General features: G+C 59.4%; 10 protein-coding genes across 18 annotated transcripts in view; 4 read left to right on the forward strand and 6 right to left on the reverse strand.

Moving 5' to 3' along the window:
- Window positions 1-8475, forward strand: part of OS9 (OS9 endoplasmic reticulum lectin) — a gene marked incomplete at its 5' end in the record, with an annotated part of 8519 nt that extends 44 nt beyond the window's left edge. Inside the window, 15 exons of one of the 5 annotated variants that reach the window (XM_084255062.1) lie at window positions 1-118; window positions 385-561; window positions 1413-1476; window positions 1611-1687; window positions 2164-2262; window positions 3728-3938; window positions 4020-4124; window positions 4323-4423; window positions 4602-4653; window positions 5238-5326; window positions 5506-5772; window positions 5978-6167; window positions 7084-7248; window positions 7403-7515; window positions 7806-8475. The exon at window positions 1-118 is cut by the window's left edge and continues 44 nt beyond it. In XM_084255062.1, coding sequence (XP_084111188.1) covers window positions 1-118; window positions 385-561; window positions 1413-1476; window positions 1611-1687; window positions 2164-2262; window positions 3728-3938; window positions 4020-4124; window positions 4323-4423; window positions 4602-4653; window positions 5238-5326; window positions 5506-5772; window positions 5978-6167; window positions 7084-7248; window positions 7403-7515; window positions 7806-7931 — 1954 coding nt within the window. In that variant the 3' untranslated portion in view covers window positions 7932-8475. The remainder of the gene's footprint in view (window positions 119-384; window positions 562-1412; window positions 1477-1610; window positions 1688-2163; window positions 2263-3727; window positions 3939-4019; window positions 4125-4322; window positions 4424-4601; window positions 4654-5237; window positions 5327-5505; window positions 5773-5977; window positions 6168-7083; window positions 7249-7402; window positions 7516-7805) is intronic. The other 4 variants (XM_084255063.1, XM_084255064.1, XM_084255065.1 and 1 more) reach the window with 4 other exon arrangements.
- Window positions 8476-12932: 4457 nt separating this feature from the next.
- AGAP2 (ArfGAP with GTPase domain, ankyrin repeat and PH domain 2) lies at window positions 12933-27817 on the reverse strand (the record flags this gene model as incomplete). Of its 3 annotated transcripts, XM_084255421.1 has the most annotated exons (19): window positions 12933-13175; window positions 13318-13573; window positions 13672-13894; window positions 13998-14088; window positions 14182-14330; window positions 14560-14619; window positions 15487-15615; window positions 16449-16571; window positions 16741-16903; window positions 17304-17408; window positions 17510-17596; window positions 17732-17887; window positions 18298-18407; window positions 18739-18873; window positions 20379-20526; window positions 20666-20751; window positions 20916-21003; window positions 21606-21664; window positions 23102-24233. In XM_084255421.1, 19 exons carry the CDS (start codon window positions 24216-24218, stop codon window positions 12933-12935), a joined length of 3528 nt encoding a protein of 1175 aa, XP_084111547.1. The 3 variants fall into 3 exon arrangements, with proteins under 3 accessions (XP_084111547.1, XP_084111549.1, XP_084111548.1); XM_084255423.1 differs by lacking the exons at window positions 14560-14619; window positions 23102-24233 and adding an exon at window positions 27658-27817; XM_084255422.1 differs by lacking the exon at window positions 14560-14619 and having other exon boundaries at window positions 23102-24218.
- Window positions 27818-31045: 3228 nt separating this feature from the next.
- On the forward strand, window positions 31046-33416 carry TSPAN31 (tetraspanin 31; the record flags this gene model as incomplete). Of its 2 annotated transcripts, XM_084255754.1 has the most annotated exons (6): window positions 31046-31108; window positions 31587-31754; window positions 31953-32033; window positions 32365-32496; window positions 32774-32884; window positions 32964-33416. In XM_084255754.1, 6 exons carry the CDS (start codon window positions 31046-31048, stop codon window positions 33036-33038), a joined length of 630 nt encoding a protein of 209 aa, XP_084111880.1. In that variant the 3' UTR covers window positions 33039-33416. The 2 variants fall into 2 exon arrangements, with proteins under 2 accessions (XP_084111880.1, XP_084111881.1); XM_084255755.1 differs by lacking the exons at window positions 31587-31754; window positions 31953-32033.
- Window positions 33417-33948: 532 nt separating this feature from the next.
- CDK4 (cyclin dependent kinase 4) lies at window positions 33949-35829 on the reverse strand (the record flags this gene model as incomplete). The annotated part of the gene is made up of 7 exons (XM_084255860.1): window positions 35609-35829; window positions 35347-35482; window positions 35072-35239; window positions 34830-34939; window positions 34528-34578; window positions 34255-34390; window positions 33949-34038 (listed from the first exon to the last, which is right to left on the reverse strand). The coding sequence occupies exons 1-7, from the start codon at window positions 35824-35826 to the stop codon at window positions 33949-33951; spliced, it is 909 nt and encodes a 302-aa protein (XP_084111986.1). The 5' UTR covers window positions 35827-35829.
- A 4214-nt stretch (window positions 35830-40043) lies between these two features.
- Window positions 40044-43161, forward strand: MARCHF9 (membrane associated ring-CH-type finger 9; the record flags this gene model as incomplete). Its single annotated transcript, XM_084255067.1, has 4 exons — window positions 40044-40409; window positions 41324-41479; window positions 42082-42274; window positions 42827-43161. The coding sequence occupies exons 1-4, from the start codon at window positions 40068-40070 to the stop codon at window positions 43159-43161; spliced, it is 1026 nt and encodes a 341-aa protein (XP_084111193.1). The 5' UTR covers window positions 40044-40067.
- Window positions 43162-47289: 4128 nt separating this feature from the next.
- Window positions 47290-50865, reverse strand: CYP27B1 (cytochrome P450 family 27 subfamily B member 1; the record flags this gene model as incomplete). Its single annotated transcript, XM_084256314.1, has 9 exons — window positions 47290-47403; window positions 47724-47921; window positions 48188-48266; window positions 48456-48628; window positions 48830-49002; window positions 49077-49277; window positions 49350-49552; window positions 49940-50130; window positions 50671-50865. The coding sequence occupies 9 exons, from the start codon at window positions 50863-50865 to the stop codon at window positions 47290-47292; spliced, it is 1527 nt and encodes a 508-aa protein (XP_084112440.1).
- Window positions 50866-51978: 1113 nt separating this feature from the next.
- METTL1 (methyltransferase 1, tRNA methylguanosine) lies at window positions 51979-56366 on the reverse strand (the record flags this gene model as incomplete). The annotated part of the gene is made up of 6 exons (XM_084254728.1): window positions 51979-52413; window positions 52560-52661; window positions 52766-52879; window positions 52972-53156; window positions 54049-54212; window positions 56257-56366. 6 exons carry the CDS (start codon window positions 56364-56366, stop codon window positions 52258-52260), a joined length of 831 nt encoding a protein of 276 aa, XP_084110854.1. The 3' UTR covers window positions 51979-52257.
- A 549-nt stretch (window positions 56367-56915) lies between these two features.
- LOC311184893 (EEF1A lysine methyltransferase 3) lies at window positions 56916-72007 on the forward strand (the record flags this gene model as incomplete). 2 transcript variants are annotated; one of them, XM_084255169.1, is made up of 6 exons in its annotated part: window positions 56916-57092; window positions 62920-63090; window positions 63992-64120; window positions 65059-65181; window positions 68927-69014; window positions 71427-72007. In XM_084255169.1, 6 exons carry the CDS (start codon window positions 56916-56918, stop codon window positions 71831-71833), a joined length of 1095 nt encoding a protein of 364 aa, XP_084111295.1. The 2 variants fall into 2 exon arrangements, with proteins under 2 accessions (XP_084111295.1, XP_084111296.1); XM_084255170.1 differs by lacking the exons at window positions 62920-63090; window positions 63992-64120; window positions 65059-65181; window positions 68927-69014; window positions 71427-72007 and adding exons at window positions 57194-57305; window positions 60623-61014.
- Window positions 72008-73058: 1051 nt separating this feature from the next.
- On the reverse strand, window positions 73059-89156 carry AVIL (advillin; the record flags this gene model as incomplete). Its single annotated transcript, XM_084255554.1, has 19 exons — window positions 73059-73172; window positions 75231-75356; window positions 76233-76301; window positions 77498-77686; window positions 78583-78727; window positions 78869-79014; window positions 80989-81168; window positions 81875-82033; window positions 82137-82274; window positions 82711-82811; window positions 82911-83064; window positions 83653-83751; window positions 83872-83950; window positions 84681-84883; window positions 85144-85254; window positions 85335-85443; window positions 86850-87046; window positions 87679-87753; window positions 89091-89156. 19 exons carry the CDS (start codon window positions 89154-89156, stop codon window positions 73059-73061), a joined length of 2460 nt encoding a protein of 819 aa, XP_084111680.1.
- A 6507-nt stretch (window positions 89157-95663) lies between these two features.
- Window positions 95664-98126, reverse strand: CTDSP2 (CTD small phosphatase 2; the record flags this gene model as incomplete). The annotated part of the gene is made up of 4 exons (XM_084254821.1): window positions 98079-98126; window positions 96282-96374; window positions 95983-96168; window positions 95664-95789 (listed from the first exon to the last, which is right to left on the reverse strand). The coding sequence occupies exons 2-4, from the start codon at window positions 96327-96329 to the stop codon at window positions 95664-95666; spliced, it is 360 nt and encodes a 119-aa protein (XP_084110947.1). The 5' UTR covers window positions 96330-96374; window positions 98079-98126.
- Between the last annotated feature and the right edge of the window lie 36927 nt (window positions 98127-135053).

The raw sequence follows: 135053 nt of genomic DNA on the forward strand, positions 1-135053 counted from the left end.
GCTGGGACTCCTGCTTCGCGCGAGCCTGACCGCTGGCGTCGGGAGCCTGAACCTGGAGGAGCTGAGCGAGATGCGTTACGGGATCGAGATCCTGCCGCTGCCTGTCATGGGCGGGCAGGTGAGGCGGCGCCGCGGGCGAGGGGCGGGGGGCGGGAGGGGCCGGGCGGGGCGGCGTCCGCCGGGGCGCCTCGGCCGGGGGGTCGCTCCCGAGGGCCGCCCGCCGAGCCCGGCCCCTGCCGCAGCGGGGTGGGGGGGGGGCTCCCCGCTGTCAGCTCCGGGCCCGCCGCCGCCGGGGACCCGCGGCTTTCTCTGACCCGCTGGCGCCTCCCCGGGAGCTGAAAGAGGGGTCTCGTTGCCCCCCTGCCCCGACCCCTGCGCCGCCAGAGCCCGGCCTCGGACGTGGTGATCGTCTCCTCCAAGTACAAGCAGCGCTACGAGTGCCGCCTGCCCGCCGGGGCCATCCACTTCCAGCGCGAGCGCGAGGAGGAGGCACCTGCCTACCAAGGGCCTGGGATCCCCGAGTTGCTGAGCCCCATGAGGGACGCGCCCTGCCTGCTGAAGGTAGAGGGGCCGAGAGGGATGGGAGGAGGGCTTGGGAGCTGGTGATTTGCCTGCGAACCAGGGCGCCTGTGGCGGCGAGGGCCGGGGAGCACCTGTAGGAGTTGCGGAGGGTCAGTAGACACTGCCCGGCCAGGACAGAGGCGAGGAGTCGGGCCAGCACTGATGACATTTTGCTGAATGTAGGGGCGGCTGAGGATAGAAGATCTCAGAATAAGGGTCAGCCAAGACCGAGATAGATAAGGCCAGTCAGTGTTGGGAGGGGGGCGGCTCCTCTAGAGAGAACTCCCCTTACTCACCCTTGCCCTGGTGCGCTGCCCCCGTATACTGCTTTATTTTCCCTGGCACTTTTGATGTGAAATCATCTTATCAATTGAATCATCGGTTTGCTTAGTTTTGGTCTGGGTCCCGGCACAAGAATATAAGTCCATGAGGTCAGAGAATTTATCCTGGTCACAGCTGTGCCCTCAAGGGCTGGAGCAGCGCTGGACTGGAGGACAAGTCCAATGACTATGTGATTTGGTCCGTCTTTTGTGTTTCTCTGACCTAAGTGCTTTGAGGAAACCCTGATATCTTATCTTTATGCAGGGGTAAAGGATTTTTAAAAATCTTTAAAAAGGAAGGGGTGGAAAGACCACAGGTGGGAAACAGCCGGGCTTTAAAGGTAACTTTCTACGTCTCAGGAGAGCAGCCTTCCCTGCACACCAGGAATGTGGACCATTGAGCAGAGGGAGATGAGAAGTAAATGAGGGGACATGTGTCTCGGAGCCTGGAGAGATTCCGATTCCAGGAAGAGACACCTGCACTCCAACCCCTGATTGGTTTTTGTTTTGCTTTGCTTTTTTTATTGCCAGACCAAGGACTGGTGGACGTACGAATTCTGTTATGGACGTCACATCCAGCAGTACCACATGGAAGGTGACTCGTGGCTACCTTTTCCCTAAGTCCTCAGCGACATGTCCTGGAAGGTGACCCGTTGCAGTCCCCTTCCCTCCTCGTCCTGTGAGACAGGATAACCCTGTAACCCTGCTCTCCTGTGGTTTCTCTTGCAGATTCAGAAATCAAAGGTGAAATCCTCTATCTTGGCTACTACCAATCGGCCTTCGACTGGGAGGATGAAACAGCCAAGGTGGCAGGAGTGTGGGAGTGGGAGCAAGAGGGCTGCAGACCAAGGGCCCTGATGAGAGTGGGAGGGTCAGGATTAGCTGTTGTGTTTTTGTTTTTTTTTTAAAGATTTATTTATTTATGCATACAAGAGCTGGGGAACAGGCCAGAGATGCAGGGTGTGGGCGGGGGGTGGTGGTGAGAGGACTCACCAGAGACAGGGCGGGGAGCAGAACAGGCAGACCGATGACATACACTGCTGAGGGAGCAGCGGGGAGACAGGAGAGGTCTGCCATGTGGATAACTCCCTGGCCGGCCGGGGATCGAACTCGTGCTACAGTGGCTGTGGATTGCTTCTTAGTGCAGTGCTCAACCCCCTGCGCCACCAGGGAGACCCCAGCTGTTGTGGTTTTTAGGGCTCGGCGGCCATTAGGACGAAGCGGCGTTCTTTCTCCCCGCTGTCTTTCTCATGCCTCTTCCCTCCTGCCGGATCCTCCCCAGGCCTCCAAGCAGCATCGCCTGAAACGCTACCACAGCCAGTCCTACGGCAACGGATCCAAGTGCGACCTCAACGGGAAGCCCCGGGAGGCCGAGGTTCGGGTGAGTTTTGAGAGGGGGCGACGCTCGCCGCGGGACAAAGCAGGTCGTGGGGGAAGAGGGCAGGTTGCGTCTTGCGGTCAGGAGAGCACCTGCCGGCCCCCAGCCCCTAAGTTTAAGACCCTGATTTCCAGCTGCCTGGCTATTCGGAGGCACTTGGAGGCGACATATCCCAAATGCCCCCTGAGAACCTCACGCGCACTTTCACCTTTTTCCATGTTTCTTCCTTTGATCACCTACGCCAGAAACCTGGATGTCCTCACTGGCTCTTCCTTCTCCTTAACTCTGTCCTCTTTCTTCACTGACAACTGCCAGCAGGCGGTGTGGTACTGGGCTCTGCTGTGGGGACGCCGGTGGGCCAGCACGTGGCTCTGCCCTCGGGGAGCGTGCACAGTGTAGAGAGGAAGACAGGGGCGGCGCCCCACAGAGAGCAGTCTGATGACACACTGAGGAGACAGGTGAAGACAAGGAATCTAGTTCTCGTGGAGACCAACACACGCCCATTCACTCCATTTCTCGTTTTCTCTAACAAGCTCCTCTCCTGCATTCAGCTCCTCCGCCTCTCACCTGCATCACTGGCAGCAGCCTCTTCCCAGTTACAATGTCTAATAAAATGCCAATGCTTTGTAAATGGTTATACTGTATTGTTTAGGGAGGAGCCATAAGAAAAATATCAGTCGGCGTTCAGTACAGACACAGTCATCCCAGGCCTGGCATTTTCAATCCCAGCGGCAGGTTGAACGTGTGGCGGCAGAGGCCCCAGGCGTGGGGGAGGGGCTGCACTGCTCTTGGCACAGACTTGCTTCTGCGGGCGAGGAACAAGCCAGATGTGCTCAGGTGCTGGTGTCACAGTACCGGGAGGAGTCTGCAGAGTTCCTCATGCTGCCTTCCAGAAATGAGACCTTTCTTTTACTTTCCGTTTCTGTTACTTTAGAAATTGCAGCGGCACAAACTTCATTTATCAAAGGCTAAAGTTAATTGATATCTTTGTCCTCTTTCTGAATAACACAAGGACCTTACAACTGTTTAACTTTTTCTATCATCTAACCACAAAGAAATACATATTTATATATGCATGGTCACATACATACACAGTGAGGTGGAACTGTGTAGCTACATGGACGCGCGCATGCGCTGTATTTCTGTAAAGCAAGCGTGGGAAACCAAAATTGCCTGGTTACTTACAGATCAGCTCCCTGAGTTCAATTCCTGTTTTTGCCTCTTATCTGCTGGTCAACCTGACTAGACGCCTCACATCAGAAAAAGTTTCTTGACCCACAGAGTTGAGCTACTAAGGCTTCCCTCATGGGGTTTCGGGATAATTAGATAAGCTAATTATACCAAGTGCCCATGCCTGGGGGTGCCACCAGTGCCTGAAGCCCGGTGAGTACCCGACAAAAGGCAGCGGCTCTAAGAGCTAGAGCCACTTACCGGCGTAATGAGCATGTGCTGGCTCCTCTGTCCTCAGTTCCTGTGTGATGAGGGGGCTGGTGTTTCTGGCGACTACATTGACCGCGTGGATGAGCCCTTGTCCTGCTCTTATGTGCTGACTATCCGGACTCCTCGGCTCTGCCCCCACCCTCTCCTGCGGCCTCCCCCCAGTGCTGCCCCCCAGGCCATTCTCTGTCACCCCGCCTTGCAGCCTGAGGAGTACATGGCCTACGTGGAGAGGCAGGCTGGTGAGTAGCCAAAAGAGAGGAGAGACTTGGGGAGGGACAAGCAGGAGGGGCCCAGAGAAATGTGTCCCGTCTTCTCTGGAGTAGACTCCAAAGAGCATGGAGATAAAATCATAGAGGATCTGCAAGGCCTGGATCCCCCGGCGTGGAGTGAGACCAAGCCCGAGCCGGTGTCCCCAGAGAAAGCAGGTAGGCCCTGTTTCACCTTCCCCGTGTCTCCACGTCTTTCCTCCCCCGATCTCACCGTCCCGTGCTGGCCGTTGGGGGTGGGGTGACAAAGAACTACAGGCCCAAACCCTTAGTAATAGAGGCGGGGAATTACCCCATGCGCCTGCTCCCTTCCATGTCACCCGTCCTGTCAGACTCCCCCTATTCTCTGAATCCTAGGTGCAGACCCAAACAGGGATGAAAGGCAGGAGCCAGATTTCTGGAAGATGCTCCAGGAGCCAGAGGGCCAGGCCCAGGGAGGGGAGGAGGTGCAGTCTGAGGTGATCGCCCGCCCCCAGCCATTTCTCTGATGAGGCCGGGCCTGGGCCCGGGTCTGGGCCTGGGTCATGACGAGATGAGCAGCACCTCCCTGGGGCGTGGGGCTCGCCCTGGCCCGCTGCTGCACAGCGTGGGAGGCACCAGCGAGCTGTGTGCCTCACCCTGGCCCTCTCCCACCAGGAGCAGGAACCCAACCTCGAGGCAGCAGATGCAGCTCCAGGCTCTCCCGATGGTGAGCCAGCCCTCCACGCCCACTTCACTGCGCGGATGTATTTCAGGGCCGGCAGGGGCTGGGGGTAGGAGGGGCCAGCACTGGGAGGGCAGAGACTTCATTTTTGTCGGTGTTGCTACTCCTTGTAGACAGCAGCTCTGTTCTCGGGCGGTAGCCACCCCAGTGGCGCCACTTCCTGCTGACTTTGTAATCCTGGATGATTTCACTTGACCTCAGTTTCCTCACCCATGAAATGGGGCTAAATAGCCCCACTCTGGAACTGAACAGACAGTAAAGAGTCTGTGTGTGGAACAGGGCGAGTGGGACCCCACGAGGAGGCACCTGTGGCCCAGGCTCTCTCGTTGCCCTAAAGGCTGAGTGACTGCCAGAGAGGCCCCAGCAGTGTGTGGAAGGGCAGGGCATGGGCGGCCTGTTAACATCCTGGGGTGCCCCTTAGGACAGCGGTCTGGGGGGGTCTTTTGGTCCCCATCTCGCTGACCAGAAAGGGCCTGGGGGCCACATCCTTCCTGGGTCTCCATCCCCTCTCCCGAGGACTTGAAATAGAATTTGAGACATGACGGGTCATTCCTACTCTTTCACCCCAGATTTTCAGAACAACGTGCAGGTCAAAGTCATCCGGAGCCCCGCGGACTTGATTCGGTTGATAGAGGAGCTGAAAGGCGGAACGAGAAAGGTGTGGGCCCTGTGGGCGGGGCGGGGCCTGCCTCCCTGCTGGAGCAGGTGGGAACCCCCTGCGCTGGGCCAAACAGCGTGCCTCCCTCCCTTTGCACCTCCCGAGTCCCCACGGCACCCCCCAGTGTGTCTCTACCAAACACTCAACTGCCTTCCTCTCCCCTGACCCCACCCGCCCAGGGGAAGCCAGTCGCAGGCCAGGAGCAGCCCGAGGACAGGACAGGCGCCCCGCAGAGGGAACCCGAAGGGAAACAAAAGGGGGACGCAGAACCTCAGAACAGGGTGGAGGAGGAGGAGGAGGAGGAAGAGGAGGAGGAGGAGGAGAGGCAGCTGCTGGGGGAGTTCGAGAAGGAGCTGGAAGGAATCCTGCTGCCGGCGGACCGCGCCCAGCTGCGCTCGGAGGTGAAGGCCGGCATGGAGCGGGAGCTGGACAGCATCATCCAGGAGGTGGGCGCAGCCAGGCCCGCTGCTGTGGGGCGGGGCTGGCCAGGGGCTGCGCGGGAGCCAGCGCCACAGGACAGCTGTTTACTTAATTAAAAGGGGGCTGGGGGGGCGCAGAGGGGAATGAGGCGTGCACACGAGGCTCGCCTGCGGAGCATGGCCCCCGGGCCCCCGCCCCCACCCTGACTCTCCTCCCCCTTGGGCATTCCAGACAGAGAAGGAGCTGGACCCCGACGGGCTGAGGAAGGAGTCGGAGCGTGACCGGGCCATGCTGGCCCTGACGTCCACTCTCAACAAACTCATCAAAAGGCTGGAGGAAAAGCAAAGTCCAGAGGTGGCGAAGAAGCACAGGAAAAGGAGGGTTGTCCCCAAAAAGCCTCCCCCACCGCCCCAGCCAGCAGGTGAGACTGTCAGAGAGGACAGAGCCGCCAGGTCCGCTGTCTTCATCCCCAGCTGGTGTCCCCGGAGGAACCCCCCGGGAGTGCTCCTTCTCCCCCTCCCGGGTGCTCCTTCTCTGCCCACCGCTGTTCCCTCTTGCCGTCCTCCTGCCTCCTCCGTCCCTTGGCCCGGTGACCTCCTCTCCCTCTCCGTCCTTTCGGAAGCAGCTGTCAGAGCTGGTCAGTCTGGTTTTCTGGCTGAGCCTGCGCGCCGGAGCCAGCTGTGGGCCGGAGCCAGCTGTGGGCCGGGCGCAGAGTGGGATCAGTAGGTGCTGAGCGGACGACTGTGAGCCTCCGTGCTGAAGACCGCACGTCCGAGCAGGATGCAGCTGACGGCCAGTTAGGGCTTCCCACCCTAGGGAGGAGGCGTTCAGAGGACCCAGCTGCTCTCAGCCTGGACAGACTTGACGTTGTTCCTTCTTCTCGCGCCCCCTTGTGGCCACTCTGCGGGCCCTGCCGTGTCCGACATTCCCGGTGGAATGTTCCTGTTTGAGACGGTCCATTTCAGTATCTGTCAACCCTGAAGTGTCTTTTGAGAGCCACCGGGGAGGCCCAAACCACAGATTTCCAACCGCTTTTTAAAACAAAGCTCGGTTGGCCCAGGTGGCCTGGTTTTTGCTTCAGAAAACAAAGCCTTTCCTGCGGGTGATGGGCAGGGCTCCTGGGGGAGGCGAGAGGGGAGGCTCCAGTTGGCGGTGGGCGCTTTGTAGGCCGGAGCGGGGCGGCGGGGGCGCACACGTGTGCGCTGAGGCCTGGCACACCTACACTTGGTTGGGAAATAAGCAACCTCCGAAGGCGGTGGCTGGCTTAGGGGAGGCGCCCGCCTTGGCCCCGGGGTCACGCCCCTGCTTTGTGTCTCCCTGTGTGTCTCCCCTCCAAGAGGAGGATCCTGAGCACAGAGTCCGGGTCCGGGTCACCAAGCTCCGTCAAGGAGGCCCCAATCAGGATCTGACTGTCCTCGAGATGAAACGGGAAAACCCACAGCTGAGACAAATCGAGGGGCTGGTGAAAGAGCTGCTGGAGAGGGAGGGGCTCACAGCTGCAGGTGGGCCCAGGGGGCGGCTGGGCTAGGAGCTGAGGCCTCCACGGAGGGGCTGGGCCCAGGTGGACTGGAGCCCTCGGCTGGGGGCCGGGGGGCAGAGGACCCGCGCTGGAGCCCCCCATCCGCTCCACTCACCTCCCATCCTGCTCCCATCCAGGGAAAATTGAGATCAAAATCGTCCGACCCGGGGCTGAAGGGGCAGAGGAGGAGGCGCGCTGGCTGACGGATGAAGACACGAAAAACCTCAAGGAGATTTTCTTCAATATCTTGGTGAGAGGACCCCGCCCCAGCCCCGGGCCCCCCGGGCCCCTCCTGCACCTGCGGCGCGAGGCAATTTAGCGCCCCATGGGTGCACCCCCCCCCACCCCGCCTTTCTCTCAGCTTCAGTCTCCTCGTCAAGCCAAGAGGGGGTTTCTGGCAGCGGTGCATCCTGGCTCCCTGCTGAGCCCCATAAGCAGGCACCCCCTCCCCCCCTCCCGCCTCCAGTCCCTCCCGCTGCAGCGCCCAGTGTGTGCCTCAGCGCTGGCGGCAGCCCCAGCTCACCCCACGCCTTCCCGCAGGTGCAGGGCGCCGAGGAGGCCCAGAAAGAGCGGCAGCGGCAGAAGGAGCTGGAGAGCAATTACCGCCGCGTGTGGGGCTCCCCGGGCGGGGAGGGCACGGGCGACCTGGACGAGTTTGACTTCTGAGGCCACCGCTCCCGCGGACTCTCAGGGGGTCCAGAGTCTTCCCGGACGGGTCTCGTCGCCTCCCACCCACCACCCGGGGCCTGAAGGCGAAACAGCAGAGGAGAGCCGAGCTGTGGACTTGGGGGGCCCGCCTGGGAGTGTGGAGGGGCACAAGGAGTGCTGCTGCTGCTGCTGCTGCTGCTGGAGCCACCTCAGAACCCCAGGCCTGCGAGTCCCTTTCTTCCAGGCCGCTCCCTTGCCCCGTCTCTCCAGGGGGTGTCGCCACCCCCTAAGCCACTGGTTCTTGTCCCCTCCCTCCCTCCCTCGGGTGTCCGTGGAGCTGTCGAGAGGCTACAGCAGGGGCTCCCGGGCCCTGCACCCCGGCCTCCTGCCGCTTGGCGCCTCCCTTCCCCTTGCTCCCGACAGCCCGTGCTTCCGAGAGGAGGCAGCTTCCCTTCGTTGCTGAGGAGATGGGCGAGGGTTGCCACCGCCTCTGACACAATCCCAGTGGAAAGGTGGGTGCCGACCTGCCCGCCGGGTTCTGGAACAATTGGGTTTCTAAATAAACAACTGGACCATCCGTCCGCCGGGCTCTTTTTTCTTCTTTCTAGGTGGCAGGCGGGGTGGGGGCGCAGGTCCAGATGAAGCTTAGTGTTCTCTGCGGGGTGAGGGGCACCTCCAGGCAGCATCGGTGGGGGCTGGGGCACAGGAAGGCAGACGGAGCCCACTGCCCTGGCGAGGGCCGAGACGCCTGCAGGGCTGTGAGCCTCCGTCCCCTCATCTGGCCTCTCCCACCCCTTTCTGCTCGATACCAGGACACTCACCGGGGGTCACTGCACCCCGGGGACCCTCCGCTGAACTCCCCCTGCAGGAGGTCACAGATTCCATTGAACACCACACCTGTTCCCACCTGGCCGTTTCACCTCCCACGCCCGAGAGGGGGCTGCTGCCCACGCATGCCAGCCTCCTAGTGTGCCAAGGGTGGGTAGGTGGGCCCGGGTGTGTCTCCATCTTTTCCTCATTGCCAAGGGCAAACGTGGGCCCCTACACCCCTCTCCCCTTGCTCCCCATCTCTGAGGTGCGCAGCCTTTCTGCTTGAGACGCTACAAGCTCCCAAGAAAAGGGGCTGAAAGGATGGAAGGTCAGGTCCCAGAAGTGGGAAGGGAGGCCTGGGCCTGGAAGGGAGCGCCGCAGCGCGCGCCTTGCCTGACCAGGAGGCGTGAGCGGGTGGGCGTAAAGCCTGTCGCCCTGGATCCATTTGTGTGTCTTAAAGGGGAGGGAAGCTTCACTGGTACACGATGAGACGTCACCTCAAGGGCAGCAGGAGTCAGGATACTGGGGCCAGGTCCTCACCCCCGCATCTGCTGCCGTTGGGCCTTGAAGTTACACGACTTTCCAAGCGCTGTTTCCTCGGGGCTAAATCATGGATCGGTTAGCCGCCCCGGGCGGTGGCTGTGGAGACCGAATGAGCTACACGCACATCCGTTCTTGGCACGGCACTGTAAGCGCCTGAATTCCCGGATTCTGAAGAGACTCGGGGCGGGGCACTTGGAAGCAAGAGTCTTGGGAGACATCCCAAAAGCTGGTTAAGAGCTACAGTCAAGGGCCTCGCTGGTGGCACAGGGGGTTGAGCACAGCACCGTGAGGCTGTCCGTAGCCTCCGCTGCACGAGTTCGATCCCCCAGCTGGACAGGGAGCAACACACATGGCGCAGCAGACCTCTCCTGTCTCATCCACTGCTCCCCTCAGCAGTGTATTTCAGTCAGTCTGCCTGTTCTGCTCCCCGCTCTGTCTCTGGGGAATCCTCTCACCCCCCACACCTCTGGCCTGTACCCCAGCTCTTGTATGCATAAATAAATAAATCTTAAAAAAAAAAAGCTACAGTTGACTCTTTTACAGTGGGAAGGTGGGGCAGAGGCTGGGGTGGGTGAATTATTGATGGGGATGGAGACTTAGCAGAAAGCTAAGTTCTGGAAACTTCACTAGATTAATAAATGCATACTTTTAATTATAAATTCCTTTCTACTTCCCTTTGGCTTTTGGTAAAACTCCCATGGGGAAGCTCCAGCTGTGCTAAGGCAAACAGAAGGAAGAAAGGGGGCTGGATGTGATTCCAGGCGGGGAGGGGCACGGCAGATGGCAGCGGGCCCAGCTGAGGACGCTGGGATGTGCAAGGGCAGCAGCTCTCCCTGGGCCTCCAAGGAGCCCCATTCAGAGTCCCAGTCTGCTCAGCTGGCAGGGTTCGTGTTTCGTCGCCCCACCCACTACCTCTACGCCTCCCAGGTGAGCGATGCAGCCCGTGGGAAAAAAGAATCCAGTATCTTGCCCGGTGCTGAGGTTTTCTGTAGGGAATGCCAAGGTCTGGGCCACCTTCTCACTGCTGGAAATGTATCCCACGGCCTGCGGTTGCCTGTGGTAGTCTTCCTCCCAGCGTGCTGTTTCCTCCCCAGGCTCTTCTGAGGACGGGAACGAGCTGTTGTCACCAAGGAGGAAGCGGCGATGCGTGGGAGCATTCAGAGTGAGCTGGGGGGTCAGGTCTCCAGTTGTCTTCTGTGCTTCTCCCCCTCTTCCGCTCGCTCTGCCTTTCCAGTCCACACACCTGCATCTGCACCTGTCAGCGCACCTGTACCCCCAAATTCGCACTTTGCCAGGTCAGGCAACCCAGCCCAGCATCTGCAGAGTCAGGGCCTCCATGTGCATGGGACCTGGGCCCAGTGCTGGGCCCATATTTGTCATCCGGGTGGTGGGCATCAGTGTGCAGCTGAGGTCTGGGTCCCAGGGCCATTCGCTGGCTCCTCGGGACAGCGTGGAACGGCTGTCCCCAGCCTGCGCTGCCCCCTGGCTGCCCCTTTACCTGGGCAAAATCTTTGGCGATAGGGGCCTTCCTGGTGGCACAAGGGGTTAAGTCATAGCACTTTGAAGCTGTCCTCAGCCTCTGCAGCGCCAGTTTGATCCCGGCCTGGCCTGCCGGCGAGGTTCCCACATGGCGCGGCAGACCTCTCCTGTCTCGCCCGCTGCTCCCCTCAGCACTGGATTTCGTCAGTCTGCCTGTTCTGCTCCTCACTTTGTCTCTGGGGAATCCTCTCACCCCCTACACCCCAGCTCTTGGATGCATAAATAAATCAATCTTTTTAAAAAATCTTTGGCTACACACAGGAATGGCAGGGCTGGCCGTGTGCTGGGCCACGGCTGCTGCGGCTCAAGGCAACACTGCTGCCCCCACGTGGCCACAGTGACCGTGCAGGTGACACGGAGGGGACAAATGGCTGCTTCAGCTGCCCATGGTTTGTGGACACCAGCGATCTCTATGGCCAGGAGACCCTCCACGTCTCCCCACCCCTCTCGGGAGAGGGACCCTATCGTGAGCGCCACTCCTGTACCAGGTGACGAGAGCAAGCGGGCAGGCCGGGGCCGGCTTCCCCAGTCAGCACGGAACCCCTACCAGGTGCTCAGGCCGCGGCCCAGGTAAGCAGTTCAAGGCCTCCTCGCAGTCACCTGGAAGGGCCGATTTCAAACTCAGATCTGACTCCGGGGACTCTGTTCTTAACCCAAGCTGCCCCGTCTGATCAGCTCTCACAACGGCGTCCTGCCCGTCTTCTGCGCACGCATCCCAACTCCTGCTCAGAAGAGGGTCCTCCGGGAGTCAGTTGCTTCTCCGCGCCGAGTCCGCTGCCGCTCTGACCTGCCTGTCTCTCTCCACTGGGTGAGCCTGAGCAGCCGCACAAGAGGGTGAGTCTGACCGCCGCGCCCTTGACGGCCACCTGCCGCCAGCCCCGCGGCCCCCTCCCGCCTGGGCCTCCCCCCTCGGCCGCGGCCATTCCCTGGGGCCTCTGCGAGAACAGACCAGCAGCTCCACCCCTAGACAAAATCACTTCCTCTTTAATTGCCGTTGAAGAGTCACACCACCTGCCTCAGAGGAGATGGCGGCCCCCCGCCCCATCCCGCTCCTTCCCCGATTACCTGGTCCTTTGCAAAATATTTTAGCCAGAAAAAAAAAAAAGAGAGAGAGACCGGAAACCACTGACACAGACGGCCCAAGGGCTGGGTGGGCTGAGGGAGGCAGGACGGGGTCAGGGAAGCCACCCCACCTTTCTGGAGCTGGGGCAGGGGACCCGGAGACCATCCCGGCCGCCCACACCCTCTTAGCCGCAGCCGGGAGGGTCACGGGGAGGGACAGAGGGTGTGGAACCGCTGGGGGGGCTGGACAGGAAGAACAGGGGGGCGGGGGGCCACTGCAGAGGTACCCCTCACCCGGTCACCACGGGCGCTGCACAGTCACAGGTACGCAGTCACGGTCACAGACACTCACAACCCGAGGGCACCCACCCCACCCCACCCGACGCCCCCCCACGGCTCCCCTACCCCAGCCCTCCCCAGGCCGCCGCCCCTGCCCCCTTGTGGGGAGCAAAGCAATAAATTACAGGCCCCTCGCTGTCCCCGGCCAGCCCCGGCTTCTCTCCTCCCTCGAGATTGCAGTGAGGGGGCCCCGCTGTCGGCGCCCGGCCGCTGCTTCCATCCAGGGGTGGGGGACACACTGACTTCCACTCTCATGGTCCCTTTCACGGAAAGGGTTGGGACCCCTACCCCCGCGGGCAGCGAGGGGTCCTGCCCCTCGCTGCCCTTCCCCCTCACTGGGCAGTGAGATTAGCATGGAAGGGGGGGTCCCCGCGTTGGCCGAGTCCGGGGGCAGCCCCCCACGAACGACCCCTCCCTGCGGCGCGCGGCGCCCCAGGAGCCAGCCTGGGTGTGTGCCCGCCTCGGGCTGTCAGCAGGGCCGGACCGGGCTCTCCCGCCCTGGGGCGCAGCGGGATGTCCGGGCGCGGGAGCAGGTGCGGCGGGGTGGGGCGCCCCTTCGGCAAAAACCGACGGGCAGACGCCGCCGAGCAATCCAGGGGGCGCGGGGCGGGGCGCGCTGCGCGGGGGTGTCCAGGCCGCGCGGGGCGGGGCGGGTCCGTCTCGGGGCTGCGCCCTGTGCTGTGCGGGGCTCCCGGCGGGGGGCGGCGAGGGGCGTCTCCTTCGCGGCTACACGAGCGCGACCGGGACGTCCGCGCGGCCCACGCTGGCGACGCTGCTCCGGCGGCGGGGGCTGGGCGTGGCGGCGAGGCCGGGGGCGGGGGCCGCGCCGGGGGTGAGGGCCGCGCCGCCGCCCTCGCCGGGGCAGCCGTGCTGCAGCAGGATGTCGGCGCACAGCTGGCTGCCCGCCTGGCGCGCGTAGAAGAGCGCGGTGCGGCCCTGCGCGTCGCGGGCGGACACGTCGGCGCCGTTCTGGAAGGGGACCCCGCGTCAGCGCTGCGCCCCCGGCTCCAAGCCCCTTCCGGAGCCCCCGCGGGGCCGGCCGGCCCCCCCCCGCCCGGCCGCGCCCCAGGGGGAGCCCTCGGGGAGCCCCGCGCCGCCCCCGCGCACGTACCCACAGCAGCAGCTGCGTGATGACCACGTGGGCGAGCTCGGCCGCCAGGTGGAGCGGGGAGCGCAGCTGCGGGTCCTCCACGCTGGTGTCGAGGGGCCCGTGCCGCGCGTGGGCCAGGAGGAGGAGCACCGCGGCCACGTCCTGGGCCTGCACCGCCGACCACAGCTGCAGGCCCAGGGGCGCCTCGGTCGCGCCCAGCGGCGCCAGGAACAGCAGCTGCTCGTACTTGGCGCGAATCCACGACTCACGCTCCTCCCTGCAAGCGGGACCCGCCCGCGTGAGTCCTCCCCGACCGCCGGCCGGGGCCTCTGCCCCCCCCCGGGGCGTCCGGGCGGCCCCTCCCCGCGCACGCACCGAGAAGAGTCCCGCGTGGGCTTGGCGCGGCCTCGCGTGTCGCTCTCCCACACGCGGTTGGCCATGTCGTTGCCGATGGCCGTCAGCACCAGGGTCAGCTCCCGCGGCCAGTCGTCCAGGTCGAGCGAGCGCACGCGGGACAGGTGCGTGCCCAGGTTCCGGTGGATGCCCGAGCACTCGATGCAGATGAGCGCGCCCAGGTTCAGGCTGGCCCACGTGGGGTCTGCGGACAGAGCGCAGGTCGGCGCGGGCGCCCCGGCGGCGGGGGGGGGGGGGGGGGGGGAGCCGCCCCCCTCCCCGGGCCTCGGCCGCCCCCTGGCGCTCACTGGGGGCCCCGCAGTCCACGCAGGTGGCGTTGCCCTGGGCGTTGCGGATCGCCTGGATGGCCACGGCTTCGCTCTGGCTGTCGGTGCGCAGCTGCAAAAGGCCTGGCGTCAGAACCGACCCCCGCGAGGCCTTCTCCGGGCCCGCAGGCTCCCCTGCGCCCCGCGCCCGCCCCTGGCCCGTTACCTTGACCTTGCTGCTCTCACAGCACTGCAGGCTGGCGAGGATCTGACTCTCGATGGCCTGGACCCAGGCGTCGCGCTCCTCAAAGCTGGCCGCCTCGAAGTGCCACGTCTGACCCGTGCTGGACACAATCAGGAACTCGAAGTTCTCCTCTGGGTGGGGGGATGGGACGGGATCATGAGGGGCAGCGTTCAAACCGGGGCGCCATCCTCAACCCCTTCCTCCCTGATGTCATCCCAGGCCCCTGGGAGGGGGGCTGACGGGTGGGGGAAGCAGAGGGCGCGGGAGAGCAGGAAGCCCCAGCGCATGCAGGGGAAGGCAGGGGCACCCCCATCGCTCTGCACCCCAGCTGAGCGCCCCTCCCAGCTCCCCGCTTGTTACCTGCTTTATAAATATTTCTTAAACTACCAAAGGATTTTAGTTTCCACATTTTGCGCTTGGCTGGTTTCCCGAAGCGAAGGAGATAGAGACAGAGTGGAGAGGGAGCGGGCGCAGGAAGAGACCAGGGAAGGAGAAAGAGAGGCAGCGGAGAGGTGGAGAGAGAGGGACAGTGCCGGAGACAAAGCAGGACAGACAGGTGGGGAGAGAAAGCAGAACCAAAGTCAGTGGCCCCGGAGCAGAGTAGAGCGGAAGCCGAGAGCCAGAGAGGAGGCGCCCTGGAGCCTGGGTGCGGGCCCAGCCGTGGGCAGGCGGGGCCGGTGACCGTGACCCCCAAGGAGCCAGGTTCCTGGGGCGGGGAAGGGTCTGGTGCACAAGGAAAGGGGGGCAGAGCAGGGTCACAGGCCTGGGGGGGGCCTGGGGTTCAGGAGTCACAGAAGTTCGGGCAGAGTCCCTGGGAACAGGAACGGGGATCCCTGTGGTCAAGGACTTCGGGGGGGGGTTGGCCATGAAGGGACAGTCTGGAGACTAGGGGCTGCGTGCTCCCAGAGTCCGGGAGCTGAGGCGTCAGTGGGGGGACACTGAGGTCAGGGATTGAGGAACTGGGGGTCCTGTGGGAGCAGGGGCAGCCATGGTGAGGGGAGTCGAGGGCATGAACTGGAACTTGAGGGTCATCAGGCAAGGAAGTCAGAGGATGGGGTTCACGGAGGCCAGAGACTGGGGGCCCCTGGGATAAAAGGCGGTGGTGCTGAGGAGTGGGAGGTGGGGCAGGGGTCGAGGGTCTCCGTCCTCTGTCACTGAGTTGCGCGCGGAGTGGCGCTGGCGGGCAAGCGCGCAGCTCAGGCGCCTTCTCGCCCCGCAGGGGCCAGGCCGGGGACCTGGAGTCGGGGTGGAGGCTGGAGGGGGTGGCGCTGCCCGCGAGGGCCTCACCTTCAGCCTGCCCAGCGGAGCCTTCAGTCTTGGATGGTGTCGTCAGCTTTTTCCTCCTCTGCTTCTTCACCATGGGAGAAGGAGGGGGTTCCCGACTCAGGGGGCTCAGGTCTCCGGATGGGGTACAGTCTTAGGGAGGAGGACACAGCTGCCTCAGCTGCCCCCTCCACAGGTTTCCTGACTTCTCCTTAGCTTATCTCCTCCCCAGGACTGATGTTGGCCTCTAGGCCTCCTGTCCTCAGCTCTCCCTCTCCCGGCCCCCCGATCATTCCTCGGGAGTCTGGCGAATTAGCAGTTTAGAGTAAGACCTGCACGCAGGCCCTGGCTCTGCCACCGACTGGCCTGGAGGCCTCGAGAAAGCCACTTAATCTTCTGAGCCTCCGTTTCTTCATCCCTAAAACGGGGACAATAATCTTGACCTGGGCCTCCCTGGTGGCTCAAGGGTTAAGACGCAACCTATGAAGCTGTCCGCAGCCACCGCAGCTCCAGTTCGATCCCCTGCCAGCCAGGGAGCTCCCCACAGGGCGCAGCAGACCCCTCCTGCCTCCCCGCTGCTCCCCTCAGCAGTGTACTTCAGTCGATCCGCCTGTTCTGTTCCCCGCTCTGTCTCTGGTGGATCCTCTCACCCCCCACACCTTTGGCCTGTACCCCAGCTCTTGTGTGCACAAATAAATAAATAAATAAATAAAAACAACCCTCAGAGACAGAAGAGGAAACTGAGCAATGCAAAGGCCCAGTAATGTGCCCAAGTGGCAGGTCAGGGTTCAAGGTCAGGCAGTTTAGCCCTAGAACCCACTTGTCTTCGCCGCTGTGATAAACCTGGTAGGAATGAGCCTGGCGCCTGGTGCCCAGGAGGCGCTCAGTGCGTCACGTGCCAGTCACGCGTGGACCCGGCCTCCGGCTTCCACCGGGTGTCAGTGCCCACCCACACCCCCTGTGGAGGAAGCGCGCTCCTTACTGACCGGTGCTGAGCGCTCGGGCCAAGCTCCGGTCTGGCTTTAGCAGGTGTCTGGATGTCTGGTCTGGCGGGGGCTGCAGGGAGCTGGGGCTGGGGCTGGGGCTGGGGGTGGGCGTGGTGGCTTCGGCTGAGGGGCAGGAGGAGGAAACCTCAGTGAGCCTCCCGGCCTCTGGGCCATTCCTTACCCTCCGCAGCGCCCGCCTTCCCCATCACCCACGCCCAGCCCCCGCGTCCCCGTTCCCTCCTTGCTCCCCACCCGAGACCCCTCCCGCCCCCTCGCCGTGAGCCCCACGCACCCGGACCTTCGCCCATCTGGACGGTGCTCATGTCCTTGACCAGCCCGTTGATGCTGGCCGAGGGGCCAAAGGCAGAGATGGCTCGTGGGGGCCGCTTGCCAGGGACTTTGACTGTCGTTCGCAGCAAGTCCATCTCCTTACCGTGGGTGCTGTGGATGTAATCCTGGGGGGCACAGGGGTGTCAGGGAGGGAAGCATGGGTCCCTCGGTGGTGCTGCCAAGCGTCCAATAGGGAGGAGCTGCAGAGGGAGCTCTGGGGGCCGGAGAGGGAGCTCTGGGGGCTCCCGGGCTGGGACGAGCTCCCGGAGAGCGAGGCCCGCCAGGAGCCGGCTCTGTGTACTCCGGAAAGCGTCCCCCAGTGACAGGCTGGGTGGGGGTCCTTCCTCCATGCGCACCCCCAGGACTGCAAGTTGGGGCGCTGGATTTACTTTTCCATCCCCGGCATGGGCCACGGAAGCGCCTACACAGGACACAGGCCTTGAGCCGCGCAGAAGCCAGCTAGTGCTCGGCGGCGGCCCAGAGGAGCAGAGCGGGGGGCACCCGCGGCCCGCCCGCCCCACTCACGTTGATGCTGGGGTGGTAGAGGAGGAAGCCGTTGCTGGACAAGGTCACGTATTTCTTCTTCCATTCTTTGTTCAAGGAGTTGCCACTCCGCTTCAGCAGGAAGCTCTGGGGTGCGCGACGCGCGGGAGAGGAGCCAGTCAGGACCCGCTGCCCCCCCCCCCCGCCACCCCCCACCCCCATGTGGCCCCGGCCCCCAGCCCGCCCACCTGCTTGATGGGGATGGCTCGCCCGCTGCCCGTCGTCTCTCCCCGGCTGTCCAGGCTCCGTTTCTCAGAGTCACTGCCCCGCCGGTTCTGGAATGACGGCGGGCGTCAGTCAGGGGACAGAGGGGGTGATGCTGGACGGACGGGTGAAGAGGGGCCCGCAGAGGGGCCAGGCACCGCGCAGGCAGCAGGGCGGGGGAGGGGAGGGCGCTGCAGACCCCGTACCGCAAAGAGACTCGTCCTGCGCTTGGCCGCCCGGTGCAGGGACCCCGGGGTGCTCAGCCCCGCCACCGCCGCCTCTGCTCGGAGCTCCCGGTGGCCGACATTGGGGGAGGACGGGAGGGAGGAAGAGTAGTCGCTGGTGTGGCCGCCGTTACTGGCCTGGGGGGGACAGAGGGGTCAGCGGCACACGCGAGGCGCCCCCGCCCCACAAGGCCGCCGTGACCCCTGGACGTGAGAGCTCGAGAGTTTCCCTGATCTCGTCGCTATCGGCTCGCCTCGCCGGCGACAGTGAGAGTCCTCGTGCGAGTTGCACAGCGCTTCGGTTTTGCAAAGTCGGCTTCACACGCAGCGTGCGGCTGACCTCCCGGCCTTGGGGGGCTTGGGGACTGGCTCCGGGTGGCGGGAACCGCGGTTCAGAGCTGGTGGATCTCCGGTCCACGCACTTTCTACAAATCCTGTCACTGCCTTGTCCGGCTGCCTGCCCCGGCCTCCCGGGTGGGGTCCTGGGCCCAGCGCCCTTCCTCTGCATGTTATCGGCCCCCGCGAGGGACTCGGAAGCCACAACTTACCTGCCCAGCCACAGGCGTGGAGGCAGCTGAGTGGCTTGGAGAGCTGGGCAGGGACTTGCAGGCCGCCAGAAGCTGTTGCTGTTTGCGCAAAGTCACCACCTTCTGGGCCACTGAAGGGGAAGGGAGGGTGGAGCAGGACAGAGACCCAAGACCCTCTTCGATCACTCGCCGGGGCTCAGATTGACCAATTCCCAGGAGAGGACCCAGGCCCCACGTCCCCGGTCACTGTGGCCTCCGTGCCGCTGCCTGTAAGCTCCCAGCTCCTCCAGCCCCAAGGGCAAACGTCTGACCTCGCTGCTCCCTGCTCCCGCCCACCGAGGCTAATCTCCCATCTCTCACTGGGAGAGGCCCAGACGCCTGTCCTCGAAGAACCTGCCCTCTAAGAACACACCGGGCTCCCAGCTCCCTGGCCCCTGCATGTGCTCGGGATCCCGCGCTCACCCTCCTGGAAGACCCGGTCCACGTTGAGCCCGTAGGTGGCGCAGGTCTCGTAGTAGCTGCAGCGCTTCATGTCTGCGCACAGGGCCCGGGCGCGGGCGTCGCCCACCACCCGCGGGGAAGAGGCGCTGATCCTGTCTGCAAACAGGACAGGCGCAGGGTTGGGGGGTCTCCCTCTCTGTCCCTGCTCTCCTTTCTGTGCGCCAGCCCCCGCGAAGAGAGAAGGTCCCTCTCAAGGCCACCTGGGTGGCGTGTCCAAGCCCTGAGCGCCGAGCACAGGTCCAGGCCCCGCGCGGCGTGCGCAGGGCTGAGCTGCGTGTGTCCAGAACATGCCAGAGGGGAGTGGAGATTTCTGACAAGGGTGAAATAGGTGAGACTCGCGAGAGACCGTCATCCTGCCTGGACATCCAGTGAGCTCTGAGCTGCAGGGCTGGACACCTGTGGAAACCAGGAGGTGCCCACGCGCCCGGCAGGCCGCTGGCTGTGCGAGGAGCAAGGCGGCGAGCAGCAGGAGCCGGCAGGCCCTGCAGGCCAGGCTTCCAGGCGGAGAGCCCTGTCCACTCCACACAGGGGTCCTCCCTGGGCCAGATGGACAGTCCGACAGCCTCCGCATCACTCCTTTGAGAACTGCAGGTCTGTTGCCCTCTGCTTTCTCCCACGCTGGCTTTGGGTTTTCTCTTTGTTTTCAAATACCTTCCTTTAAAAGGAATCAGCCTGACCCAGCTGTAGCAAGAGGCCGAAGCGTCAAAGATTTTCTACCCACACCAGGACCTCTGAGATTTTCTCTGTGTTCTGCCGTGGTGGCATGGGGTGTCCCGCTGTGGTGGCATGGGGTGTCCCACAGCAGTGGCATGGGGTATCCCATGGCATGGTTTGGGGTATCCTGCAGCGTGGCATGGGGTGTCCCACAGTGGTGGCAGGGGGTATCCCAAGGCATGGCATGGGGTGTCCCACAGAGTGGCATGGGGTATCCCACAGTGGTGGCATGGGGTGTCCCATGGCATGGCATGGGGTGTCCTGCAGCATGGCATGGGGTGTCCCACAGCGTGGGATGGGGTGTCCCATGGAGTGGCACGGGGTATCCTGCGGCGTGGCATGGGGTGTCCCACAGTGATAGCATGGGGTATCCCACAGCGTGGGATGGGGTGTCCCATGGAGTGGCATGGGGTATCCTGCGGCGTGACATGGGGTGTTCCGCAGTAGTGGCATGGGAAGTCCTGCACTGTGGCATGGGGTGTCCCACAGTGGTGGTATGGGGTGTCCCACAGTGGTGGAATGGGGTGTCCCACAGTGGGGGCATGGTGTGTCCCGCAGTGGTGGAATGGGGTGTCCCACCGTGGGGGCATGGGGTGTCCCGCAGTGGTGGTGTGGGGAAACGGCAGTGTGTGAGCTCAGGGAGGTGACATCTCAGGAGAGGGGAGGAGACTGCTACTGTCTGTCCCTTTCTCCTGGGAGAGTCCCCTCCTCTGCCCAGGCCTTGAGGCGTTGGCGCTGGGCTAACGGCTGCCTTATTTGGAGAGCAGGCGCCTCCGGGCAGCTACGAACATCTGAAATGTGACCATGTCCGGCCCTCACCAAGCTGTCACCTCTGTGGGCATCTCAGGGCCTCCCCAGGAAGCAGTGCTTCCCCAGCCCCACCTTACCTTGTGTCCCCACCAGCGCCAGGGCCAGACCCCCTCGGCCCTCCCCACGGAGGGAGCTCAGCTGCGCGTGGAGATGGCTCACGGCCTGGAAACTGCTCTCGTCCTCCAGGCTGAAGACCAAGATGACAGCGTCTGCCCAGCCTGAGAACTGGCGAGGAGAAGGGAGCAAATGGAGGGTCAGAAGGAGCCACTCCCCTGGACGCTATCCGCGGGGTGCCTAGCAGCCAGGCCTATCCCTCGGCCAGAACCGGTCCCGGCCCACCTGCGACCCCTCCCCTCCCCCTCACCTTGGCGTCAGGGGCCCCGGCTTCCTCTCGGATCAGCACCAGATGGGTCTGTCCGTCCACCAGCATCTCTTTCTTGTGCTGTTCACCTGCCCGGAAGGAGCGGAGGAGGCAGCCGATCAGCCCTCACGGTTGCCTGACACCCCCCCCCCCCGTGCTTGAGCTACCTGTTCCCCTTGGGGTCCGCACCTGCCTAGTCACTGATCCCGACCCTGACCCCACCCTTAGCTTCCGGTGACTCCTGAGAACTCACTCTCTGTCTTCTCCAGCACCTGGTATGACCCCGTCAGGAACCGGTGAACCAGGGATGACTTCCCACTCCTGGCGTCTCCCAGCACGCCCTGGGGACAGAGACGGAGTGGAGATGGTGGGGAGGAAGAGGAAGCGGCACTTGGCTTGGAGTCTCCAGAGAGCTCAGGGGACTGGCAGTGCCAAGTGTCGAAGGAGGGTCCCGCAGGGCCGGGATGAGAGTGGAGGGCAGCATTCCCGGGGCTGGGCCACGAGTAGGGGAAGAAGTCACCCCAAGTGGCTTCCCTCACAGTGGACCCAAGTTGAAGAATGTCACAGCTCGGGACCAACTTTTGTGTGTCATTTTGGAAACACACCAGTTGCGTGTGTGCGTGTGTGCACGTGTGTGCATGTGGCATGGCACAGCCTGAAGTATTCGTGGGGAAGTTTCACCCAATTCCAGGCAGCAGAACCCGAGGTGCTAGAGGGAGAAACCAGAAATGCGGGCGGGGTCTGACCGTGGACCCGCGGAGGAGCCAACGGTGGGAAGTTGGGCCCAGCCCCAGGGCAGCGCCAGGAGGCGCGGCTGCAGGATTCAGGAGAGCTGGCGACGCCCGACGCCCGGTGGTGCTCGCAGAGAGGGCAGAGGGCAGAGAGGCGGGGAGCGTGCGGCCGGCGGGGCCTCAGCCTCCGCACAGAGGCCCGGGCTACCTACCAGGCGCAGTTCGGGAATGGAGCGGCTCAGGGTCCATTCCTGGCTGTTGACCACGGCCTCTGCGAGCGAGAAGGCGGTAAGGGGGGCGCTCCAGGCCCGGGAGCCGCCCCCCTCGGCGGCCTCACCCCCGCGGGACCCTGCCGGGGCTGGAGGCCGCGCGGGCGGGCTGGGGCGGCGCGCGGGCGGGTCCCCAGGCCAGCGTCTCCCGCGCGGGGCCGCGGCGCGCCGGTTGCCTAGCAACAGAGCCAGCAGCCGCGAACCCCGGAGTCGGCGCCTCCCCGGGCGCGTCCCCGCCGCAGGTCCCCGGCCCGGCCCGGGCCCGGCCCAGACGAGGCCGCCTCCTCCCTCTGGAAACGCGCGGGGGGAGCCCCTCTCCCGAGAGCCGGGCGCCCGGGCGGGTCCCGGGGGAGCTCCGGCCGAGGCGGGGGCCCCCCATCTGCGTGTCGCGGGAGAGAAGCTGAGGTGAGGACCACCCCGTCCCCGTCTCAAGGTCAGCAGCGAGGCGGCCCCGACCCCCCCGCAGTCCCAGGAACGGGGCGCGGATTCCCCCGTGCTCCCTCTCCGAGGCCCCCCGCGCGCCCCGAGAGCGGCGGGGAAGGGCCGCGTGCCCGGCCGGCGCAGACGCGGGCGGGGGGGGGGGGTGGAGCCGGGCGGCGAGGCCGAGCTGCTCCCACCACCTGCCCGCGCCCGGCCCGCCCGCCGGGGCCGCCCCCGCGCCCGACTCGGGCCGGACGCTCTCGGGGCGCGCAGCTGCGGCGGGGACGCCGGGATCCGCCGCCATCTGCTCCCCGCCCGCTCCGGAGCCAGAGCCCGGGGCCGCCCCCGCTCCCGGACCGCCCCCCTGCCGGGAGCGCGAGCCGGGCGAGGCCCGCGCCGGCGGCTCCCCTCGGCAGGAAGAGCCGCCCCCGGGCGTGGAGGAGCCGCGCCGCCGTCTCGCGCCCTCCAAGCCCGGGGCGCGCGGCCCGTGCGGCGGCTCCGCCCCCTCGGTCGCTCGCGGGGAGCCCCGGGCCTCGGGCAGCTCCAGGCCGGTGCGCGGCGGGGACCCGGCTGCCCGCGGCGCGTGGAGGGCCCGGCCTGCGCCCGGGGGGGGGGGCCTGCAAGGTCACTCTCACGCCGGCCGCCCAGCGCCCGGGGAAACTGAGGCCTCCTCGGCCCCTTCGCCTGAAGGTCCCCCGGGCAGGGCACACGCGGTGTCCACGCTCCCGGCGCCCAGCGAGGCGGGAAGTGGCTCGGGGGCTTCCCTCGGCGCCCCTGCACCGTCCCTCCGCCCAAGGGCACGGGCTTCCCAGCCGCTCCCGGCCGTCCAGTCCCTCCGAGACGCGTCACTCTCCAGGCTCACAGGCAGCTGCTGACCCCCGAGACCGCACTCTCGGCCCCAGCGCCCGCAGAGCCCGGCCTGGCTCACGGCCCACCCGCGAGGCTTCCCGAGTTCGAGTCCGCCCGCCGGCCCTCCCGGGCTGAGCACCCCGCGCCCCCCCAGGCCCGGCCCTACTCACTAGGGGACGTGCGGAGCTCTGCGCCCAGCAGCTCCCTGGACCCGCTGCTGGAGGACAGGCCCGGGGGTCCGGCGGGGGGCCCGGAGCCGGGCGGCCCCCCTGTGCTCTTGGTGAAGATGCCGCTGATGAACTTGAGCATCTTGCGGTCGCGAGTGGAGGCGCGGCCCCCCTCGCGGCCCCGTTTCAGCCCCGGAGCCGGGGGCTCCAGCGTGAGCGGCGGTGCAGGCCCGGCGGGCTGCGCGGCGGCGGCGGCCGGGGCCGGGCTGGGCGCCGGGACGGCCAGCGGGGGCGGCGAGCCGGCGGGCGGCCCCGGGTGCAAGTCACTGTTGTCCAAGGTCTTGCTCTTGCCTTTGCGCGGGGACAGCTTGCCTCGCGCGCCGGGCCCGGCGCCGGCCCCGCCGGGGGCCGCGGCCGCCCCAGCCCCGGCGCCGGCCGCTGCGGAGCCCGCGCCGCCCTTCGGCCCCTTGGCCCGGGGCTTGGCCTCGCCCTCGGGCCATGACAGGCGGCTGCCCGCGCCCTTGGCCGCGCCGGCCTTGGCGCCGCTCGTGGTCACGGTCTTGCCCGGCTTGGGGGCCGGCGGGGGCGGCGCCACCTTGAGCCTCCGGCTGCCGGTGCCGGGGTGCGGCGAGGACGAGCCGGGGACGCCGCCGCCCGCGCGGCCCTCGGGCTCGGGGCCCCCCCAGCTCGGGCTGCTGAGCAGGGGGCGTCGCGCGGCGGCGGGGGCGCCCCCGGGCCTGGGGTCCGGGCTCAGCCCCCCGGGGAGCGCGGGCCCGGGCGGGGCGGCCCAGAGCGAGAGGCGGCGGCCGGGCGCGGGGGACGCGGGGCGCGCCGGGCTGGCCGGGGCGGGGGGCTCGGCTCCCCCGGCGCCCGCGCTGCTCGTGCTGATCCACAGCGCATCCTGCCGGTGGAACAGGCGCTCGTGCCGCTTCTTGCCCGGCTCCTCCGCGCCCCGGGGGCTGCCCGGGTCCCCCGCCTCGGCGCCCCTGGCCCCGGGGGCGCCCGCCGCGGCCGCGGACGGGGAGGGGGGCGGCGGGGGCACCGACTCGAGCTTGACCAGGGTCAGCGAGATGAGGTAGGTCGTTGTCCGGCGCTGCAGCGCGCCCGCGCCCCGGCTCATGGGGCCCCGAGACCCCCGAGCTGGGGAGGGGAGGGGGCTCCCCCGGACTGCCTCAGGGGGGCCCGGCCATGGGGCCACCCTGCGCGCCGCCCCCCGTCCCCGGACCCCGCTGAGCCCCCGGCCCGCCTCCGCCGCCGCCTACGCCCCCCTCCCATCACACGGGGCGCCCCCTCCCCATGCTCCCGCCCTGCGCCCCCGCCCCGCTGGAGCCCCGGGACCTTGGTGCCGCTCCAGGGAGGCGCGCCGGGCCGTGCGCCCCGGCCTGGGTGGGGGCGCCGGGAAGGGCGGGGGAGGGCGCGGGAGTGGGGGGCAAGTCGGGAGGGAGAGGGGCGCGCGGGGGGCCCGAGGCCGGGGACGCGAGCCGCGCGGGGGGCGGGGGCGGGGTGGGGGCGCGGGGCGCCGAGGCTGCGGCCGGGCCGGGGTCTCGGGGAGGGGGCCGGCGGGCCGGCGCGGGGGCTGCGCGGGGCGCGGGGCAGGCGCCGAGACGGGGCGCAGCGCGGGCGGCGAGGAGCGAGGCCGGGGGCCCGGGCCGGGGCTGCGAGGGGCGCGCGCGGTCCGGGCGCGGGGTCCGGGGCTCGCCAAGGCTCGGCCGGGTCCGGATGCGCGCTGTGTCCGGGCGCTCCCTCACATTGAGGAGGAGGCGGCCCCCGCCCCCCCACTCGATCCCCCCCACACCAGCAAGACGGTCTGCGAAGGCGGCGCAAAATCCAGGACTGGATTTCTCCTCCAAACCCTGGGCTGGATTCCCGGGAACCGGGGCGCGCCCGCTGCGCCCGCCCTCCCGCGCCGGGGCCGGGGCCGCCGGGGGCTGCGCGCGGGGCGCGGGGGGAGCGGCCCGGGGCGGGCGGTCGCGGCAAGACGAGCGCGTTCGGGGCACTGACATTTCTGGAGAGGCTGAAGGGGGAAAGTGGGAAGCCCTGACAGCACCCCCTTTCCAAGCACCCCCTCTTCTCCCTCAGGTACTGGAAAGCAGTCCTTTCCCTGCGCCCCCACCCCTCCCCCGGCCCCCAATACACCGCCGGGCCGAGGCTGCAGGCCGGCTGTCCCAAAGTGAACTTGGACAGTGTCCCCTGGGGATGGGGACCAACACGGGACTCAGCGGGGTGGGGAGGGAGGGAGGGCGCCTCAGGAGGAAGACATGGGGGCCCCAGGAGCTGCGGCCTACAAGAGAGTCAAAGGCTCCAGGTCAAGGTGGAAGGAAAGGAGTCTGTCTACCGTTGACACCCCCCAAGCCAAAATGCATCCGGTCTCCATAGCAACCGCAGCTCCAGGAGTGCCTCAGAAACAGCGGGGAGAAGCAGAGAGGAGGGATCCGTGTGGATGCTGGGTGGGGGCCCCGCCGGGGGATTTTGGGTTATTGGAGGTTCTGTCCTCAACCCAGGTACCCACAAGTGGGGTACTTAGCATCCCCAACTGACAGGACCCCTCAGACGAGGCCCCGGAACCAGCCTCTTCTGGTTTTCCATCCAGTCTCCTGAGGCTTGTGGGCTGGGACTCTTTTAGAAGGTTAAAGAGGAGAGAGACAAACGGGTAATGTCTGCTCCGTGTCCCCCACACTTCTAGGGGCCCTGGGGTCCAATGCTCACTTTCCTCCAGTCCAGGGAGAAGGATGGAGGGGTTAGGCCAATGGGGGACAGAGGCTGAGACCCAGTAAAGATAGGGTGGGAGTTGGGAGAAGTCTCCCCAAGCCTTGGGGACCCCTCCCTGGGACATGGGGAGTCTCAGCATCCCCCTAATTTGGCGTCCCACCCTCCTGACGCAGCCGAGACTATAATAAGTGCTGTCGTGGGCGGCTCTTGGAGGCAGGAGCCAGCGGCAAGCTCCAAGCTTGCTAGGCCCGGTAGGGGGTGAGGGTGGGGGGTGGAACCAGGGCGCTGGGTGCCCTTTGTTCTCCCAAGACCTGTACCCACTACCTGGGAGGTGCTGCCCTGAGGTCACCCAACTTCCCCCCCACCACTCCCTGCGCCAGGATGACACAGTCCCCAGGAGAGGACATTTTCCAGTAGGCTCTCTGAAAGGGAGGGCGCTGGCTTGATTTCCTTCCTCCTTTGGTGGCCTCAGTTTTCTGTGTGTTCAATGGGAACAGAAGCGCGACTTTTCGGGAAGGAGTAGACACAGGACTTATAAGGAAAGAAGGGATTCCAGACTCTGCTCGTATCCCAGATTCCACTCTGCTCTTCCTCCTGCAGAGTGAAGCAGACCTCCCTCTTCCACCTGGCCTGGACGGAATTCCTCCCCTTTCTTTTTCCTGCAGGGCTGGGGCTTAGTTTTCCTCCCCAGCAGCTCCCATGGGGCCACTCCCCCTAACACGAGCCACCAAGGTGGGGAGATGCCAGCTGTAGCTCTTGGCAAAGGGTGGGAGACAGGAGGTGAGAGGGGCACCCATTTCAGAAGGGCAAGGGGAAGGGGAGCAGACTGTTCCCCTGACAGCCTGAACCACACTGTTCCTTCCCCAGCGGATGCGCTGGGGCCTCTCCCAGCAGAGGGGCCTGCACGGGGCGTCCTCCAGGGAGACCACGGTCTCCTGGCCCATCAGTGAGGCTGCTCCGCAGGAAGAGGTGGGACGAGAACACACGATGGAAGGCCTGCTTCTCCAGCACCTCTCAGGAGCAGAGGAGCCTGTTTCTGGCAGCTCCGAGGGGCGTGAGATGAGAGCAGGCTGGAGGGGACCCCTGGTTCTGCCCGTCTCTTGGTGGTGGGGCCTTGTGGATGGGGAGCGACTGCTCCCGCCTGGCCCCACCGCAGGACTACAGGCTGGGGTGGGCTGGAGGATGTGGCGGATGGTGTTGCCATGGCAGCACTTCCTCCCTGTGTTGTCATCACTTGCTGTAATAGCAGGAGAGGTAGAGCGGAAGGTGTGGGGTGGGGGGGGGGAGACAGGGGCAGGCACATGGGGAGGGGCGGACCAAGAAGAGTGCTGAGGACTTCTCTGCACTTTGCCTGCACACAGCACGCAGAGTGAGTGTAAGCACATGCTGGGAGCCAGCGTCTCTGTGTGTGTGTGTGTGTGTGCGCGCGCGCGCGTGTTTCTCTCTACAGCTGGAGAACAAGAGGTCACGGATCCTTCGTGGGGCCTGGGAATGGACACATTGTCCAGTCCCAGAACCTCCTGCCCCAGACTGCTTCCTGCTCAGCTCCCCAGGCAGGGTCCCCGTCCGCCGTGGGTCTGCTCCAGCCTGGTTCCCTCTCACTCCCCGACTTCTCCATTGCCAAAAAGGTCAGCTTAGCACTGACCTGGATTTTGATCCCTTGGGAGGAGGATGGGAATTGGGAAGAGGAGCAGTGATACCCCCCGCATCTTTTTCCATCCTTTTCCCAAATGCAGGCTTCCCTCGGGTCCCAGCTCCAGCCTGGGCACTAGGAAGTAGCTGATCGGGAAGTGACCCGGCCACTTCTGGTCCCTGATGCTCCCCGAGTGGGGAGCTGACCTCTCTCTTACCTTGTAGGCTGTCCAGTGAGGCTCGGAGGCTGTCCCGAAGTTCAGGGTCGCTCTCCCTCTCTGTCAGCTCCCTGAGGCGGTTCAGGGCTTGTTTGGCCACCTCATGTCTTCTGATTTCTGCTCTCACTGCAGCTGCAGTCACCTGCCTCTGGGCATGCATGTTGCCCAGACCTGTTTTGCCAGGCTAACAGCAACCTCTGGCCCTGAAGCCCATGGCCCCCCAAATGCCCAGCCCCCAAAGCCCCCTTCTGCTGTGCTTCAGAACTCCCCGCCCCTGCCTGCCCTTCCGCCTCGGCTCTCGTCTGTGGGCCTCACTTCCTGACTGATGAGTTTCAAACCCACAGCTCGAGACAGCACTGCCTCCTGCACCTTCCACTCCCTCTAGCGTTGGTCCGGCAGCGCCGGCAGCCAGCCTCTGCGGATTCCCCAGCCAGGTGCGTGGGGAACTTGCATCCTAGGCCTCCTGTGGGAAGCGGGTAATTAAGACGGGTGCTGGTACAGGGAGAATGTGGCAAGCCAGGGCCCAGGTGCAAGCTCGGGCTCTTGGGGACCCACAGATTCGTGTTCACTTGCAAACATTCACAGGAATCCATATGCACACATGGTCTGCCGCCCTCACAGCTCCGCTTTCCAGCTTACTTCTACTCACCTCTCACCGGACACATCCCAAGAGCCTGCATGCTTGTGTCTTGCAACGTAACCCTTCCTCAGTCAGCGACCCCGCTGCAAACACCTCCTGGTTAAAAGGGCCAAGTATCGGGCCTCCCTGGTGGCACAGGGGTTAGAGGCAGTGCTATCAAGCTATCGCCAGCCACTGCAGCACGAGTTCGATTCCCCGGCCAGCCAGGGAGCAACCCACAGGGCGCGGCAGACCTCTCCTGTCTTGCCTGCTGCTCCCCTCAGCAGTGGATTTCAGTGGATCTGCCTGTTCTTTTCCCTACTCTGTCTCTGGTGAATCCTCTCACCTCCCCCAACTCTGGCCTGTACCCCAGCTCTTGTATGCATAAATAAATCTTTAGAAAAATAAAAGGGCCAAGTACCTGCGGGGCGGTTATGGAGGACAGTAACCTATAGTTAGACAAAACCTCTATGCTCCATGGTCAATTACTTTAATGATAAACGCGTTTATAGCCGCAGCACACTCCCATGTATATCATCCTCGCAGCAGGCCCGAAGGGTAGGGTTACTACCTCTTTTCTGCTGTAAAGGGAACAGCAACTCAGAGAGGCCACGAAGAGGTAAAACAGATACAGATCTGGGCTTCTGGTGAAAATTCTGATACCCCTTTCACTCCGCCACACAAACAAGGGCGCACATTTGTTTCCTTTATCCCTGACACCACTGTCTTGTCCTTGATTTAGGGCCTGAAGTAGAAGAGGGTGGGGTAGGAATTTAAGGAGAGATGAAGACCTGGGTGGGATGTGAGTGGGAGGGGATGGTGGGTAGTTTCTTTGTTTCAGGACGCAAACCTTTCTGGCTCTTCCCAGTGCTGCGTGTCTTCTTGATACTAATTTACGAGAGCGAGCGCATGGGAACTGAGCGCATCTTTGTAGAGTTGGAGGTAAGGAAATCGGGCTGGGATTACTCACCAGAAGCTATAAAATAGCCTGAGCCATAACTGAGTGTTTCCCAAGTGCCAGGTACTATTCCAAGCCCGCTACATTTAGTAACTCACTCAGTCCTCACAGGCCGGGAGGTAGGTGTATGGCTGTTAACCCGTTTTACAGATAAGGAAACAGAGCTTAAGTAACTCACGGAGGCTACACAGTTGCTAAGCGCAAAGGGGACTCTTGCAGCCTGGCTCCGGCAGAGAGACTATATACTCAGCGGTCACAGAATCCAAGGACACGCACCCCGAAGTCATACCGTGGGGGCCACAGGGAAGGTTTTCAGTTTTGTTCTTACTAGGGCCGCTTCTTTTTCATGGGGTAGAGGGAGCGTGCCCTCCCCACGCTGGTGACCAGAGCAGTGTGTCAAAGCACTTAATAATAAACATATTGGGGGCCTCCCCGGTGGCGCAGCGGTTGAGCGCTGGGTTACAAAGCTGCCCGCGGCCTCTGCAGCGCCGGTTCGATCCCCGGCTGCTTCCCGGCCACTGGAAGAGGGTCCCACATGGCGCGCAGACCTCTCCTGCCGCCTGCTGCTCCCCTCAGCAGTGTACTTCGGTCCTTCTGCCTGCTCTGCTCCCCGCTCTGGCTCTGGTGAATTCTCTCACCCTCCCACGCTTCTGACTGTACCCAGTGCTCGCATAAATAAATAAAGAAATATTAAAAAAAAAAAAAACACCAAGATAAGATATTGAAAAATAAAGGAGAAAAATGTAATTTGACACTGTTTAAAAATAAACATATTGGGCCTCCCTGGTGGCGCAAGGGGTTAAGCACAGCACTATGAAGCAATCAGCAGCCACTGCAGCACGAGTTCAATTCCCCGGCCAGCCAGGGAGCTACCCACATGGCGCGGCAGACCTCTCCTGTCTCCCCGCTGCTCCCCTCAGCAGTGGATTTCAGTGGATCTGCCTGTTCTGTTGCTCCCAACTCTGTCTCTGGGGAATCCTCTCACCCCCCGCATCTCTGGCCGGCACCCCAGCTCTTGTATGCATAAATAAATAAATCTTTAAAAAAATAAAAAACACACTGATCAGCCATCATGCCACCCCCAGAGTGTGTGGGGGTCCGCTTTCCCGTCATGTGTTACACTCCAGTCGCCCCCTTTGTCCGTTTTTGCGAGACCCGATCAGGCAGGCCTTTGAAGGCGCGGGCACACCTGTGTGCACCTGTGGTCTGCGGCCACACAGGCGCGCGGCCAGGCCTCGCGCGTGCACGCCGCGCGCCCGGGCGCAGCCACCCCGGCCCCTGCGCGCGCTTGGCGCGGCCTCCGCGTGTGGCGCAACAGCCCCAGCCCTGTTGTCATCATGAGGTCACCGCAGGCTGCGGGGGAGGGCGGGGCGCGCTCCCCGGAGGCGGGGCCCCCGCGCGCGACCCCGCGCCCGCCCCTTCCCGCTCGGCGGGCGTTTCTCCGGCGCGCCCCCCGCGGGCCTGCGCCCCCCGAGCCGCGAGCCCGGACACCGGCCGTCACCCCGCGGGCTTCGAGCTCGGGGTCCGGTCCCGGGAGCCCCGACGAAGCCCCGCCCCGAGCCTCAGGGCCACCCAATAGAGAGCCCCGGGAGGCGGGGGCCGGGCCGGGGCGTCGCGCGGGCTGATTGGCGCCGGGGCCCGACGCCCGCCCCGCCCGAGGCGCCCATCGCGGGGCGGCGGGGGTGCAGCGCAGCGGCCGCGGCCGGCGGGCCTGGATTTAAAGAGACAGCGGCTGTCGGGGCCCGGGCAGACGGTCGCCGGGACCCGCGCCCCGAGTCCTTGGGACCACTTGGGTCACCGAAGTCGGGGACATGGTTTGCGGCGGCTTCGCCTGCTCCAGGAACGCGCTGTGCGCGCTCAACGTGGTCTACATGGTGAGGCTCCGCAGGCCGGGGGTGGGGGGCGCCCCAGGGCGGCAAGACAAGTGGGGGGAACCTCCAGGGGACTTCCGCTGGGGAGTGGGGTGTCCTGGGGATTCCGGGAAGATTCCCGGGAACTTCCGGCCAGGGGGGATTCCGGGGGACTTCCGTGGGAGGAGGCGCGGCTTCCGGCGATCCCGGGGCCCGCGGCGGGGCGCGGAGCCGAGGCCGAGGCCGCGCGGGCCCGTGACCCCGCAAGGGGACGTCGGTGTCTCCCCAAGCAGCAGCGACCGGTGGAGCGAGAGGCGCCGTCCCTACGGTCACGGATTCCGGCGCCCCCGCCTTCCCCCGAGCGCCCCGACCGCGCCCCGGGGATGCGCTGGCTCTCGCCGGCCCCTCCTCTCCCGCGTCCACACTGCTCGGCTCTTTTGGGGGGTCGAGCTCCCTCTGGCCCCCGGTGACGGCTCCCTGCCGCCCCCTCCTGTCCCCGCAGCTGGTGGGCCTGCTGCTCATCGGCGTGGCCGCCTGGGGCACCGGCCTGGGCCTGGTGTCCAGCATCCGCATCATCGGGGGCGTCATCGCCGTGGGCGTCTTCCTGCTGCTCATCGCGGTGGCCGGGCTGGTGGGGGCTGTCAACCACCACCAGGTGCTGCTGTTCTTTGTATCCTGAGCCCAAGGGAGGGCGCGCGGGGCTCTGGGGGGCCGCGGGGTCTGGGCGTGAGAAGGGCCGCAGACCCTCGGGGTCCCGCCCCCTACCACACTCTGAAGTCTGTTCTCAGCCGACATGGTTGTGAGTGCTGGGGAGGGTCGGCTCTCAGTGGGACATGAAGGAATCATTCCCCCTAACTCTGGCTCTCAGTACATGATCATCCTCGGTTTGGTCTTCATTTTCCAGTTTGGAATCTCTTGCTCATGTCTGGCTATTAACCGGAGCAAACAGGTAAAGGGGGTGCCCTTGGAAGTGTTCGCATTCCCCCCTCCTTTAACCTAAACTTTCCTGCTCCCTGGCCCCAAAGATCATTCTGAGGTCAGTCACTCCCAAACGCTTAGCCACTTGCTCCCTCTGGGACGTCAGGCTGATTCTCCATGACGACGACGACCACCTAGGGGAACCGAGGTGGACATCTACCCTTGGGCCCGCGCATGCCCTTGCTTCTGAGGGATGGTCGTTCCCTCTGCTGGGGGAGGGAGGGAGATGCACTTGAACTGAGACCAGCTTGGGGGCTAAGGTTCGTGGCACCAAATAACTTTCCTCTGCCCATGTCCCCCAGACAGATGTCATCAGTGCTTCCTGGTGGGTCATGAGCAACAAAACCCGGCATGAATTGGAAATAAGTCTTGATTGCTGCGGCTTGTTCAACCTCACCACCTTGCATGAACAAGAGCATACTTTCTGCGCTGCAGTGAGTTGGGGCGGGGGGCAGGCGGGATGGGGGCGGAGAAGAGACAGGGAAACCGGGTAAGAATAATGCCTAAATTGGCCACCTGAAGAATCTGCAGGTGGCTGCCTTGCAAGGGGGCTGTGTGGGGTGGGGTGCTGAGGCCACGGAATTAGCTAAGTGGGATCTTATCTGTAGGATACAATCAAGAGCTAGTAAATAATTCCAAGCGCCATTCTCCGTGGGCAGTGGGTTATGCTGCTTAGCAGTTCTGCATCCTAACACACACCTTCATCCTCAGAGCTGCACAAAATGGAACACATGCCAGTTATGTGGAGAAAAGTTTCTTAAGCATTCAGATGAAGCCCTGAAAATCCTGGGGGGTGTCGGACTCTTCTTTAGCTTTACAGAGGTAACCTTCCCTCCACAGCTCCGCGTCTGAGCCCGAGGTTCCGAATTGCTGCTGATTTTGTCTCCTCCTGTTTCTACAGATCCTCGGCGTTTGGCTAGCAATGAGATTCCGGAACCAGAAGGATCCGCGAGCCAACCCCAGTGCCTTTCTATGAGACCCTGGAACTGTCTGACTGCTCTCCCTGAGCTGTCTCTTCCCTTAGGGAAAACCTCGGGTCTATAACCCTTTTTGTTTGAGAAAAAGGAAAAGGCCCTTTGCCATATTCCCTAAAGGTGACTGAGTACCTAGGCTTTACGCCTGGACGTATTTCAGTGGGAACAAGGTTACACGGAGTACAGAAAACCTTCCCTCCCCCTAGGTGGGTATGACAAGCTCCACAGAGTGCATGAGACGGGATGGGAGCGGAGACATTGCTGGCTCTTTCTCCCCCCGCCCCCTTCCATATGCTGGGCCACCTGAGCACACCTGGCCTGCCTCCAAGGGTAAACAGACGGAGCCAGGGAGAAAACCACAAGGAACTCATTCTCGTGAGGAGCAGGGCCCAGTTTGGGGAAGTTCAGTGACTATAAAAATAAAAGCTGTTTTAACTCCATATTCAAAGAAAAGCTCAAGTGCCTTTCTTCTCTGGGGCCAGTGGAGGCCCGCGGGCTGTGTAAGCTCTGCCACCCGGGAGAGTCTGCGATTCTGCAAAGTTCCAGTTTACATCTGGGTTTTCCAAATCCCCAATGGCAAAATCAATCAGAGGAACCATTTTTTTAAAAAAAGACCTTATTTTTGTTTTGTTTGCCCTGTATAAAAAAAGGACCCCAATATCAAGGTAGGGAAGGGGAGAACAAGGAGCACACCCCTTGTGAGGAAATCGGGAGACAGAAGAGTACACCCCAAAAGGAAGGATGGAAGGGGAATGTCATTAAGGCAGCAAAATACTCTCTGTAAAAAGTTGGGGTCAGAGTCTCCACAGCCTCAGAGGTAAGAGCAGAGATGGCCCCAGTGGGGGGCTCTCCCCTCAGGTGTTCCAAGGGAAATGAAAGCTGCTCTTGGTCCCGGTGCAGCCACTCCACCGCTCACTCTGGGTTACCTTCTTTTTGTAGGTAACAGTGCTGCAGGGCTCGGAGAGCAGAGATTCGCTTGTGTGGGTTAAAAGCCAGCATCTCCTGAGAGGGGAGGCAAAGGTCAGAAAACCCGGTGGGAGAGACTTCAGCTCACCCCACTCAACCTAGGGTGGCTATTTCCGTCATCCCTCTGTCTGAATGACCACATACAGCCACAGTTAAAACCGGCCCACCCACCAATCCAGCCTCCAGCAACCGCGATGGCCTGGATCCCTCTTAAGCTGCTGTTTCCCACCCAAGCCGGGGCCCGTCCGGTACCAGCAGCAGCTGCGCTCCAGCCTCCTCCATCTCGGGCACCACAGACTGCACTGGGCGGGGCCCTCTGGGGGAAAAGGCTCCGCGGGGCAGAGACACATCTCGGGGCCAGTCGTCTTCTGGCGGCAGCCCAATCAGGCTGTGGGGGACAGAACCCGGGTCAGAAGATTCCTCCTCCCGCCCCATCTCCAGAGACAGAGCCACCTGTTACCCGGGCTCAGCAGAAAGGGAGGGACTAAGAATGGAAAATTCTTTCTCCCCTTCCCAGTCACTTACTCAAAGATCTTGCCCAACTGGTCAGCTTCAGAGTTTCCACAGAAGAGAGGCCTAAATGACGAAAGGACACAGGGAGCGGTCACTTTCAAAGATAAGGCAGTGGAATGATGGCTGCTTAGTGGCCCCAGACGGAGGATATGGGTAGTAAAGGGATATGAATTTCCTAATTCCACAATAGTTCAGAGCTGCTGACATGTACAAGGTGGTCGACAGCATTCAGGGGAAAGAGTGGACGGGGCCTGAACACGGTTTACAGATAAGACATTTGAGAAAAGATAATTCAGAATACTTGGGTCCCTTACCTTCGGCGGAACATCTCTGCAAAGATACAGCCAACGCTCCACATGTCCACGGGTGTTGCATACGTAGACTGCAGAAGCACCTCCGGGGCCCGGTACCAGAGTGTCACAACCTACCCGGAAGAGGAAGAGTGGGTGGGGGTCTTACAGCAGGTGACGCTGAGAAGCAAGTGACCTCACAACTGCCGCGGTCACTCTCCTACCCCGAGCGGGACCCATGTCGTGCCCCCCTCCCCCGCACTGACCACTGGTGTGAGCGCCATCTGGTAGCTGTAGATCCTGGCTAGGCCGAAGTCAGCCAGCTTGACTGTTCCGCTGCTTGTCACCAGAATGTTCTCTGGCTTCAGGTCTCGGTGGACGATGCTGTTGGCATGAAGGAATTCTAGGCCTCTTAGAAACTGGCACATCAGATCCTGGTTTGAAAGGGGAGGTGCAGAAGCTAGACACCACACCTGAAGCCCAGACACATTCTACTGCACAGGTCCTGAGCTTTCCCGGTGTCCGCCCACCACACACTCACCTTAATGGTCTCCACTGGCAAGCCTGGCGGGGGTGCCTTGTCCAGATACGTCCTGAGGTCCTGGTCCACATGCTCAAATACCAGGGTCACTTTGGTCTCCCGATCCGTTCGTGCAGTGGCGCAGACGTCCATCAGCCTGGCCAGAACAAAGGGTGACTCGGCGATCATCACCTTTGACCCAACGTGGCCTCCCCTATTTCGTCAGAGCCCCCCACTTATCTCCTGACCACCCCTCCCCACTCCCAAAAGTCCACTTTCTCACCGGACCACATTAGGATGCTCAAAAGCCTCCAGTCGCCTCAGTAACGCAACCTCCCGCACTGTGCTGATGGGGAGGCCCCCTCCAGCACCGTCTCCGTTGGGGACTCTCACGCTCTTGAGGGCCACAAAGTGGCCACTGTGAGGGTCGCGGGCTTTGTACACAGTCCCATAGGCACCGACGCCAATCTCGGCCACTGGCTCGTATCGCGAGGTAGCCATTCTCAGGTCGGGGGACCCTACAGACAGAGACTTGTGTCCCCGGAATTCCCTTCCAGAGGGCGGACGGCGGCGGCCTGCCGCGGTGCGGTGACCCCCACAAGACATCACAAAGACCCCCCCACCCCTCCCCCACCCCCACCCTCCACGAGGCCGCCCCTCGGGCTACACAATAACTCCACTCCCAACTCTGCAGCCACGTGAGGCCCTAGAATAAAAACTCTTTTCCCGCGGGGCCATCGCGGGGCCATCGCGCCCCGCACGGAGGCGATCCCGCACAGCGCACCCCGGCATCGCACCCCCCACCCCCAGCTAGCACCGCCCTGAGCCCAGAGGCCCCATTTCAGCCCCGCCGGCTTCCCGCCCCGCAGGACCCGCGGAGGCCGCATCCCGGGGAGGGCTGCGCGCAACTCACCCCGAGCCCGGGGCGCGGGGCCACCCGTTATCGGGGCGCGGCAGCGGGCGCCCGCCGCGCCATGCACCCCAGCTCCGTCCGCGGCAGCGGAAAGCGCGGGCCGGACCCCAGACTAGGCCGAGCTCGCGCGGCCCCTCGCCCCCACCCTCACCATGTGACCAGCTGCCAAGGAGGCGCGCGGAAGCCGGGGGGGCGGGGAGAAGGCCGGCCGCGCGGGCACGTGACCGCGCACTCATGCGCAGAGGGGCGGCCGGGAGGGGCTCGGCCTGGAAAGGGGGCGGGAGGGCAGGGGGCGGAGGGGCGACGCGGGCCACGTGACCTGTTGCTATCCCACGTGACCGCTTGACAGTGCTCGGAGGAGCAGGGGTGTGGCTGCGCGTCCGCACACGTGACCGGCTGCCGCGGCGGGGGGGCCGGGAGGGTGGCGCCCGAGGCGGTGCCATGGCAACCCGGGCCACCCAGCGCGCATCCCGCCTCCCGCTGCAGCCGGGCGGGCGCGCCTGGGGCTCGGCCCCCGCCCCGGGCTCCGTGTGGGGCCGGGGCCCGGCCCAGCGGTGGGGGCGGTGCTGTCGCCCTCCCGTCCACCGCCGGCAGAAGGCACCCCCTCGTTTGTGTCTTTGTTTCACTGACTCATTCATTCAGCACATTCTTACAGGGGTTCCGGCGTGGGGTGGCGGTGGGGTTTCTTGGTTTCAGCCACTAGCCCTTTGCAGCAGGGATAAGGCTAACCATAAAGACGCAGCCAAAGTGTGGCCTTGTAAAACAGGGGGTAGCCGTGCCCCTCTGAAGGCAGCGTGAGCACGAAAGGATAAAAGGCAGATGGATAGTCATCCAACGGGAAGGCGCTGGCCCGCCCTCTTCCCGGCTTCCAGCCCCTCCCAGCGAGGTTTCAAGCGAAGACCAGATGCCATCTGGCTGAGAGGTTATTGATGATCAGGAGACCGGAGTACTTGATTTGAAGGTTCTTTTTGTCTCTCATTTCTTTTTTAATGCTGCAACTTTGGGTTACATTGTTTGCATTTTGGAAGTACAGGATCCCCCTGCTTCCAGTGATGTTACCATAGTGCCCCCCACCACTCCACTTTGAAGGTTCTCGTTAGCACTAAGACGTGCGTGTTTATTATTATTTTTTAAAGATTTATTTATTTGTGCATACAAGAAGTGGGGTACAGGCCAGAGGTGTGGGGGGTGAGAGGATCCACCAGAGACAGGGGGAACAGAACAGACGGAGGAACTGAAATACACGGCTGAGGGGAGCAGCGGGTGAGTCAGGAGAGGTCTGCTGTGCCATGTGGGTATCTCCCTGGCCAGGGATTGAACTCGTGCTGCAGTGGCTGCGGACAGCTTCATAGGTTGTGTCTTAACCCCTTACACCACCAGGAGGCCCTGTATATTATTATTATTATTATTAATATATTATTTTAAAGATTTATTTATGCATACAAGAAGTGGGGTACAGGCCAGAGGTGTGGAGGGTGAGAGGATTCACCAGAGACAGAGTGGGGAGCAGAACAGGCAAATCAACTGAAACACACTGCTGAGGGGAGCAGCAGGCGCGTCAGGAGAGGTCTGCTGTGCCATGTGGGTATCTCCCTGGCCAGGGATCGAACTCGTGCTGCAGTGGCTGCGGACAGCTTCATAGGTTGTGCCTTAACCCCTTGCACCACCAGGAAGGCCCAGTGTGTGTATATTTTTTACATGTATTATGTGATATGTAGATAAATGAATAGTATTCCTGAGTAGAAGTCAAGAACTTTCGGGATCCCTCAGCACTCCGGGACCCCATCAGTACTATTACATGATATGCAGGCAGGTGAATAGGATTGAGCGGACGCAAGGAAGCTAGGCCACCCCACTGCATGACCGTAGATTGTGCCCTTCTGTAAAACTTGTGACTTTTTATTTGGGGGTCACTGTGCTTCTCTATTCCCCCCCACTCAAGCATGCAAACTTTTTTTAGCTCTTGCCTCTTTCCAGGACACTTTTCCCAAATGGCCTCTGCCTACAATCACCTTGGCAGACACAGAAAGTTTTCTCTGTCTTACTGATTCTAACTTACTTATTTCTCACCCTTTTGGGAAGGAGGAAAGGACTCTGCGTCTAATAGTAAGAAATCATTTAAAACCATTTTATTACTCTATTTACCACTCCTTCCACCCTAACTTCTACGGTCCTTCACCATCTGACTGTGGATGTAAGAGTTCAGGTTTGAGAGGAACAGAAACCATCCTTCAGGGGGCAAATGGGAGACGTGTCAGTATAGACCCTCCCTCTTTGGTAGCTGTAGCCCTGGACTCCTGCTGGCAAGGACAGCTAGGACACTAGCGAGAAGAATCTCAAGATTTGAACTGGCTGGAGGGGTCTTGTGAGTTTATCTTGCCAAGATCGGTTTGTAAAGGTCTGGAAGATTCTCATTGAGTGTGTCAAGCTTCCTCCCTACAACAACAGTCTCTACTCCAGCCTCACCTTCCACCTAGTCCCTCACAGTCCATTGTGCTCAGAATGGAAATCGTCCTCCATGTGGATGTAGGTTCCAGCCCCTTTTCTGATTCATTCATTCATCTGTCCAAAACATTTGCATGTTTCATAAGAGCGTCACTCTCCTCAGTCACTTTCTGTTAAAGAGTCTTAGTTTGGCGGTCTGTCCCTGATTTCGTACCTCACTACTTTTAATTACTCTTTTACTAATTAATTTTTCCCAGTGTGTCTGACCCAATGGGTTCCTCTGGAATCCCTTTTCCCTTAGCATTGGGGAGGGGGAGGAACAGAGATTTTGTAAGTGTAAGGCAGAAATAATGTGAGGAGGGCTGAGGTGGTTCCCAGGGTCAAGGCCTGCATAAAAGCAAAGAGCTAAGCCAGCGTGCATGTGTGCGTGCGTGTGCGTGTGCGTGTGAGAATTTGCAGTGGTGGTGAAGGCAGGAGAACACCAGGCATGGACTCATCCCCTTCGCACTCCTGCTTCCCTTGCACACTCACCTCCTTCACACATTACAGTCACACTTGTGCTTCTCAGACGGTCTGATTACACGCCTTACACACGCGCCTCCACAGCCCCCATCACGCACACTTTCCAGTCTTTTGTGCAAAAGCCTTCATTGCGTGTGTCCATCTCTTGCTCACTCACCTCCCTCCCAGCCGGGGCCACTTGCACGGCTCTTGCTTTGCACACGCCCATTTTGCACAAGCCTCTGCCCCCCCCCCCCCGCGGCACCTGTGTCTTTGCCCGCTCACCTCCGCCCCCCGCGCCCGGCCAGCCGCGCTCGCCCCGATCCCGCGCGGCGCGCGCCCCCCGCCACGCCCCTCCGCCCCCGGCGCGCCGCCCGCCGCCCGCGCCCCCGGGGACACCTGCTCGGCGGGGCGGGGCGGGGACGCGCAGCCGCGGCCCCGCGCTCCCCGCCCGCCCCTCCCTCCGGCCTCACCGGCGCCGGCCCCGCCCGCCCCGCCCGCCGCCGCTGGGGGGGTCTCCGCCGCCGCGGCCGCCGGAAGGAGCCGCCATTTGCCGCCGCCGAGCGCACGGGCCGAGCAGGCGGAGCCGGGAGCGGCGCGGGCTGGGCCGGGAGCTCGGAGATGGGGGGCGGCCCCGCCGCAGCGGGACCCGGGCGCGCGACCCCGGGCGCCCGGCCCGCGCCGGACCCGGACCCGCGGGGCGCGGCGCCCTGAGCCCCTCCCGCCCCCCCGGCATGGCCGCGCGCCTCGGCGCCCCCGGGCCGCCCGCCCCCCCGGAGCCGCGGCGGCGGCAGCGCTGAGCGCCCCGCAGGCCCGGCGCCCGGCCCGGCGCGCCCCCCTCCCCCGCGGCGCCCCCGCGGCGCCCCCGCCCGGCGCCCGGACGATGCTCAAGTCGCGGCTCCGCATGTTCCTCAACGAGCTGAAGCTGCTGGTGCTGACGGGCGGGGGGCGGCCCCGGGCCGAGCCGCAGCCCCGGGGGCGCGCGGGGGGCGGCTGCGGCTGGGCGCCCTTCGCGGGCTGCGCGGCGCGGGCGGCCGACGAGGAGGAGTACTACGGCGCGGGGCCGCGCGCGCGGGGCCTGGCCGGGGACAAGGAGCCGCGGGCCGGGCCCCCGCCGCCGCCCGCGCCGCCCCCGGGCGCGCTGGACGCGCTGTCGCTCAGCAGCAGCCTGGACAGCGGCCTGCGGACCCCCCAGTGCCGGATCTGCTTCCAGGGGCCCGAGCAGGTCAGGCGCCCGCGGCCGGGCGCGGCGCGGGGGGGCGCGCCCCTGGGGCGCCCCGGGAGGCCGGGCGCGGGGGGCGGGGCCTGGGGCGGCTGGGCGGAACCCCGGCCCCGCGCGGGGGGGCGTGAGCCGGGACGGGCCGGGGGCGCCGGGGCGCCGGTCTGGGGCGGAGGGCGCGTCGGGGCCCCAGGAGGGAGTGGGGCGTTCTCCTGGGAGGCGTCACCGTCCCCCCAGCGCGGGGGGCTCCCTTGCGCCCGCTTCTCGCCGGGGTCCCGAGGCCGGGGGGCCTACCCCCGTGGGGTGGCCGAGAGGAGGCGGCCTCCGCGCGCACCCGGGCGGGAGGGCCCCCCGGCGCCTCGCCTGGCTCGGGGTGTCCCCCGCGGGCACTTTCCCGCGCCCCTCCTGCAACTTTGCATCTCGGCCCCGGCGAGCTCTTTGTTCGCACGCCGGGTGGCTGTCCCGGGACAGTGCCCCGGCCAGCCCCGGCGCCGAGCGCGGGCACCCCGTGGTTAAAGGGGGCCCACCCTCCGCTGGTCCCCAGGGGTGCTCTCCCTTTTTGGGATTTGGAGCCGGGAACACTCCCCAGAGCAGGAGTGGGCAGGAGGGCACGGCCCGGAGACCCGCCCTGCTCAGAGCCGTCCGGGGCGACTTGCAGGCTGCGCTCCCCAAATTCTGGGAGGAGACGCCCCAGCCCCCGCCCCCCAGGGCCTCCCCCCATCTGCGTGGCCCGGGGAGTCCACCTCCGGCTCCAACGCGTTCCTCTCTCTGTCACGGCCTCAGCTCCTGGCCCTGCTTGGGTGAAAGGCACCGGGGTTTTTGTTTTGTTGTTCTTCGTTTTTCCTTCTAAACGACCGAGGGAGGGGATTTCTCTCGGGGTCGCGGGGATCGCTGACGGGGGCCCCCCGCTCTCCCTGCAGGGGGAGCTCCTGAGCCCCTGCCGGTGCGACGGGTCGGTGCGCTGCACACACCAGCCCTGCCTCATCCGCTGGATCAGCGAGAGGGGCTCCTGGAGCTGCGAGCTCTGCTACTTCAAGTACCAGGTGCTGGCGATCAGCACCAAGAACCCGCTGCAGGTGAGGCCCAGGGGACGCGCTCAGAACCAGCGAGGCCTTGGAGCCATCAGAATCAGAGGGTCGATTTCATCCGTTCAGCTTTCCCCAGAATCAGGGTCCCCCAACATCACGGTCTCCTGCCTGTCTGTGCGTCCTCCCACCCTCATGTATCCGCAGACGAGCTGGGGCCACCTGTCCTCCAGGCACCGTCCTAGAAACTAGGACAGCACAGGGGAAAAGATGGTAGCCGCGCGGTGTTGTCTGTGTTACGCTCCTGGTGTGTGAGCCATTGCCAGGGCCATCCCTGTTTTAAGGTGAGGACATTGATTAAAACACTCACCCGAGATTGCCAAGTAAGCGACGGAGTCAGGATTTGGAGCTTAAACCCGCGCAATCTGTCTTCGGAACGCTGGCCTGACGCCGTCTTTCTCAAACAAGACGGACGGCCTCAGACAGCGTGAGAAGGGCCGTGTTCGAGGTTTGCTCCAGGCATGGAGGACCTGCTCGTTCACCCTGCCTGAGGGTTTTCGGGGAGCTCCTGGAGCATCCTTGTCCCCCAGGCCGCCCGTCGCCTGGCCTCCGTCCCTTTCGGTGACGTCTGGGTGCCCTTTTCTTCCCCACAGTGGCAGGCCATCTCCCTGACAGTCATCGAGAAGGTCCAGATCGCCGCCATCGTTCTGGGCTCTCTCTTCCTCGTCGCCAGCATCTCCTGGCTCATCTGGTCCTCGCTCAGCCCTTCAGCCAAGTGGCAGCGGCAGGATCTGCTCTTTCAGATCTGCTACGGCATGTACGGCTTCATGGATGTTGTCTGCATAGGTGAGGGCGCTTCCCCGCCCACCCACCCCCCTTACCTGTTCAGAGTCTTTCTCCAACGCTCACTTTCCCTGCGCTTTCCTCAGCGTCGTGGCCACACATCCAGCCACTTAGGTCTATTTTTTTTAAGATTTATTTAGGTCTATTTTTTTAAGATTTATTTATTTATGCATACAAGAGCTGGGGTGCAGGCCAGAGGTGGGTGTGTGTGTGAGAGGATTCACCAGAGAGAGAGAGTGGGGAACAGAACAGGCAGACTGACTGAGATCCACTGCTGAGGGGAGCAGCGGGGAGACAGGAGAGGTCTGCTGCGCCATGTGGGTAGCTCCCTGGCCGGCCGGGGATCGAACTTGTGCTGCAGAAGCTGCAGATAGCTTGATAGCGCTGTCTTTAGCCCCTGCACCTCCAGGGAGGCACTTAGGGCTGTCTTGGTGCTCACCCTCCCTGCCTCTCTAGCCCCTTTACAGCCCCGTCTCCTCACTCTGGAAAAAATGCGTGTCTCTCACCTGTGTCCGGGCAGCATTTGACCCTGGATTTCTTGTCCCCCTCGCTCAGGCCTCATCGTCCATGAAGGTTCCTCTGTCTACCGCATTTTCAAGCGCTGGCAAGCAGTGAACCAGCAGTGGAAGGTCTTGAATTATGACAAAACAAAGGACATAGGAGGAGATGCAGGGGGAGGGACGGCGGGGAAGCCAGGCCCCAGGACCTCACGGACGGGCCCCCCGTCTGGGGCCACCAGCCGCCCCCCGGCTGCCCAGCGAATGCGGACGCTCTTGCCTCAACGCTGCGGTTACACAATCCTGCACCTCCTTGGACAGCTGCGGCCACCAGATGCCCGTTCCAGTTCTCATTCTGGCCGCGAGGTTGTCATGAGGGTCACCACGGTCTGAACTGGACACCAGGAGCGGGGATCTCGTATCAGTGCGTCAGCCAGAGATGAGCTGTCATGGCTGCTGGAGGTACCACCTGGATAAGGTGTTTGGGGCACGGCGCCCCCACCACTGAGGAGCTCTGTGGACAGCTTCAAGCTGGAGACATTATCTGGCCTGTACTGCTCGTTACGTGGGTAGAGACACCTGGATGACATTCCAGCCCCACTGACAGCCTCTCATCCTCATCCTGGGGCAGCCGGTGGGCAGGTGGGAGAGCAGCTTTTCTTCCATAGAGAACCGTCCTTACCTCAGCTCCTAGGGCCTCCAACCCCCCAGCTCCACCAGGGTGTCTTGGTGAAGGGGGACCAGTGCCAGAAGAAAGGGGCTGTTACCCCCCTCCCCCCACTCCCCAACCCATGGCCACAGGGCATCTGGCAATAAGACTAGTATACATTGACCTCCCGTTCCCTGCATGAGGGCGGGGCCTTCCCCCTGCCCCGCCCCCCATTGCATGGGGGGAGGGCATAAAGAATCATTTATATGCACTTGGAGACTCCTTTCTCATCTGGGGCTTTTCTGGAGGGTGGGGAGGTGTGGGGAGGTTTCTCTGCAGAGGTTGCAAATCCCAAATGCAGCAGTGGGTTGTGAGTTGGAGGTGTAGCTCCCATTTGCTGGTGAATAATTTCCATTGGCTGCTAGGTGGCAGTGCTCCAAGGTATCTAATGGGTGGACCTGCCACCTGCAAGTTGTGTGATTTTAAAAAAAAACTCTGCTGTGGTTTTCCTGCCTACCTCATAGGGTTGGAATGAGGATAAACAGGGACAGGTTGAATGCCACTGTAAAGAAAATCAGTGATGGCAAAAAAGATTTCTAGACTAGTTGATGGTCCATTTATTTCAAATAGTAGTTGGTGAACAAATTCCAAAATGTGTTTTTCATCTGGAGTTGCACAGAGCCTTGGAAATTTGTGTTGAGTGTCGTAATAGATATGGAAATTTAAGGGGGAAATAGACATTGCAAATGCGAGCGATGGTGGTTATTCGCAGGAACAAGAGCTCTTCCAGTCTCCTAAACGTTGGAGGCTGGGGCTAGGGGGATGCTGCAGCAATCCTTTTTGCTCTGGGGATCATGTGGGTTCTGTTAGTCCTTCCCAGGTAACGCACTCACCCAGACAAATGGTATGAAGTGAATTTGGACTCGTTTGGAGTGATCAGACACAACATCCTAACGTTACGAGTTTCTGATCCCAGGTTAAGCTACTCGTGCGATAGTTAAGGGTTCCAGGGCCGACCCTGGTGAGCCCCAGCCAGCGAGTGGTATAAACGGGAAAGTGTCGTGCTTGACGGCAGCAGCATCAAGGGCTGCTGTTCATAGAGAAAGGGTTTGGAAAGGACTGGTTAAAATATGGGTCAGCCGGAAGCCTGGTCTCTTTCTGGTTCCAAAAACTCTCTACCCACCATCTCCTTCCTGAAGCCTTGGGACTGTGTATTATATGAATGATGGTGTTTTTTTAAGTGAACTATTCATCAGCAATTAAAATAATTCACACATTGCTAAAGTCCGATCTAGAGGCCTTTGCCATTATTGGTTCTGCTCTCAGAGAAGGCTCTGCTCCACCTTCTCCCTGTGGTTGTTTAGGAAAATGCTTCTCTACCAGAGGTCGCATATCTTTGCCCAGGAAATGGTCATTTCCTACCCCTGTCCGAAAGGGGTCTGTGTGTTGGGGGCGGGGGGAACGCAACGTGGGTTGGCTGCTGTCCATGGTGCTGGCACCCAGACTTGCCTGGTTGTGTAAGACTCAAAGCTGAACTCAAGCCTGAGACACCTGGAGGTGTGGAAGTGTAGCACTGCCAACCTCTGAGGGGATTAAAGTGGGGGGTGAGTGAAGCTGAGCGCCCCCATCTTTCCAGTGGGAAACCCCAGAGAGTCCCTTCCCATACCCCACCTGAGAGAGAAGGGCTACTCTTTACTGATATCACAGTTACCTGGAGTGACTTCTAGTAACCTGTCCTAGCAGACGGGGTTCAGTTTGTCATGACACAGATGGGGTTCCCTGTGCCACACTGAGCCCTTCCCTGCGATGGTGACACGCGGAAGCTTAGACATAACCAGGAGCATAGACACACTCACATGTAATCACACTGTCTCCATTTCTACTCTGAATCCTCAGCCCAGCCAGGTGGGACAGGATGTTTCCCCCCTTTTTAGCACCATTAGACATCATGACACAGGGTGGGTACTAGCAGCCCCTGCTGTCCCCTCTCTCCAACAAGACATTCTGGTCCAGGCTTAGGGGTCACATGATCTGCCGTCCTTGAGGAGTGTGGGTGTGCAGAGTCCTCATCACCGATCCTCGGAGAAAGGATCTGAGAGGAAGCTGGACTTCATTCTCCCCCAAACTCAAATCTAACGGTGTTAAAAATCAGGTCTCTTAGGTTCAGCTGAACTCAGTGGTAAGGAAGTGAGGGCGGGGTTTGGGGGACAGGAAGGAGTCGAGAGGAGAGGGAAAGGCAGACCAGCCTTGGTCCGTGCATAGGCCTCAGGTACACCTGCCTCTGCAGAAGGCCTGGTGGCTGATGGAGTCCCTGAGGTCAGAGAATCAGGTCTAGGGAGGGGACTTGAGGTGATGGGGAGAGGGAGGAAGTGTCGTGTGAAATTCGCATCTAAATTCAGCTATTTGGAATGTGGGGGGCTTGGAGCAGAAGGAGGGGAACAGGGCAAGTCCTGACTTGGAAAGGGTAAGTTAGGATACAGAGGGAGTTTCTGAGAAGTGTGCTGAGAGATTTATTTGTGTGGAAGATGAGTTAATCTGTATACATCACAAGGGAGAACTGTGCCCAGCCTGGGGGGGGGGGGAGGGGGGCAAGAGTGCTGACTCAGGGAAACAGACTCCCTCGACCCACCCCCTTCTCCTGACGGTGCCCCAGGGCTTCTGGCCACCCCAACACTCGCCTTCATCCTGTCTGACTTCACTTCTGTATCCCTGTCTTTCTCCAAAGGAAATTTTCTTGGAACAACTTTCCAGGGAAGGCAGAGTGACCGTTCACGGATGTCCTGGCAGTCCAGCTTCCAAGAGCACTTTTACCAAAGAGCCGACCATCTCTCCCCAACCCATTTTTACATCATAGCCCTTTCAGTTACTTTTCACCACCACCCCCTTAATCTCTTGTTGGGAGAGCCAGACTTGGCTGTTCCCACTACAGACGAAACTGTCTGGGTTTGAGATGCGCACCACTCCCCCAGGTGTCTAGGCCTCCCGTCCTGTCCTTATGCAGGTCACTCCCAGGACGTGAGAAGCTGCGTGGGGATTTGGGCAAATGTCTTGCCTCTAGGTCTTGCGGGAAGTGGGAATAGGAGAGAAATAATAAGTCAAAAGTCAGGGATGGAATATTGGATTTTTTTATTTCAAAACTGAATATTAAAAAAGTTCGCTGTACAAAAAGAAGGACTGGGCAGGGACACACCCAAAGCTGCCTCTGCCAGGGCACTTAGTGGTGGGCCAGCCAACCTCCCAGAGTCAAATGAGTTTTTAAAAAGTCACAAACCAGACAAGGACAGACTCAACTTCCTAGGTACAAGATGAGGACAGCGCGGGGTAGACAGAGCCTGGTCAACTTGTCCCTTCTGCCACATGGTTCAGATTCAATCTGAGCATCTGCACGGTGTCACCTAGTTAGGGATAGGCCCTGGCTGCGGAATATAAAGATGGGATAAGGCCGCATCTGTCCTCTGGAAAGAGCTCACGCAAGGAGCAGAGGGCCAGCCAGCTGCAGGCCAAATGCACAGTTACCTAGTAAATGCCATGACAGGTGCTCAGCCAGCAGCAGCAACGGAGCCGCAGAAGCCCCGAAAGGTAGAGGTTGAAATCTTCCTGATGCCACCCGGCATCATTAGTTAAAATCCGAGTTGGCCCTGAAGGATGCATTTGCTGTGGCCGGGAGAAGGGCCGAGCAGGCAGATGGACGACAGCCTGCTTCGTCATCCATGTGCACACCTCCCTCCTTGGTGAGGGCGGCCGTAAGTACTTTGCTATGGTTACTTGCTCTAATTTGGTCAAATAGGCTTTGGGGTGCACACATCTGTCTTATGCCTAGTAAACCCCTGTGATGATATACAGGGTGGCGACGACAGCTTCCTTCCACAGGACTATCTGTCCACAAACTGTAGGTTGATGCTCCTCTCAGGAACAAGGACCGTGCGGGTCATGGGTCTGACTGGGGCAGCGCCTGGCTCGGGCTGCACCTCAAAGTGGATCAAGATCTAAAAAAGGAGGAAGAAGGTTATAGCTCTGGGAGGGGTCGATAAAGGTGGGCTTGATTGGTGAAAGACTATTAGTATCCAGATGGGATGGCACCTGTGGCTGGTCGGGGACTCCTTGGTGAATGAGGTAAGGGGTTGTGGTAGGAGAGATAGTCTAAGTACCTTCTCTCCCATTATGGGGGAGGATATGGTAATGGGAAAGCCATCCTTCAGAGGAGTGGCTCTGCCAAGGCTTATCCACTTTCCTATGATCGTCAGGAGAAGAGCTCACGCGCAAGAAGGCTAGGCCTCGCCCTTCCGGGGAAGGTCTGATCGCTCACCTGGGCCAGAGCCATCTGCAGCTCCAGCTCTGCCAGGCGCCTCCCCATACAGCTGCGCTTGCCGAAGCCAAAGGGGAGAGAAGCAAAGGGGTGTGGGGCTGGGTCCTCCCCCAGCCACCGAGCCGGACGGAACGAATCTGGCTCTGGGAACTGGGCAGGGTCCCTTGAGGTGGCATAGTGACACAGCGTGACCAGCGTCTGGTGGGGGGGGAACCAGAAATTCCTTGTCAGGTTGGGCCTGGGAGTGCCGGAAGGGACACGCAGAGGACATGGACTGGAGCAAAGGCAGGATCTGGTTAGTGACGGGGAAACTTTCTGGGGCTACTTTTGGTTGGAATAATTGCTCTACTGCCCCATTGTGTCCTAGAGCGAGGCACTCAGGCAAGGGGAGGGTTGGAGAACAAGACCTGGGCCCATGATAGCGAGGGGTGGCTCAGGAAAAGGGACTGTTGGGCTCTACTCACATTTTTGGGGATAATATAGTCACCCACACGAATGTCTTTGTCTGGGACACGAGAATTTCCAGGTACCACAGGGTACATTCTGGGTTGCAGAGCACAAGAGGGAGACAGTGAGGTTAGGGCTCTAGACTCCCTGTCGTGCCCCCACTTCCAAGCCCACGCTCGGCTGGGGTACAGAGTGCCATTTGCCCTGCCCCTGCTGTGCCCAACCCGCCGTCTGCTTCCCTAAACCTTCCCAGCGTCCTCTGGCTCCTGGCGGCTGCCCCTTCACCTCAGCACTTCTTTGACCACGGCCTTCAGCAGGGGCAGCTGGGACAGGGCAGTGGCGGGTGTGTGGGCCCAGGAGCCAGGGCCCAGGGCCGCAGTGATCTCAGAATGGAGTGCAGTCTGGACCTCGGGGTGCCGGGAGAGTTCATACAGAGCCCAGGAGAGTGTATTGGACACCTGCGGGAACAAGCGGCGCATCAGCGGCGCTGGGCGTGGAGACCCACGATGGGCGGCAGAGCGGGAGGCAGGCGGGAGCCCAGGAGGTGCTCAGCCTGCGGAGAGGGCCGCAGCGGACCTCCTGCAGCAGGGAAGTGGCCCCCGAGACTGGGGGTGCTCGGCTCTGCAAGGGGAGCCTGCAAGGTGGAGGCAGAACCTCACCGTGTCCACTCCAGCCAGGAGCAGCTCCGTGACGATCCCCAGGATGGACGCGGCCGGCAGCTTCTCGCCGAGCAGGAGGTGGGTCAAGTGCGCCCCGGGGCTCGCGTCCTCCTCGCGCCCTCCCCGGCCCCGCAGGGCTGCGTCGGCCTCGCGCCGCTCCACGTGCTGCTGGGCTGCGTGGGCAGAAGGACCCTCGACTCCCGAGCGGCGTCACGTTTCCCCGTCCCCGCCGCGCCCCGAGTCTTACCGAAGGCGAACATCTGGTCCCAGTCCCGGCAGAGGCGGCCCCAGGGCCCGGGAACCAGGCGGCGCAGCCAGCTGGGCATCGCCATGGTCAGGAGCGTGGACACGAACACGGAGCCCACGGCGCGGATGAAGGCCTCGGTGTCCGCGGGCACTTGGGCGTCCAGGCAGCCCAGGCGCGAGCCCAGCAGCACCGCGGCGACGCCTGCCGGGAGGGGGCGCGGTGAGGGCGCGGGGAGCCGGGTGGGGGCCGAGCCGGCGGGTGTCGGGGACTCACCTTCCAGCCCGAACTTGTAAAACAAGCCCGCCACGTCCCGCACGAGGGCGGGCGGCCCGGCGCCCTGTCCCCGCTGGCGCCGCAGGCCCCGCACGAGGTCGCGGACCACGCCGTCCAGGGGCTCCGCGTAGCGCGCGGCCGCCCGCGGCCGGAGGAGGAGCGGGGCCAGGAGGCTGCGGAGCTTCTGCCACTCTTCGCCCTCCCTGCGGGCCGAGAGGGGCCGTCGGGGCCGAGCGGGTGCGGGGGGAGGCGCGCGCCGTCCCTGACCCGGGAGGAGCCGCGGGGCCGGGGCGGCCAGGAGAGGGCTGCGCCCACCCGCCCCGCGCGCGCCGCTGGCCCTGCCCGCGCCCTCCCGCGCCCTCCGGCGTCCTCGCTCCCCGCCCCAGGGGTCTGGATCCCGGGCAGCCCTAGTCACGGCGTCTCCGCGGCCCCGCGCGCCGCCCGCCGCCCCGCGGGTTCTCGCCGCGGACAAGGAGTGGGCCGGGAGCCCCGAGATGCCAGAAGGTGGGGGGCACGGCCTCTGCCTCCCGCCGCTCCGACAGGCTGCGGACCCGCCCCGGGGCGGGGGCGGGCGGGCCGCGAGGACTCACGCGGTGAGCAGCCCGCAGGCCCGCTGGCGGCTGCGCCGGTGCTCCGTCCAGGGCGAGAAGCCGCAGCGCTCGGGCAGGGGCCCCTCCTGGCGCAGCAGCTGCTCGACGAGCGTCGGGGCCGCGAGATACACGGTGCGCACCGGCCCGAAGCGGGCCCGCCACACCGGCCCGAAGCGCGCGGCGCCCTGCACCTGCCGAGGGGCGCGCGGACCTGAGCCGGGGGTGTCCCGGGGCCGCGCGGGGCTCGGCAGGAGGGGCGGTTTCCGCGCCTCTCCACCGCTTCCCCCACTTCCCATGCCTGGAAGTGGGAGTGGGAAGGGCCACACCTCGGAACTTTGCGCAAAGCACAGGTTCAGGAGGGCGCTCTGTCCACCAGGCCGGGCAGAGGCGGAGGAATCCCCGGAGGCCCCCCACGCGAACCCCGCTCTGGGCCGCCCCACTGAGCGCGCCGGAGCGCAAGCAGCTGCAAGTGCAGCGTGCGGAGCGCGCGCGGGCCCTGCACGCACCCGCCTCCAGACTTCGGCTTGTCTGGGCGCTTCTGAAGCGCTTGTGGGGCGCCGGGAGGACTCCCCGCAGTTCGCCCACTGCCCCAAGTCTCAACTTCGTCTCTTCCGTAACCCGAGGACATCCGTTCTCACGGGCTATCCCCAGGGCGTCCCGCCCTCATCTGTCCTGCATCACCAAAGTCGGGCTCCCCAGGATTCAGGCCCGGGTGCAGCTTCCCCCTCTACCTGCAGCTCGTGCAACCGCGACAGCCCCCCCTTGCAGAAAAGCTCTGCGAGGAAGCCGGGCACCGAGGGACCCGGGATGTCCGCCAAGCTACGGGGTGCTGAGCCGAAGCCTCTGGAGCCCAGCAAGGGGCCGGGCTCTGGGACAGAGCGGCCTCGACGGAACAGTCTGGAGGCGAGCTTGAGGGTCTGGGTCATGGTCTGGTCCAAGCAGCCCGTGCTAGAGGCTTCTCTGCAACAGCTCGCACCCTTATTTAACCCTTGGGCGAGGCAGTGGCAACGCCCCCTCTCCTCGCTCCTCAGCCAATCCCGGCTCCTTCGTGGTCCCTGCTGGGTACTAGCACCCAGAACAGTAGGGGGAGGGGGGGCTGCTGACGCTCCCTGGATTTCCCGTTGCAACGGCCCTCTGGGGAGGAGCGGTTTGCCTCAGTTTCTCTAGTCCTGCAGCCTGTTTCTCTTCCTAGGAAAGGTTTGGTGAGGTTTGGGTGACCAAGACATGGCCAGTTCCTGGTATTTCCACCACTTCTGCAGGAAGCCAGCCCCTCTGCCCTCCCCAGGAATTCCCCGTCCTCCTGCTTCTCCGGAAGAGGCACAGCTGCAGCCGACCCCGAATTTTCACAGGTCTGCACCTTCTCTGTATATGAGCAGGGCTTCCCTGCACTCCCTTATTTCCCCCACCACGGTACCCCAACATTGGGCAGAGGGGTTGCATTAATAGGGTTCAAAATGGTTTCCGGAGAGCCTTGGTGTTTGTTCCTTGGAGATGGGGGTGTGTGGTGGTGTCTCTGGGGGTCAACAGCGCTGTCTGCCAGTCATGGGAATTTTGGACTTGAGGAACAAAAATGAAGCAACTTTTTGCAAATTAGAAAAGTTCAGGTTGTACCAACAGGAGGGGAGGGGAAGGACAAAGAAGCAGAGCGATTTCGCCAGGCTTCGGCGCCGAGTAAGGGCCGCGTGTCCAAATCCCTGCTGGCGCAGTTGTGGGGCTCTCTGGGCAGCAGCCCCTTCCACTTGACTCTCAGAATAATTCAGGGTTCAGCTCTCTGCTCCTCACTCCCCACCCCATCCCCATCGACTCTGCGCTGGTCAGCTCTGAAATTCTACAATGGAAGGTCAAGAAAAAGGACAGGGTCTCCATCCCCGCTCCCAGGACTCTCCAGAGACAGCACATAGACCTAGGGGAGACGGGAGACAGAAGGCACATGACACACAGTCTGGCCGGAGCAGCTTGGACACGCACCTACGGACGGGTCACGCCAGGACTGCAAAGCCAACACAAATGGACAGCTGACTTGAGCCCAGCAGGCAGTTTAGATGGACAGCGGGGACCTGCATTCCCTCCTCCAGCTGAGGAGAGGCCCTAGGGGAGGGTTTGCTAAGGGAGAGCAAGACCCCACACCCTTCCCAGTCAGTTTCTTTTGCTTCCTGCTGGCAGTGCAGGGGGTAGCTGCGAACATCAGGGTTACCCCCTGGCAGTTCCCCCGTGTCTTGCAGAGATTGCTTCGTTGGTCCTGGCAGTCTAGCTGGGAAGACCCAGAGGGATGCTCTTCTTTCCCTGGAAGACGGGCCCAGCTCAGGCAAGGCAAGCAGTCAGTGACCAGGAGGGACAGGACTGGGGGTCACCGCCTGGAGGATGGGGTCCTCTATTCTTCGGAAGATGGCGGGGAAATTCTTTCCTCCATTTCGCAGAACTTTCTTTCCCTCCTCTGTTGAGGTGCCCAGATGCCTCACAATGGGGTCTTCACTCTGGGAGAAGTGAGAGGCCATTAAGTCTTTGCCTGCCTTTCAGATGGCCCCACCCCTCGGTGCCCATCCCTGTCCCCTGGCTCCGAGCTGGGCTCATAGAAGGGGAGGACAGCATCTTTGCAATGTTCCGCAGGCCCCCTGCTTACCAGCTCCTCCAGAGGTACGCGCTCAAACAGGGGGTGTTCTTCAAAATGGGTACACATCCAGTCGTGTAACTCTAGCACGTCGGTTATGGTGTAGACCAGGCCCTGCAAGGCAACATCACCCTTCCTGGGGCCCGCGTGCAACACCCCCCTAAATTCTTAGTGGAAGGTCCCTGAGCAGGTCACCCTCCTGCCTACTCCCTACTTACCCCAACTCTCAGCACGTAGGCATATTCTGCCAGCAGTGTGGGGCTGATGATTCGCCACTTGTGCTTTGTCCGTTTGAAATGTGGGTCAGGGAAGAGGAAGAACATCTTTGTCAGCTGGGAGAGAGGCAGGAACCAACAGGACAGTGAGGGACAGCCCTCTGTGTCCCACCTGCCCACCAGCCTAACCCATCGAGGTCCCTTCCCACCTGGCCCTTGTGGAAGAAATTAGGCAGGTGTTTCATGGCATTGCTACGGAGACAGGCGATGTTCTGGAAGCCGCCTCCAGGAGCTGCTCGCAGGGCCCGGATCCGGTCCTGTACATAGTCTGAAACTTTCACCCGGATCTCCAGACCTAGGATCAGCGTGTCTGGGAACAGTGGTGACAATTCCACTGGACACAGAAATAGGAATGGAATCATCAACCCCAAATTTGCAGGAAGCGCAAAGGGGTCAACACAGGCAAGCACCTCATTCTGCAGCTACCAACATTAGGGATGGCCAGCGTGCACAGAAACACCCCTACGGTTGGTTCTGTGCTAGGGAAAAGGGCTGGGGGAGACCCAAAAATTCTCAACAGGACTGGAAGTAGGAGGGGCTGGGAATGCATGCATATTTGCAAGTTTTTTAGCATTTTCACACTGTCTCATTTAGTCCTCATAAAGTGTGGTGAATTGTGAATATGAGGCAACCGAGTCAGAAATGACCAAGGTCATAGATAGGACAGAAATGGAAAGTGAACCAAGGTTTTTGCCACCAAGTGCCATGCTCTTCCTCTCTGTCCCACTGTTTTATCTCACCTGTTTTAACCTAAAAACAGGTGAGTAGCTCAGTATGCATGGCGGGACAATATGGACAATGCAAAAGTAGCCTGAAAAAGTAAGAGAGAAAAGCAGAACGTTCTGGTGAGGAAAGGGGTAGGGGCAGATGGAGTGGTGGAACCCCTGAGAAAAACAGTTAGGGATCACTGGTCACAGTGGCTCCTCTCTGACGCTTGTGCTGACCAGCTCACTGACCCGGCGCCTGGGGAGTGAAACGGCTCAGGGAGGGACTGGGCCAGACAGGACGACCCGGGTTCTAAGAGGCACGTGAAGAAGCCCCCTCCCTTCTCCAGGGCAAAGGCCACAGGCCCATAGCAGAGGGAAGGTGGAGGCTCTCCGGCTGACGTCACAGCACTAATGTCTGGTCCGAAGGGGAAAGGTCAACTCTGCCCCCCACCAAGCCTGCTGAGCTGGCGGAGCCTCGGTGTTATCTCTCCTGCCCCACTGACAGGGCCAGAGTGTTACCTAACAGGCCACCGTAGCCACAGCCTATGTCTGCAAACTCCACTTGGGCCTGAGGTCTCTTTTCTCTCTCGTCCTTTGGGTCATCATGGCCCTGGGTTTGCGCTGGTGGAGAGAAGAACTCTGGATACAGCTCAGACCAGTCCATCTCCTCTGGCTTCACAGGGCTAGTGCAGAGAAGAAATGAGAGACACGAGAACGCTGGTCATCCCCTTGCACAAGCAGTGCTCTGTGTGTGGGTGGATGGGGGAGGGGGGAGGCAATTGGGAGGGGGGTTGCTCAAAAAATCTTTAACAACAGGCCCTGTGGCCTCCAGGAGAAACAATGGAAACCACCCTTAACCCCCAGTGTGAATCATAGGCCCATCATGAGGCCCAAGACTGCTGATCTGCCCATCTTCATTTCTAGGGGTTATTAAAAAAAAAAAAAACGCACACACCCAAAATGGGGTCATCTGTGCAAAGTCCACGGTCACCAAACCAAGACTTTCTAACTTAAGTCAGTTTCAGCATCTCTTAGGAGTGGAATTTTAGATTGAAATGGTTTTGAATCTCCTTTTTCTTTTCTTTTTTAAAAAATTTATTTATTTATGCATACAAGGACTGGGGTACAGACCAGGTGTGTAGGGGGAAATGAGAGGATTCACCAGAGACAGTGTGGGGAACAGAACAGGCAGACTGACTGAAACCCACTGCTGAGGGGAGCAGCGGGGAGACAGGAGGCCTGCTGTGCCATGTGGGTATCTCCCTGCCCGGGGATCGAACTCGTGCTGCAGTGGCTGCGGACAGCTTCACAGGTTGCGTCTTAACCCTTTGTGCCACCAGGAAGGCCCTGCTTTTTTTCTTTTTTTTTTTAAGATTTTATTTATTTATTTTTTTTAAAGATTTATTTATTTATACAAGAATTGGGGTACAGGCCAGAGGCGCGGGAGGGTGACAGAATTCACCAGAGACAGAATAGGGAACAGAACAGTCAGATAGACCAAAGACACTGCTGAGGGAAGCAGCAGGCAAGACAGAAGAGGTCTGCCTCACCATGTGGGTATCTCCCTGGCCGGCCGGGAATTGAACCTGTGCTGCAGAGGCTGCGGACAGCTTGACAGCACTGCACTCAACACACTGCGCTACTGGAGAGGCCCTTATTTATTTTTGTATAGAAGAACTAGGGTTCTTCTAGGTGTGGGGCGAGAGGGGGATGGTGGTGAGACGATTCCCCAGAGACAGAGTGGGGAGCAGAACAGGTGAATTGACTGAAATACATGGCTGAGGGGAGCAGCAAGTGAGACAGGTTAGCTCCCTGGCCAGGGATCAGACTCAAGCCATTGCGGTGGTAGTGCTGAGCTTTAACCCTCAACCCCCAGGCCACCAGGGAGGCCCTGGTTTTGAATTTTCTCATCAACACTAGTAAGGTAAATTGGCTGTTAAGAGCCCTGACTCTCTGTCTCTCACACACACACACACACACACACACACACACACGCACGCACTCACAGAGTAACCTTGCTAGAAGCAACCCTCTCTCTCACACCCACTCCCCTTTGTCAACAATCTCCTGATTTACTCTCTTTTTGGCTATAAAACCTTCTCTTGTACAACTTCCTAGGGTGTTCTTCTAGATGGGCTGCTGGGTGCTCTTCTGGATGGGCTGCTGGGGTGCTCTTCTGGATGGGCTGCTGGGGTGCTCTTCTGGATGGGCTGCTGGGAGCTCTTCTGGATGGGCTGCTGGGAGCTCTTCTAGATGGGACGCTGCCCAATCAGTGAACCGGTGGGTGGCGCGGTAAACGCAGTTGGTCTTCAGGTTGACTCGCATGAACTCCGCGCTTCGACAGCGCTGACGTGACTCTGCCAGCGCAGTCCTCCGTCGGGGCGCAGGGTCCCGCGTCCCGAGGCCGGTGCCCGCGGGCTGGACGCTCGCTCCCGGCGTCCGGAGGGACGTGCGCGGGGCAAACGCGTGGGCGGAGCTTGGAGACGCCGGTCTCGTCACCCCCAACAGAGGAAACGACATTCTGCCTGGACCACTCCAGTCCCCGCGCTCACGGCTCTTTCCAGACCCGCACAGCCGGCCAGACCGGGCCGGGCCGCCCCGCCCCGCCCCGCCCCCCTGACACCACCCGAGAGTCCTGGGGTGCGCCCTGAGCACGCTCACCCCTCCCCGCGCCACGGCCCCCCCCGCTGCCCGGGTTCCGGCCCCTCCCCCCGCCAGCGCACTCACTAGCGCAGCGTGTGGTCCGCCATGGGGTTGGAGTGCGCGCGCTGCCGGTAGTAGCGCTTCTGCGGCTGCGGGGCCTCGGCTCCCGCCGCCCCGGCCTCGGCCCCCGCCATGATCGCGCCCCGGCGCCGGCGGCGCGGCGAGCCCACGTGGCGACCCGGCATTGGGCGCAGGATGATGACGCGTCGGGCAGGCAGGTGGCGCGCAGGCCCCGCCCCTTAAAGGCGCCGGGTGAACGGGGCCGGGCTGCGGGGGCGCGAGGGCCCGCGGGGCCGGGGGCGCCTCCGCGCCCGGACCCCCCCGCGGGGCTGGCGCCCCCGAGCGCCCCTCCGCCCGCCTCCGCCCGGCCGGGGGCCCCTCCCGCGGGCAGACGCCCGGGCGCCCGGCGGTCCGCGGGGTGTGGGGACGCGCGTCGCCCCGGGGCGCCGGCCCCCCGCCTCGGGCCCCGCGCCGGGCGCGCGCGTGGGGTGAGCCCGCCGGGAGCGCCGGGGCGGGCGGGAGGCGCGGCCGCTCTCCCCGCCCCCGGCGGCCGGGCTGGAGGGGGGAGGGCGGCCCGGCGGGGGCGGGGCGCGGCCGCCGGGATGCGGAGCCGGCCCGCCGCCCCCCCGCGCGCCCCCGGCCGCCGGCCCGCGCGCCCCGCGCCGCCCGCGCCCCGCGCCCCGATGGCCGAGCCGCGCCGCGAGCCGGAGCCGGAGCCCGAGTCCGTGTTCCCGCGGGAGGACGGGCTCTTCGCCGACTCCTACTCCGAGGAGAGCCGCTTCTGCTTCTGCGGGCACGTGCTGAGCATCACGCAGCACTTCGGGGCGCGCCTCGGGGTGGCCGCCCGCGTGTGGGACGCGGTGAGGGCCGGGGCGGCCGGGGCCGGGGCGGCGGGTCCCCGCAGGCCCCCTCCGCCCGCCATATGGACCCGGCCCGCCACCGCCCCCCTCTCCTCCCGCAGGCGCTGAGCCTCTGCAGCTTCTTCGAGAGCCAGAACGTGGATTTCCGAGGCAAGAAAGTGATTGAACTGGGCGCCGGGACGGGCATCGTGGGGATCTTGGCTGCGCTGCAAGGTGCGTGGGCTTGCGGTGGGGGTGGGTGGGGACGGACGTGGAGAAACGGTCATCTTGGTTCCTGGAAGAGGGGAGTGGCTGGGCCCAGTCCTGTCCCTTCCTTTTAAAAAACTTTTTTCTTTCCCTTCCTTCTTTCCTCTCTCTTTTTTCTTCTCTGTTTCTGTGTTCCAGACGGCGCTGCTTGGCTTTCAAAGCACCAAAGTGGGGGTGATTTGGGGGAGGAAATAGAAACTGGGCAGACCTTAGTAGGAATTGTTTCTGTTTGCACTTTATGTGTTCAGGGGCAATGCTGTCACTTAAGATCCCCTCTACTCTGGACAGGGTCTTGTGTCAAAATTCATAAATGGGAGCACCCTGGAGGGGGAGCAGCCTGGGGCTATTAACCCTCCTAAGTGCTTTCTAACTTGAGTGTATGAATGAGGTTTTGCTTGTTGGAGAAACAGGGAGTTTCTGGGGGTGTGTTTTGTGGGAAGTGGGGTAGACATTAGGCGCTGCCAATTTGGGAAAGAAAAGGTAAGGAAATTTTCACTTTAGTTTTGTCAGAAACCAAAGACTACAAAAGAAACCATCCCTTGTGATCTAACACAGCAAAGCCTCACACTCCAAACTTATTTATGATGTCATCTTCCCCAGGAATGAGAATCAATGTGTCCTCATTTATAGGGACACAAGGAGGCCACCTTCAGGGAGGTCTTCCCAGAGGCAGGCATTCATTCTTCTATCCATTCAACCATGTATTTGGAGCTCCCTACGAATATCCAGAGTCACGCTAGGTTATTGGGATAATCAGTGACTAAAACAGATTTTCTCCAAGGAGCTGATGTTTTAGTGGGAAGATGGGAGATGTCTCAGCACAAGAACAAGGGTCAGAAGGTGAATAGTGTGAATACCAGGTTCGGAAAGACCCTAGATTGTCAAGAGCAGTTTTCCACTAAGGATGGGAGGTGATTTAATCATGCTCAGACAGGAGAAGGCATGCCATATGGAGAGGGACGCTTACGTGCGTTTGTTTCCAGACCAGCTTCTGCTTTCTTGCTCCCTGTTCAGCTGCCAAGTCAGAAATCTGGGCGTCATCCTGCGCCTTTGCCTTCTCCCCTCACATTCCTGAAACCGAGTCCAGTGAGTCATACGGCCTTACTACTTTCCCAGTTGTCTCCTGCTCATCCTGCCCCGTCATCGGCATTCAGACGACGACCAAGTATTCCCTAGATTTTCACCAACACCTTCAGGCTTCCCCTGGGGAAGTGTGGCATGCCCACACTAGATATGGGCATCGTCCTCCGCCAAACCTGTTTCTCCCGCAGGCTTCTCTCCCTGAGTAGATCCAACTGGCGTCCACCCAGTAGAAAACCTAGACATCACCCTGAACGCATCCCCTTCTCACCCCCATGTCCAGCATTCAAATTCTACTGCTTTAGCTCCTGAAAAGCTCTGATGCCTCCTCACGTGTTTCCCTCAGCACCGACGGCTCCCGAGTCCGTGCCGCCTGATGGGTACCAGTTGGTCCAGTTGGTCCAGTTGGTCCTCCTGCTTCACCTCCTGCCCCCTGCCTAGACCTCATGGTCTGTATTTCTTCCCTTCATGTTTTTCCCTCGATCCATCCTCGTCACTGCCCTCCCGTCATCTTCTTCATTTCCAGCTCCATGTTGCGCAAGAGTCAGTTATGGGCCCACTTCCTCGACTTCTCAAACTTATGTGTCCAGACACAAACTCACAATCTCCTGTCCACTCCTACCTCCTTGAGAGGCGTGGCAATTTCATCTTCTAGTTGGTCAAGCCGAACACCATGGAACCAACTTCAGTTTCACTGTCTCTCTGATATTTCATAATCAGTCTGTCAACAAATTATGCTGACTTTACCTTCAAAATATATTCAGCATCGGATTGCTTCTTAAATATTGCCGCTGCCACCGTCATCTCTACCTGGGTCATTGCAGTTGCCTCCTAACCGGTGTCCTTGCTCCTGATCTTGCTCCCCTGCAGTCCACTCTCACCAAAGTAGCCTTAGCGATCCTTTTAAAGCATAAGTCAGTACATGCCGTTCCCCACTTGCAGTTCCCCAGTAGCTTCCCAGCTCATCGCAGACAAAAAGCCAAACTTCTCAGTCTCCTTACAATCTCCTGGTTAGGATCTGGCCCCTACTGTGAGCCCGTCACACGCTCTGCTCCAACCCCTGACCTTTCTGCTGTTTCCTAGATGCGCTCGGCACACTCCGCCCAGGTCTCTGACTTGTACTCTCTCGTGCAGTGCTCCATCGCTTCCTTCAGATCTTTGCCCAAACAGTGTGCTCAGCAGGGCTTTCTCTAGCCACCTGGTTTGGAATTACACCCCCTGTTCCATCCTCAAGCAGTTCTCTCCTCTCCTCTCCTCTCCTGGCTTGACACTAAACCACGCATGGCACTTCCGCCCACCTGATGCCCAGTGCTGGGTTTGCTCTGCTTTGTCAACTGTTGCCTTTTTCTTGTAGCTAGAAGTGAATTCCAGGAGCTGAGGGCTTCTCGTCTGATTGGCTCACTGCTGTAGTCTCAGCACCTGGCATATGATACATAATAAATACCAATGACTGAATGAATTCTTAGTCCTTCCTGTTTCTATAATAGTCATCATGATTATGATGAATAGTTTTGTATTACCAAGTGTCTCTCCTCTAGAGTAAAACTCCAGGAAGGCTGAGGTTTTGTCTGGCTCACCACTATACCCCCAGAACACACACCCACACACATACACACACACACACACAATGTATGAACGAAGCTTTCTGAAATGCTAATCTGATCACCTTCACCCCCTGCTTCTATTCCTAAAACCTTTCCCCTCAATCTCCTCAGTATGTTGTAGTCACTTTTGTTTAGTCTCATATCTTGAGACTTTTCTCCTTCCTTCCAAATCTCTTAAGATCCAGCCTTCCTAGGACGTGCCATGCTCTCTAAGCACCAAGCCTCTGTTCTCTGCGTGGAGAGCTCCACCTGACTAACTCCTGCTTCAGGGCTCGCTGAGGTTTCTGGGAAGGCTGCCAAAGCCCTGGCAGCGAGCTGCTGTTAGTAGGGGCAGTGCGCAGGCCATCTCCAGCCTCCTCCTGCCCGGCTTCTGCTGACATCTGATTGTGTGTTGGGCAGGGAGGTTGAAGATTAGCTCAGACAGAATGTTGATATTGTAGAATGAAGAGTAGCGAAAACGGCACCGGGTGAGCTGAGGTGATGCCAGCTAAAAGCCAAAGTGTGGACTTTAGGCATCAAGATGTCGTCCTCTGGGCCGTGAGGCCTCCAGACCCCTGGGTGTGTCCCTCTGACTTTCCTTTCTCCTCCTTCCTCTCTCAGGGGGGAATGTTACCATCACTGACCTGCCCCTGGCCCTAGAGCAGATCCAGGGCAACGTCCAGGCCAACGTGCCGGCCGCATGCCAGGCCCGGGTCTGCGCCTTGTCCTGGGGGATTGACCAGCATGTCTTCCCTGGAGACTATGACCTGGTGCTGGGGGCCGATATCGTGTACCTGGAGCCCACCTTCCCTCTGCTGCTGGGCACCCTCCAACACCTGTGCGGGCCCCATGGCACCATCTATCTGGCCTCCAAGATGAGAGAGGAGCATGGCACAGAAAGCTTCTTCCAGCACCTCCTGCCCCAGCATTTCCAACTGGAGCTGGCCCAGCGGGATGAGGATGAGAATGTCAACATCTATAGGGCCAGGCGCAGGGAGCCGAGGCCTGCTTGACATCACCCGCAGCTCTTCTGGACCCCTCGGCTCCTGAGGGAAGTGTCATATCTCCAAAACCGTAAACACGAGGACGAAAAAGGCTGGATCGCCCTCGTTCCTCCTTTTTGGTCTCTTCCCCCAGGTACTTTTGGGCATGAGGGAGGCACCTGCTTGCTAGGAACCCTCGGGCCCTGGCAGCTCTGGATGGGAGCATAGGAAGGCGGGAGGGGACCCAGGATGTTTAGGGACGGGGTGGAAAATGGAGTGTTAGAGCAGCGGCTGTGGAGACTGTCACTGAGCACTCCCGGTGCTGCTTGCTTTGTTCCGTTTCTACCCAGTGGATTTTTTCTGGCTGTGCGCCAGATTCTAATGGATTTTTTTTTAAGGGAAAGAAATTGGCATTAGAAATCTCTCCTGTAACCAAAGAACTAAGGGTTTTGGTGGGGAGCTGAGAAGGAAGACCACCCACTTCTTGTTCCTAGAGCTGGAGTCTAGTGGGACCAGGGCGCTAGCTGGGTCAAGTCCCCAGGCCTCTTCATCCTTTTTGGAGTGGGTGCCCTGACCATTCAGTGCGGGGTTCTTTTTCTCTCTGGCTTTTCTTTAGGTTTCCAAGCCCTGTCAGTTCTTCCTTGCTCATGGCTTTGCCTTCGCTTCCTCACTTCCCATTTGGTGCCTGCCTTACTCCTTGGGCCTGTGTCACCCCTCTGCCCTCCTGGCCTCCACTGCGAGAGCCCCTTCAAGCCATTTGCAGACTCTTGTGATCTTTCAGAATCAGCGCTGATTAGCTTCTGCTGCCTGCCGAAGCCACGCTAAGCTCCTCTGCTTGGCGCTGATTCTACCCCCTGTGACCCCAATTACAGTGCTGCTTCATTTCCCGCTGGCTTCCTATATGGACTGCAACCTCTGGCCAACTTCAGGGGGTCTGCTCGTTGTTCCTTAAATCTGCACCAAGATTCCCTGACTTCCTTCATCCCTTCTGATGATTCCTTTCCTGGAAGGGCTGTTTTTACCTGTCAAAATCTTCAATACTCTGCCTCTTTCCTGAAAGAAAAGGAAAAAAAAAGGCTATTCCTGAACTTTCTGTTTGGATGTGATTTCTCTCTCCCTTGAGACTACTGGTTTCTCATCTTACGGGGCTTGTCTTGTGGGGTCGCGGGTTCGCTCCCTATTCTCTCACCGCTCCATCATCTTGGGGAACAGAGTTTGCGGGTCTCTGATTCCCCGAGACAGCGCAGTTCCTGGCACACAGCGGATACTCCACACATATTCTGCTCATCCAACAAATATTTCCTTGGTTTGTAGAAGGGACTCCATCCCTACCTCTCTCGGCGCCTTGCCTAGTTCCCGACCCACCTTTCTACCTCACAAGTGTGTCCTGAGTCAGATGGATAATGGCTGTGAGAACGCATTGAAAATAAACAAAAATGTTACGCGCTGCCTTGTATAGTCATTTTGTGATGCTGTATCTCGTGATTTCCGTTTGCCCTCGCTCTCCCTCGTGTCATAAATCCTTTGTCGCGCGGGTTTTATTACTGGGGTGGGGGGCGAGGGGACTCGCCTGCCAAGGCCCCATGACCCCGCCGGGGGGCGGATGCGCCCTCCAGCCCGCAGGGGGCGCCGCGCGCGGGCCGGCGGGGAGGTTTGGCCCCGGCGCCGCGCCGTAGCCGGCCTCGGGGCGCGCGCGGCTGTGACGCGGAGACATGGCGCTGCTGCGCGCCCTGCGCTGCGGCCTGGGGGCGCGGGCGGCCGGCTGCCCGGTGAGGGGTCCTGGCCCGCCCCCCCATCCCCCGCCCCCCGCGCCCCCCGGGAGCCCCTGCGGGCCGCCCCCCATCCCCCACCCCCACCGCCCCCCGGGAGCCCCTGCGGGCCGCCCCCTCCCCAGGCCTCACGCCGCCTCACGCGCCTCTCGCCCTCTCCCTCCAGGCGGGGCCCCTGCGGCCGCAGCCCCCCCAGGGGCGCGCCCTCCGCGTGGGGCCCCGGCTCGCGTCCGCGGCCTCCAGCAAGGAGCTCCTCATGAAGCTGCGGCGGAAGACGGGGTACTCCTTCGTGAACTGCAAGAAAGCGCTGGAAACGTGCGGCGGGGATCTGCAGCAGGTGTGGGCAGCAGGGATTTGTTAAGGAGGGCGCGCGGGGGGCCTGGAGGGCGGGCCTCACGCCTGGAGCCGCGGGGAGGATTCCGCCTCGGCCGCCCTTGGCCTCGCACTGTCCTTTCAGCAGCGGCTGACGGAGGGCCCCGGGGCGACACCCCATTCCTTGCAAGGCCCTTGCACTGTTTCCCGCTGCTTGCGGCTGAAGGGCTTGTGTGAACTTTGGAGTCATTGGCCAGGACGCGAGAGGTTGGTTGTGCTCTCACTACCTCTTGTGGGAGTGGTGAGCACTTACGTGAGGGGGAAATTCACAGCAACCCTGTGCTCTTGGACGCCTTAATTAATCTTTCAGAATAGCGTGTCCTTGTCTGTGTAAAACAAATACTACGTCTTCCTTATGGAGTCGTTGTGAAGATTAAACCTCTTCAGCAGGCACGATGCTTGGTATTGTATTTAGTGGGAGGCCACCCGTAAATGATCATTTGCTTCAGTTTTTATTTTAGCATTGGGGATTAGCAGAATCAGGGAACCTGAGCTTTTTTTTTTATTATTAAGATTTTACTTATGCATGCAAGAACTGCGGTACAGGCCAGAGGTGCGGGGGTGAGAGGATTCACCAGAGGCAGAGTGGGGAGCAGAACAGGCAGACTGACTGAAATCCACTGCTGAAGGGAGCAGCGGGGAGACAGAAGAGGTCTGCCGCGCCATGTGGGTAGCTCCCTGGCGGGGAATCAAAGTCATGCTGCAGTGGCTGCGGACAGCTTCATAGATTGCATCTTTAACCCCTTGCGCCACCAGGGAGGCCCCCTGAACATACTTTAGAACTCCATTCACTTCTGAATCTGTGGCTCTGTTCTTGAATTCTGCCCCGCCCCCGCCCCCCCCCCCCCTTCGATTTTCATTTCTAGGCAGAGAATTGGCTCCACAAGCAGGCCCAGAAGGAGGGCTGGAGTAAGGCGGCCAAGCTCCATGGGAGGAAGACTAAGGAGGGGCTGATTGGGCTGCTGCAGGAAGGAAACACAGCTGTGTTAGTAGAGGTGAGTTGTCAGAGTTCCAGATACCAGGAGCAGCTGTCTCTTGGGTGTGGTCGGCCTTTCGCCTTTTTTGGGAGGAGGTAATTGAGAACCATAAGGGGTTGTGGGGATTAAACCCACAGTACTTCAGTTATCAGCTGTGGGATCAGGTAGTGTAGGAGTGCACGGGGGTGTGGCTAAGAAAAGTCCTACTTGTATAAAATGGGATTCTTAAATGTAAATACCTGGTCAGTGATTGTTTTCTGGAACAGCTAGATTTTCAGCAAGGACTTAGTTGCTAGGTAATGAGAAGCTGTTCTAGAGGAGATTTGGGGGTCACGATTGGTGAAGAATCAGATGTGGGGTGGTTTAGAGTGAGAGGAGTAAACGACCTGATGGCACTGGTGGTTTGGACTTGGAGGAAGCTGAAGAATAAGTTGATATGGTAGCTACACACAAATGGTGAACGCGCAGCAGGTCCTCTGGGGAATGTGCAGTCATTTTTTTTTTGAGATTTATTTATTTATGCATATGAATGCTGGGGTACAGACACATGCAGAGAGTGGGAGGACTCACCAGAGACAGAGTGAGGAGCAGAACAGGTGGATTGACTGAGATCCACTGTTGAGGGGAGCAGCGGGGAGACAGGAGAGGTCTTGGAATTGAACTCGTGCTGCAGAGGCTGTGGATAGCTTCATTGTGCTGTGTCTTAACCCCTTGCGCCACCAGGGAGGTCCCTGTGCAGTCATTTCTAACTCACTGACACAGCACGAGTCACTTCATTCAGTTTTTGACCTCCTGCTAGGGGAGAAACTTTAGCTTTAAAATCCTGGGGTCATTTATTTCTGTTTTTTCAGTCTGCACCTTGTTCTAGTAATACCTTGGTTTACTCTCCACTCTTGAGGCAGTTTTGGGAACTGTCGATAAGCAGTGGATACAGCAGCTTTCGTTTATTCCCACAGGTAAACTGTGAGACAGATTTTGTTTCCAAGAATTTAAAATTCCAACAGTTAGTCCAGCAAGTAGCCCTTGGAACTATGTTGTATTGTCAGAACCTCAAGGATCAACTCTGCACATACAGGAAGGTGAGTTTGGGGCTTGTCTCTCTCTCTTTTTTTTTTTTTTTTTTTAATAGAGGCATGTTTTATTTATTTATTTATTTGTTTGTTTATACAAGCACTGGGTGCAGCCAGAAGCGCGGGAGGGTGAGAGAATTCACCAGGGCCAGAGTGGGGAGCAGAGCAGGTAGAAGGACCGAGGTACACTGCTGAGGGGAGCAGCGGGCGGCAGGAGAGGTCTGCGCGCCATGTGGGACCCTCCTCCGGTGGCCGGGGAGCAGCCGGGGATCGAACTGGTGCCGCAGAGGCCACGGGCAGCTTCGCAACCCAGCGCTCAATTGCTGCGCCACCGGGGAGGCCCTGGGGCTTGTCTCTGACACGCAGGGTTTGTTTTCCCGACTTAGGGATTTTGCTGTTCGCCTCTTCCAGGCATTTGCGTGTCTTATTCCTTTACTTTGTACGTGCTTAAATGTTCTCTCTCTGGAGAGGAGATCCCTTCCTCCTGTTCTCCTTCCTTACTTTGCTTCATTTAGATTTTTCTTTAAATATGAGAAAAGAAACCCATAAAACTTTTTGTTAGTAGTGCTTATTTATTACATTTCTACTTACTTATATATTGTCTGTCTTCCCATGTAGAATGTTAAGAGCACGACACAGGGAATTTGTCTTTTTGGTGCTGTGACTGGCACAGGACAAGTGTGCCTGGCACCTTGGTTGGGGGCCCAGTAAATCTATTAAATGAGTGAATGATAGCGGCCTAATGATTATTTTTCTAACTCTTATAATTTCTTTTGCATGTGCAGTTTTATTAGCTGGCGTTCTACTGTAAGGATGAGACTGCCTTTTTCTCCCTTTACTTAGTGATTAATTTAGTACCAATGCTGACTTTTTATGCTGTAGTCTAGAATCCATTATATAGTAATTATTCATTTTGATGCTCAGATTTCACCACTGCAAGCCAAGCCTGTGTAAGGTAGCTCTAATGTTCTTTCAATAAATCTCATTATTTTCTGAGTATTTCCTTTTTGGCATAATTAAGATATTTTGGGGTAAGGCACAGGGGTCCAGCCCTCACCTGAGTCATGGGAACTGAGTGTTTCTTTGTTCTGCCTGCGGCAGGTTGGTGGTGAGCGCTTACATGAGGCAGGATATGTGCTTGTGTCATACGTTCTCTGCCGCAGTCATGGAATTGGCTACTTTTCTAAGGAGTCCTGATCCTTTTTAGTGGGGACATAGTTTTTGGACGCCAAGATCTGTGTACCAGTTAAGCCTGTTTCTACTGAGATGTCGTTTCTTTTCTACTCATTCAGCTGACACAGCTGGGAGAGTGTTTGTGCAAGTCCCGAGTCATAGGGTGGGGCCTTTCCTCCCCCCAAGTCTATATTCCCTCTTCCTTCTCTGCTCAGCACACTGGCTCCTAGCGGTTTCAGCCTGTTTCCTTTCTTAGTGTTACAAGACACACAAACATTATTACAGAGTGTCTGTATTCGACCACTGCAAATGACAGGTTTGCAAAGGAGTTCAAGGTTTCTTTGATCTTCTTTTTGTCCTTTGCCTTGGCATTGAGGTTTTGTGGTCAAAGGACTATATTGAAAGTTATTTGAATTAAGCTTTTATTCCCATTCTGTGAGGTTATGTTATTCATTTGAAAATACACTTGCATCTTTAGCTTCTGTATAGTTATTTTATCGCCAGATTTTTGTTGATCTTATTTAATTTTTGAATATGTAAAACATTAATAACATTCCAAAAGTTGAAACTATAATGTCTACGTATGTGCGTGTGCACTTGCGCACGCACACACACACACACACACACACACACTCAGAGAAGTCTTAGTCTTCTTTTTCTTGCTACAGTCCACTTCTGTAAAAATAACCAATTTTAGTGGTTTCTGGTTGTCTTTTATGTCTTTTGCAAAAAAATAAGTGTGTTTATGCAAATACTTATTTCTTACACAAATGGTATTATAATAAGTACATACTTTTAAAATTTGTTTTCTGCACTTAATATATCCTGGAAATTGGGCCTCCCCGGTGGCACAGCGGTTGAGCGCTGGCTTGCAAAGCTGCCAGCAGCCTCTGCAGCACCAGTTCCATCCCCGGCCACCAGGCGAGGGTCCCACATGGCGCACAGACCTTTCCTGCCGCCCACTGCTCTCCTCAGCAGTGTACCTCGTCACTCTGCCTGTTTTGCTCTCCGCTCTGGTGAACTCTCTCACCCTCCTGCGCCTCTGACTGTACTCAGTGCTTGTATAAAATAAAATAAAATAAATCTTTAAAAATATATATATATATATATATCCTGGAAATTCTCCATGGCAGCTCATAGAGATCTTCTTTTTTTCTTTCATTTTTCCCAGCTGCATAGTACTTCATTGTGTGGCTGTATGATGGTTTATTTAGCCAATCTCTACCTGTATTTGAGCAGTTAGACTTATGCTTTATGGTTAGAAATAATTGGCTCAATGAATACCTTTGTGTCTGTGTACTCTTGTACAGGTGAAAGTGCCCTGTCATGGTAAATTACTTTGAATGGATTACAGCATCAAAGGATAAAAGTACATGTAATCTTTTTTTTTTTTAAGATTTATTTATTTATGCACACAAGAGCTGGGGTATAGGCCAGAGGTGTGGGGGGTGGGAGGATCCACCAGAGACAGAGTGGGGAACAGAACAGGCAGACTGACGAAATCCACTGCTGAGGAGTGCAGCAGGCGAGCCAGGAGAGGTCTGCTGTGCCATGTGGGTATTTCCCTGGCTGGAGATCAAACTCGTGCTGCAGTGGCTGCGGATTGCTTCATAGGTTGTGTCTTAACCCCTTGCGCTACCAGGGAGGCCCCAAAAGTATATGTAATCTTGTTAGCTTTGAATTTGTACCAGTTTTTATTACTACCAACAGTCTACAAACCTTCTAGATTTAATATTTTATGATTGTATGAAAATACTGTTTTTTGTGGCCTAGGGGTTAAGTGTCAGCTATCACCTGTGTGGTCTGAGTTCAATCCCCAGCAGGGAGCTAACCCACATATCGCGCAGCAGACCTCCTGTCTCGCCCACTGCCCCCCTTAGCAGTATATTTCAGTAGATCTGCATGTTCTGCTTCCCACTCTGTCTCTGGTGAACCCCCTCACCCCCTACACCCCAGTTCTTCTATGCAAAAAAAAACCTAGCCGGCCTCCCCCGTGGTGCAGCAGTTGAGCGCTGGGTTGTGAAGCTGCCCGCAGCCTCTGCTGCGCTGGTTCAATCCCCGGATGCTTCCTGGCCACTGGAGGAGGGTCCCACATGGCGCGCAGACCTCTCCTGACGCCCGCTGCTCCCCTCAGCAGTGTACTTCGGTCCTTCTGCCTGCTCTGCTCCCTGCTCTGGCTCTGGTGAATTCTCTTACCCTCCCGCGCTTCTGACTGTACCCAGTGCTTGTATAAATAAATAAACAAATAAATCTTTAAAACAAAAAAACCCAACAAAAAACCCTAGCCGTTAAAAATAATAACACACATTAAAAAAAAAAAAATACTGGTTTTGATTTCTAGGAAACTACATTATATGATGTTAGACCAGAGGGTAGGATGGGTATGAAGTTAGGGGTTCTGCAGTGAAAGAATATTTATAGAAATGGAACTTATCAATTTTTAACATCTTTGGTTTAATGAACACATCTATTTATACTTAGTATCTTGAGTCATTTTCTGAGAAATAGGCTATTTTTGCCTAGTCTCTTGATAATTTGAGTTATACAGAATTGATTCATGCTATTTTCTTTGTGCATTTAGGGCTTCTTGAATTCCTCTGAGCTCTCTGATCTTCCTACTGGGCCTGAGAGAGAAGGATCTCTCAAGGATCAGCTGGCTTTAGCAATTGGTGAGTATTTGTAAGGAATTCTGGAAACTAGAAACTAAGAACTAGATATCCTAGTACCTCTGGTGTTTCTCCAAATTCAGATCAAAAACTGCAAACTTATGTGCCTACAAGGGTCCTTTAATATGAATGTGAGAAGTGGGTTGGTATTAGAGATTAAGGAGCAATAGGTACTCTGAAAAGCTCAGTTTCTGCTGAAGGAAACTATTATCAAGCTCTAGCCACTTGTTACTGAAAAGGAAATGTCATTAGAATTTTTAAATTCTTTTCAAGAATTTAGGTTTGCCTACAAAAGTCTCATAGGTTTGTAACTAATTAAAAATTAATTTCAACACTGTGGAGGCATCACTGCTGACCAAAGAAAGCATGCCTTTAGGCAGAGCTAGCCTTTTGACTTCTCTATACACTGGTGGGGAGATAGTAGATCAAAGGTCGTTTCACTTTCTTTATAAAGTGATCCAGGAAAATTTACGATTTTTTTTTTTTTTTTAAGATTTATTTACGCATACAAGAACTGGGGTACAGGCCGGAGGTGTGGGCGATGAGAGAATTCACCAGAGACAGAGTGGGGAGCAGAACAGGCAGAGTGATTGAAATACACTGCAGAGGGGAGCAGCAGGCGAGCCAGGAGTGCTCTGCTGCACCTTGTGCTGACACCTTCTGGTCAGCTCCCTGGCCGGGAATCGAACTCATGCTGCAGTGGCTGCGGACAGCTTCATAGGTTACGTGTTTATCCCTTGTGCCACCAGGGGGGCCCTGTACTTTGTTTTTAGGAATCTCTCGCTATTTAAAAAAATCCGATCCTAAATTTGTGAAGGTGCCTCCTTTAGAGTGTGCTTGCTGTAGGCACCGTGTCTGAGTCATTGTGGTGGGATTAGTGAGGGTTTTGCTTTTTGCTATGCGTCCTTGATGGCGGGAGGGAAGTAGGACTGAGGCTAGAGCTTGCTGGGAATTGACTGCTCATGTGATGTTTCCAGTCGAGGCATCACTTCTGATCGGGTCATCTTGAAGTATGTCTGATATTTACTTCAAGTGAGTCATGGGTGAAAAACCATGCCAGCAGCTGCGTGTGGGGCTTATTAAGAAATTCTGGAAGAGGGCCTCCCCGGTGGCGCAGCGGTTGAGCGCTGGGTTGCGAAACTGCGCGCGGCCTCTGCGGCGCCGGTTCGATCCCCGGCTGCTCCCCGGCCACCAGAGGAGGGTCCCACATGGCGTGCAGACCTCTCCTGCCGCCCGCTGCTCCCCTCAGCAGTGTACTTCGGTCCTTCTGCCTGCTCTGCTCCCCGCTCTGGCTCTGGTGAATTCTCTCACCCTCCCGCGCTTCTGACTGTACCCAGTGCATGTATAAACAAAACAAACAAACAAACCAGCAAAAACAAATAAATAAAGCATGCCTCTATAAAAAAAAAAAAAAAAAAAAAGAAATTCTGGAAGAACTGGGTGCTTCAGCTTGTCAGTTTCTGGGAATTAACTATTGGGTAGATGCTTTCAGCTCTTTTAGATTCCTTTTGGTATCTGGGGACTCCCATTTTATGGTTTTCAGATTTATAACTACAGCTGCTGCAGGCGAAGTCATCAAGACTTCGTTGTTTACTCACCTGTCCCTTCTTTCCTTGTGCCTTAAGAAGGGAGTTACATCCTGAGAAAGGGGAGAGAAAACTGGAATCTGTTTTTGGTGCTCATAAACAATTCTACAAATGTTACTTTTGTTTTTGGTGAGAGGAAATTGAAACCGTTGGATGACATGGAGTTGTGGATTTTCTGGGGCTTTGAGTCATGAATTTTTTTTCTGATACTGGGGATGAGCCAGCATCGTCAGTTGCGGTGGTGTTCAGAAGGGATGGCGGATGTGGTGGGAAAAAAAGCCCTGAGTTTCTTTGAAATCACATCTGAGTTTTAATCCCAGCTCTGCCGCTTTATAGCTGTGTAAGTGCAGGCATCTTGCTCCGCTCTCAGCCTCGTGAATGTCCTAATCATGGCCCACGTTTGAGTGTTCACTGCGACCAGGTGCTGTCATGTATTGTCTTTGTATTATTTCTCCCACTTACCTGTTTCAAATGGTGGTATCTGCATTTTACAGATGAGGAAATGAGAGCTTGAGAAATTAGAATGTTGTTACTAGTTTCTGTCATTAAGTCACCCGCTCCAAGTCACGTAGCCAGTTAGAGGCAAAACTGAGACCAGAGTCCAGGGTCTGTGTGTATTTTGAGCTGTCAGAGTGCCTGACACGGAGCTGCTGCTTCATAAAGGTGTCCACTCGCCCCCCCCCTCCTCTGACTGCACACCCGCGGTGTAAGCGCAGAGTCTCCTAAACCACCCCCCCCACCCATCCCCCCACCCCCCGCTTCTGTCGTACTCCGGCGCTGCCCCAGGCGGCGTATTCTAAACGTGTGTTTTTTGTTTTGCTTTTCATAGGGAAATTGGGAGAAAACATGACTCTTAAACGCGCCGCATGGGTGAAGGCGCCCGCCGGATTCTATGTCGGGTCTTACGTCCACGGAGCGACGCAGAGCCCCTCGCTGCACAACCTGGTGCTGGGCAAGTATGGGGCTCTCGTCGTCTGTGAGACTTCCGGGCGGACAGCAGACCTCGAGGCCGTGGGCCGCCGCCTGGGGCAGCACGTGGTGGGCATGGCCCCGCTCTCCGTGGGCTCCCTGGACGACGCGCCCGGGGGAGAGGCGGAGACCAAGATGCTCGCCCAGCCCTACTTGCTGGACCCCTCCATCACGCTGGGGCAGTTCGTGCGGCCCCAGGGCCTCTCCGTCGTGGACTTCGTGCGCTTTGAGTGTGGGGAAGGCGAGGACACGGCCGAGGCTGAGTAGTTTCCGGAGACGCCCGGCCCGGGAGGAGACGTCTCTTCACTCTGGATGTCATTCCACAGAGAGTTTCCTGGGCCTCTTCAGACCCAGGATATTTCACTTGGCGCTCATAATAAAATTACGTTCTCTGTGGTTAAAGTTACTAAGTGAAGTCATTACACAGTAGACAGACTAGAATCGTCCTGGCTTGTGTACTCCTGGGTTTAGCTTTTTGGGCCTGTGGCGAGTCCTAGAAAAAACAGTGGGCCTTCTGGCGGCGGCTGTCGGTCTGAGAGGAGCTGAGCTGCCCCCTCGCCGCGGCTCTATCAGGTTTCCTGGTGGCGGCTGTCTCGCACCGCCTGTGGCGGGGAGCTCTGGTTGTGCACACATCCTGGTCCCGTCCGCCACGTGCATTTCTTTGGAACTGTTGACTCAGACTTAGTCTGGAAAGTGTGCTTCATTTGTTGATGTCTCTTGCGTGCTTTGAAGGCTCTCCACAGCCGTCTACACACTGGTGTCGGCCGCGTTGCTGCAATTGATAACACCTGGCTCTGAGTCTCTTGAATAAGGGGGTGTGGACGGGTGGGGACTGAGGTTTCCTGGACAGCTGGAAGGCAGATTTTGACATTCTTGTGCCAGAAGCGAATCACAGTGGCCAGGTTCTCCAGAGCACTCTCCACAGCGCCGCGCTCTCCCGCCCCGAGACGTTTCCCCCAGTGCCACATGAGGTGATGGCTGAACAGGCAAACCCAAAATGACAAGGACTCCATTTGCTCGTACGGGTGTCTTTATTTGAAAAGTTAAAAATCTCTGGCGCATACAATTCGGGGCATTTGGGTTTTGACTTTAGGGTATGAGTTTAGGGTAAATAACTTCAGTGACTGTGGGTTAAATAGGTTTTGGAAATACTCATCCTGGAATTTAAGACAAATTTAGGTCCTGGCCCTAGTATTAACTCTATAAAATTAGTCTTACTGTCCCTTCGTTTTTACTTCTCCAGATTCATGCAATTTTTGCATTTTCTGCTGAGGCTTTAGTTCGAAGGCCATGACATCTAACAGTGGGTACTAACAGTTAAGGTCTGTGACAGTAGGGGGGCGAGGCAGGGAGCGCATGCTGTCATCTGCAGACCCGGTGGGATCTGAATCGAGCTGAATGTTAGGCGGAGACTGGTAGATAAATTCTTTCCCGATCATTGGCACTGTTTGCCCTTTGCTGTGGTTTTACAGTAGGCGTGCGCCGTCTGGCCTTAGAAAAGCCCCCTTTCTTTCTTCATCTGGAGCTGTCTCCAGCCGGGCATGACAGCAAATTGCCCTCTTGTGATGCCAAACACAGAAACAAAGTCCTGTTCAGAGAGGTAATTCTAAGAGAGAAAACGAAGTTTCTGGTTAGAAGATAGAGCTGGCAGGCATGGGTGCCAGCAGAGCTGGGGCGAGGGGGCAGGGGGAGGCCCAGCTGGGGAAGAGGAGTAAAGTTTTCGGGTCTGCAATGAGTGTCCACTAGAGCTCCTCAGGCTGCGGGCTCCTGCTGTGAAGAAACTGACCAGATTCGCTGCTCTCATGATACTGGTTTTTTTTTGTTTGTTTGTTTTTGTTTGTTTGTTTTTTGTTGAGAGAAGATAGTGGGTTATGTTTTATCTATGAATTCTAGAGATTAGATTTTTTTTTTTTTTTTAGGCATTAAGAGTTTGCCTGAATAGAGAATAAATCAAATGATGGTTTTCCTTTATGTTCCTATCTGCCATTTTTACCTAGGTATTTTATTTTTTAAAGATTTATTTATTTATGCACACAAGAACTGGGGTACAGGCCAGAGGTGTTGGAGGGGTGAGAGGATTCATTAGAGACAGTGGGGAGCAGAACGGGCAGATCTACTGAAATACACTGCTGAGGGGAGCAGCGAGGAGACAGGAGAGGTCTGCTGTGCCGGGGATCAAACTCATGCTGCAGTGGCTGCAGACAGCTTCATAGGTTGCATCTTAACCCCTTGCGCCACCAGGGAGGCCCCTATCTCGATATTTTAAATGCAAGAGCAGGGCCTCCCCTGGTGGCACAGCCGTTGAGCGCTGGGTTGCGAGGCTGCCCGCAGCTTCTGCAGCGCCGGTTCGTTCCCCGGCGAGGGTCCCACAAAAAAAAAAAAAAAAATGCAGGAGCAGGTGGACCTTGTTGACAGTATCAAATTCTGACATTTATTTAGTGATTATTAATGAGTATTTTCTATCCAAGTAAAATTTCTAAGATAAGCAACCTGTTTTCAAGAAAGTTATAGCTCAGATACTTAAGATTTGACTAGATGAGACAATGTGGAATATTTAGAACCCTTTCCCAAATCCTTCAAGGGGGAAAGAAAGTAATTCATTCAATACGAGCATGATAATTCATTTGATTAGAAGTTAAAGAGTGTCAGGGCCCCCTGGTGGCGCAAGGAGTTAAGCACCGCACTGTGAAGCTGTCCGCAGCCTCTGCAGCACGAGTTCCATCCCTGGCTGGCCAGGGAGCAACCCACATGGTGAGACAGACCTCTCCTGTCTCCCTGCTGCTCCCCTCAGCAGTGGATTTCAGTCAGTCTGCCTGTTCTGTTCCCCACTCTGTCTCTGGCGAATCCTCTCACCCCCCACACCTCTGGCCTGTACCCCAGCTCTTGTTTGCATAAATAAATAAATCTTTGAAAAAAAAAGTTAAGGAGTGTCTGCTTCCTGCTAGGACTGGAGAATGTGATAATGAACAGGATAGCAAAGTTCTTGCGCTTAAGGATTTGTCACTAGACGGGGGAGAGAGTGGACAAGTGTAAAGGAACTGGGGGTGGGGGTACAGGGGAGGCCTTCCTGGGGAGGCGACATTGGAGTGGAGACGTAACTAATGAGACGGGGATGACCTGGAGATTTTTTTTTCCGCCAGAAGCAACAGAAGGGTAAAAACAAAGACTGGGATGAGCGTGTGTGAGGAACAGGAGCAGCTGGGCGGGGGGGGGGGGGGTGACGTGGGGGGGTGTGAGGAAGGGGTGATGGCGTGGGTAGCTGAAATCACAGGGGCAGGGGCCAGCTTGGTAGGGCCTTGGAGGCCAGAGTAAGAACTTCAGTTTCTTTTTTAAGTGCAGTGGGAAGCTATTCAGTGTGTTTTAAATAGAGCAACGTCATCAATTTTAAAAGCCCATTGGCTGTTACGTGGAGAACAGACTGTAGGGTGAGTGGCAACCAGTTTGGGGACGACAGCCGTAGTCAGTTGATGGCTGGTTCAGATGAACAGCAGAGAGATGGGCAGGAGTGGACAGAGCCTGGCTGGTGGGTTCATGTGGGAGGTGAGAAAACAGGAGTCAAGAAGGAGCCTTGGGATTCTGGCCCGAGCTGCTAGCTGCCGGACCTCTCCCCAGCCGCAGGCGGGGCGCTTAGGGAAAGCTTCACTCCCACCCTGAAGGAACTCACCTCCTTTTTGGCAGGATTCACCTCCTCAGGCAGCCCTTCATTCTGACTTTTCAGTAGAACTTCTAGAGGGTAATAATTGGGCTCAGCGTTACTGGAATTCAGGGAGAGGGTTGTGCTCCTCATGTCCTAGGTACGACACGGATGTAGACAGGAAATGAAAGGCATTTCAGGGTTTGTGAAGTTGCAGTTCTATGTGTACCAGATTTAAATTTTGGCTTATACCACTTCATCCTTTGGGGTCACCTTCTAGAACAGTGGCCCCAAGCCTGGCTGCGTGTCCAAACCAGCTGGGAATCTAAAATACTCGGATTTGGGCCCTTCTTGGGAAGGCTGGCTCAGTAAGTTTGGTGAATCTGTGTCGCCACTGCGGCTTAGATGCTGGGCTTCACTCGCAGTTACATACTCTGATGTCACTCCTCGGCACTTCCCCCGGGTTTTACCTTCCCAGCCTTTAAATGAATTCCATTTAAAGACATTTCTTAAATGCATTTTAAAGACTGCATGACCAGTAGCTTTGGAAAGTTGAGTTTGTAGAGCACGAAGGAGCGAGTTGCCAGATGGTTGGCCCTGGTGCCCCACTCCTGGCGGGAAAGCTGTAGGGTCGCAGGCCAGACACTAAGATAGAGGGACTGGCCTGAGCTCCTGACTCCGCTGTTAGAAACTGATAAACAGATCATGAGCGCTGGAAGCTTATTATTTCTGAAAAATACTGCCAGTAAATTTAGGTCCCAGATGGCGTGGGGAGTTCAATAATAAAATTAGTTTTTGTTTGTTTCAATAGCAAGTCTAGACTAGATTGCGGGGCGGGGGGAGAGGGGAGGGCAATTATGGCTCTGAAACTTGCGTTTCTATTGATTAAAACAATCTTCATATCAAAATAGATGGCTGGAGCCGTCCTCCGGGGTCGGGCGGGTTCCCCTGGGTGGCATCTGTGGGGTCACTGCTTCTCTTTGGCGCTGGTTGCCCGAGTGACTTGCTTCCCCCAGAGCCAACCCCACTCACGGCAGTGATTTTCAGGATAGCAGCAGTGTCCCCCAGCTCTTCTTTTAACTGTTCATATGATTTTCCTCCCTGAAAAGAAGAGATGGAAACCACAGAATGAGCTGTTGCTTGTAAGGGAGGCACATCTCAGACATACTTTCCCCTGCGGAATAGCACAGTAGCGGATCAGAGGGCACTTCTGGGATAAGCAAAAATGAAACCCCCCGTTCTGAATCCAGGCAGGGTTGGCAGGCACTAAAACATGACCTGTATGCTTGGCTGCGCCCCCTTAGGCCTCTGTACAAGACAAGACAGAGCAACGGATTAGGGGGCAGAAAAACCCGACTTCTTCCTACTGCTTTGTCTTGACTTTATTTTTTTTTTAAGATTTATTTATTTAGGGCTTCCCCAGTGGCGCAGCGGTTGAGCGCTGGGTTGCGAAGCTGCCCGCAGCCTGTGCGGCGCCAGTTCGATCCCCGGCTGCTCCCCGGCCACTGGGGAGGGTCCCACATGGCGCGCAGAGCTCTCCTGCCGCCCGCTGCTCCCCTCAGCAGTGTACCTCGGTCCTTCTGCCTGCTCTGCTCCCCGCTCTGGCTCTGGTGAATTCTCTCACCCTCCTGCGCTTCTGACTGTACCCAGTGCATGTATAAACAAAACAAACAAATAAATAAATTAAATAAATAAAACATGCCTCTATATAAAAAAAAATTATTTATACAAGAACTGGGGTACAGGCCAGATGCGCGAGAAGGTGAGAGGATTCACCAGAGACAGAGCAGGGAACAGAACAGGCAGACTGAAGAAATACACGGCTGAGGGGAGCAGCGGGCGAGACAGGAGAGGCCTGCCGCACCATGTGGGACCCTCGCCGGCCGGCTGGAATCAAACCGGCGCTGCAGAGGCTGCGGACAGCTTCATAGCGCAGTGCTCAACCGCCTGCGCCACCAGGGGAGGCCCTTGTCTTGACTTTAGAGAAATAACTGCCCCCAGCTTCCTCATCTACCAACACTCGGACACTGTTGGCCTCAGCTATGCAACTTGAGAAGGAAACATATGCGGCTACATTTTATAAATGCATTTCTGCGCACTGCTCATTCCCCAGACAAGCTGTGGATTCTCTCGTTGGACTTAGTGAGGAAGAGAAGAAAAGGAGAAGCAGGGTGTGGAGCAGGAGTGGGAGAAATGGGGTGCTGGATTTCCTCAGCCCTTGAGTCAGCACCCCAGGGAGCCCCTCCCACTGCAGCCCTCGGCAGTAAGGACGCCTTCCCCGGGCTCTCTGCTCTTACGCTCCAGATGTGAGGATCCCAGGCTAAGAACCAGCCTGTGAAGTTGGGAGGCTCGAACCCTTGCTTAAGGATCAGGATCGGGGTGTCGGTGTCCCGGCCGCTGGGGTGAGTGTGCAGGTACTCCTGGGCCGTCCTGAGGGCGCTCTCCTTCTCTGTGGCGTTGGCCTCAGCCCCGAGCCAGAGGAACACCTGTTGTGTGAAGAGTGGCCACTCACCACTGTGCTTGCGCCAGGCACAGGTAGCAAATCCTAGGTGTGACCCTGGCTTCCCTCTCAGCAATTCACAGCTGCCGGAGAACCTTCTCAGCCTCCCTATTCAGCAGAGAAACACTTCCTGAGGATCAGTGGATTTGTGATTTTCATGGCCGGGTGTGTCCCGATCTCTGACTCCGTCTCCAGCCCTGAGCGCCCTCCCTGGACTCCGGCTTTGGCTTCCCTAGCCTGACTTCCTGCGGAATCCCTCCTCCCCTTTGCTGTCACCCAGCACCTCAGATGTAACACCGCCAGAGCACAGCCCAGCGTGCTCACCTCTTGCCCGTGTCTCCACGCTGGGTGACTGTCATCCTTCTAGTCACCCAAGGAGACATCCTAAGGACCCCAAATCCAGTGAGTCGCCAAGACCAGCTGGCGCGGCTCCCGTGTGTTTGTCAAACGTGCCACCGCTGGTTCTGTCCCTGCCTGTTGCCCCTGTGCAGCCGGCCGCGGCCCATGCTTGAGTGTTAGAGCTGCAGGCTACTCTGGGGTGGAGGGGCCACAAAACCCAGCCTAAACCAGGGGGGCCTTTATCATTTCTTCCGAATTCTCTGGCCATGTCTTTTTATTTATTTTAAAGATCTATTTTTATCTATGTATGCATACAAGAGCTGGGGTGTAGGCCAGAGGTGCGGGGGTGGGGGAGAGAAGTCCCCAGAGACAGTGGGGAGCAGAACAGGCGGATCCACTGAAATCCACTGCGGAGGGGAGCAGCCGGGAGACAGGAGAGGTCTGCCGCGCCATGTGGGTCACTCCCTGACCTGGGAAGGAACTTAGGCCGTGGCGGTGTTAGCGCTGAGCCACCAGGGAGGCCCCCCTCTGGCCATGTCTTACCTGGTCCCAGGTATCCAGGAGCATCACATCACCTGGATTCAGGTCATCTTGGGTGAAGTCTGTGATCTCCGTGACAGTGAACCTGCCAGTCTTATTGGAACATTCGAAGAGACGGGGCTGGACGTCCTGGGTCTCCTGCTGTAGTCTGCAATAGTGTCCATTTAAAGGAAGTGAAATCCTTAAAGGGTCCTATTTTTAAAACTGAAAAGGATCTTAGAGCCTGTGCAGCTCCCAAGCCTGGGAGGCAGGGGGAGCCAGGGGAGGGGCGCCCTGGTCCCATCCGTACCTTTTGTCGTTGGCATAGGGAGTTTTCCCTCCCAGCAGGTCCCAGAACTCGGCTGACTCCTGGCCCTCGGCCACAGTGTCTTCCGTGCCGCCGCAGAGAAGCCCGGCCAGCTCTCTGGCCATGGCCCGCTCATCCCCGCTGGAGCCCTGGGTGGCGGGAGAGCGCACAGCTAGGCGCAGCGCACGCAGGCAGCGGACGTGGGGCAAAGCCGAGGCTAAGACTCCGTGTCACCCAGCCAGCTGCTCAGCCACAGCCTCGCAGGTCCAGGAGACAGAGAGACGGTTCTAGAGCTGGGAAGGGGTTGGGGAGGAACCCTTTCCCCTGCCCCCAGTGGCAAAGTGCAGGTCTAGACTCCAAAACCCACAGCGAATGTTGACGAGAGACACCTTTGCTTCAGTTACGGTTGATTTTTAGCCCCTCCTTTTGATTCTTTCTCTTTTTAAGAGAAAAATTTAAATCTACTTTTAAAATTATATGCAGGTGCGACCTCCCTGGTGGTGCAGAGGTTAAAGACACAGCACCTTGAAGGTATCCCCACCACTGTGGCATGAGTTCAATCCCCTGGCCAGGGAGCTACCCACATGGCGCAGCAGACCTCTCCTGTCTCCCCGCCGCTCCCCTCAGCAGTGGATTTCAGTAGATCCGCCTGTTCTGCTCCCCACTCTGTCTCTAGGGAATCTCCCACCCCCCACACCTCTGGCCTGTACCCCATAAATAAATAAATCTTTTTAAAAAATTCTAAGCAGGAAAGTTCATCCTTTTTGGCATACAGTCTTGTGAGTCTGGATAAACACACAAAATCTTGTTACCGCCGAAGTGGATGAACAGAACAGTTGCATCGCCTCTGCAAAAAACCCCTCAGGCTATCGCTTTGTAGGGAAACCTTCCCCTGTCTTTAACCTCTGGCGACCACTAATCTATTTGTTACTACTGTACTTTTGCCTTTTCCAGAATGTCTTAAGAACACCAAGTGGGCTTGGAGTCTGGCTTCTTTCACTTAGCTCATGTATTTGCGATTCATCCAGGTTGTGAGTATCAATAGCTTGTTTCTTTGTGCTGCTAGATAGTACCCCTTGCGCAGGTGGCCTCTGTTTTCTCCACTTTCCAGTTGAGTTGCTTCTGGATTTGATGAGTGTGTAAAGGTACTACGCGATACACTGGTGCATGGGTTTTTGTGTAAAGAGAGTCTTTTTATCACCTGGGTAAATACCCAGGAGTAAGATGGCTGGGTCATACGGTAAATTACATTTTGTAAGAAATTGTCCAATTATTTTCCAAAGGCTGTGCGACTTAACATCCCGTTCAACAATGTTTGAGTTCTTATAGCTCTGCATCCTCGTCTACACTTAATATTGGTAAATTTTTTTTTAATTTATTTTAATTTACCTATGCATACAAGAGCTGGGGTGCAGGCCAGAGGTGTGGGGGGTGAGAGGATCCACCAGAGACAGAGCGGGGAGCAGAACAGGCAGCTCTACTGAAATCCACTGCTGAGGGGAGCAGCGGGGAGACAGGAGAGGTCTGCTGCGCCATGTGGGTAGCTCCCTGGTGGGGGGATGGCACGCTGCTGCAGCGGCTGCGGATTGCTTCCTAGTGCTGAGACTTTAACCCTGTGCCAGCAGGGAGGCCCAGTCAGTATTGGTTAGTTTTTAAAGCCAGTCTAACAGGTGTATGGCGGCATCTCATGCAAGTTTTCATTTGCATCTCCCAGTGACTGATGATGATGTACATCTTTCCCTGTTCAATTCTCTTCTGTAAATTAATTTTATGCTTTTTAATGCAGTTGTAATCTGAATGGATAAAAATCACATTTTTAGTGTTTTTTTGTTCAGTGTTAGTTACAACCCGCCCAACTGCTGTGGGAGGATGAGGGGCGCTTTCTGCCTCCGTCTGCTCAGAGTCTAGGGAGTGTCTCCTGGGTGTGAGCGGAGCGGCCGGCAGGTTTCTCACCGGAGGCCTGGCTGAGAAATATGGGCAGTGCCTTTGCAGGGCCTTTAGGCAAAAGTTCCTCTTTTTGAAGACCGCTCCAGCCCGCCTTTAGTCCCTTTCTGGCCCTGACGGAAGGGCAGGTGCCGCGTTGGGCGCCAAGGGGCTGGGTGACCCCTGGGCTGCCGCCCTACCTTGCCGTACCACAGGTAGTGCTCTGCCTGGGTCTGCAGCAGGAAGACATCGTTGGAGTTCAGGGAGGAGGCCAAGGCCGGGACCTCTACCGCTTTGGTGTTCGAGCTGTCGTTTCCTTGAATCTGGAAGAGCCTTACCGGAGGGGCAGGCTCGGCACCTCCCTTCCTGGAAGTCCCACCCTAGAGAGAAGGAGAAAAGCTGTCTGGGCCTGAAGTGTAGCACATGAGCAGAGCCCTGGGCTCGCCGTGGGGAGAACACCATGTGTTTGACACCGTTTTTGCCCTGGAGACTTGCAGGCGCGGGAGAGGTCAGGGAAGGCTGGAGCTGCAGCCCTGACGACAGTAGCTTTTACTCTGAGGTCTGTACTGCGTGGTCTGTGGCTGGGACCTCAGCGACATCATTTCACTGATCTCCACAATAATTCCTCAGAGAAGGCAGTACGAGCCCGCGCGCAGATGGGGAAATAGAGGCTTGGAAACCTGGCTGACCAAGGACAAGACTCGAGCTTGGCCTTAGGCTGTGCGATAATACGCACGCAGCGTTACACGTTCCCGCTAGGACTTCAACCAGGGATTCGTGGAAAAATTAGAGGGGCCCATTTTGGGGTAGGGTTGTGGGGCATGGTGTGGCACACTGGGGTCTAGTGAGGACCCACTGGGCGTCGCGTGGGGCGCGGAGGTAGGGAGCAGAAGGTACAGCACCTGCACATCAAGTAGGCCGTGGCTTGGACTTGAGCCCCTCTCGGCAGCGGGTTTCTTGTGCGTGGCAGAGGGATGAGCCCCCTCCTGTCTTCATCTCATGCCCTGCTCCTCGCCTTCTTTCCCCTGTGGTGTCAGCTCTGAGCATGCCTATCACGGTGCCGTTTTACCTCCTGGGGGTTCTCACCTCAAAGATAACCAGCTTCCCTTTGAAGATAGCCATGAAGTGGCGTGGCTCCTTCCCCATGGCTACCCGGACCTGCATGGGGGCCCCGTCGAACTGCCGGTCCACCTCCACGGCCTGGTACGCCGAGGCTGCCAGCTCATCCTGTGAGGCGTGGCGGCCCTGCGGGGGCGAGAGCGGGAGTGAGGCCCCGGCTGCCTGCTGCCCCAGCTCGGAGGCCAGAGGACGCATCAGGACCCGAAGCTGGGAGCCGGCCCCAGGCTACCTGCCAGATGTACAGGATGTAATGTGGCTTCCCGTTCATCTCGTACGTGTAGAGGATCAAATAGCAGTCTCCCCCGTAAAAGAAGCCGTGCCACTGCTGGTCCACGGGGACCAGCTCCAGGTTCTCAATCCTCCAGACCTGGGCAAAGGAGGAGACACGCTGCTCCTACCTGAGGAGACAGCAGCATGCGGGCGGGGCCCAGCCGAGGGAGAACGCGGGGTAAGGCACGAAGGGCCCCTTAAAGTGCTGCCTCCCCCTCTGGGTCTCTGCCAGTGGTGAGGGCTCATCACGTTTGCATGATTTGAATCTGGAGAACTGGATCGTCCCTGGCCAGGTCCGTCCCCATCACGGGGCAGAGATGATTTGAATAGACCTGCAGGTGAGTGCTTGGCAGCGGCTGGGGCGTCTGCCTCTCACTTCCTTGCAGGGTTGTAGGGAAACTGCAGACTTGGATCCCTCTCAGCAAATACTCTGCCAGAGGCGAGCATGAACACGACGCAGACAGACTCACCGCCTCCTCTACAGCGGAACAGCCGGCAGGCCCAGTGCTGCCTGCCCTGAACCATCGGCTCACCTGCACCTCTCCGCTGCCGTCGTCCACCATCCCTTCCCGGGCAGACACCTCCGGCTTGCTGTGCAGCTGAGTCACGTCAAATTTATCCTGGAAAACTTTAGCTGCAGAGAAGGGGTTGGCTGAAGCCAAGTGGGGGAAGCATCTGCCTGCCTTTCTAGAGAGTTCTAGCTGTGGGAAGACCTAGTGGGGGGCAACCTCACCGATTTTACCAACGTTGAACGTCTTCCCAAGGCCCGTGGTCTGGTCCTTCACAGTCCACTTCTGGAACAGCTGCTTGAACATGGCCGACTCGGCGCCGTCGCTGACGGCCTCCACGTTGGTGCTTCTCGGGTAACCCTTTATCTGGATGAAGTTCTGCGGACATCCCCCGCCCCCCGCCGAAAGGCAGGTTCATCAGGGGCTGCCCTGAGTTCTCTGGCTGATGATCTCCCCCTTTGGAGTCAGAGCCAAATCTAACCGCCACGGGACCGAGTCGCCCGCCTCAAGGAAGGGCTGGCTGGCATCTCTTCTTTGGCCCGTTATGATAATTGCTAATTTTTTTTTGCAAGGGCCTCTGTATTCTTTCAATACTCATACACTGACTGAATCCCGGTCATTCGCTCGCTTCTTGCTTTGAAAGTACATCTTCCCGGCTTATCTGTGCAAAGTGTAAGCTCCGGGCGAACAGAGCCAGTGACCTTGCTACGTGACGCCCCCTTCACAGCCACCTTCTACGCGCAGGTGTGTGCACCACGCGGCACTGTGGGTGCTGCAGGTGTCATTAATCCTCACAGCAACCACAAGAGCTGGATCCTAAGCCTGGATTTGAAGCCCCAAGTGTCTGTCTTGGAGACTCATGCATCTGCGAGGCGAACGCTCAAGTGCTTGGGGTTATCTTTCTCTAAACACCCCCAAGGGCTGCTGGCGGCGTTTGGGGCAACATCACACATCTGTTGCTCCTACCAGGGCTTTCGACATGGCGGACTGTTTCTCGAGTTTCGTGGCTCCTCTTCCTTTCCACACGTAGATCTTGGTCCCGCTCTGGTCCAGGATGTAGCAGTCCTGAAGCAGGTGGGGAGCAAGGAGGTTATGGCTGCTCCAGACCTGAGGAAGGCTGCCCCCCGGGTCTGCCTCGAGGCCGGGTCTGGCCACCCCAAGCAAGTCCAGCCGGGTTCTACTTACATCGTGATTCAGCAAGTCCTGGACCAGTGGCCTCGTCGCCACCTCCGTGACTGTCAGCTGCCCGCCCGAGTCCGAGACGCTGGAGAAGGGGAGACATGAGGCTGTGCTTCTCTTCGGCAAAGCATCTTGTAGCCATTGGCTTTCTCCTGGCTTTGTTTTGGGATGGAGTTTCTGGCTAGTTTGACTTCTTAACACAGTCATGGCTTGACTGCGATGGGAATACTGGACTCTGTTCTTTAGAAGACACCTAAGTTCTTCTCTCTCCTGGTCATTACCCCCTCCATGTTTCTTTTTGTTTGTTTTAAAGATTTATTTATTTATGCATAGAAAAACTGGGGTGTAGGCTAGAGGTGTGGGGGGTGAGAGGATTCCCCAGAGACAGAGTGGGGAACAGAACAGGCGGAGCCACTGAAATCTACTGCTGAGGGGAGCAGCAGGCGAGACAGGAGAGGTCTGCTGTGCCATGTGGGTAGCTCCCTGGCTGGGGATCGAACTCATGCTGCAGAGGCTGCGGATAGCTTCATAGTGCTGCATCTTCACTCCCTGTGCCACCAGGGAGGCTCCCCCAGCATGTTTCTGTGCATTATAGACCCAAGTGAAGGAAGTTGCCCCAAGAGAACAGGAATAGTTGTTCACAAGAACAGTGGGTAACACCAAGTTCCTTCTGGAAGCTGCATTTGCAAAGGGCTAAAAGCAAGCCAGGTGCCAGGCGTGGCACCCAAACAAGGAACCAAACAGAGGTGCCTGGATTTTTAGGGGGTGGCCCTCCTACCCCAACTTCTAGCCAGCAGTGGGCTTTCGCTACTCACTGGTACAGCATAGTATTGGATTTCTGATGCTGGTCTATGATCTCGTCGGGTACCGCGCCCTTGAGGATGGAGCGTCGGCCCAGGGTGTCCTGCAGGACCTTCATCAGCTCCGGGCTCGCCGCCTCCCTGTCCCCCTCGACCACGCCGATCTCAGCGCGGCCCCCGCGCTCCCTGTCCCGGATGTCCTTTGCTAGAAGCATAGCCTGTCAAGAAGCCCAAGCAGCCCCTGGTGCATCTGGGCCCGCCTCTGCCTGAACGCAGGAGCAGCATCCTAGACCCAGGGCGCAGGCTGCGTCTGGGGCAAGTCAGGGATTCTGTCCTCGGCCAGTCCTTAAAGCAGATTTTACTCAAGGCGGGGTGCAGCTTGATCTTGGGGAAGCCCCATGAGGAAGCAGAAGGGAAAGCCCCTGGGACCGCCGCCCCGGGACAGGCTGAGGGAGGAAGGGCGGAGGTGGGGTCTCACCTTGAGCCGCTCCCCGCTGTTGCTCTCCGGGCCGTTCCACTGAACGATGACTTTCCCCAGGTCCAGCAGGAAGACGTCACCTCGGTTAAAGCTGTCCCAGCTCACATCCACCTGCGGTGAGAGGTGGGTGTTGTCCTGGAAGGATTCCCAGGTGCCAGGTGGCGGCCCTGGGCAGAAGGAGCAGGACCCACCTCTGTGGCGCTGACGTTTCTCTTCCCCCTCACATGCAGCAGGCGCTTCACGTCGTAGGTGTTGGTCTCCACATGCTTCATCCCTGAGGCCACACCCCCTTTCTTGTAGCTGAGGGAACACCCATTCCGTTATTTTTTTTTTTTTAAGATTTATTTATGCACACAAGAGCTGGGGTACAGGCCAGAGATGTGGGGGTGAGAGGATTCACCAGAGACAGAGCGGGGAGCAGAACAGGCAGGCTGACCAAAATGCACAGCTGAGGGGAGCAGCTGGTGAGACAGGAGAGGTCTGCTGCGCTATGTGGGTTGCTCCCTGGATGGCTGGGAATCGAACTTGTGCTGCAGAGGCTGCAGACTGCTTCATAGTGCTGTGCTTAACCCCTTGCGCCACCAGGGAGGTCCCCATTCCATTATTTTTAAGATTATTTATGCATACAAGAACTGGGGTACAGGCCAGAGATGTGGAGGGTGAGAGGATTCACCAGAGACAGAGTGGGGAACAGAACAGGCAGACTGACGAGATACACCGCTGAGGGGAGCAGCGGGGAGACAGGAGAGGTCTGCTGCGCCGTGTGGGTAGCTCCCTGGCTGGGGATCGAACTCATGCCTCAGTGGCTGGTGATAGCTTCACAGTGCTGAGACTAGCCCCTTGTGCCACCAGGAGGCCGCCCATTCTGTTATTTATGGAGCACTGTCTGTGTGCAGGGCACTGGCAGACAGTCATGAGTTCCACAGATGCCGCCTCTGCGGGGTGGGTGATGCAGGGGAGAAGCAAGGTCAATCAGGTGGTGGTAACCGCTGCCACACACATGGGCTCCGGCACTGAGTCGGGGGGGCCCCCTTCTCGGAGGAGTAACGTCGAGCTGAGATACTCCCAGGACCCAACAGCCAGGTGACTGGTGCTCCAGACGGAGGGAGCGTCAGGGAGCAAGTCCCTGCGGAATTTGTTTTCTCCCAGGAACCATCTGAATGTCAGTGTGTGACAGGAACGGGTTGTAGCGAAGCCGGCAGCTGTGGAAGCCTGGGGACCTCACAGCCTTAAGACCAGGCCACTGGCCCTCCTACCCCCGCCCCCCACCCCAGCCCGCCTCCACCCCAGGCATCTGCACAGGAAGGGCAGGCAGGAGGCCACCCTGGAGCACAGGAACTGCCTTTGGGCTACCTGGTGCCTCAGTCTGGGGGCGGCCGGCCCCCAGGAAGCTGCCTTGGGTGAGAAATCCCGAGCTCCCTGGGATTCCTGTTTTCACTCTCCAGGGCAGAGTTTCCAGCGCGACCCCATCAGCACCAGCCTTGTCAGGCCCTGTCTTTCGCCGCAGTGGCCGTCGACCTCTCTTCAGAATGCTCGTCCCACCCCGCCGCACCCCTCGCTGCCCATCCTGTGCTGCCCTGCCCGGCGGGAGTGGCGGCTGGTTCCATTAGCATTTCCCTGAGCGCTTCTCCGGCCGCTTCTCCGCCGTCTGGGCTTTCCCTTAAGCCGCCGTTTCTGTCCCTGCTCCGCGAATGCGAACTACTCACACGATGCCCTGCTTGAAGTAGCCCCGGAAGGTGTCAGACTCGTAGTACTGGACCTCGCGGTGCTGCACAGGGCCGCCCCCCAGGTAGTCGTCCAGCTGCGCGGTGTAGACGGCGGCGCAGCCCTGCTCGTCCTGGGAGGAGTCCTGCCCGATCCAGAAGTGGATGTCCTGGGAGAGGCGGCTGCCGGCTCTGCGGGTCTGGGCGGGAGCCAGAGGGACGGTTGGGTGGGGCAGCTGCCGCCTTTGCAGCCGCCGCCCCCCCCTCCCCGGGACCCCGTGCAGGGGCTCCTGTCCTCCAGGGTCCGCCTGCTGCGAGCCGTGCAGCCCCGCTCGCTGGCTCCAGCCGCCCAAATCCTCCCCACATTGGGGGGAAGCTCAGAGCTTGCTGTTCTCAAAATAAATGGAGGCCCATGGGGAACTTCTCCAAGCTGGAGCGCAGACACTTACCTTGTGCCTCCCTGCGCCGCCCTGCACTCGGGCCGGCCGGCGCTGACCCGGCCACCTGCGTGTCCTCGACTAGAACGAGCACTCGGTGGCCGAGGCGGCCTCGTAGGGATCTGGCCTCTCCTATGCCTCTTTAATCTGGGGCCGGCCCCTCGGGAGAGAAGCGCTGTGGCCAGTGACCCCACCAGGCTCTGAAGGAGGCCCTGCCTCGGATGCAAAATTTAAAACCCCAACGGTCTTTGATACTCAGACCGAGGCTTGCTCTGCACAGCACGGACCCGGACCCGGGGTCCAGACGGAGGACAGTGGCCTGATTAGCATCACCAGGAACCTCTCAATGAAACCCAGGGACCGGCTGCCCAGGGAAAGGGTGTGGTGGCGCTCACCGAGAGGATGACGTAGCAGTCCCCCTCGTAGAAGTTGCCGTGGGCACTCAGGGGCACCAGTGCCAGCTCCATTTTCTGGAAGGACAAGGGGTGTGTACGGCCGCATCCTCTCCTGCCCCATCCTCATCCCCAAACTCCTGCTCCTCCCCATCATTTGGCAGGTGGCAGAGGGGAGGCAGGGGAGGTGTCCCCACCGGTCTTACGGGGCGTGGCAGCCAGTCGTAGTTAACGGGACAACCCCTCTGGCTTCGGCTGCTGAGCTCTGCCGGCACAGCCCCAAGGTCTGCATCTGGGTGCCTATCCTCACCCCCTCCTTCTCCCCTTTGTCTGTTTGTTCTTGCTACACTGTAAGGAGCCCTGCGAAGCCCTTCAGCCATTTGCGGGGGGGGGGGGGGGGGGGACTGGAGATCAACTACCAAGCAGAGCCTGCCTCTGAGCGGCTGCGCCAGGGCCTCCCCGCTCTGCCCTGGCCAAGGTCTGAGTCAGCATCTGGGAATCCTGTGGGAGCCATGGGAGATGGGCACCAACAGCGTGAGGGCTCCGTGCCAGAGTCCTTGGAGTCTAGGTGAGGGCCTTGATTTGTCACCCGCATCTCTGACTTGTCCTCAGAGGCCGTTCACTTGCCCACAGGCGGGGATTCTCAGCCCTGAGTCCAAGTGCAGTTGACCGCGGTCATGCCAAGTGCATTCTGGGGATGATGTGTTAAGGGTAAAAACGTCCCACAGTTTTTGTAACCCTTTTAGGACCCACTAAATAAACCGGGGGCCTTAAAATGAGGAAACGATCTGAGTGATGTGATGGAGGTGCGACTCCCTGTCCCCCGGAGGAGTGAGGTGCAGCATCTCGGGGGGTGATGTAGCACCCACACTGGGCTCAGAGCTGGGGGGATGCCAGGAGAGGAGCCTCACATCACCTCTGCAGGTAGAGCTGCCCAAGTCCCTGGAGTGCGGGGCCAGCCAGCCCCCAAGCCCAGGAGAAGGCCCTGGTCTGTGCAGCAACCCCAGCCCCCCCTGCTGCTTTGCAGGAACCAGGGTGTGGGGGGGGGGGAAGACAGGCTCTGTTTTTTTGGCAGAAGCAACCCAAAGTCTCCTGGGTGGCCCAGGCCCCACCCATCCCTGCAGGGCGTTTACTGGAAGCGCAGTCTCTGAGCAGATGGCTGAATAAAGGGCAAGCTTATTTTTGCTTGGAGCTCTGCTCTCCAGGGCAGGGTATTTCCTCCACCTGCCACCACCTGCCACCACCTGCTGTGAGCACGGGGGGGGGGGGGGCAGGGAGGGTCACGGAGAGGAAGCCTGGGCACGGCCTCTCACTGTGCAGGAAGGCAGGTGACTAGGGGGCCTCCAGCAGGCCTGGGGGGCCAGAGTGCACCTCAGGTCCAGAGGTGAGGAGGGAGCTGCCTGGGCCCAGCTCACCTCTATTCTCCAGGTGATGATCCCAGGGTCGTGGCCCACAGCCCCGAAGGCGCTGCTCAGAGACATGGTCCTCCTGGACGGAAACATGCGGAGCCAGGGGAGATGACGCCTCCCGCCCGCCTCTCCCCAGTCACTCCCCAGCCTCGTCAGCCTCCCGCCGCGCCCTGTGGCGCCCCCACCCTGGTTCTCAGCAGTGGCGGAGACCGCGGTGAATCCGTCCAAGTGCAGGCTGGAAGCCGCGGGCCCCTGCCGGCCGTGCTGCTTCCCACGCGCCCTTCCCTCGCTGAGTTTGGTCACAGCCCGACTGTTTGCAGAGGGGTGATGCCCTGTGAGCCGTGCTGATCCGCTTTGTTATTTAAGCCTCATGGGCTGGTTCATCTGGCACCACAGGGAAGTCAAGCTTCGGAGGTTAAATAATTGGCCCAAGGTCACACCCTAGAACAAACTCCATCTCGGATCCTCATCCTGTGCCTTTAACCACTTGGGTGTCTGCGGCCTTCCTAGTCTTGCCTGAAGTCAGCGGCTGGTGGGGAGAGCGGCCGTGTCGGGACACGTCAGTTCGAAGTGGGTGCCTTCGCTCGCGCTCACTGCCTCCAGCTCTGCCCACGTCCACGTCCGGCCCGTCCTCTTGGACTTCTCCTTGGGTTTTTACATGCCAGAATTTTTAAGCTACCCTAAATCTCAAAGAGCCCTTCCCGCTGTGGTCATGTGACTAACAGATTCCCTGGGCCTCACCAAAAAAAGGGAAAGTGGGGTGTCTGCGCTGGGTCTGGGGTGCAGAGCTCGTGGTGCCAGCAGGGGAGGGCGGGCGTGTCCTCGCTGACCTGTGGGCGGCCCCCGAGGGCCCGCGATGCCTAGGCTGCCCACAGGTAGGGTGGGGAGAGGGAGGAAGGGGCCCTGAGAAGTGAGGGTGTGTCCTGTGTGTCCAAGGGGCCTGGGGTTCTCAAGACACCCCACACGTCCATGGACACACAGGGGCTTCATCTTGGGACGCCTGCCTGGGGCTTGCTGTCGAGAAACTTGCAATCTGACAATCCCCATCACTGGGGAATGTGCCTGAGAGGCAAAGGGTGGACTTGATGGGTTTAGGGAGCATAAAAAGCCCCCCGGAGAGGAGCGGGGCGCGTAGTAGCTACCGGAGGCGCAGTGTGCCCGCGGAGAGGCCGTTCTTTCCCTGAGCCGTGGTGGATGCGGCCAGATCTGGAGACGACGTGCCGCTGTCTAGTACGGACAGCGGCAACAACCCAGCAACCAGGCTCCCTGTCTCCTGACAGCGGGCCAGAGCAGCGCCCGAGGCCGAGCAGCCCCGGCTCTTAATTTGATAACTGGCGTGGCCCCACCCTGCGCTGCTCGCTCAGAACTGCCAGGAAATATTTGTTTAGGTTTTCTTCAGACCCTGAACTTCAGCCACGGAAGGCAAATGCTGTGGCCCAACGAGGGGAAGGGGACCTGGCGGTGAGTTCCTTAGTGGGAGGCAGAGCTGTCAAGCTGGTGAAGGGCCACACCGTGGGGCACGAATGACTGTGGGTGTCAGACGCCAGAGGCAGCGACTGGGCTATGGGGAAGGAGCTCCCCGGGCAGGGTCCCCGAGTGCAGGAGAGGATTTGCTCCGAGAAGGGGCTTCTCCTGCACTGACCCCTCAGGAAACTGGCTTACATCTGTGACCTCAAGTCCCCCAAAGCTCCGTCTCCTCTCCCTCCGAAGTCCGCACTTAATATTTGGCATGTTTTGAGGCGACCGCGGAGCCCCCTGGGGTGGAGCAGGGTTTGGAAATCCCACCTAAAGAACTGGTATCCCTTAATCCCCAGACTGGACCCCACACAGAGGAGGCTAGTTTTCATTTCCGCCTTGCCTCATGCCATCTTTCTGAGGCGGGGCAAAGGGTTTCCTCCTCCATCGATTCCACCTTTTGAAAAAGTGCCCTGGGGGTCCAGAGGTCTCTAAAAGGGAACTTGACTTCTCAGCGGCGGGAGGTTTCACGAACTCCTGCTTCAACCCTTTAGCACCCACACTGAAGAAGACAAAGCCAAGGAAATCGCACCCTCCTCTTCCTCTCCTTTCCTCTGAGCTCAGGAGGCTGGCCCTCCGGGCATGCACCGCCAGCAGAACAGAGCTTACCTCGTCTTCTCTCCCAGGGCCCCTCAGTTCCAGCGAGACAGCAGTGGTGTTGAAGAACCACCCAAAGCAGAGGCTCCAGGTCCCGTGGCAGCTCAGCAATGGCTGCATAGACACCGGGTTATATTTGCTTGTGTTTGCATCTTAACTGCATTTTCCTAGCCCTGGCCAATCACAGTGGACCTAGCCCTGGGCTTGACTTATTCAAACCAGAGGGAAAGCTTTATCTGCTCCTATTCAAAACAGCAGAAACGAGAAGAGCCGACTTTTAAAGGCTTCTTTTGCAACTCCACGTCCACACCCTGCTCTAATTGATTTTTTAAAAGTGCACAGTCCATCAATAATGCAGGGAAGAGGGTGGGAGGATATGAAATTTGCCATATTGGAGATACAGATGCATTAAGCTGATGACAGGAGGCAGGGGCCGGAGCTGTCCGCTGAGTGCCCGGGATGTCTAGGCTGGCAAGGGCCTGAGAAGCTTCTGGACATTTCTCAGGGAAGGGAAGTCTGGGAGGCTGACTAGAAGTGTTAGGAGGTCATCGTGTTTTGCTCTGTGGGGTCACGTAGCAGCACCAGCAACATCTGAGTGCCTACTATGTGCCACACTTTGTGTTCTAGTGTTCCAGGGATCCTGGTGTGGGGGTATCAGTAAGGGGCACAGAAGACCCCATGTTCCTTGGGACTTCGATTCATTTCCAGAAGTCAACAGGACCCCGAGCACATGCTCGTCAGGCTCCGGGATGGCAGTGGCGTTGGTTGTAAAGCAGGCCCACTTTGGCAGCTGAGTTCACCTGCAGGCCTCCCAGCTGCAGGCAAGGCTGGCCCGCCGTGGGGGCAGAGTGGGGGGTGTAGCTGTAGGGATGAAGGGTTTTGTGGGCAGAAAGATGGCGGCTGGTTTGCACCCAAATAAACAGCAGCAGGGTCAGGAGGCAGCGCCCACTCCTGGGTGGAGTTTTTAAACCCACTTTTATTAATTAAGTGTAAGTAATACAAATATTCCAAAAATATAAACAGACACTTAATGGCGTCCTACATTTCAAGTTTTTGAGTACAACAAATTTATCAAACCAAGAATCTGTAAGCAAGGTAGTCAGAATCACCCCCAACGCCCGTCATGCTGGGGAGCAGACCCCTGCCCTCCAAATGGCATCGTGAAGGGGAAAGTGGCACAACAGGGAGTAGGTCAGTCTTCGGGTAACTACAAGCAAAGTTCGGGGGGCCTAGAGGGTCTCCTCCAGGAGCAAGCCCCACAGCACTGACGGAACGGGCAGCTGGCCAGACCTCTGGCTCCCCTCCCCTCCCCAAATGCAAATATCTACCAGCGGTAAAAAAAATCCTAAATCCTCATGTTACCAAAAAAAAAAAACAAAAAAACAACAACAAAAAAACCCAGGTGATCGAGTCAACAGTGGCAACCAGGCAACCAACTGAAGACTCGAGGAAACCGCCCAGCTCCCCTGACTCTGGGTCTGGCTGGGCGCAGGACGCCTGTCCACGAGGCGGCCCCCCCTGGCGAGCCTGGGGAACAGGGCAGGGCAGGGCAGGACAGAATGGGATCCATTTCCCGGGAGACACTGCCATTTAGACTTCCATGCTTTTAGCACAAAGAAGCTTCTGGGTCACTTAAGAGGTGAGTTTATACATTTACAAAATAGTCAAAAATCTTTGGGAGGCAGGAGGGAGCTAAACAGAAGGTCCCAGGTTAAACTGAAGGCAAATTTACTCCACCCCTCTATAGCAAGGGACCCAGGGCCTGCAGAGCGCCCCCTCTACAATGTGCAGAGTGGACACTCCTACCTGGCCCTTTCCAAACTGGTCCTGTGTCCAAGGCTCCCCCTATGAGAGGGACACAAACGTCAGGCTTTTGATTTAGAAGCCCAATCAGAGAGACACGCTGTGTCCCTGAAGAGGCACCTTAAAGAACTGAACCTGGCAAGTGGGCAGATTCCTGGCATGGCTTGAATTGGCGCAGGGCGGCCTATCGCTTCCCAAGACCAGCCTCAGGCGGGAAGAGCAGGAAGGCCCGGAGCAGAGCCTGGGCAGACCCAGCACCTCCTCCCCGCCAGGCCCTCCAACATGTCCGATTCCTCCGCGGAGCGCCCGCTCCTCACACACTGAAACGGGAAACCCAACAGCAAACAGTGGCTGCGGGCGGCTGCGGGCCGCGCGACAGCCGCGTTTAGATTTATTTGGCCAATCTGCTCTCTGGGAAGAGGGGGGTTGGGAAGGGCGTTTCCGCTGAGAAACTGCAGGGGGCAGAGCAGGGGTCTGGCGGGAATGAGGCCTAGCGAGCAGGGGTCAGGCAGAAGCATCTGGATACTCCAGCCAGACGAGCAGCTCGGAGCCCAGGGCGCCTGGCTGGAAAGGAGGGGCCCTGCCCCTCCTGGACCCGAACAGGGAGACCCTCAGGAGGGCAGAACGGGACCAAGGAGCTGGGTCAGTTTAGAGCCTCTTATTGCTGGTTTAGTCAAAGCTTGGCTGGGCCCAGATGGCAGGTGATCTGGCCCTCGGGGGGGTCTAGCCAGAGTCCCCCTCACCTTGGGCTGGAGGCCCAGCCTGGGCTGGGTCTGAAGCCAGAGTCGGCCTCAGCATCCGCAGCTCCTATTTTCCTACAGAAGATGGTTCCAGCTTGCACCTGAGCCCTCCTCCCTCCCTGGGGGGCCCCGCGGGTACCAGGGGTGGTGTTGGGGGAATGACACGGCATCTGGTTCCATGCCTGCCACAGCAAAGGCGAAGACAAGGCCTCCTGGCCTCGGGCCGGAGTAGACGGCGCCACCAGCTGGAGACACACCAAGTTGCTCCCGCTCAGAACCACCCGCTGCTGCTCCACCACCTGGTTTCCTCAGAACCGGCTAGTTCTCCAGCTGGGCCGTGTGTGGAAACTGAGGAAGAGATGGGGATGTGTCCTGAGTGGGAGGTGTCCTCGCACCTGAAGCAACTTACAAATGCTTTGACACCAGACTCCAAGGAGAACAGAGCCGGCTGGGCACTCCCACCCTGGAGGGCGGGGAGGGAGAGAGGAGAAAACCCACCCAGTCCCGGGGAGGCCATGATTAAGGCAGTGAGGGGCTGAGGTGGGGCTCCCTCTTGGGGGGGGGGCCCCCTTGTGCTCCCAATTACAGCAGCACTTCCCCTTTTGTTTTCCATCCAGGGGAAACTTCCATTTTTTGACTTTTTAAAGCATTCACTGTTGAGAAACTTTGAAAGCAAGACACACGCAAAGGGCAGGTGTGTGAAGGGCCACGCACACCTGCCCCCAGGAGGCTGTGCGTGAGGCTGGCAGAGTGAGTGCTGGGAACACCACCCTCAGTCCAGCAGAAGCAGGAGTGTGCCCAAGGCCCTGGAGAGAACAAGCAACAGCCGGGGGGTGAAGACTAGAGCAGGGGCCAGGAGCAGGGCGGGCCGGAGGGAAGACACCCCAGAAACAGGAGAGTCGGGGCTCGGAGTGCCTTCCCTGCCAGGCTTTGGAACAAGAGTCCTCGCACCAGCAAAGCAGAATCCCTGAAGAGCTGACGTACGGACAGTCCTGAGCTCAGCCGCTCTACAAGCCAAGGCGATACACATTCATGCTTCTGGGAGTTTCCTCTCCCTGCACCCCCAACGCCTCTCATACTCATCTCAAGCCCAGGACTGCAGCTTTGTCAGAAGCAAAACAGGTCCAACACTCCATGTTTAGAAAGAATTTTAAGAGTCAAAAGAACGGAAATCAGTTATCTGTCCTCCTCCAGGGCAGGGCGGCCACCTCCTTCCCCACAGGTTCACGGCGATGGCTAGGTGTGAGGAAGGCAGGCCCGGCACCCGCGCCTTGAGGAGGCACAGAAGGGCCGACCAGGCACTCAGCTGGAGGCGAGCGCAGCCTCTGGGCTGCAGGACTTGCCGGCCACGGGGCTGCCGGTTCTGGAAACAAGTTTTCCTCTTCCAAGAGACATCTTTGCCTGCAGCAGCTGACTGGAGGAAGGTTCCGGACAAGTGTGTGTCTGGGCGCCCGAAGGCTGCCTCTGACCCTTCCTTTCTGCTTGGCACCGCCTCACGCCGAGGAAAGGCCGTGAGTTTGGCAGTGGCGCCTCAATAGTCTTCATCCCTAGGAACTCAGTGGCTCTCCGGGTGACCAGATGGGAGATGAGTAACTTGGGGAGAATCTTGATCTTTCAGCCTCTCCCAACCTGAAACACTTATATCCCAAGGCCACAGGTCAGGGCAGGACAGTCTCTCACACTCACTCTCTCACACACACTCTCTCCCCCTCTCATCCTGGGAACCAACTCAGAGTGGGGACCTCTGGGTATCGTCGGTCTGACAGCTGCCCATCTGGCACCGAGCCTGTTCTAGAGCTTTCCAGTCATTTCTAGCTCCAGGCCCCGTTTGGTGAGATGCGCCAACTTCCTCGTCAGGCTGATCTTGAAGGCACAGTGTAGGAAAGCCCCTGCTGGGGTGGCCGTTGCTCGGGAGCAAGGAAGGCTACGGGGCCCGCAGCTGCCCCAGGCTGGTGTAGACGTCCTCTGCCCCGCTTAGCTCCTCAAAGATCGGGATGAGGTTCAGCAACTCGGTGTCTGCCATGTCGTCAAACCAAGACTGCACGGGCACCTGGGCGGGGAGAGGTGGGGTCGGCCTCCGGCTCCTCCCCCCACCCCTCCCCCACCCCCCCTCCGCCCGGGCCGCAGAGGCAGAGGCTGGCTGGGCCCGGCTGCGATGTGAAGCGCCGCTGTAAGGCCCCCGTCCCCACCCGGGGCAGGGCACCCCCCGGCCCCTTTCGGCTGGGGGTGTCTGGACCACTCACGGCGTTTTCAGGGTGGAAGATGTAAGATGCAGGCGAGTTGTCCAGAATGAGGGTTTTCCGCAGGTCCCGTCCCAGGCGGCTCAGGTCCTTGACGTAGCAGCCCTGGTGGAACACACAGGACTCGCGGAACAGGCGGGCCCGGAACACCCCGCACCTGTCCAGCAGGTCTGTCACAGGGTCCGCGTACTGCGGGGGGAGAGTTTGGTTCGGATGAGTCAAGGCTGCCCCGAGGCGCCCTCGCACCGCCCCACAGCTGCACACCGGCCCCGGCGTCTCTCATTTCCTCCCGCCCCGGGTACCTTGGCCAGGCTGGCGGTGAAGAGAACACATTCAAAGAGCTCCCCCATCCGTCTCAGGAACTCGTCCACGTAAGGCCTCTTGAGCACATACACCTGAGGAAAGGCAGAGCGGCTGGTGAGGCGCCCTGGGAGGGCGGCGTCTCCCTCGCCACCTGGCGACTCAGACCGCGCCGAGGGCAGGGTCCCACGGCCTGCCCCGGGGCCCGCCAGGACAGACGCCTTCTGCCCCGCAGGTTTCCGCTGCTCGGCGGTCCCCACGCGGCCCCAGCTTCAGGGGGAGACGCCTCCGCTGTGCCCAGGGAGCCATCTCTGATTCCAGCGGCGAGCCATCAGCTGCCTCCAGAAACAAGTAATCGAGAATAGGCCTCACAGATGGAAACAGCCTATCCTGGATTACTTGAATCCAGCCACAGCCTCTGTGGAAGCGTCCTGTCCTTGGCTCTGGCAGGACATTGGCCCAGGTCACCCCCAGGCGAGGCTGCACACGGCGCCTGAGCCGCCGTGCTCACACAGCTCCTCTCACAGCGCCAGGGAGAAGTGACGACCCGCTGGGCTGCAGACCAGACCAGCTCCGGGGCCCCCACCCCCTCTGCCACCCCTAACACTCGTGTCCCCCGCTCGTGACCTCGCAGAGTCTGGCCTAGAAGGCTCACTGGCCGCACATCGCTCATCCACCTGTGTTCTGCCCCCAGGCTCCTGCCTCTCGCTACAGGTGCTACCAGAACCCTATCTTGAAGCAACTTTCATCACTCGGGGACGGAGCGGCCCTGCTGGCGGGCATCTGAACTGATCACCAGCTCCCCAGAGCCCTCTCGGGTCAGCACTCCAGATAGCCACACTTGGGTCCCTTCCACCTGCCACTGCTTCAGCTTTCCACAGGTCCTCACTCCTTCTGGTGATCTGTCAAGTCTGGCATTTCCTCAGCGCTCTTCGCTGAAAAGCCTCCTTCTGCAGGTAGGTCCCTCACGCCTTATTACTCACCCTGCCCTGTTACCCAGGAGCGCGTGGTCTACCTGCCTGTGAGAATACACCTGTTTCTTCCCCTCTGGGCTCTGCACCTTCAGCTAAACTCTGAGGGCTGCTGGGCAGAGGCTGGGCAGTCCACGGGCCAGGCATGGTCCTGGCCAGGGGCTGGTGCTGGGCCTGGTGGGGCACCTCCGTGGGGTGGTGAAAGGCTCCAGCGGACGTGGGGTGAGGGGGCGGCGAGCACAACCCAGGGGAGCCCCCACCCACTTGCCCATCAGTAGTGCTGCTCTCTGAGCGGGCGATGCACAGGCCGGCTCCCGGCATGCTGTTCCCCATGGCCTGGCTCTCGGGCAGTGGCGGGCCCCTGAGCGAGCACTCCGAGAGAACTATCAGCCCCCATGACACTCAGCTTTGGGGTACACAGGTGATGTAGGGCCGGAGCCTGACCTTGTCTAGACTCACATGCCACTGACAGACATGTACTCGGCACTTACTGAGGCAGAGCAGTTTAGGGACCCAAAGGGTGGTGGGGTGGGGTTCACAGAAGAGGAGTCGCCAGGGCTGGGGACAAAGAAATTCACTTGCTAGATGGAGTGGGTAGGGCCTAAGGAGGAGGGAAAAACTAGTCCTACCTCCGCCTGCAGCAGGCAAGGACTCCCGCCCCTCAGGGCTAGAAGGTACAAGACAGCGCTGGCCACGGGGCATGAGTGACAGCTGCTGCCACTACTATTAAATGGTAACGGCTGAAGTTACAGGGAAGGATCACGTGAGGGGGCACAAGCCCTGACAGGGTGGCGGAGGCCCGGCTGGGTGGCCTGGCAGGCAGCTCACCTGGTGAGTGGTGCCCTCGATCTCCACAGGCACTATGAAGTCGGCGTTGTTGATTGGCTGGAAGGCAGAAAAGTAAATGAGGTCGGCATGGCAGGTGGCAAGGAGCCCCCACCAACTCCAGCGCACACCCGCAGCACCCCGGGGCGGGGGAGGGAGCGTGCCCCGGGCCTTGCCAAGCGCCTCCTGCAGCCACTAAGCTGCTCTGGCTTCAGTGCAGGGCGAGATCCCCTCCAGCTCTCCCTTCTACCTGAACCAGAGTTTTTCAGAGTCTTCCTGAGTTAGCAAACTTCCTGATAAACAGTGGGGCAAGTCCCAGGCGCAGTCAAGCCCCTGAGGCCTGTTCTGCTCAGAGGTCTCTCTGCCGCAGGGGCAGGGCTGGGGGACAGAGGCCTCTCTGGCGGGGCGGGGCGGAGGGGTAGTTGCAGCTTGGCAATGACTGGGGGAGTGGGTTCTTCCTCAACAAGCTTCTCTGCGGCCTCCAGGCAGCCATGATGCCAGCAGCCTGTCCGCCCCCCCCCCCCCCAACTGTACCAGCACTGCCGTCAGGCCTTCTCACAGCACCTGCAGCCAGGCTCCCCAGGCGGGTGTGCGGGGCGCTCCGGATGCCGAGTTACCTTGAAGGAGCTATGTACAAGCGTCTCGTCCAGGTCGATGACCACACAGATCCTTCCCTGGTCTTCTTCTGTCACCTCCGGGAGCAGGCAGGTCCCTGGGATCTAAAATCAGAGCTGAGCTGCTGAGATCTGCCACCAAGAAAGCCCAGTCGGTCCCCTCAGCAGAACTCGTGCAGGAGAGCTGGACTCACCCGAGAGAGGTAAGACCCTCCCTCCCCGCAAATGCACCAACCCGGGACTGACCCCACACGGAGACCAAGAGGCAGAGACAGGAGAGGCAGACTTGGCTCCTAAGAGGCTCCCAGCTTTCTCCTGGGAGTAGGAAGTGACCTGCACATTGGACGTGGAGGCCAGGGCTGGTGAGGTGGACACCAGCTCTCCCCCCAAATCTAAGGCCCTGCATGCAGTGGGTCCTCAGCACGTATCTGGGACACATGCTTCCCCAGGGCAGGCTGCTGCCACTTGGCACTGAGGAGTGCGGCCTCCCCGCTGGGTCACACAGGTCTCAGGCCCCGAGCACGTGCCCTGTCAGTCACGTACCTGATAAAACTGGTACTGGAGACACTGGAGCAGATCCGACTGGGGGAGAAAAGGAGGTGGTCAGCGCCAGCCCCATCCTTCCCGCGCTAGGTCCCTGCTGCCGCTCAGGCTGGGGGTGATTTTCTCCCTAAGGCCCAAGTCCCCTGGAAGGTCCTGACAGGACAGCAGTGACTGTGCCCAAGACTGGGCAGGAAAGGAAAAAGGCACGGTCTTCTTGTCCACGCAGGCCTGACGACGATGGAAAACACTCCCTGCTCTCAGCCGCCACCGCCTCTCAGCTGGGAGACGGAGCTCAAGCTCTGAGGCAGGGGCAGGACCAGAGGCAGCACTGAGACCTGGACGACTCACTTGAACCTCTTGCTCAGCCCTGGAACCCAGGCTTTCCCCCAAGAACACGTTTTCTAGGCCCTCAGTTTCATGTCTGTTGGGGGATCCTGTGACTCTGCTATGTGGGTCACCCAGACACTACGCAAAGTGCCCTCCACAGTCCTACACCATGGAAGGATCTGAACTGCAGAGGCCTCGGAGCCACAGGGACATCCCGGAGGCCACACTGCAGACAGGAGGCAGCAGGAAGAAGCTGGACCGCCATGGGCAAGAGTGAGGAAGGGCCTCCTTGGGGTGTGAAATCTTTGCAGCGTCAGGCAAGGTCGCCCTGCTCACGTGTGGTGGCTGCAGGAACCCCAACTAACAGCCCCGCCCCGTGGGCGCCATGCCACCCTGGCCCGGCTACCTTGGCAATGGTGTTGGCTTCCTCCTTGTACGCAGAGAGCTCAGTGGAGGAGCCTGACTGGCCAACATGCTGGGCGCGGAAACAGCAGAAAAGGGCCTTGAAGATGTTACGTCCACGAGGCTTCTTGGGAGAGGACTTGGAGACCAGGCCTGGAGCGGAGGGAAGGACAGAGGCATTAGCTACTGGACATCTCTGTCCACAGGGCCCAGCCCGCCGGGCCCGTATTCCTTCCCCAGGGCACACACGGAACACGCTGCGAGGACAACAGGTGATGCAGCACCGAGACACACGTGTATTATAGCAGCTTCTCTCTAACGCATCATGAAGAGGGGGGCCCCTCTCTGGCTGGGGAAGAGCCCCTGGCAGGGGAGGGCACGCTCAGTAAGGCGACCAGTGCAGAGACCGGGTGTCTTCTGCCCCGGCACCAGCACACTGCACGTGCCTCTACGTTAGCTCCCGAAACCACAACCCCCAAGACTACCATGCCAGACGCGGGGACCTAGACCCCTTCAAGCTAGCGGAGCTGTACCTCTGCTGGGGCCAGCCTGACCAGCAGCGGAATCTGCCGGGTCTGCCCCAAACTTGGCCTAGAAAACAACAATCTCAGGTAGAAGCTATACTCAGCTCAGGCCCTCGTCTCTCCCACACGCCAGCTGCTTTCCTCACAGTTCCCTCCCCTCAAAGACACGCCGGGTCCCGGGGCGGAGAATCCCTGGGACAGCACAGCCAGCCTGGGGCTCCGGGGTGCAGCTCCCAGACGGCAACTGCCGAGCCCTGCCTTGACGAGTCAGGCTCAGAGACAGAAGCCTGCGGCGCGGGAGGCTCGGCGGGGCAGGGAAAGCCAGACGGACCCAAACGGCGATGGGCATGACAAGATGAAGCGGAGAGGGACCGAGAGCCTCTTCCTTGCAGCTCCCTTCCAGTCCCGCAGTCGTGGGGCAGGAGCGGGCGCCACGCCGAGCCCGGCGGCCAGAAGGTGGCGCCACACACCACTGCCAGCCTCGCCCGCGGCGCCTTCCGGGGCTGAGGGGCAAACCCAACCCCTTCCACTTCAAGGCACCGGGCTTTTATTTTCCTGCCTGGCAAGGAAATAATGTCCAAATCGCCTCTGTCTTTGGGGGGAGGGGAGGGGTGACTGGTCACCCAGGAGAAACAGGCTCAGTCCCGGAGCTCAGAGGGAGGCCGTTCTCCAGAGAACAGCCGCCGAGCACCTGGGGAGCACCTGGGAACGGGGCAGCCCACGCCTGGGGAGGAAAGGCAGCTCCGTGCCAGGCCCAGGTGTCCAGAAGTGGCCATGAGAAGCAGCTGGGAACGGGGCAGTCGGCGCAGCCCGGGAGGGCCAGCCCCCAGCCCCCCTGGGCCAGGTCTTTGGTCCTGCTATGGCCTTTAGGGAACTGGTGACCTGGTGGTGGCAGTGCTGAGCCCAGAACTCAGAAGAGCAGAAGGGGCGACCCCTCGGCCACTTCCTGACCCTCCAGCCCACGTGGAGACGGGGCGGACGGCGCCTCCGCGCCTCCACCTGCCCTGCGGCCCACGCTCAGGCCACGCCGGGCTTGGCAGACCCGACACAGCTCTCCCACCACAGCCGCACCAGCACGCTTCCTTTGGCTTATGGTCACTCCACACAGAACCACAAGTGGAGGCTTAACCCGAGCAAAGCCTGTCTTAAAAGGCCGCAGAGCCCAAGGAGCTCCTGAAGAGGCCGCCAAGCATGCACGCAGCGTCTCCGTGACAGATGCTGTGAGGGGAAGAAACCCTGAGAGGCGGGTGAAAGGGGCAACGGCTGGGCACTGAGAGGCCTGGTTGTGCCTGGTTGTGCCCCCTGCAGGAGGCCCAGCAGGCAGAGCGACTTTGGCCTTCGACGGCCGGCTTGATGGGGCGGGGTGGGGGCTCCGCAGCTTGGCTTTGGACTCTGCAGAGGACGAGGGTCTTCTCAAAACCAACGTGACCAGGCAGGCGGAGCCCAGAGCCCCCACAGCAAGGTCAGCACCCAGGCCCTAGTCCTCACTACCCCGCCACGAGGCCACCACCTCTACCTCCTCCAAGCCGTCTGCCCACCACGCCTTTACCAACACTGCCTCTGAGAACCCCAGGGTGACTGTGACTGCCTCCAGGGTGGCCCGCAAGGGCTTAGGTGGACAGTCACCGCCTCCAGCCCTCCGAGCAGCAGGTGCTCAAAGACCGACCGGCTGCGTGAAAGACTCCGGGGCCTCTGTGACTTTGAAAGACCCAAGACCTCTGGTTTGGAAGGGGTAGGAGCCAATATGCGCCCCCGCGCCGCGCCGGGCCAGACATCTGACCTCAGAGCCAACTCCCCCCACAAACCCACCTGTGGCGAAGACCCCCCCAGCAAAACCACAAGACGCGGAGGGGCTGGTTGTGATGCACAGGTGGGTCTGAGCCCGCGCTCGCCTGAACTAGATAGAGCCGGGTCTGACCGTGGCCAGGGGCTCTGGGAACTCTGGGCCCTGGGAACTCTGGGCTTTGGCTCTGGGGTGCCGTGTGTGCTCAGGCACGCTCGCCAAGGCTGGGCGGTGGGGAACTCCCCAAGGCCTCCAGCATGTCTGCGCCTCTTCCCAGGGTCGGCTGGCCCAGCGTCAGCCGGGGTCAGCCCTGTCCCTGCTGTCCTCTTGGGTGAGGCCCCGCAAGGTGCCGGATGAGCACCAGGCTTTGGGGTTCCACTGGGGGCTGAGTTTTGCCCCCCGAGCTCTGCACCTGCTCAGAGGCAGAGACTGCTGGGGGATCTAGAGGACAATGGGGGTGCGGCTGGAGCCAGGAGCTCCGGCCCCAAACCTGCTTTGCCCCATGGGTCTAAGGATGTGAGAGAGCACACCCCAGCACGGGGTCCGGACTCACCAGAGCCGTTCAACGGGCTCCTTCCGGCAGCACCAGGCACTCATCCATGGTGGGTGAGGCACCCACCCTCCCTTGCACCCAATACCTGGCTAGGGTCGGAGGTCAGGAGACCAGCTCAGGCCCGGGGAGCGCTCGCTTAAGAAGACAGTGGCAGGTGGCTGGCAGGGAGAGGTGGCCACCCCTCAGCTCCTTGCTCCAAGGCTCCCCATCGGGCAGGGTATGAAGAGAAGGGGGTGGGGGAATCCCTCCCCTCTGAGCACCACCAGGGCTGGGCTCCAAGCCCTGCCAGTTACTGATTCAATCACAGCGTCTCTGAGCCTCAGTTTCTTCATCCATAAGCTGGCACGGTAGCAAGGCCTTACCCTGGACCGAAGGGTAACCGAGATCGCACAGTGGCTGAAGCCAAGCGCTGTGCTCACGTCCACTACCCGCGGGGGGACAGCTCCACGTGGCAACACTGTGGGCCTCATTCTGGGAGGTGCACTGGGAGGCCAGGAGCCCCCATCCCAACGTGTGGCTGAAGCACAAGGACAGATGAGAGAAGGTGCCAGAGCAACTGTGATCACAGGCAGGTTTCACAAAGTCAAAACCACCCCTGCGCCTTCTCCCAAATCACGTCAAAAGTTGTTTTTCAACTTGCAGACTCCTTGGCTGGTTCTGGAAACAGCAGGGAAGCAGGTGAGGCTGTTCTACTAGGGATGAGCCAATGCCCGCCCCCCATGGCATCCACCACTGCCTCTTTAAGAAGCGCGTGCATATACGTGTGCGCACAGACACACACACATGCGTTTTACCAGGTCAACTCTGTTTTTAACCTTCTTTTGAAGGTTACAGGTATCACGGGCGCTCAGGTAGCCCTGCTGCCAACAACACAGCTTCGTGCCCCGCAAAGGAACTCCTCACGTCTGCCCGGGACTCGGCAGAAGGCAGCTCCCGGACACGGGATGGTCACCAGCCCGTGCGTGCAGAAGGGTGCTTTCCCGGCTCATCTCTCCCAAGGACTTCCTTCCCGCCACCTCCCAGCCCCCACAGCAAGGATCCAGTCTGGCTAGCACCATAAAATGGCCTCTCTGAGGGGCCTCCCTCCCCTCAGCTTTGCAGGAAGGAGAGTATTTGGAGCATTTCCGGCCCTTCTTGGCCGGCTGCCTGGCCCTGCAGCCAAGATGCATCTGATTGGGACTCCCCAGCGAGGCGTCCTCCCAGCTCCCCAGCAAGGGGCATCCGCGCCTTGGCTAAGAACAGGCCCCACCGTGCCAGGTGGACGGAAGGGCTTCTTGGACCGGCAGGTGAGCCTGTGGGGAACGAGAGGGGGGCTGGCGAGACGTCCCACGCGGAAAAGACGGGGCGGCGGGGAGGGCGGGCCAGCGCCCCAGCCCGGCGCGGACACAGTCCCGGAGCCCTGAAGGACGGGGTGGACTGCGAGCGAAGGGGGTTTGGCCGCAGTGTTCGGGTTGCTCGGCTCCTGCCAGCGTGTTCTATTCTGGTGCCCCGGCTGCGGCGGGGGCGGGGGCTGCTCTTCCCGGCAGCGCTTGCTCTTCCAGGAAAGGGCCGCTGCTTTAGTCTGGGGGGTCTCGATGCTCCCTGTGGGGTGGGGGACTGGTCACTCCCTACCCTGCCAGCCCCCCCCCACCCCCACAATCTGTCACTGGTCCCAGCACAGGGCCTCAATTTTAGGGACTTTCTTCAAGAAGGACTGTTTTGGGAGCAAGGGAGTCCTGGCAACTTCGCAAATATGACCAAGAGACAGCACGTCCTCAGTCACCGCCACCCACAGGTTCTTGGGGCCCGTGACCCTACGTGAAGGCCCGTGACATACGGCAGAGCCAGCCGTCGAGTCGCGTCACGTCAGGCAGCGCCGACTGGGCTTTTCCTCACAAACAAACATTATCAAGAAATGACGCCCCAACAACCAGGAGCCAGTGGTGTCCCGGGACCTATGTGTGCTGTGAAGTCCAGGATCAGTCACGAAAAGGTATTGCCAGACCCCTTCCTGGGCCGCTCCAACAGACTGACAACATGTCAGGGTGGGGATGCGGCCTCTCCCCACTCAGGGCCGGCAGGGGCATGTGTGTTATGGTGGGGCTGGAAACCACACCTGCCACCTGTAGCTTCCCGCTCCCCTGTGAGGTGCTCGGCAAGGCCCTGTGGAGACAGACGCTGAGAGAAACCTGCGCAGCGGGACACAGGCACCTTCTTGGCGGCTGTCTCCATCCCCGCCTGGCCCTCTGCCGGGCTCCTGGAGCACCGGGACCATGAAGGGTCCAGGGGCTCTCCCTCCCCAGCCCGGTGGCCTGCTTCAGCCAATGTGCATGGCGAGCAGGGAGACAGCAGCAAAGGCACAGGACAAAACCAGGACTGACGACTGCTTCTCCCCTGACCGGTACTTAGTAGAGGTTACGAGGCCACGGACCTGGGTCTACATCCTGGCTCTGTGCCCTCCATGGGGTGTGGCCTTGGGCCTCATCTTCCTCTTGCAGAGTGGGGAGTCTGCCGTCACCTACTTCACAGAGCTGCGAGGCTCCCGCAGGGCCGACCCTGTGTCGTGGCCCTAGTAAGGCTCAGGTCAGCTGCTCGGTACAAAGCACTTTTATGCCCTATCTTGGTCTCAACCCCAGAGAGACCAGGGATTCCGAAGTCACACAGAGGTGGTGCAGGGCCAAGCCTGGGAACTGGCCTTTCCTGGGACTCCACAGAAAGCAATCACACACACACACACACACCCCCACCTCCTTCCTCCCAGGGCTGGCCTGGAAGGAGGGCTGGAAGGGGAGTCTGGGGGAGTCTGCCCTGCCCTCAGGGATGTCCTGAGCTCCTCCACACCCTCAGCTGTGTCTGGGATGGGAAGTCACTGGCCCTGGGAGGCCTGCCTGAGACAGCCTGGCCTAAAGTCAGGAAACCTGGCTCTGGGCCCACTCAAGCCCCTCAGACAGCTTCACGGTCTTGCCTAGGTCTTGCCTAAGTCACAGCCTCTCTCCAGTTGCTTCCTTGACAGGGCAGCTGGCAAAGGCACACCTGAGCAGTCTGTCCAATGTGGCTTCAGAGCACCTGAAGCTTCAACTCAAAGGCACTCTAAAAAGTGGGGTGTACGATGCAGGGGAGAGTGAGTGTGGGTCCTGCTTAAGACAGAACTTGGGAGGCAGAACCACGGGGACACTCACTAGCTCCTCCCTGGACAGGGGCTCTGGCCCTGTCAGCAGAAGCTGCCCTCACCTGTCAAGGGGCGCGAATTCCTATCTCGTGAGGTCATGAGGGTTGAGTGAGACACAGATATGAATTGACAGCAACAGGGCCCGGTGCATGGAGAGTGCTCCCCGAGTGCTGCCCGGGATGACCGCTTGGTAAGTGGGGGTGCTGCTCCGTCCATCCCCGCTCAGGAAACTTGAGACTCGCCTCTAAGAGCCACAGCATCTTAACAAACAGCAAAACTGGATCCCTCCAGGGGAGGTTTCCTGCCTCGGCTAGGCAGGCAGTTGGGGCCAGTGCCGTGCTGACCTGGCTCGTCTCCAGGGACACCTGTCAGAATCACAGGGCGCATTTGGAACGCACGCATGCCCAGCCCACCTGCTCCTGCTGTGACCAGGTAGGACCCAGGTGGGGCCTGTATTTTTAGTAAGTGCCACAGGAGACTCTGATGGTGCCCCTGGCTGAGAGCCAATGACTAAAGGTTGCCAGCGGTCCCTGACTAACCCTTCCAGGACTGGAGGGTGACTCAGTCGGAGGCCCCTCAGCCCCCTCTCCCCCCATCTCCCACCGGCCCAAGGTCTCTGCAGGTCTCAGACCCCGTGCCCCGCGGGCTGGTTTTCCCTTGGGGGCGCCTGCAAAAGACTCAAGCCAGCGTCTCCTCCTGCAGGCCTGCTGCTGTGAGGGAGGCCCTGGCCCATTCAGCTTTGGAAAGAGAGGAGCAGGGATCCAGGTGTGTGCTCTGCTGCCCGAATGCTCACGGCTCGCTCTGGGGTGGGGGCCACATTCCTTCTCTGAAAACAGCGTGGCCGGGAGAGGAAATTCTGCAGGATGTGAAAACCATCTGTATGCAAGAGGTCGCAGAAGGTAAATACAAGAATTATAAGGGCAAAGTTTGATTTCTGAAGGTTGGGGGGAAGACTAGGAACACCTGGAAAGGGAAAAGGAAGGGTCACGCAAGATCAGGTTGGAGGTCACCCCGAGAACTGCTGAGGAGTAAGAACGGCGCTGCTGCCCTGCGGGGCGGGAGGCCTGGTGCTGGCTGGAGGAGTCGTTCTGCAACAGCAGACCCGTGCAGGCACAAGCAGACCTGAAGGGCTGGGCACTCTGCTGGACAAAGAAACTCTGTTCCAGTTGGCCTCGGGTCCAGGGAGGCCTCCGATTCTAAGTCAGCTTCATAAGGTTTGCATGTTAATGAGCTCATCTGCATCCCAGTTGGGAACAATTATTCCTCCATTTCAGAAAAGGGAGGGGAGTCATGTCAGGGCCACACCCAAGCCCATGTCCCCAAAGACAAGTGAGTTACTTCTGTGCTTCAAGCTAGCCAGCCTGGACAGGATAAGAAGCAACTTAACAGTGCTTGTCGACTTCCCCAGTGTTGCACCCCAAAACCACAGCAGCCAGACAGAACTTAAGAACATCTACTTCTCTTCAAAATCCTAAGTTTTTTTCTTTCCTGGTTAACTGAATTCCCTAAAAGAAATCTGAACCTCACTGGGCTCATCAGCTCTCAAAGCAAACGCAGCCGACAGGAGACCAGTACAGTGGCTGCAAGTATTCGTTCTCCCCCTTTCTGCAAGGCTGGGCAACTGCTCGGAAGGTTTGGACGTCAGAGACCCTTCCTAGGAGGTGCACGGCTCCCTCGCCTCCTCCCACCCAATGCCAGGCACTAGGCAGAGTGGTGCAAGCCCCAAGGCCCACCCTACAGGCATCCATGCAAATCAAATCCTATCCCAAGTGGCATCGTCACAGAGTCTGCAGCAAGCCTGTCTGCTCAGTGTTAGAGGCTGAGCCTTCCGGAAGGTCCAAGCCCCCACATCGGTGTGCTCTGACACCCCCCACCTCTGACACCCCCATCTGTCTTTAACAGTAAGACCCTCATGACCACGGACTGTTTTACACTGTGTCCCTAAAGAGATGCAGACCGGAACAGTAGTCTAGCTGGGTAAAAAAGAAAGACTTTAACACTTCTCAGTCAGCCTACTGAGTAACCAGCTACTACAGGAGTGTAGATGCCAATATTCCCGTTTTGTAACGAGTCATTTGCCGAGGAAGTGAATAGTTTGGAAAGCAAGGATTTGCACGGGGGCCTGAAACACCAACTTTGCTGCTGGGGCAATTCTCTGAAGTAACGATGCACACCTGAAGCACTGCCCCGCTCTCCGTTATCCAAGAACCAAATTTCCCCAAGAAGCGAATAGAACACAACACCCAAAAGACAGCAGGAAGAAAGTCCGGGAGGAAAAGAGTCACCTGCATATAGGTGTGTGCACCTTTACATCACGCCTGCCCCCGGGCCTCTGGTGACGCACACTGCCATCCCCAACTCCCCACGGAAGGCTGGGGTCTCAGTCCACCGCGGCGACGGTATTTACTTTAATAAAATCCACGGTCCCCAGTGCCTTGACAGGGCCCCGGGAGAGGCGGAGTAAGACCGCTCGACCACCAGCTTAAGGCCCCCGCAGTGGAGAAGGCAGGCGGCAGGGACACCGCCCCTTCTGCTCTTTGGGATTTTCCAGGCAATCCGCAAGTCCTCCTCAGTTGAAAATTCTGGAAGTCAAGCTGCCAACTCCCAGGCCCCGAACTGAGGCATTCGCAGACTTTGTTGCTGAGCTGGCAGCGCTCCCTGGGGATCCTGGGGAAGGCGCAAACACGAGCGTAAGTCACCCCACAGGCCCCGTCCCTGCCGAGACGGTGAGCAGGCGCCGAGCGGGCCTGGGGCAGCCGGTGGGGCCGCGGGGCAGGAGGAAGCCAGCCCCGCACAGGGGCAGCCCCAGCCCTGCGAGCTCCAGCCCAGGTCGCACCTCCGGCTACAGGTGCTCGCGTCTCCCGGTGAGAAGAGGGCGCCGTGTCTCCCTTCGTGGGGGCGCGAGGCGGGCAGAGTCTGCCACCCTCCTGCTCCTCGGGGCCGGCGGCTGACCGGGCGGCTGGCCGACCGCGCGGGAGAAGCGGGGGCCGGGCCCCGCACCCTCTCCCTGAGAGGAAGGGGGTCTCCGCGCCCACCGGGGGTCTGCGGGGCGCTCTGCCGGCTCTGCCAGGCGCTGCCCGCCCCCTCCCCCTTCTGGGGCGGCGGGTCCCGTTTCCCCGGCTCGCCCACCTCACCCCCACGCCCCGGGCACGGCCCCCCGCACTGGGTGCCCGTCCGCGGGTCGCGGGGAGGGACCGGCCTCCTCCGGACAGAGGGAGGGTCACTTTTTCTTGCCGCGCAGACACCCCGGGAAGGCGGGTCCCGCGCCGGCCCCGGTTCGGCTCCCCAGGGCGGCGGCTCTGGAATCCGCGCCGCGAACGCGGGGGCCACCCCCGGCCGGCTGCCGCGGAGGGCAACTCCGCTCAAAGTCCCCCGCCGGGAGCCTGTTTTTTCCCTTAAAAAATTACTTATTCATCAGCCGCCCGCACGCCTGCCCCCCCACAGGCGGGCCGGCCGGGGCGCGGGGGGCGGGGGGCGGGGGCTCCTCGTCAACTCCGGGGGGCTCCGGGCCCTTTTGTTCCGCTTTTCTGAAGAGACGCAGAATCGGAGAGAAGCCTGCGTGGGCGCGGGGCTGGGCACTTGGTCGGCGGGTGACGGCCGGGGGCCGGGGGGCCGGGGTGCGGGGGGGGGCCGGGGGGCCGGGGGGGCCGGGGAGCGGGCCTCGCCCCCCGCAGCCCCTCCCCAGGGGCCCGGCCGCGCCGCGCACCCCCGCGTGCGGGACGCCGCGTCCGGGGAGAGGACGGAGCCGCCCCGGGAGCCCCGCGGCCAGCGCGCGCCGCCCCGGCCCCCGAGTGCGCGGCCCGCCGCCCCGGGCAGCGGCGCCCCCGCAGGCCGGCCCCGCCCCCGCCGCCCCGGGCAGCCGCGCCGACCCCTCGCCCGCGCCCGGACGCTTCCCGCCCCGGGTCCTCCCGGGGGCGCGGGGGCGACGCTGGCGGGTCGCGAGGGGTCGGGGCGGCGCCCGGGGCGCGAAGTTGGCCCCGTGCCCCGGGTCAGCCCCCGCGCCGGGGGGTCCTCGGGGGCGACGCCGACCCCCGCGGCCGCCCCCGCCCGCCCGCCCGCCCGGCCGGCCGGCCCCGCCGCCTCCAGCCCGCGCCGGCCCCGGGGCGCGGCGGGCGGGGCGGGGGTCCGGGGCGCCGGCCCGCGCGGGCGGGAAGTTCCCGAAAACAAAAAGCCCGAGCGCCGCCGGCCGCGCCCCCGGGGCCGCCGCCCCCACATTCCTCAGGACGGGGTCGGCCCGGCGGCCGCGGCTCCGGCCCGGCCCGGCCCCCCCGCGGTTACGTAACCGGGACGCGGCGCGGGCCGGGGGGGAGCGGGTCCCCGGCCCGGCGCCCCCCGCCCCCGCCGCCGCCCCCGCCGCCCCCGCCCGGCGCCGAACTCGGCCCGAGCCCCGCGGCGCGTCCCGGCCGCCGCGCGGGGGCGGCGGGGGCGGCGGGCGAGGCCGCGCGCCAAGTTGCGAAGTTGGGCCCTACCTGGGCGCGCGCGCGCCGGGGCGTCCTCGCGCCGCGCCTGGGCGATGACGGGGCCGCGGTCCATCTGCCCCGCGCCGCGCCGCGGCCTCACATCCCGCCGCCGCCTCCGCGCCGGGAGGGCGGCCGAGCCAGGCGCGCGGCGGGCGGCGGCGGCGGCGCCCGATCCCCCGGCGGCGGCTCCGGCTCCTCAGTTTGGGTCCAACATGGAGAATCCGGAGCGAAAACAAGAGGAGGAAATGGGACGGGGCGGTTTCCAGGCCCCCCCGTACTCCAGATAAACAACCCGCGCCGCGGCCGCCCCCGCCCGCCGCCGCCCCGCCCGCCGCCGCCGCCCGCCGCCGCCCGCGCCCCGGCTCGCGGCCTGGTCACGGGAGAAACGGACCCGAGGGCGGGGGCCGGGCGGGCGGCGGGCGGGCCGGGGAGCCTTGAAACTGCCCCGGCGCCGCGATTGGCCGCGCGCGGGAAAGGGGCGTGGCCCCTCCTTACTATGCGGCGCGAGGACCCAACAACATTCCAGCCGCGCGGCCCCGCCCCGGCCCCGCCCCGGCCCCGCCCCCGGCCGCCCGCCTGGCCACGCCCCTTCCAACTCCTTAAAAGGACGCTCGCCGCCCGCGTTCGGGGCGCCTGCGGGGGGCTCCTGCGGGGCGGCCCCGCGCCCAGGCGGCGGCGCCGCCCTCTGGCGGCTCCCGCGGCCGCTCGGCTCGGCCAGGACGGGGAGACCGGGCGGCTTTCCTGCTCCCCCTGACCGCGCGCCCTCTGTTGCACAACCTCTGAACCCCGAAAGGGACGTGTATGTGGGAGCAAACTCAGGACTGGAGTTGGAATCGAGCTCGGTTTGGTCTGGCCCCCGCCCTGCAAATGAGGCCCGAGCCCCTGCAGGGTGTACCCCCTCTTGCTCCCCGGCTCCCGCCGCCACCCCCGTGACCCCAGTTCCTGTTTCGGAGGATTGAGGCGTCCCCGGGCAGCCTCGGCCCTGGGGGCTGGGCCCCGGCTCCTTGGGCCCCGGCCCCCTCGGCCGGCCTTGGCTCTTGAACTCGCGGCCTCCTGGTCAGAGCTGTAGGCGAGGGGTGTACGTCTGTTCCCCAGAAGTGGGGGCTCCAGAAGGCCCAGCTCCCTAGCAAGGCTTTTACACCGAGTCTACCTGTCCACAGGTAGCGCCGGCTGCCCTGGGAGGAAGCTGGAGTCGGGGCAAGGCTGGCGTGAGCTCGCACTGGGGGGCCGCCGAGCTATTTCCAAGTGCAGCAGTCTATGATTCAATGGAACGCACCCCGCCAAGGAAGGGCCTCCAGAAAGGTCAGGCCCCCTCTGGTCCTGGTGTTGGGGGCAGCTGATGGCTGGTTGTTTTTTTTTTTTTTTAAGATTTATTTATTTATGCACACAAGAGCTGGGGTGCAGGCCAGAGGCAGGGGGTGAGAGGACTCACCAGAGACAGAGCTAGGAGCAGAACAGGCAGATCCACTAATACTCACTGCCGAGGGGAGCAGGGGGAGACAGGAGAGGTCTGCTGCGCCATGTGGGGAGCTCCCGGCTGGCCTGGGATCGAACTCCTCCTGCAGAGGCTGTGGACAGCGTCACTGTGCCGGGCTTAACCCCTTGGCCACCAGGGAGGCCCGATGTCCTTCTTGCTGAAGCTCTTGCTGCCCAGTGTGTACCGGGTCGCACTGGGGTCAGAGGACAAGAGGCCGCCCCACCCCGTGAGCGGGGAGGTGTGATGTGTGTGTGCCTTGAAAGTGCTCATTCGTGCCTGTTCTTTCTGCTCCTACACATACACACACAAAGCCTTTTTATATAACACCATTTTAATGGAAATGCTGTTTTCCCAAAATGAAAGTAGCTGTTGCAGAAGATGGGAACGGTGCTTATGTAACTTTCAACACCGACTTTGGGTGGATCCTCGTTCATTAACAGGAGGGGAAAGGGAGGAGTCGCGCAAATCTGCCTCCTGTCATCATCCGGAGAGCATTAAAACGACCGGATTTTAAAGGTAAATCTCAAGTAGTCAGGTTGCTGGGGGACCTTTTTGGGTCCTGCCTCCAGCCCCTTGCAAGTTCAGCTGCGATGGGAGGAGGAAGAGCGCAGGCAGGAGCTGAGGGCTGAAGATCGAGGGGGACCAGCTACCCCAGCTCTGTGGCGTCGGGCCGCACCCGCCACATCGCCCCTTCTGGTTCCTGACCCGTAGAGACAACGCATCCCCCTCCGCTGGACTGCCAAGTCCCTTCACATACATTATCCGGCTCACCTGAGCTTTCATTTCCTTGAGATGCGCAGCCTGGCTAGGCCCGCTCCCACCTGTAGAAGAGGAAGCTGGGTCCGGAGAGGTTGACTGACTCCCCTGAGGTCTCGCAGCTTGCTGGGAGGTGGAGGGTGGGAAGGCGTCTGTAGACTGGGACGGGCAGGGGCTGTCACTCCCTCAGGCCCGCAGAGTGGGGGAGAGACTAGAACTCCGCCTGTCTGTTCCCGGTGAGCGTCCCCTCCTCTGGGAAATCCGGATGCCCTTTCTCGCAGCAGGACCTCGGAGCCTCCCACGTCCTCGCTCAGATCCCTCAGCATCATGTGCTGCAACCGCTGGTCTGTTTATTGACTTCCCAGCCCGGAGACGCGCTAGGCCAGGGACTGTTATTCACGCTCGCCCCTCGTCTCAGCAGGCGGCCTGCTTGCCGCCGTGGGTTCCCGTGGCCGGCTGCTGGCTGGCCACTCGTGGGCAACGGAGGCCTATTTGCTATCCACAAATCACAGCAGAGCCTTCCTGGACTGCCTGCGGAGTGCAGCCCGCAGCGGGAGGCAGGTCCGGGGAGGCCCAGGCCGCTGCTGACCTGACTTCGCGCCTGTCTCCGGGGTGGGCGCGGGGAACCCCGCCTGCGATCACAGCAAATACTTGGCTGACGCACATGGCTCTTGACGCATGGTCACCCTGGCCCTCGTAAAACTTCGCCCCCATTCCGATCCCACCCTCCGGACCTTGTTCCTCACACCGTCGTGGCGGGTCGGCGTAGACTAGCCCGTGTGGTGTCCGGACGTGCACCAGGACGTCTGCTCCAGGAGCAGACCTGCTGCGCGACTGCCGAGGCCCTCAGGCCCGCGTCGCGTTCCCGCTGCAAAGGGGCAGCCGAGGGCCTGTCGCAGCACCACGTGACTCTCGACCCCGTCTCGCCCGGTGTTCTGGTCGGAAATACTTGATGCTGTAAAGTCACTGGCAAAGTTTCGCGGGGCGATGCTCGGCCTTGCTGTGAAGCAGCACGTCGATGTTTTCCATTGATTGTTTACTGCTCCCCCCCCCCCCCCGCCCGGAGGTGCTGGTCATGCGAGACGCGTCACCTCCCGCCTCCCTCTTCTGCCGTCTGCTGGGGGTGCCCTCTGTGTGCGGGGTGCTGGCTGTCCCTGCAAGACGCGGGGGAGATGCCTCTCGGTACCGCTTGCTCTGAGGTCACACACAGGAAGAGACCAGGGGGACCCAGAGGTGTGACTAGACCCTGGGGCCGAGGGGTTACATGAGGGCGGGTCCCTGAGATGCCTTGTGAGGACCTCAGTTCCCCCAGAGACTACCAAGGCAGCGACAGCTTACTGGCGCCTGGAACCCCGAAACACAGGAAGGCAGGACCTGGACTCTTGATGCGATGACTTTCTCTCTGCTCAGTGCCCCAGTCTCCACCCCTAGGAAGCTTTCTGGGGTGGCGGGGGTGGGGGGGTGGGGGGGCCTCTTTCCTGCAGTCAAGGGGGCGGGGGAGGGGGGAGGCAGGTGGCCATTCTACCTTCTGCCTAAAACAGCCTTAGGAGCACCCCCCCTCCCGGTCCCGCCCAGAGGCGGCTGTGTGGCTGCAGGCGAGCCACTGGACCCGGGATGGCGGCGGAGGCCAGGGCGCTCTCCCCGGGGAATCTCACAGACCCTCTCGCTCACCTGGCTGCTCCCGCCCTTTCCTCACCTAGAAGGCGGGCGAGAGGCGGTCGCAAATAGCAGCCCCCTCCCCGTGCCCCCCAGCGCCAGCCCCGTGGGGTGTCGAGGGCGGGGCGCAGGGAGGGCTGGCTCTGCCTGGCGCCCACGGCTGGCCGGGTGTTCCTGAGGCGCCGCTCGGGAAAGGAAACAGCTGGAGAACCTTCCTCTGGGGGAGACGCCGGCTGCGCCGGACCCTGCCCCTCGCCCCACAGAAAATAAACACAGGGTTGGGCCAAGGAAGGCCTTTCATGACCCTGTGTTGCCATGAGATGTTTCATTAATTTTTTTTTGAATTGCAAGCGGAACACATTCCTTTTCTTGGTTTTTCGGATTGTTCCTGCCTGTGGAGCCTCAATTCCTGTTTATGTTGTAACCGGGAAGGTAGGGCCTCAGCACGGTGGCCGCGCAGCCCTGTGTCCTGCTGTCCCCAGGCGCGTGGGGTCCTCTCTAGCCGGGCCGAGGGGGGGCTGAGGGCGGGAGACCCACTGACAGTGACGGAGTAGCCGTCAGTGGTGCCAGCGGCGGGAGGACAGTGAATGGCTGTGGGCGCGGCGTCTTCGTAGAGCAGCCTGAGAAACCTCCTTGGCGCTTCGGATTGGGGTGAAGCCTTCTGCACAGTGCAGCACGCCCGGCCTTCCAGCCCTTCTACTTAGCTACTTCACCTCTCGATTTAGTGTCTTCATGTTAAAATGGGGCTATTAATCGTAACTCCTTTGTAGGTTCTTTTTTTTTTTTTAAGATTATTTATGCATACAAGAGCTGGGGTACAGGCCAGAGATGTGGGGGGTGAGAGGATTCACCAGAGACAGAGTGGGGAGCAGAACAGGCAGACTGACTGAAATCCACTGCTGAGGGGAGCAGCGGGGAGACAGGAGAGGTCTGCAGTGCCATGTGGGTAGCTCCCTGGCCGGGGATCGAACTCGTGCTGCAGAGGCTGCGGATCACTTCATAGTGCGGTGCTTAACCCCTTGCGCCACCAGGGAGGCCTCCTTCGTAGGTTCTTATGAGGATTAAGTGGGATAGTATGTGAACGTTTGGTGTCTGAAATACCGGAATGCTCAGTGAGTTTACTGCCGGCGTCATCATCGCCACCAATCATGTCTTTCAAAACCCTTCCTTCTGCACCCGTCATCTGGCCAGCTCCCCGAGCGAGAAATCTCAGAGGTCACCCAAGACTCTTCCACCCTACTTGTGCCACCCCCAGCCAGTCCTGAAGACTAGTTGTTCTTCCTCTCACAAGTACTTGCCAGACCTTCTCCTTCTTTCCACCACCACAGCTGTGACCCGAGGAGGCCAGGCAGGCCCGGATCAACCTCTTTCCTTCTCGAGATCCCAAATCCACGTGCATCCCCGGAGCGCCTAGAAGATGCAAACTCGAGCCTGTCTATAAGGACAGCTCTTCCCCAGACATTCGGGATGAAGCTCAGGTGCCAGCTGGGCACACACAAGGTCCTGTGGGCTTGCCAGCCCAGCCTCACCCATGCCGTGGTCCCCAAGGACCAACCCTGATTCTTGGCCACCCCGTGCCTCCAAGCCTTGGCACAGGCCGCTCTCTCTGCCCGATGCCCGTCCACTTCTGGGGATGACGTCATCTTTTCATGCAGTTCCAGCGCGCTCTCGCCCTCAACGGCAGGGTCCCGTCCTAGATGCTTCTGGGTGCTGCTGTACATTTGAGTCCCCCACTCTCCAGCCACTGACTTTTCAACCCGCACCCCTAATGCTTCTCAGAGCTGGGCGCAGGAGGCGCTGCTGGAAGCCGGTCCAGCGGTCACCTTCTGCCCTGGGCACTGCCGCTGTCCTGGGACCCTGAGCCAGGGAGGCTGCCAGGCAGGATGCCAACCTCGCAGGCACTTTCTCCACCACCCAGCATGGCCCGAGCCCGGGAGCCTGGGACTGAGGCATCACATACTCCGGCTTTTGAAACAAGACCAAGCGAGGCCAACTGAGGTCCGGTGAAGCCACAGACACCCCTCGCCAAGCAAGCAGAGGGGTTGTGGGGTGCAGCGCCTCGACCTTCCCACCGCACGGTCAGCGGTCAGCGTGCAAAAGCCTAAGACCTGGACAAACGCAGCTGCTGGGGCGGGGCCTGAGGGCCGGCCCGGGATTCTCTGGGCGCTTCACCTGGGTTCCTGGGGAGCGCGGTGGGGGGGGGGGCCCTACCCCACCCCCAGGCCTGGGCGGCCACGTGACCTGCGCCCCCAGCCCCCACTAATCTCCCTGCTCCGGTTCTTTTCCTAAATAGGGAAGTGACAGGAGCAGGTCGGGTTTCTCGCCCGCGTCTACGGAGCCAACCCCCACCTTCCTGCGCACCCCCCCCCCCCCCCGCACCCCCCGCCCGCCCCGTAGCGCGCGCGGCGAGGAAAGAGGGGGCCCCTGCTCGGCGCCCCACCCCCATCCCTCCAGCCCCGCAGCCCCAGCGCGGCCCCTCCCGCCCCCCCTCCGCCTGCCCCTCTGGGGGCGCCGCTGGGGGCGCCGCATTCCAAACCGGGGCGGCCCTCTGAGGTCACGTGGCGCGGTGGGGGTGGGGCAGCAGGGCGCCCCGACCCGGGCTGGCGACTTTCGAGGTTTCCCAGGACGTAGACTCTGGCCCCTTCGGAGGCCAGCTCCTCGCTGGCCCTGGCGACCCCCGAGTGGTGAGGCGGGCGCCGGCCTGTGGCTGCGCGCCCCGGGGGGCTGCACCCCAACCCTTCCTGCAGGCCGGGCGGGCGCGGCCTTCCCCCCAGAAGGCGCTGGCCGGGGGTCACCACAAGCCAGCTCGAGGGGCTGGAATTTCAGCGCTAGGCCTGCGCCATGCGTGGTCTGGGAGGTGAGAAATCTGGGGAGTCTCGTAGTTCAGACCAAGAGCCAACCTCGGCAGGAGGCGAAGTCAAGAGCTCGTCCCCCACTTTAACCCGGGGCCCGGACAGCAGAGAGCTTGCATTTTGGGGGGAAATAAGAGGATTGCTTCCTTCTGGGCTGCTCAGAGAGCCCTAAGCTGCTCCAACACTCTGTCCTCGCCAGGTATCCCTGTGCTGATGTGACCCAGCTCACGTGTGGGGGGCCTTGAGTTTGTGGGGCGGGAACCGGAGCGAGTAGATTGGAAGTTTAGGCCACTGGCCTCAGCCAGTTTGCTTAAGCAGTGTGACCCTGCAAACGTGCAGAGACCGGAGGGTGGAGATCAGAGGGCGAGCTTGCTGGGGATGGAGGGGCACGTTTGCATTTTGTGATCATCTGGTAACAGGCATCTCCGTGCAAGGGGGGGTACCCTGTGCCTCCCTTTGCCCGCAGCTGCCGTGGACTAGCTACGGGGGTGGAAATCAGCTGCCACCCAAAGCTGCACAGCGCGGGATATGAGGGCTCTGGGGATACCACCTGGCGAAGGGCCCACTTGCTTCTCGGCTCTGGACTTGCACGGGAGACTGGCAGAGACCGCGGAGGAGAGACACGCAGGAGAGACACGCAGGCCCACGCGGGTGACCGACTTGCGGACAGTGCTGGTCGTTATCTTGATATCTACTTTGATTTTGCTGCTTTTGTTGCAGACTTGCCTGGCCCCTTCCGCCCTGAGCTAAGATGTCCCCACCAGAAGGTGCCTTAGACGGTGGCAGGCGTCCAGGCCTTCACCGCCCTGCCGGCGCCAGCCCTGTTTGGCTGCGCATTTGCCCACGAGGGGACGGGTCACTTCGGGTATTTAATTTGAAAATTATTATCCTTTTCTCTCTCTTCTCTCTCTCTAAGCACATTAATCCTATTAAAGTTCTTTCGCAGTAAGTGTGCTTTGTCTTTGTGTGCTTCGGCAGCTGGACACCTTTAGAGCCCGCACATTTGGGGGCGGTCCCGGGGTACCCCTCAGTCACATGATTACACTCTGTTCACTCATTTGGTTGAGGTCTTACTACATGTACCGCGCGTAGCCAACCCTTTGCACAATCACGGACTCCTTTTCTGTGCACCGGGGGCTCTGGGACCTAACGTAAGACAGAGTGCCTGCCCTCCCGGAGCGTTAAGTCTAGAGGGAAAGTCAAGCAAGGGAGGAAAACTAGGGTGCACTGTCCTAAGAGCCAGAGCGGGAGGCACGGCTCACTGCGAGCACAGAGGAGGGGCGCTGAGCTCAGATGAGGCTGGGAGGAGCAGGGCTGTGGCAGAAATGGTAGAGAAGCTGAGACTGGAAGCAGAAACCATCACTGATCATTTTGTTACAGGACAGGGAGAGCGACACCCCAAAACCCCCAAACCTGCCTGCTCCAAATAGGTTCTGCCGTCTGCTGCATTCAAGACAAAACATACCTTAGTGACCAAGACCTTTGATTAAAGGAAAGGAACTTCACTACAATCAGTGTGCAACGAAGAAAAGACAAAGAACAAAGTTTCCACATCAAGCACCCAAAGTCACCCTCCCCTAGGGGGGTAAGTGCCCAGCCGGACAGGGCTGGCCGAAGCACGGCCACCGAGGCCCAAAGGCCTGTCTCGAGTCCCAAGCACTTTCTGGCGGGGACCCAGAGAAGAGGGTCAGAAGCAGCCAGACGATTCTGGGAGGAAAAGAGCAAAATCAAGAGAAAAGCTGCCATTGTTGGCCTCCCCACGGCTCTCACCCATGTCTGTTTCACCGCGTCCAGGACCAGGAAGCAGCGCGGCTTCTTCCCGTCTCTCTGCGCCACGTGCCTCCTCCAGGTCTCCTTGTGGCCCCCCATCCTTCCTCCCTCCCGCAGTGTCCCCTTCCTGGCTTCCTTCTCCTCCCAGCTCAGCTCCACTCTTCCTTGGCCGGGGCAGGGACCACGGAGCCCCCCGTTTCTCTGGCAACCACGGCGCTGCAATCTGGGATTAGAGCGGGGTAGGGAAGAGCAGCCTTCCAGGGGGAGGGCAGCGTGCCTGCAAAGGTCCAGAGGCGCAGCCCAGAAACTGCCCGTTCAGTGGGGCAGGAGTTGGTGAGGGCCGATGGCCAACAGAGCTGGAGGGGATGGAGGGACTGTATTTGGAGGAGGATGAGGGCTGAGGTGCCGGGTCATGCCCACGCAGGAAGGGGGTGGTGGGGAAACCCCGGCTCCTTTGAGACCACCCTGGGCCCTGCAGGCTGTGACACCTCTGTTCATGATTGGTTTATACAATGAATATATATTTTTTAATCACACTAAAAGACAAAGCTTAAACGTCAAAAAGTTCTAAAGCGCTTGTAACCAAACCAGATGTCCCTTGGCCTTCTCCCTGTCTTTACCCTTCTCTGAGGGACAGGCCAAAGGGGGTGGGGTGGGGTGGTGGTAGGGTGTGTGTGTGTGTGTGTGTGTGTGTGTGTGTGTGTGAGAGGACTCACCAGAGACAGAGTGGGGAGCAGAACAGGCAGACTGATGAAATCCACTGCTGAGGGGAGCAGCGGGCGAGACAGGAGAGGTCTGCTGCGCCATGTGGGCGGCTCCCTGGCTGGCGGGGAATCCTGTGGACAGTCTCACAGGCCGTGTCTTAACCCTTGCGCCACCAGGGAGGCACCGACTATCAACTCTTAGCTGTTTCTGCTGGGGCTTCCTTCCTTATTTCTAAACGATATATGCGTCGTCACTTTCTGGATGCATCTCCCTGTCGACTTCTAGTTTTGGTAGAAGAGGATTTTGATTTTCTCAGTTGCTTCTTTGCTTCTCCCCACCGCCATTATGTTTATGTGAGAATTTATGGTTAAATCTGTGTTCAGTGATTTCTTTATTGACTTTGTAAATATTGTTTACTTTTGAGGCAGGTATTTTGGTTACATTTCCTTTTCTAATATAACTTTTTGTTGATTGCTCTGTTTATATTTCCTTTCTTGTACGGCTTTTTTGTTTTTCCTGGAGTTAATTGCCTCATATTTTATTTTATTGGTTTTGTTGAATCTTTGGCTCTGTCTTCCCACACCCTTCAGCAGTTCTGTAAAACGCCTTCTCGGTACAGTTTTGCATATGGCCAAACCTGTCAGAGTTTATCTGCTTGCTTTTGTTTTTCCTTGGAGACCTTTGTCCCTTAGCTTTTCGCTTGTTGTGTGGCCCGTGAGGCCTGCAGCATACCTGTCATTTTGGATTTCTGGTTGCCAGTAGTTAAGAGCTCCCTTTGCCCTTCCTCTTTTGGGGTTGCAGTGTCTTCCTCTTTCTTGATTACTCTTTTGTTTGGATGAAGTGCATGCTCCACCAGCTTCTTGAGACAGAATGCCTGGTGGAACATTTTATTTATTTATTTATTTATCTATTTATTTATACAAACACTGGGTACAGTCAGAAGCACAGGAGGGTGAGAGAATTCACCAGAGCCAGAGTGGGAAACAGTACAGGCAGACCGATGATACACTGCTGAGGGGAGCAGCGGGCGCAGCAGGAGAGGTCTGCGAGCCATGTGGGACCCTCGCTGTCGGCCGGGGATCGAACCGGCGCTGCAGAGGCTGCGGGCAGCTTTGCAGCCCAGCGCTCAATCGCTGTGCTACCGGGGAGGCCCTGGTGGAACACTTTAGAGACTCATGTGGCTTTATCCACCTAATATGAAGCCTAATATGGCTTTATCCACCCTCATTCTTGAAAAATAGTTAGGGCTAGGTATACAATTTTAGGTTTGAAGATTTTTTTCCTTTATAATTCTGAAGACATTGTTCCTTTGTCTAATTTTGCAGTTAAGAAGTCTCATGCTATTGATTCCTGATACCTTCAATTCACCTCCCCCTAAACCATCCCCAATTTTAGGATTTTTTTCCTTTTATCTCTCATATATGAAAACATTGCAACATATGGCATGAGCCATTCATTTGTCCAGGCATTTGGTGGGTCTTTTCTATTTAACAATGGTTTTCCAGGTGTGATCTTTAGACCACCATCACTAACTGTGGGAAAACATTAGAAATGCACATTCTGAGACTCTACCCTCATCTACCCAAACAAAATACTCCTGACATAGGTCCCAGCAATCTGTTTGAACAAACCTTCCAGGTATTCTGCTGTGTGCTAAAGTTTAAGAACCTCTGTGCTATCAATTTAGTCCTTTAGTTTCTGAGAATTATTTCTTTGAAATTTCTGCAACTCCTATTATTTGTAATACTAGCCCTCTTTGATTGATCCTCTAATTTTCTTATTGACTATCTCTTCTACTTTCTAGATGGTTTCCTCAGTGTAATGCCCAATTCATTATTAAGTATAAACCTTTTTTTTTTTTAAAGATTTATTTTTATTTATGCGTACAAGAACTGGGGTGCGTGGCCAGAGGTGCAGGGGGTGAGGGGAGTCACCAGAGACAGAATGGGGAGCAGAACAGGTGGATCCACTGAAATACACTGCTGAGGGGAACAGCGGGGAGACAGGAGAGGTCTGCAGTGCCATGTGGTTCAGCTCCCTGGCCGGGGATCAAACTCATGCTGCAGTGGCTGCTGAGACTTAATCTCTTGTGCCACCAGGGAGGCCCCTGGGGTCTCTTTTATAAGGACACTTTCATGAATTCCATTCATGAGGGATCATGAGCTAATCACCTCCCAAAGGTCCCACCTCCAAATACTTTCATGTTGGGGATCAAGATCTCAACATAGTCATGGATGGACATACCAGTCCACATTCTTCCCACAAGAGACAGCTCAACCAATCAATAAGCACCTCCAAAGTATTTACCTTTTGTGTAGCTTTTGCTGGTGTTGGTGTGGCGTGGATGCCACAACTGGAGTACCTGGCCTCAGGCGTTCATGAATGTACCTGAAGCAAGTAGCCAATAATTTATAAGCAAGAACGCCCACTGGGGTTACACACCATGGCCACGTCAGGCCCTCACCACTGTGCACTGCTCCCCAACCTGGCCCTGACAGACCCCTCCTCTCCCACCATTCCCTTCTTTACCCTGGGTCTTGCTGAGACCCCCAGACGCCTTTGGGGATGATTAATCAGGTTGGATCCTGATGCATGATTTCTGCTTGTCCTGTGCCACCTCCCTCCAGCTTTCTGGGCACGTGAAGGAGGAGGGTTGGGGTGAGACTTCTTCCAGGACAGCCACTCTGAGGCCCCGGCCGGCCTGAGTTTCCAAGTGTCGGGCCCTGCAATGAGCATATAAGAATACCGAGTAGAATACGGAGCGCCCCCCTTATCGGTGGTTGAAGGCGCAGGCCACGGATCCTGTCCTCTCTCATTAAATTCACGAGACACTCCGCCAAGCCCGCACTGTTACTCCATTTTGCTGTGGAGGAAACAAAGGCGCAGAGAGAGAAGTAAGGCTGCTGGTCCGAGTCAATCAAGATCTGGACCCAAGCCGGCCGAAGGCGGCCTCCCTCCGGGTGACACCAGTGTGCGCGCTGCCAAATCGGCTCATTCTAGGAATTTCCTTTCTCTTTGCCACTGCGTGTTAGGAACTGACCCAGAGGCCATTCTGTGAGGAGAGGGGCTGGGATCCGCCAGGAGGAACTCTGGGAGACGCCGCGACTCTGGCCATTCTCCTCAAGTTCCCTGGCGGTGACCTGGAGCTTTTGGTTTGCCAGGAGTGTCTGTTCTTCCAATGAACATCAGAGTCAGCCTCTCCCCAGGGCGGCCTGGCCGGGGCTCAGGGGCCAGTCCTCGGAGAGCCAGAGGACAGAGCCGCTGCTCACCCAGGGTGGGGTTTCCTGTGATGCTGCTCCCTTGCCTCATCTATAAAAAGCTCCAATATGATCCACCCCATTTATGGCGGCGGCCAGGGCGCGAGGGTGCTGCAGGAGGAAGAATCCGGCTGCAGCAGCTCTCCTCGGCCTCCCTGGATTCTCTTCCAAGATGCCGTCAGCACTGCCAGTTGGAAAATACTTCTCTCTCTCTCTCTTTGTCTTCTTTCTTATTTAAAAAAAAAAAAAGCCATCTGGTGTCAAATTCACTCCTGGCACATCATAAAGGGTAGCACTAAAAATGTCCCTGAAAAACTAAAAGCAAAACCACAGCAGTACACATGGGATTGCATCTCAGCAGCCTCGAATTTCAGAGCCGCCAGGGCCGCAGACATCAAACAGAGCTGCCCGCGGGGGAAACTGAGGCCGGGAGGGCCTCCTCACGCCCCTTCCCGCGTTTGGGGAGCAGCAGCTGCGCTCAGGGCGCCCTGGGGCGTGGGCGCGGGGTCCGGAGCTTGGACGCAAAGCCCAGCCCTGCGCCTGCGGCGGGAGGGAGGGTCTGGAGCCCCTCCGTGGGCTGCGCCTGCAGGGGCTGCCCACCCGCGGCCTCCCCGGCGCGCCCGACGCTTCCTCCCGCGCCCGCTGCGCATTCCTCAGGGTTGAGCAACAACTTTCCCTCGAGGCCGGCGAGGCGGCTGGGGCGCGGCCAGGAGGGCGGGCGCGGGGCCCTCGCGGGGCGCAGCCGGAGCCGGTGCGCTGCGCCCCGACGGGCGCGGACGGGGCGCGGGTCCACCCGCGGGGCCCGGCCCGGAGCCAGCGCCCCCCACCCCGCCTCTCCCCGGAGCAGAGGCCGGAGCCCGGGCTCTGGCCGGGTCAGGGGCGCGCGGCCCAGCCCTGCCCGCCCCTCGCTGCCCGCCCCCACCTCGCTGACCGCCCGGCCCGGGCCCTGCACGGTGGGCGCGCCCGCGTCGGATTCGTTGTTTTTTTTACTCCAATTCTGAGGGTTCTTTGACAAGACACACGCGGAGGGCGTGGAGAGGGGCCCCCCCGCGGCTTGGGCCGGGCCCAGATGTTTACCCCACCCCTGTGACCTCCAGCGCGTGACCCTCCGCCCAGGTCCTGGGGAAGTTGGTGTCCTCGCTGCTCGCTTATTTTGCAAAGGGGAAGGCCCGGCGTGCAGGTCCACGCCAGTCAGAGGTCGAGGGGGAGTGAGGCCGACTGAGCCTCCCTGGGGGCCACCTTGGGCCTCCTGACGCAGGCAGGTCCGGAGGGGCCTTTCTGGACCCTGCTATGATCCGGAGAGAAACGAGCCCCGCTTTTTAGTCCTGGGAGCTGGAGCCTGTGGATCTGAGCGGGGGTTAGATGAGTAGATTAAGGTTTAGACCCACTAAACTGTCAGCTCCAGGAGGGCAGGGATTTTTTTTTAAAGATTTATTTATTTATGCATACAGGGACTGGGGTGCAGGCCAGAGGTGTGGGGGCTGAGAGGATTCACCAGAGACAGAGTGGGGAGCAGAACAGGCAGACTGACGAAATCCACTGCTGCGGGGAGCAGCGGGTGAGACAGGAGAGGTCTGCTGAGCCCTGTGGGGAGCTCCCTGGATGGGAATCGAACTCCTGTTGCAGTGGCTGTGGCGAGCTTCACAGATTGCGGGTTAACCCCTTGCACCACCAGGGAGGCCCCAGCTCTTTTTTTTAAAGATTTGTTTTATTTATTTGTGCATACAAGAGCTGGGATAGGTCCCAGAGGTCCCAGGGGTCCCAGGGGTGAGAGGATTCAGATACAGAGTGGGGAGAACAGGCGGAGCCACTGAAATCCACTGCTGAGGGGAGCAGCGGGGAGTCAGGAGAGGTCTGCTGCGCCCTGTGGGTTGCTCCCTGGCCGTCTGGGGATTGAACTCATGCTGCAGAAGCTGTGGAGAGCTTCATAGTGCTGAGGCTTAACCCCTGCGCCACCAGGGAGGCCCAGGGCAGGGATTTTACTGTTTTGGTCATTGCCAAATCCCCTAACTCTGAAAACTGCTTTGCACATAGTGGGTTCTCAAGAAACATTTGCTGAGTGGTTGAATACGTGCATCAAGGGCCTTCAGAATCTTAACTCGGAATTAAACGTGCATCAGCCCTTCTTGTTCCTTGACCTTCCCTCCGAACTTAGACATTCTCTCCCTACGTCTTAGGTCTTGAACTTACATTTAAACGTCACTTTGGGTGTTTTATTTTGGTGCATTTGGAATAATATTAGACTTACAGAAGTTTACAAAAATACTACAGAGAGTTTCCATCTACCCTGCACCCAGTTTCCCCCAAAGTAAACTAGCATCTTCCCTCACTGTGGTACGTTTGTCAAAATGAAGAAATTAACATTGGTACAATACAATCGACCAAACTACAGATTTTCTCCTTTTTATGTCCATGTCTTTAAAAATTTTTGTTAATTTTTTAATTTTAATTTTTAATTTTAATTTTTTTATATTATTATTTTTTATTTTTTACATCACTGCTCATTTTTAAACAATATTTGCTTCCCCCAACCCCCTCAGGTGTAGCCCCCATAGAGTTTCCTTCACCAGTTCTCTTTTGCACCATCACCTCTGTCCCCTGTGCTCCTCCCGCCCTCCCCCTGGTCCCTCTCCCGCCTCCTCCCCTGCAGGATGTCTCTGGTTTATAACTGTCCATTTTGGGGGAGTCTCCCTGGTGGCGCAAGAGGTTAAGATGCAGCGCTATGAAGCTATATGCAGCCTCTGCAGCACGAATTCGATCCCAGGCCAGGGAGGTGACTCACACGGCGCAGCAGACCTCTCCTGTCTCCCCGCTGCTCCCCTCAGCAGTGGGTTTCAGTGGATCCGCCTGTTCTCCCCACTCTGTATCTGAAATCCTCTCACCCCTGGGACACCTGGGACCTCTGGGACCTATCCCAGCTCTTGTATGCACAAATAAATAAAACAAACCTTTAAAAAAAAGAGCCGGGGCCTCCCTGGTGGAGCAAGGGGTTAAGATGCAATCTGTGAAGCTCGCCACAGCCACTGCACCAGGAGTTCAGTCCCCATCCAGGGAGCTACCCACATGGCGCAGCAGACCTCTCCTGTCTCCCTGCTGCTCCCCGCAGCAGTGGATTTCGTCAGTCTGCCTGTTCTGCTCCCCACTCTGTCTCTGGTGAATCCTCTCAGCCCCTCATCTCTGGCCTGCACCCCAGTGCTCGTGTGCATAAATAAATAAATCTTTATAATTTTTTTGCTTTGTTGTGTTTTGTACTGCTATTATTTTTTTTACACTGATGTCTTATTTGGTTCCCCTATATTCCTGCTATAAGTAAAACCATCGATATTTTTCTTTTTCCTTCTGGCTTATTTCACTGAGCATCATTCCTTCTGTCCGTGTCATTTTTCTGTCCCAGGATCCAGGGTAGGATGTCACACTGCACTTCAGGCTTGAAGTCTTCCGGTGTAACCTAGATCTCTCTTGTAGGGTCCCTGTCCTTGGCAATGAGGCAGGAGGCAGAGTCCTTGGCCCTGGACTCCTTGCCTTGAGGGCCTAGGAAATACCTTCAGCTCTGAATTTCCTGAGTCTGCTTGGTAAAGGTCAGCCTGCTGACTTGGGCACAAATTAGCACAAATGTAGCTTCCTGGCACAAATTCAGACCCCCAAGCTGTACACTGGTCCCCCTCCCGGCCCCTCCCTCCCATCGTGCACATACCTGATAGAGGAGGGACAGCTGCTCCAGGTGACCCACCCCGTCTGTGTTCCCTTGGGGCCTCACTCTGTGTCTCATGTGATTCCCATTTTTTGATCCTCATAAAGGGCAAACACCCATGTACCCCTTTCCAGCCTTACTGTTCTTTATTTATTTCTTTATTTATTTATGCTACAAGAACTGGGGTATAAGCCAGAGGTGTGGGGGGTGAGAGGACTCACCAGAGACAGAGTGGGGAGCAGAACAGGCAGATGGAATGAAATCCACTGCCGAGGGGAACAGTGGGGAGACAGGAGAGGTCTGCTGTGCCCTGTGTGTAGCTCCCTGGCCTGGGATCGAACTCGTGCTGCAGTGGCTGTGGTGGTGCTTCATGGTGCTGAGACTTAACTCCTTGCGCCACCAGGGAGACCCCAAAAGAGTGATTTCTGAGTTCTGGCCTGAAGGATGAAGACAGGTGGGACTGAGGGGAAGTGGAATGAGCTGGGATCTTCCCCTTCATAGATGTAGGAACTTTCGAGTGGGGTGCGTGGGATGCTGCCTCAGTGGGCTGGTTGGGGCCCAGCTGCAATGCGCAGGGAGGTAGGTGCAGAAATGGCTGACTGGGGGATTGTCCCTCAGGGGGAGACTGATGGGGGAGACTGACGTGGGAGAAGGTGGTCGGAGGGAGGGTGAGGAGCAGGCCGGGGAAGGGGGAAGGTGGAGCACAGGGGGAGATGGGCGGAGGACAGAGAAGCAGATGCAGTCTGGGGGTCACCAAGTCATTTCAGACGCAGAAGGCGGAGCAGGCTTGGTGCCTTCTTCTAATGTGGCAAACGACTAAGTGGGGGTGCGGAAGTCCGTGGCGCCCTGAGAGGGCATGCGGAGGTGAGCGGGAGCAGGAGCGCCCCATCTTTGGGCGTCCACTCGAGACCCCTGTGTGGCCAGCTCAGGGAGCTAGAAAGAGCCCTGGACACCTTTTTCATCACCACCCGTTGGACGTCTTAGCTGTGAGGGGCCCGAGGCTTCCTGCTCTCAGTTGCCAGCAAATGAGCCGCGGGCGCTGGCAGCAGCGGAGCCTCTCGGGTCGGAGCTGCAGGAAGGACACACGGGAGAGGAACCCGGACTTGGGGCACCCGACCTGCTTCATCGTGGGCAGCGGCCCGCCCTGCGCCAGGCTCTGCTCTCCACCCCCCGTGGCCGCCGCGCCGTGACGGGCAGAGGACAGGCGGCTCCGGGCCGCGCCCGCGAGAGGGCAGGACACGAACAGGCTGGTCTGCAGCAAGTGTGCGGCCAGGCCAGGCACACGCCGGGCCCGCGGGCAGCTGGCGCGGCCACCCAGCCGGTCGCAGTCTGGTCGACGGAAGGCTTCGTGGGCCGCCCCCGGGCCCCACAGAAGGGGCTGGCGTGCCCCCGGCCCGCGTGTCTTCCTCCCTTTCTCCCGGCGGCGTCGTGGGGGCGCGGGAGCAGCCGGGCCGGGCCAGCTGTGGCCGGGCCCGGAGGCGCCAGGGCCTGGGCCTGACCGCGACGAGTGGACAAGCCAGGTCTGTCCTGACTTATCTCCGGGTCTTTACATGAGAGAACAATGAATTCCGTCCCGCCATGGCTGTTGACATGCAGCCGAGCGCGAGTCGCCGGGGCCGGGCGGGCGCCGGGGAGGCCTGTGGCAGACGGGAGGGTCGGGCCGCGTCCCCTCCCCGCAGCTCGGCCTGGGTGGTGGCAGGGGAGGGGACGCTGGGGAGTCACCGCTGGCTTGTTCACCACCCACTGGTGACGGCCCATTCACAAGGGGCCCCGGCTGGCCACGCGACCCAGCAGCATCCATTTGAAGGCAGCGAGGAACAAGCCGGCTCCATTCACAAACCCTGTCCGCCTTTGAAAACCAATCACCGTGCGAAGCGTGACTGGGTGGTGGCCAGCGACGGCCCATCTGTCACGCCCTTTCAGAGAGCCGGGGCACAGCAGCCGGCCTGAGCCCACCCCTGCCCCTTTGTCGCCCGGGACACGCATTGCGAGGGGAGCGCGGCGCTGCTGAATTATTCAGGGCTGCCCCAGTGTCAGCTTCATTATACACATGCAGATCGGCCCAGGCGCCAAACTTCCAGACCGCCGGCGGCCGGCTCCCTCCAGAACCTCTCCCTGCCTGCCTTAGGTCTGCGATTTGAAAGTCTCCCGGCCTTGATGGCCTAATCTGCCTTCAACCCCTGCCTGCCACCAGCCTCCGGAGGCCTCCGGGCGCGGCACCCGCCACTTCTGCAGACCCTGTTGGTGCTCGGCCACGGCCCCCACGCCCCCAGCAGCCCCGCCTCTTCCCTGTCGCCTCCTGGCTTCACCACCCGGATGGGTGACATCAGACTCTCCCCAGGGCCTGCCTGTTGGGGACAAATTAATAATAGGCTCCCCCGTCTGGGGGCTTCCGACTAATCTGCGACCTCGTGAGGCCGGGAGCGTCTCCCTCTCGTAGCCTTGTCCTCGCCCCCGATCGATCCTCTCCCCTTGCCCGTCACCCCAGGTTCCCACTTCTCTCCCAAGTTGGTCTGGAGCGTACCCCCAGCTGGTAACGAGCAGAGATGGTAATGCACATGTAAGAGTAATGACATGCAGTGATATTTCAGGCCTGACAGACCTATTTCTGGCAGCCTTAGAATTAAAGCGTAAGGCTTTGTACTGCAGCTGCTACTAGGAGCCTTCAGAGTTTTTCTAAAGATGTGAATAAAGCTCCCAGGGCTTCGGCTCACATCACTGTGGCTATTTACCCTGCTGCTGCTTTCATTGTACCTTTTTATTTGAAATTTTAGAGCTTTTAGATGAAGGAGACGCAGCAGCAAGTGCAAAGCATACAAAATATCCTGGTGGGGGAGAATGTCCTGGTTTTTCTGTCTGATTGTCCGCGACAGCTCTGGGGAGGAGGCGCTGCCCCAGGATGTCTCAGCACAGGGAGCGTGGCCCCTCCGAGTAAGCGCCTCCCGGATTCTTCAGCAGGGCGTGGGGCCTCCCGAGAAAGCTCAGGGAGGAAATCCAAGCCTCAGAGATGGGGCCGGATGGGGGGGTGACCCTTCCTCACCGCCTCCCTGTGAGCTGACTGTGAACTGTCCGTGCTGGGGGGACGCGGCGAGAAGACGACGTTCATTCTGGGCCAACAGCGAAAGCTCATTCTCCGGCGCTCCAGCAGGACGGCAGCTCCGCGGATTCCGGCCTCTGCACCCAGCCCCGCCCTACCGTGGACACCAGGAAGGCTGGAGCCACCCCCTGGGAGAGGCCCTGGCGGGCAGTGGCGCAAAGCCTGGGATGGATCCCGGCCCTCATCACCGACTGCAGTGCCCAGGGCGAGGCTTTTCCCCTGCTTGCAAAATGGGGATAATGAGACTCCCTTGTTTATCTCCTTGTGATGTATCTAAGGCCCCAGGCACATTGGAGGTTGCAATATCTACTATTAAAATTGAAATTGGGCCTCCCTGCCCCACCCAATTCGGGTGGCGCAAGGGGTTGAGACGCAGTCCATGGGGCTGTCCTCAGCCACTGCGGAGCTGACCCCCAGGGCGCAGCAGACCTCTCCTGTCTCCCTGCTGCTCCCCTCAGCAATGTTTCCACCTGTTGTGCTCCCCACTCTGTCTTTGGTGAATCCTCTCACCCTCCTGCACCTCTGGCCTGTACCCCAGCTCTTGTATGCAAAAATAAATAAATAATTTAAAAAATTTAAATTTTCCCAGGAATTGGGGTCCCGAGGCTCCCTTCTGGGTGCTGCCCCTGCCACGCCAGCCTCTTCCCCATTCTGGGGCGGTGAGCGAGAAGGGGCTTTGGAGTCGAGCAGGACCAGGTCCCAAACCTGACTCCTTCATTTTCTGGCTCTGTGAGCTTGGGCAAATTGCTGACCCTCTCTGAGACCACTTTCCTCACCTGTCAAAATCGTGATAATGATTACTCACCTGAAAAGGTTGTGGCGAGGATCGGGGGAGATCATCTTCATGAAAGAACCCTCCTGGCGCAGTGTGGGTGTTGTGTGAACAGTGGCCACCTCCCCCATCCCTCTCCTCCCTCTGCTTCTGGTCAGCAGGATCCTGCCAGCAGTTCACAGGAAAGGCAGGGGGAGACAAGCATGTCAGATGACAGCAGGGGGCTTTGTTGGTAAAATCCAGAATTTGGGACATTCTGCAGGGCCAATCACCCAGAATCTTCAACTAGTAAAAGACAAGGAACAGAATGAGGGAGACTCACCCGGAAGGAAAGTGTGGCGTTTGTTTGGATCTTGATTCAAATAAATCAGCTGGGGGGGGGGGGGAAGCGGGGTGGGGGGTGGGGAGAGTCCAACAGGGAAATGTTGTCACTGGCTGGAGACTTTGATGTTAAGTAATTAGTACTAGTTTTTCAGGTGTGCTAATGCTCTGGTAGTTGTGTTGACAGAGTATCTTTTAGGACACATGCTGAAGAAATTGCAGATTGAATGATTCTGTAATTGGGATTTGTTTTAAAATAACTTGGTGGAGTGAAAGGGGAGCTGGGGGGTGTAGATGAATCAAAATTGGCGTGCGTGGTAACCATTAGAGCTGGGTGTTGGTATAGGAGGGGTGGTTAATCTATTTTCTCTACTCTTGTATATGTTTGAATACTTTTTTTTTTAGGCAGTCATCCTCTCTGGATGGGAAGCGCCTCCTCCATCTGTCTTTTCCCTGGCGCCCTCCCAGCCCCCCATCTCCCTCCTGATCGTTTGCCTGGATGTGGCGGCAGCTCCTAGGAGGCCCCCAGCCTTGGGTCTCTCTCTCTTTCTCTCTGCCTTCCTGCCGCCAGAAGCCGTCTTCCTAAAGCACAAATCAGGCCTGTCACTTAACAGCTTAAAAACCCTTTAGTATTATTGCTAATAATCGATTTGAATATAAACCCCTCATTGTGACATTCAAAGCCCTTCACGGTCTAAGCTCAGTCTTCCTGTCCGGCAGGTCCAGCCTGCTCCTCGCCCCCGTGAAGCCTCGCTCGCTAGCCGCGAACCAGAACCAGACGTGAATGTGCTTCACGTCGGTTTCCTAGGCCTCTGAACCTCTCCCCCATCTTCATTTACTGAAGACTGAACTATTTTTGAGGGCTCAGTTCAAATAACATTCTTCCTGCGTGCTTTCTGGAAGTCTTTACTCACCAGCAACCCTGCCTGCCTGTCTCTGGCATATGGTAGACTCGCTGCCTGGCTCTCTGCGGGTGGATGGGACCAGGTGATCAGTTTCAGCCAATGGGTTGTCAGTGGGAGTCATACATTTCGCACCCGGGCCAAGAATGCAGCTGCTCATCCAAACTCCTCCCGCGTGCGCTCCCCCTCTGGCTGAGCAGCTTCCAGGGTGGCCGCTGCACCGGGCTGGGCACCGGAGTGAGGCTGCCGCCGTGGGCCAGCGGGTCCGCCCACCATGTCAGCCATCTGATGTGTTTGTTTTTTCAGCATCACCTAGTCCATCCTGACTAGTGCAATTCTTGCTTCTCTGATTTAGGGTCCACTATGCTGATCGCTGTATTTTTGTGCCATAGTCCTGTGTGTGTCTGTGTCTGGAAGAGACAGACTTCAGGCTAGGAATTTTGTGTTATGGTCTTTCCATTTTGGTGCCCATGCTTGGCAGGGAGCAGAGGTGTGAACCGAACGCCCAGGGGTCCAGCGTTGTAACTGGTGCAGGCGGGGAGATGCCCAGGGTCATTTCCTGGTGGCCAGAATCTAACGGGCATGTTTTCACCCACTTCCTTCTGGGCAGTGTCTGCCCTCTGCTTCCTGCTCAGAGCTTTCTTCGCTCCTGGTTTCCAGGGCTGCTTCCTCCAGTGTTTCGTGGCAGCCTCTCCGGCCCCGTCCAAGTTCCCCCCGCCCCCCATACGGCTCGTACCCTCCCTGCCCTGCAGGTGACCCCCGGAGTCTCCTGTGGTCTTCCTCACTCCTGCCCACTCCCACTGGGCAAACCGATTCATGAAATGGTTTCAGATGTTACTGTCGCGATGCCAGCTCCCAAACCTGCAGCCCCAGCTCTCTCTCCTGCATTCTGCAGGCAAATATCTGTACATCCATCCAGCAATATGCATCGAGCTGTTTTAATATGCCAGGAGGTGGGGTAAAGCAGTGAACAGAGTTTACCTTCTAGGTGTGCTGGACAATATGGAGCCAGTGGGAAAAATTCAAGTAAATCACTTTAGGCTCAGTGATGAGTGCCAGGCAGACGACGAGGCAAGCCAGTGTGATACGACATGTGTGTGCACTGTTGGACAGGGACTGCTTTGCAGGATGGCACTGAGCAGAGATGTAGTGACTGCTGTGACTCATAGCGATGCAAGCACGAAGGTCACAGTAAATTTTTTGCGTTCAAGGATGGGAAGGAAGGCCGGCATGGCCGGGCAATGTCAGCACAAGGCAGCGTGACGCAAGAGAAGCTCAGAAAAATAGCAGGTCAAGGCCTCCCCGGTGGCGCAGCGGGTTGAGCGCAGCACTGTGAAGCTGTCCACAGCCTCTGCAGTGCAGGTTTGAGTCCCGGCTGGCCAGGAAGATACCCACATGGCGTGGCAGACCTCTCTCTCCTGCTGCCCGCTGCTCCCCTCGGCAGTGTATTTCAGTCAGTCTGCCTGTTCTGCTCCCCACTCTGTCTCTGGTGAATCCTCTCCCCTTCCCGCACCTCTGGCCTGTACCCCAGCTCTTGTATAAATAAAAAATAAATCCTAAAAAAAAAAAAAAGCAGGTCAAGCTGGGCAAGGTGAGCCTTTAGCCAGAGTCCCAGGAGATGTCTCGTATACTTTTGCACACATTTGAGAACAGCCGGGATAGAGGGATATAAGAAGAGAACCCCCATCTAGAAGTTATTCTTCAAAAGTATTGTGGACAGTGTAGGACACACAGGAGTGCAGAATACTACCACAACCTCCTGTGGACCATGACCCAGTTCCAGCTCCATCAGCTTAACATTAGAAAGGAAACTGAAAATAGCCAGGGGCCTGGGAGGGAAACCTTGTCCTTGAAGCATGTCCAGGACAGGGTCTTCGGTGGAGGTCACATCCGTGGGCCCAGGGCCACCTCCGGGCACATGTTGGGGGAAAGGTGCTGACATCCCCCAGAGCCTCCCTTCCACGAGCTGCTCTTCAGTTCTTTTCTAAGAATGAGTTTCCAGTCAAGATGGATTTGGGGTGCAGACAGATCGATTCCACTGACCTGCGGTGACTCTGCCAGACCGTGGCCAGCGCTCCTGGAGAGCAGAGCTTCGTGACTCCTGGAGCGATGACAGCTGGACCGAGACATGGACATGTGTTTGGGGAGTTTAGTGAGGAGGTGATTCTGGAAGCAGCGGGAGGAGCAGGGAGAGGCGACAGGGGAGGGAACAAGTCATAAAGAGCACGCCACTGAGCGTGTGGAGCGAGTGGGCAAATTCAAGGAAATCATTTTAGAGGGTGATGGGCATTGTGGGCATGTGGGGCTTGCTCTGGCGGGGTCGCCAGGGAACTGGGTAGGGTGTTTCCAAACTGTCCCTCAAGAGAATAATAGGCTTGAGCATCTGTTCAGTGGGCTCTCAGCCCCTACTTCTGGAAGGCTGTGCTGGCAGCACTGACCTCCCCTCATGTCCGGGCTGCCCTGCATGCCGGCCCAGGACACCCCCAGCTGCTCTGCGGCAGAGCCAGAGTGTGGTGGTCACGTGGGCGGGTCAAGGGCACACGGTGTGGGGTGCACAAGGTGTCTGCTGCGGTTCCCCCCACCTACGTGACTGTCACCCAGGCCTGACACACGGACTAATTCTGAAGGCCTCCCTAATCACGCCCTCCCTTGTTTGTCTCTGCAGCCACCCCTTAGTTCCAGGGGCCATTTCTTGAGGACCATGAAGATGATCATCCAATCTTTCTTTTTTTTAAATATTTATTTATTTTTGCATACAAGAGCTGGGGGTGAGAGGATTCACCAGAGACAGAGTGGGGAGCAGAACAGACAGAGTGACTGAAATCCACTGCTGAGGGGAGCAGCGGGGGAGTCAGGAGAGGTCTGCTGCGCCATGTGGGGAGCTCCCTGGCCAGGGGTTGAACCGGGGCTACAGAGGCTGTGGATTGCTTCATAGTGCTGACACTTAACTCCTTCACCACCAGGGAGGCCCCAACCATCCAATCTCTTATTAAGTATCATTGATACCAAATAAACGATGTAACGTGAGAAGCTGGCGGTGCTGTAGGCGCAGGAGTATGCAGCGGGGACTCTAACTCAGTAACTCAGTACTCCAGGTGAAAACGTGGGGTGAGAGAGTTCCAGACGGGGAGGGGGCCAGGAAGCATGCGTCAAAGCGCAGGAAGAGCTTGAGAAATGCAAGATACCAAAGAAAGGTCAGTTTGTTTGAGGGGTGAGGGGGAAGGTAAACAGTAGCCTGGTCTCTCAGTATCCTGCAGGTGCTGTTCGCAAGGGCTGACTATTCTGAAGGATTTGGGGAGCCCGAAAGATTTAAAACCGGAGAGTAATAGGATTGAATCTCAGTTTTTGTTAGATCCTTTCAGCTGAAG

The sequence above is a fragment of the Talpa europaea genome (genome assembly GCF_964194135.1).
Source record: "Talpa europaea genome assembly, chromosome: 15".
NCBI lineage: Eukaryota > Metazoa > Chordata > Mammalia > Eulipotyphla > Talpidae > Talpa > Talpa europaea.